Source organism: Pempheris klunzingeri, chromosome 5, assembly GCF_042242105.1.
Source record: "Pempheris klunzingeri isolate RE-2024b chromosome 5, fPemKlu1.hap1, whole genome shotgun sequence".
Lineage (NCBI taxonomy): Eukaryota > Metazoa > Chordata > Actinopteri > Acropomatiformes > Pempheridae > Pempheris > Pempheris klunzingeri.
The window spans coordinates 6,137,214-6,280,701 of record NC_092016.1 but is presented as its reverse complement, the minus strand read 5'-3'; the positions used below and the strand labels follow the sequence as shown (position 1 = coordinate 6,280,701).

The following is a 143,488-nucleotide window of genomic DNA, read 5'->3' as shown; positions in this document are numbered from 1 at the left end:
AGAGAGGTTTATAAAAATGTCAAAGAGGAGGAGACACAGGAGGTGAAGATAACCAACAATGACACAGATGGCAGCAGGTTTCTGACCTTTGAACGCCTCAGAGAACGTTACAGTGAGGATGTGAAACTGTGCAGGAAGGGTGTCATCTCCCCCTGATACTCAACAAAACTGTGAAGGTTTTCAAGAGCGGAGAGCCTGAGAAGAGCTGGAATTTTCAGTCAAAACACTCGTCATCATCGAGTCCTCAAATTACAACTCAAAATGCATTTGAACTGCCATTCAGATCGACACTTGAAAGCTCATATAGACGCCCTCATTTTTCAGTGACAGTACCAGAACAGTTACAAATGACTGTTGAAAAATAATATTTCTGATCTTACAATGCTTTGGTTAAAGTGGCTATAATCAATACAGGGGCTCCCTGTTGGCTCACCGATCATTCAGGCTTAATCCTTAACGCAGCTGCTGGGGTTCGAACCTGACTTGTGGCCCTTTGCTGCTTGTTATCTCCATCTCCTACCTGTGCTTCACTCTTAAACTGTCCTGTCAAATGGACATCATATATTATGATAATGTTTGTAGTTAGACTGATGGTGACATGCACTAGTACTTTGTTTCTGCACTGTCATGATTTAAGGGACTCCTTTTGATACTAAGTCATTGTTTTGGCAAGGTGTGATTTGCATGCTTCATCGATGTGACATTACAGCTGTAATAGATAGTGACAGTGGTAGATGTGACCAGAGAAGAAGTTTGGGGTTCCTGCAGATATCCACAGGCCTCCAGTGAGAAAACTGCTGCGGTGACATTGCTCATGTCGGTCCTCTGACTGGTTAAACCAGCTGACTGACAGCCACTCAGAGTCTTTTCTTCCTGCTGTTATGTATCATTTGTAACTGTCTGTCAACAGCTGATGTATGAATAAAGATTTATTCACTACAGTTGACATTTATAGTGATGATGGTGATTGTGTTTGCAAAATTAATGAGGGAACCATTTAACATAATGCTGCCAAACATGCAGCTCCAATGCCAACAGTTTAATACGGACAGTTTATTTATTAAGTTGGACTCTGCTCTGATTGATGTTTTCATACAGTTGTTTTGAATTACTCTACTCTTTTTTTGACTTTATTTCTGAGCTGATAAATGAGCCAACAGCTCAGATCAAACAGACGAACTATATATACAATAGTTATATAGTATATACTATATAATGTAAGAACTTCTATCATTGATTAAAAGTCATGAAAGATTAAGGGAGCGTGAATCCTTGTCAGCCACCGTAACTTCCTTTCTCTTATGCTAAATGATAAGTATGATCCTCCATTTTTCAAAATTTGGCTTCTCAAACTTCTCACAACACAAAGTGGTATTTGTCTTCTTTCTTCTTCTTTGTCTTCCTACTGGTGCATTCATGCCACACAATTCAAGGTGCCACTTAAATGGGAAAACATGGCAGGCCTTGTTTGTCTCTCCTGGGCATAGACTGTAGAAGGTGACATATGCTGAAATACCTGTATCATTTATAATGACCACCAAGGGGCAACTCTCCTGTTTGCAAAAATTTTATCGAAGTCTAATAGAAAATGACACTGCTTCTCTCTTGATTTATTACTTAAGTAAACACTTTCCTAATGAGTTTATGATCTCTCGCTAGTTTCAAGTCTTCTTCAATACAGCATGATGTTCATTTAGCAAATGTTGGTCCCATTTAGAGTAAAATAGACCATAAAGCAGGGCATGCTTTAGGACAGGACTGCCTTGTGAATAACCAAGGCGGCGGAGAAAAAAACTCATGGGTCACCTCTGGCTCCAAAATCAAGACAGTCGTAAAACTAAGATGGTGATTTTGAAAATACTAAACTTGGAGCTTCAAAACAGCAACCCACCAACCAAGGGGTGATGTCACGGTGGCCATTTCTTATATACAGTCTGTGCTTTTGGGCTACTGCAGGAACATGGCGGCTCAACATGGCAGTGGAAGAGAACTTGCTCCTCCGACGATTCTTCGTTTCAGCTGATTGGTTACTGGTTACTGAAAACATAACTATGAACATTACATTACATTTTTACCAATACATCCCCCTAAATCCTAAACACTGCGCCTTTAGATTAAAGGAAATACCTATTTCACCCACAGACATGAGAGAAAAGTCTGAACCTCAAACTGAAATTTTAATCCTGCAGTGTATCGAAAAACCTAAACATTACCAAGTATGGATACATAACTTTCACCCGACAGTGCAGAATTCGGTTTTCCTTCATTCCATCACATCACCTGTCTGATATCCAACACACACGTGTGTTGATGTGAATCTATGGGAATAGTGTGTGTGTGTGTGTGTGTGTCCGAGGGCTTTGACTGTTTGCAGCTTTGATGATTTTATTTATGACATTTTAAGTCAAGGGGAGAGCATGAAGATTAATAGATCAAAGGTGTGTGTGTCTGTGTGTGTGTGTGTGTGTGCGTGTGCTGCAGTCATTTATAATTTATACTTTGAGAGAGTGTTTCCAGCTCTGAACACACACACACACACACACACACACACACATACACGCACATGCTAACACTTCTCCCTCCAGCTAATTGACCTCAGTGTGGTGAACTCCTCACCGGCTCAATACCTACAACACACCGCTCTTGTTTTTCTTCCAGCAAATCACAGTGTAAACAGACCCGATCCCAGGATGGATGAGCAATACGAGAGTATTTAATTCTAATTTTAATCTCCTGAGAGAGGCTGCAGTGGAAAAAATCTCACTGATCTAAACTGATCTGCAGCCTCATACGTTTTCCTTCCTCTTCGCCCTGTTAATCATAAAGTGAAGAGCGTGAGATGAAGATGATGGCTCACCTCCATCTCACACACAAGTTTTCCGTCTTTCCTACTTCCTCATGTTAGATCAGAGATTTTCAAGTTGCGAGGCGCTCCTCCCCAGGGGGCCACGGGGGAGTTGAAGTGGGGGTGAAGAGGGGGAGATGTGAGACAAAGGTTCTGCATGAGGTCAAAGGGACACGTGTTTGCTGTTCTGAAAACAATAGGAAAAGTTATTGTTGCTCATGAAGACAACTCAAGTACTGTGACCATTTAATTTAACCATTAAATTGCCACACAAAGCTCACTAAGTCAAATCTGAACACAGAAATTTTGCACATATTTTTTCAGGTTCAGTGTAACTTACACTTTCTAGGAATAAAATGATTGTTAATAAATCTGCTTAGAAACTGTAGAAAAAAACACACTTACAACTATACTGCATTAACTCCAGGTCTTGCCTGAGAATCATCATATTTTTAAGTTTTCTTTAGTGTCAAAATAGTGATAGTGTACATCTAAACATGGGTTTGTATCCACAGTGAGCAGATCCGAAAACAGGGAGCCTTCTTATTAAAATATGATCAAATATGCTTAAAATCGGCAAATTAGAAATCTCTTACGTAGGCTTGTTCAACAAGCCCAAACTTCGAGCTGTCTATAAGCCAGCCACGCAGTGCTAAACGTCTTTCCTCTGATCCGACCTGAGGTTTTCATTATCAGGTTTTCATTTGCTTCCTTGAAATAATCGAAGAGTTTGTTTTGGGAAGCTGAGCGCTGCAGCGGCAGGATGACTCTCACACTCACAGTGTTAAAAATTAAACACTTGTAAAAAATTAAAGAGCTAAACTCTGTGTGTGTGTGTGTGTGTGTGTGTGTGTGTGTGTGTGGAGCTCTGCTGATGGCACAGTCTCTGTTACTTCTGCTCTAACTGAACGGGATAATACGCTCAGTTCAAAGCTGCTGTCAGACAACGAATCTTTACCAACATCTGATGGTAAAGCTGAAACTACAATATCAGCAAAGACACCATCTCCTTCACCACAAATGTCTTTAAAGGAATAGTTTGTCATTTTGGGAAATACGTAAAAATTTGCTTTCTTCACAAAAAAATTTAATGAGAAAATTGATACCATTCTCATGTTTATCTCCAGTAAAACTTGCCCAGTATTTCACAACAGCCATGCTAGCAGCTCTGTGAGTCTGTAACGCTCATCCTAAAGAAAACCAAGTTTAAATTTTGAGCAGATGGTAGAGTGGTAGAGGAAAACCCAGAGGATCACCAAAATCAAAGGGAGATATCGGCACCCTGACAATTGTGCCTCTAGCATGGCTAAAAAGAGCTACTCTATGAACACTGTTAACCCAACATGTATTAAAACACCCTCAGATCAAAGCTCAAAGTCAGCATTTTAGTGTAATGTTTGCTGTTTAATTTAAAAATTTGATGTGCTGGAGTACTGAGATAAAAAAAAAATGTTAGATCGCTGTACAAAGACATTCTGACCGCAGTGAATATGTGAAATTTGTACATAAAGGGCTGAAACACACCTGTAAAATTACTTGAACTGTAGTTGTTCTGGTTTTATACAGCTGAAGTAGTGTCTTCAGTTTGCATTTTAATCTCTCCTGACCTGAGTCTTACAACTGCGCTCCAGCTCGGTGTGCGCAGATACTTGTCCTGTAAGTGAGATGCTGAGTGTGTTCAGAGCGGAGTGAGAAGTCATTACTGTGAATAATGACTCGCTGAAGGCGCTCATGGCCTTCGCCTTATTAGAGCGCTCATGATGACACCTCCAGCAGAGAGAACAGAGAGGAGCGGTGGGGTGCAGAGGAAGACCAGGATCCAATTACCACCAGCACTGAAAGCTCTCTGTGGGCGAGCGCAGGCCTTTTCTCCAGGCGGCGGTAGTCGAGGAAGGTTTTTGTCTTCAAGGTCAGGCGGTGGCAAAGAGCTCCGAGATAGTTTTTCAGGTCAGACAGGAAAAAAAAAATCTGTATGTTTCATCTCTGTTGGAGGTCAGAAATGACATCCTGGTACTGGATACATACATGTAATCCTTTTAGAAGTACTCCAGCTGCTGTGACCTTTGACCTTGTGTGTCTGAGATAGACCACAAGACAAGAAGAAGAGAGAGCGAGGCGTCATGCAGAGAGAGCGAGGCGTCATGCCGAGGTTATCTTTGAAAAACCTGACATATTGCACCCCCTTTTGTTAAACTGCCATCAGCCCTCAGTTATAGGTTCAGTGTGGAGAATATAATGTGATCTATCAGCAAAAATGAAATATAACATTTATAACTATGTCTTCAGTCGTGCTTAATCACCTGAAAAGAGTTTTCGTTACCTTTTGACTGACTCCTTTATATGTACATTGGAAGCAGGCTCCCTTTCACAGAATGTTGCGCTGCCATGTTTCTAAGAGCCTTTCATGTTTTTACATCAAAGAAGGAGCTTTAATTTGTTAGCACCTCTCAGAAGACAAAGAAAAAGAAGAGGGATATCATTTGGTGTTGTGTCAAAATGGGGGATAAAACGTATTATTTAACACAAGTGAAAGCAAGGGAGCGAGAATCCTCGTCGGTCACCGGAGCTTATCTGCCCACTTGTAAAAGGAAGGCGAGGGCTTTTCAGTTGCAATCTGCAATCTCACCGCTTGAGGCAAAATCTACACACTGGTCCATTAAAGGCACTTTCATCTTTGAATTACGCACTTCTAAAGTTGCACTAATCAATATAATTTGAAGTCCTGCAGCTCTATGTTGTGGAATATTAGACAAAGTAATGTGAGAAATTTTGAGAAATAATACATATTTATACATATACATGCCCTGCGATTGGCTGGCGACCAGTCCAGTCCTCACCCTGACGGATAAGCGGTATAGAAAATGGATGGATGGATGGATACATATACATATTATGACCACAGTTGGATTGGACAGACTGTGGACAACTGTAATGTATGAACTACACTGCACACTGGAGTGCAAAAACATGCACTGTTCACTGATTAAGCAGAGAATTACACAGAATAAATACCAGAAGGAACCATGTGTTGACCCATTCAGACAATTCAGTGTTATTTGATCACTCCTCACTCCCAGTCAATAACAAAAGCCCCATTGACACTTGTCATTTCAAGTGTCTCGCATCCGAATGAAATCCAGATGAGATCTAAGACGCTTTAAGTTAAACTCAGCCACACACATACGTCTCTGTTGGCTGGATCACAAATCTAATTTCAATCTATCGAGTCCACAAGATGATGATTATGCACATGAAGCTGTTCAGTGACTGTGAAAAGCACCAGAAGAAAATTATCTTCTGCATTCTTCAGCTGTTTATTTGCAACAAAAATGCTACAGGAGCTGAGTGCACTTTGAATTTGATCAAATGAGTAAAAATGGCTCGCTTTTCCTCGTTTCTTTAATGAGAAGAGACAGACGGCTTATTTCAGTCTAATTTTTCTGTAACTTCGGCTGCCGTTATCACAAAGAAAGAGGAGACAGACCAGCCTGCTCACTGACGTAGTTACACTATGGAAGGAGTAAAGATGACTTATGTGTCTGAGATATGGATGCATTTAAGCGTTTACTGCATCTGACTAGAATGTGTCTCAAACTGGATTTTAGTCCATCTTAAATGCTTCTTTGATGCATTTACACCTTATTTGAGATCAGGGATCTGTCTGATCTGCACGAGACACATGAGGCGAAGGAGTGTGATGGGTCACTCATCAGCAGCCTCAATAAAATGTAGCTCTCTGAATACAAATGAACGTATAAAACATTTGAACTTCGTAATCAGCAACAACAGTGAGTTTTTAAATGCAGGCAGGAATTACAACACAGCAAAGGTTTCTCTCAAATCTGGAAGTGCAGTTGGCGTCTGTGTTGTGTGATCCTCATTGTTCCTCTGAGCAGCTGATATAAATCTGATGATTTGCTGTCCTCAGAAAACCAAACACATGTTTTATTCATGACTCCATCAGTTTCTGCCTCTGAAGAAGTCTGTTTCTTCAGCATAGGGACAAAACTCAGCACACAAAAAATCCTGCTCCTTTCAAACAGCCTTTTTATTTGACTCAACTCCCCCATTTTCCCCCATCTGTTGACGGCAATGGTTTTCAGCGTAGCGATTACTGCTGCAAGGAATGTAGGGATGTTAATTATTAACCATGTAACTAGTAACAGTAAGTAATTTTATTCGAATACCATCAGTTAAACAGTTAAAATAAATTCTAACGTTGCATATAGAGTGATAGTATTTAAGTTTACAAACAATATAAAGCAGCAAAAGAACAGATTTAATTAACACATAAGACAGAGGGCACGTTGTGGGATCTCTGCTTCTCTCCACACACAAACACTGAAAATGGACCATTTCCCTGCAGTAGCAGATGGAGCTCGCTCCCTGAGTAGTACACACAGCCCTTCACTGTGGGACTGGTGACTGTTTACTGCAGCGAGAGCGCATCCTCAGCGGTGGCATGGACTCACAGTGGTGACTTGAGGTGAATAGCAGGCTGGAGACCAAAGTAAAAAAAAAAACGGTTGTGCATGCTTGGTATGCCACTAACTGAACGTTTGTACTGTGTTACTTTGAATATTCAGGTGCACAATAACACCAGACCACAGTTAAGAGTCTGTTACCTCCGAAGAATAAAAAACACAGAAGGTAAAACATGTCAGGCTGACTCTGGTATGATGTAAGCAGGTTAACACAGCCTTAACGCATAGTATTGATCATGGGTGTGTTAGATTTACAGCAGTGTGTGCGTGAATGATCAAGCATTGACAATAGCACTGTATTATTTATCATAATCATCATCATCATCATATGATCATTGTCAATAGAACCTAAACAGACTCGTACCGCATACATATACTATTACACAATCTAATGTATATATAGTAATATAGTAACCTGTTACATTACTACTTCTACAACACTTTTGTCTTCTTGTTTCTATATTTCACAGGCACACAGACCACAGGACTGCACAGAAATGTTGGAAGGCTTTTTGGGTGCGTCCATGACAGACCGAGAGAATATACAAATTGTCTGAACCCAGAGCCCCCCCCCCCCGAAATAAGAAAACCCCAATTAACTCCTGGTTATACCTCTAGCTGCTGAGGAGTCTTTGCAGAAACCTTTCAGACACTTACTTAAAATGTGGGAGAGACCATCGGGACACAAGCACTGGGCAGGAAAAGCATGAGGAGGAAGAAGTGGAAGTCCTTCCCAGAATGTCCAGCAGCATTGACTTTGAGGCAGACAAAGAGGACCAGGAAGGGAATCAGAGTGAGGAAAGTGAGAGCGAGGGGCCATTATCAGCCACTACGGCTCAGCCAGCAGCGAGGGCTCATCAACTAGCCTCCAGCAAGAAGGAGGGCGAGAAGTCAGGGTGATCTCCTGGAGTCCTACCTACAGAGGAAGAAGGCCAGAGGGATGGAGAACGAAAGGAGCGCCCAAAGAAAGGTGACGTCTGTCGCCATTTCCTTTGTTGGCACCTCAGTTTAGGCAGTCGCCCCCTGAGTGGTCATGGGTTTGTGTCATGATTAATGAGATCATGTAATGAGGCAAAATTCCCTTCCTTTGTGCCATCAGCCTAATTATCATCCCATGTCAGCTATTCCCAGCAGTTCTCAGCTGTATTTGTTTTTCATGCTATCTAATAAATGACCTTAACTGTGGATCCATTGTGATTGTGTATTATTTTTGGTATTTTACTAGTGTTCAATGGAAAAGTCTGGAACTGTTTTGATCATTTAACTATTAACCCCCACTCAAAATTAGTCAGATCCAGTATAAGATACTTGATAGGGGAAAGTGAGAACAGGTAATTTCAGTAAATTCAAAATGACTTTTAAGGTTGTTGCAATAGTTATTTTAATCAACCATAAACCCCATACAGTATTCAAAAAGTATTCAAAGTAACAAAGCAAAGCAATCAACCAACCAACCAAGTAAAAAAGTAAATATATAAATATCAGACAAAGGCCATGTAATCACACGATGTGCAGCTATGCTGAACATCACTTCGGCTAACTGGTCAGTTCTTTTCATCCACCTTGTGCAGCCACACACCGCAGCGCTCACATGGGTACTGCCAGAGAAAAACTACCCACAGGTGAAGCAAAGCACCGGCAGGCGGCGTCTCAGACGTGCACGGCCTCAGCAGACCCAGAACTCCGTCCTCCTCCTCGTCCACACAGATCTCCACATCTTGCGGGTCCCATCACCAAAATGCTTCGGTGGTTCTGTGGACAGACGGCAGCGTGGACGTGTTTGTCTTCTGGGAGGTGCCTGCCTGGGTATGGCTTGAGGAGGCAGCTTTTGGGGGGGAAATGCTTCGTTTGCTACAGTAGCATGTGGCAACTTGCCTAATTCCGGCACAGATGGAGAACTCGAAGCGATTGTTACAAATTAGTCCCTGGTGCTTAGGAGCCTAGATATAAAGCAGAAAACAATTAATGGGTGTTTATTCTAATTTCCTTCATTCATATTTCAGACAGGCCTATACGCAACAAATGATAAGGAAGGACCAGTATGTATAAGTGTAGATTCAATTCAGCAAGAACGATTATTATGGTATATGCTTTCCTTTCCTCACTTTGCCGTGCATAATAACATCTCAGCATCTGTGTGTGTGTCATTAGCTGTTGTCTTGTAGACTGTCTACTTGCAGACAACTAAGTTCCTTTTATGTTTGTTACTCCCATGTAAGGAAGACATGGGACTGAGGCAGACCGTCTCAGCTCTGTCTCAGACAGTGTACCTCGCCTTTTTCGGCATTCAGCACCACCGCCGACAGACAGCAACGTCACCACAGGAAGCAGACAAGCTACAGGAAGTCCACTGCCCCTCTGAACTCACTGATACTTTGTATCACATAAGCGATAATCTCACATAACCTGCTGCTTCAGGCTTTGGCTGGCGGTACAAATGGCATATCATTTGTTCACGGAAATCTTTATATTGGCTGGATAGCTGGCTAGTTTTGTTAAACATGTACTGACCATGTGGAATTGCCCAACTAATTACCATTTGGTAGAGAAAAAGTGAAGGAAGTTGATGCTCACGGTTGATTGGTTGGCAGTGGTTGTTGTGTTTTCTCTTAATGGTTAAGACAAGCATTCCCAACAGAGCCTCAAACCTTTCCGTGGTCATCCTAAGATACTTACTGAAGCCACTGTGATTCAGGCGCAGCTCCTGCATCAGAACTTTTTTTTAATCAGCCGTCTTAACAAAAGGAGAATATCATCGTTGCTGCTTCTGCTTGACTACATTTTTTTCCTTGATGAAAGTGGAACATGGCAATGCAGATAATTTCAGTCAGTGAAAGTGTGTACTTTCAGATGGCTGTTGTGTTTTGAAAAAAATCCTGATAGTCTTATTCACTTTCTCGCCAAATTGTTCAATATTTTGTAAAGTGCTCTCACACTGGTTGTTAAGGTGGCAGCAGCACGTTCAGTCAGTGATCAGACAGACAGACAGAGACATCAATGGCTGATGGCCATTTTAATATATATTTATCGTATTTATATTCAGCCCTAGCTCCTGTAGTTGAGGTGATTTAGGTTCATTTTTGTATCACAGCTGTTTATTTGACGTCCTCAGTGCATCAGCTGAGTCTGGGTCTGATGTGAATATCTCTCCACCGTCAGTAACTCGTCATTGCTCTCTGTGTTAACTGAAGTCTGCTGAACTTTTCCTCCCCACTCGAATGCAGCTCAGCGTGAATATGAAGTGGAAAAGAGGACTCACAGCGAGCGAGAGGAGATGCTCAGCAGGAGGCAGAGGACTCTCCTGAGACACAAAAATATCTTCACTTCAGAAACAAAGAAAAGAGCTCAACATATTAAACTGGTGTGTTTAACACTGTGACAGAGGCTCTGAGGTCTGATGCAGAGAGGTTTGGAAATGCTTTTGTCCTTTTATCCAATATGACCCTCTGAATTTGAAATCTTTTCTATTTCCAGATGAGTTTGAAAACTGTCTCATTTTGTAGTGTGACCAGAAAATTAATTAACGTGTGAATATTTTGTAGTTGAGCTCATCAAGATTAACGAAGATGAGGGAGTCATCAGGTGCATTAGCGCAATGGTCTGTCTAATGTCCTTAAGTTTTTTGGCCCCAGTTTTGATCGATTATCTATTCTTTTCTTCCCCAACTCACACAGAAACATAAAGTCTCCTTCCTCTGTCCACTGATGGATCAATACCTCTCTCCTCCGTCACGCTCCTCTCTGACCATTTCTCATTTGCAGCACTTGACCCTTGACCTCTGATGGATCCAGACCTCTTCAGTTCATTTTGTCCTCACTTAAAGCCTGTATTTTTCTCTGGCAAGCATCAAAAAGCTCCAATTCAGACACTCAGAGGTCAGAGGTTAATGGGATCAGGAGCTGATCAGTGGTATCAGTTTGTCAGATTAACTGCGGGGACATCGATTACTGCAGATGTGATTGGCTGATGGAGAAAACACAGAAACACAGCTGACTGTTAGTCTGGAGACAAATTAACCTAAAAGTATCAATAAGTGCTCAGTTCGCCCTGGATCATCTCTCACAGTCACTGTGATCACTATCTAAATGTGGTTCTACATCCACCTGTTAACACACATTAATGTAGTGCAAGCGTAGCTTTGTTTGGCTGGACCGTCTGCTGCGATCACACTTGTATATACTATGGAGTTTATTTCCTATCTTTATTCATTCTCTTTCAATTTGAGACGTCACATTCAGATTTTGTACTTGTGATACTTTCCCTCAGAACCCTGCCGCCTGCTTAAACTTAGGTTTGCTCTGCTTCTGTTCAGATTCTACACTTACACTCACATATATTGTTGCTCGCACAGATTTCAGACCTCCAGCCTTTCACCTCACACTCAGGCTGCTTCTGTGGGCACATAAAACCTCTGCTCTTGGATTTCTCTTGTGCTTGCTTTTTTGTGCACTAACCCTGTCAAAACTCACCAGCCAATAGAAAGGCAGCTGTACTTCTGACCGATGAAATTCTCCCTGCATTGATTGACTCCCTGCAGACAAATCTGTGTTTAAGTATGAGCTGTTTGAGTGTGAGGGTGGAGTTTGAGGGAAGCATTACAAAATCTGAACATGAAATCACTCAGCCATCATCTCAAATAGATGTATAGGCTTAATGTGTGTCAAAAGATCCCAGTCTCAATAAGACTACCTGTTTAAATAAACTAATGAATAAAAACCCTCTGGTACCAGCAGACACAGCACAAGCAAACTTGATAAACAGAAGACAATAAGTTAGAACAGAAATAACACCCCCTTGAAAATTCAAAAACTTCAGTCATCCTAACCTGGTTTCATCCATATCCATAAAACTCCACAAAGCTCTCTTCTGATCTTCCATCTGTTATCTCTGGGGTCTGAGAACCTCTACACTGCTCAGTCCTCTCTGTCCTGCTGTTATTAGACACTCAAATGGTCTCTTCAGTTGAGCTATGACATTTTACCTATTAGGATCTCGGACTTTTGGTAAATACTACATGAAAAAATATATTAAAACATGTTTTTTTAATTAGTCATTAGCTAAACATACAAATTGAACTACATGGCACTGTTGAGTAAGGTTATGCTTCATTGTTGGATTTTTTGTCTTTTGTGCCACTGTAATTTTGAGTTACGTTTTCCGACGTCTGGAAGAGACCCAGATGTTCCACTTTCTCCTTAAATTAAATGTCTCCCTGTAATGTTTAATTCAAATGGAGTAAAGGTAGGTCTGGACACGACTTTGCAATTACATTCTCTGTACTTTTCTTATGATAAATTCATCCATGACCAATAAACTGATGAGGTGGAAAACAGATGGAAATCCCATTTAACTCTCCAACCTCTGCAACACCTGTGCTTGGTTTGTGCAGGACGTGCTGCTAGCTGTGTCAAAGCTTCTCATTGTGCGACACCTCGTCGACACACACCGGGCGTGTTTAATCATGCGGCGCTTTCTGCTTCACGTCACATTTCTCCATCGGCGAACAGCACAGAGAAGGTCTGACACCACTGGATCAGCTGAGGACATAATTCACAATATATACAATATATATTTAAAATAATTCATGACCGTCTGTTTAAGAATTCACACCAGCTCACATCTAACAGTTTGTGTGTTGTCACAGGTTTTATTTAGGTGCCAGAGGCCAAATTGAGGTGCTTAGTAGTGGTCAGGCCAAAGATTTCTCCTTCCAAACACGTTTGGAAGGAGAAATGTTTGTTCATCTGTTCGCCACAGTCATGTTGGATCACTTTGGCTCATCTTCCTGTCAGTTTGCTGTCAGTTTGAAGCAGCATCTGGAGGATTTAGAGAGTGTTTTCATACCTGGATATTCTCAGGAAAGACGTTCTGAGCAGTTTGACTCTCTGAGAGATAAAATCTGTTCAGCTGCTGCTCTGATAAAACAGAAGACTACAGCTCATGTTGTCCTCTCTCTGAACAATCTCCACTGGGATGAGAGACTTAGAGGAGAAAACACAGGCAGCACAAGCTAATCAGTCACGGTTCTGTTGGTCCGAAGCCCTGATCTTAGTCCCAGTTTTGAGGAGGGGCATATCAACTTCATTATAGCTGACACCATGATGATCACATCATTCCCTAAAACAGCAGTAACAAAGCTGTTAATGTTCCTGTAAACCTGCCTGTCATCAGCAGTCTATGTATCAAGGACCGTCCACACCAAGAACGATAACTGTGACGATAACTCCAATGATAACAATGAGAGCATCCATGCTGAAGGATGTTCTGTGAACAGTGGCTCTTGCTGCATCCTGCAGCTGTGTCAGCAAATCAGGAAAAATGTATCTTATTGTTCATTAAATTTTGGATGTCTCAGTGATGTTGCTCACCACTGTTTCACTGTTTCACTGCTTGTCGTTAAAGTTGTGGTGTGGACTCCACACATCCACTTGAGTTAGAATGATGTCCAACAATAGTCCAAACATCAAAAGTAAATAGTAAAAATATATTTAAAATATTAAAATAATTAACAGGAAAAACAGCAAGTCCTCACATTTAAGAACTTTGAACAATGACAAAATAGTGGCAAAATAGTTGTTATAAAATGATTTACTTTTAATCAACTAAATTTAGTTGAACTATTTAGTTCTATTCTAGTGGTAATTTAATATATGATAAATAATATTTGATGTTTTTTGTTTTGGTTGTTTTGTGTACACAAATTGTAATTTGTGTCTTATTAATTAGTGAATTCACAAAATGTGTCAATTACATATCATTTTAGAAATGTGGTGGAGAAGAAGTAGAGAGTGGCATAAAATAGAAATACTTGAGTAAAGCACAGGTACCTCTGACTTGTACTTAAGTACAATTTTTAGCAAATGTACTTAGTTTCATTCCCCTGTCTGTCTGTCTGTCTGTCTGTCTGTCTGTCTGTCTGTCTGTCTGTCTGTCTGTCTGTCTCTGTCCACCCCAGAACCCCCAAATTCATCCTCATTAGTGCTTCGCACAGGAGTCCCGTTGGCAAGGTCACCGTTGCCCTGGTAACGCTTCGCTAGCAGGATGATGCTGAGAATAATGATGAGGCCTATCAGAGCAACATCAGCAGCATCAGGAGATAAAAAAAATCCTGTGAGAGGAAAAACAACTTTATCAAGAAGATTTCAGCCTGAAGGAGAGAAGAGCGGAGTGGGGGTTAGTGAGGGGGGGGTCACTGTGTTCAGGTCCAGGTCCTGTTCGGTCACCATCAGCAGTCTGAGTCTGAACTATATGTCACCCTGTGTGTCTGCACACTGAGCTGAACTGCTTTTCTTTGGAAGTAGTGTGACGGCATTTTAGAGCATCAAACCTCTGAGGCTTTTTTTTTTGCCTCTTTTAGTTTTACCTGGTTGGAAAAACAGCTTGTACTTGCAATAAAGTTTATTGAATGAATTAATGATGAAAACTGCTCCAATGTTTTGATGTAGTCCAATAACAGTTACGCTTTGAAGAACTGACAAATGCAGACGTCAAATCATTACCAGTCAAATCAGTCTGACTCAGTGATCCACATGAGAATATTCATGTTCATGTACAATCTATATACACTCTATTTCTTTCTTCTTTGAGGTTCATCTCTGCAGCTCCTCTCTGTCTGCTCTGACTTCTGTCAGGGTGTATCTGATTCATTATTGATCAGTCAGATTCAGGCACGTTAGCTCTCTGTAAAATGCTGCGAAACGTATTCCTTCAGGCTGCACTGAGAATTAGCTTTACAACAAAGAAGCTGAAGTTTGCGCAGCTTTTTACATCTATGCTGTCTGGAGTCGTTTTGTGGTCAGTTCGCATCTCCTTGTAGTTTTGTGTCTCTTTAGTTGTGCCTCTGTGGTTGTTTCGCATCTCTTTGTAATCATTTTGTATCCCATCTTACACAGGCTATCTTCAACCAATCAGATCAATGAGTCTAGTTAAAACTCTTGCTGTGGCCAATCGGGAGAAGAAAGAGGAAATACTCTCCAGCTCAGACAGATCTGACGCTTTAGCAGCATCTAACCTCTTTCGGAGCCGCCTTTGTTGTTTAGAACGAATTGTTGCTTATTGCTGTCATCACACCTAAACCCCACCCGTAACTTATGTTGATTGATCCGAACCACAAGGAAGGTTTTTTTTTTATTTTTGTTGGTCTTATGGTCTTGGTCTTGTTGTCATAGTTTTGCTATGTTTTTTTGTGTTCTGTGTTTTCTTTCTTTCAGTAACAGACCCAGAGGCCTCCTGAGCCCCTGGGCCTGTTACTGATACGCCTGTTTAGTGATCAGTCCATGCCTTTAACTTTAACTAGACGTCATGGCACAAGCCTGTGAATGCTTAAATGTCTTCACAGTGGGCACTATAAACTTGTGGATGTCACTGCATTTGTACATTAAAATTCACTTTTGCAGTGAATATTCTCCTCAAACAGGATCTTCTCTTCACACTGTGAGGTTTAATGTCTGTAATTAACCACGCCGTCATTCATCATTTATCTCACACGATACAGCAGCTCATGTTTGATGCATAAATTCAGACTCGTCCCAGTAATTTGCCAATCTGCCTGAGTCAACACTGCTAACAGCCTGTACAAACTCCAACCAACCTCTGAATTATTGATCTGGACCCAGTGTTTCCTCCCGTCAGCTGTGGTTTCCTCTGGTATCAGATCAATACCTTTCAGACCACACAGTCACCCAGCAGCAGCAAACTCACCTGCTCAAACTCACCTGCTCTGTCTTTCACGTGTGAAGGTTTCAGCTGGTCGTTTTAAGATTTTAACAGTTTATTAAGGGGATGTAGCCTTCTTCTTCTACTAACTATAGCCGCAAAGTTTGAAGAAAGAGAAGAAAAGAGATGCCGTCATCCTGCTTTGATGTAACATGTCTGTTCAAGAGACCAATTTATTTTGTGTATTAAAAAAAACAAGTGAATCGCTGGAAATGACCAAGAAATTATATCTAACTGAAAGTTGGTGTATCGATAAAAATAAAAAGCAACAAAGTGCTGTAATATATACACGTTTTTATACTCTCCATACTATCCAAAAGGTAACAGTGTGAAAATGTGAAAGGTTTTAGTCAGCACGACTTAAAAAGCAGGTAATTCAGGGGATTTGAGAAAAACACAAGACTTCAGCATGACTGCAGGTCTAAACTGCCACAGCAAACCTGAGTATTGCTAAACTGAGCGAGTGAGTAAATTATCCAAACACACTGATTAATCAACACACTCATACATGTTTTTCATGGCTGTAATTTCCTACTTTGTTTCTGACTGATGCAGATTCAAGAAACTGACTTGTGTTCCCCCAACATCAACCGCTATCATCACAATTCATCACTGTGTCTGAGTCAGTATTTCATCTGTCTCCATCTTCAGACAGGAAGTGAAGTCTGTTGTTGGTGGCGGCGGCGTCCGCTCATGTTCGTCTGCTCGTTGGGGAAATGCGGTGCCCTCAGGGGAGATTTGATTTTTGATGTGTAAGGCCGATTTGTCATGTCGGCCTCTGTGTTTACGCCTGTTAATGTCACAACAAACATTGATGAGACACAAAGGATGATGGGAGGGGAAACAGCGGGGAAATGGAGCTCAGAGTGACGCGTGATTGATGGGTGATATTTAAAAACACAACATCTGACACCAACATGGCATCACATCCAATGCCAATGCTGTAAAAAGCATTGCGTCACGGTGGCGTCGTCTCGCCAAAAACAAAACGTCATCAGAAGCTGAGAGTGTCAGACTCAGAGTGTCTCCAGCTGAAAGGTTAACGCCTACACTCCCCACGTCTCAGCCAATCGCAGACATCCTGCTGACAGGTCATCAACTATCAGACAGCAGGAAGCACCACCTTCCACGGCCACAGTGTGAGACACCAGCATGGACGGACAGACATGGACTCGCCGCAGGCAAAGTCATGACCAGAGGACGACAACACCGCGGCGAGGAGGAGAGGACACGGCGATGACATCAGAGCTGAGCAGAGGTGGTAAAACTACACATATTCTTCACTCAAGTAGAGAAACTATTAACCTGACAAAAAGATGGACAACCTGATAACTCCTCCAAAGTGAAGCCAGAACATCTTGAATACGTCCTGCTGGCTGGCTGCAGTAGAGGTCATAAAGTCCACCCCCTCCATGTTAGCAGCAACTAAAAAGTCAACATACGCGTCAAATATAATATTTCCAAAAGATGGTTCTTATCACTGTGGGTAGTTTATTTTCAACAAAAGCTGCTGTGAAAGAAACTGATTGTTCCTTCATCACTGAAAAAGCAAAAAATAGTATTTCAGACGTCTTTAACCAGATCTAAAATGGAAGCAGCTATCAGAGCCCAACTGTGGTGAAAGTTCCCTGGTTGTGTCAGTGCAGCTTTGATAAAACACTGGACTTTAAAAATGGTGACAAATAGAAAGTCATAACTTTCCTTGCATGACCACCATTTTTCCATAACCATAACCGCATGGTTATTATTGTAACCATGACAACGATGCATAACGTTAGCAAAGTAGTAATATGGACTCAAATCACAGTGTTTCCTTAAATCTCACAAGTTGTTTTTGTGCCTGAACCAAACCAAACCTTAATCACAGTGTTGTTGTGACAGAAAATTGTATGTTTTATTTTCTAACAGCGATTTGTAAGACAGTACAGACGAATAATTTCCTGCATCAGATGAGAAAATGCCTCTATGTATCAATACAGAAGGCAGGGACAAAAAATATATTTTGTCGTTTTTGGACTTGTTGCCTTGTAGCTAATAGCTCCAGTCCAAGTCCTTCCCACCTTCTACAATCAAACAAGCACACAGGCGTATATGTCGCACATATGAAATGTGCGTGTGCACAAATTTATGTCAGGCGTTCACAGTAACATTTCTTATAGACAGTCAGATAAACTACAGTAATCCTGATAGAGACGTGAGCGTTTTGGTCTGTTTTAAATATGGTGTTTTTCTGGTGGTGATGTGTGAGTTCAGTCCAGTTCAGTCATTTTATTATCCCAGATGGGAAACTTGCAGCCTGGAGCACAAGACAAAAAGGCAACACAAGAGCAAAAGCAAAAGTACAAAAATGTCTCCTGCACACAAAATTTACAGAACACAATAACACAACAAAACAGTCTCTAAAATGCAAATTACATGAGCAGATGAAGCAAAGTTATTGCACAGGCAACAAAAGAGTTTTTCCTCCTACTGCACTTAAACTAGTACTTTAAATCTTCGGCCTGAGGGAAGAATTTAAAACTTCACAAAAGTGAAAGGGGTGATTTGTGCAGTCTAATATAGACCTGGCCTTGTGGAGACCTGCTGGTCAAATACAGCCGCCATGTGGGACACCTACTACCTTAACAGCCTCCTTCACAATGTGGCTCAGGGGGTTTTGGTAATTGATGTTCAGGTTCCCATACCCAGCAATGACCTATTGACATTATGAACATTGGTTATTAAGGCTAGTTTAGTACTAGAATGAACAGCTTGAACCTGTAACAGACTGGACATACGACTTAACTAAAAACTAAAAACATTCACTTATTTCTGTACATGCTGAAGTACATCTGAACAGAAACGTGATCACTTAGTTTTGAAAAAAAAGCGAATAACCTACACAGTCAGAAACACTGGATTTTTGATCTAAATAAAATCAGAAAAGTGATTTGTCCTCCACTCAGGACTATGCAGCTGCCTCAGACCAGACTGTGATAGGATTTTAACATTGTAAGCCAGTTATTAAGATGTTTTTAATCACGATTCATCTAATTTCTAAGAGTTACAGAAAGGACTGAGGCTGTGGGACAGGAAGCATTAAACAACCTTGAAACTGGAATATTATAGTAATATTATTAGGAGGTTTTCCACATGGCTGGAGGACCAAAATGGTTTAACAGCTCTATAAAAACAGCATATAATTATTTCTCCTCAGCTTTAATACCTGACATCATATTTCACATTAAAATATAAATGCCAGGCAACCACCAAAGACATGATAATGTTGGCACAGCGGCTAATCTGATGTTCAGACTGCGGTTTGTTGTGTATGCAGGCGTTTCCTCCTCGTTCTACATCGACCGCGTCTTGGATAAAGTGATCAGCTTGACAGCTGCTGCTGATATTTATGATCCTCGTCATCCAGTCAGCAGCAGGAAACACATCACTTTTATGGAGGGGGCATTAATACGACTGTTATTCAGGGATTTATGAGTCCATCCTGAAGCAGCCGTTTGTCCCAGCAGGTACTAAAACGCACCACAGTGTAATAACCTGCAGACGATGTTCAACAGCAGACTGTAAAGCCTCACTGTAGCACAGATCAGGGGAGGTTGGATTTAGTGTCTGGAAACATGTTGTGGTCAGTTTGTTTGTTTGTTTGTTGGAAATCCTTTACTTTACTGTATCACCTCTATAAGGGGAAGCACAGGAAAATACTAAATGGACACCTGTCCAACCGTTGTGATGAAAGCATCTCAAGCTGGTCTTTCTGTTCTTTCTGGTCAGTGGCTCTCAAACTGTCGAATGTTTTTAAAGGCTTTTCCCAAAAAAGAAAAAAATCCTCCTGTTTTTATGAGCTTTGCTGTGACTCAGGTAAATACCTGTGTGTTATTCACTGACTGAGACACTTGGATCTGATTGATCGTTGGTGGCCCTCTGAGGATGCTATGCTGAGACTCTCATAAACCTTCCTGAGCTCAGTTATAGTCCGCAGATGTCTGCAGGGTCCGACTGCAGGCTCACTGATGGGTCCCTCTATCGAATCACAGGAGCCACTTTTCTTATCATCATCATCATCATCATCATCATCAGTTCTCTCTGTTTTCACAATTTATAAACCTATGATGCACTAAATGCTAAATGCTACCACCAGCATGCTAACATGCTCACAGTGACAATGCTAATAGGCACTGCATCCAGGCCTGCACTGAGTTTAGACTGGGTTTAGATCAGATAAGACACACTGTGTTAACACCAGATTAGACTAGATTTAGACCAGGTTAGACTGAGTGTAAGCCACATTACACTGGTTTTAGACCGGACTGGACTGTGTTTAGTCCAGATGTGTAGGCCATATTAAACTGGACCAGACAAGACTGGCTTTAGTCCATATCAGACTAGATTAAAAACTGTTAATCCAGAGTCCCTACCTGCTGTTGTTTGTTGGAAAGCAGAATTGAAAATCGCCTCATTAAAAATCTCTACATGTTCTGATCAGTGTTAAAAGGAAATCTGGACAGGAAAAGGAAAAGTTTTAAAATCTACAGTTTGTGCAACTGAGCGTGTTAGTACTTCTGAAAAATTCAACCAAACTTTTGTAGAGTGAAGTTTTCTCAGAGGATGGATCAATATTTATTATACAATCATAGTGAGACTGAGGTGAATCTGTCAACTGGAATGAGCTCATTACTTCAGGAGAGTGAGTCTACTAATCTAATCACCGTCTGTCTGACTGTCCGTGTGTCTGAGGATCACAGCTCTTCTCCTCAACGCTGTGCATTAACTAACCAAATGTTTTCAGCTACCCATCATTCATCAGGTTGGTCCCTCTAATGAACGACAGGTAGGAGACCTGAATATTAATCATCTCAATAGTAACTCATAATATTCAGTGAGTTCACACGCAGACAAAATATTCCTGAATCAGATAGTTTTCTTCACTTTGTCGTCTTGCTGCTGAAGTCTGAGCAGTCAAATCAAATGGTGGTTCTGTGTGGAGGCTCTGTGTGTGTCTGCGATCACACAGGAGCATCATGGGAAATGTCAGCTTGAATAATGAACCCTGACAGATTGCTTGGGGTTCTGGAGGTTTGTGTACAGCCTGTAACAGCAGTGGCACCTCTAAATATTCATTCATCTGTCTGTAGCACGTTATGTTTGTTTACCTATCAGTGCTGCTGTCTGACACAAACCTGCGATCTCCACACAAAGAAAAGCCCATGAAATTCAAATTTAGGCTTTCATGTGTTAAAAATTTTTACTAGAGTCTGACAGCCACATGTGCGTGAATGCAAAGTTATTTAATGCATTTCTATATGTGAAATGCTTTTCCACATTTGTTTTCACATTTAAAATTAGTTGATAAATTCACAGCACTTTTTGTACCTCAAGCCAAGAAAACAAACTTGTTTTGACACCACAGACCAGTTTTCCAAAGGATTATATTTTCTATTTGACTATTATGAGTTGGCATTGACTGTATTTATTTTTCATTTGTTTTTATTATTATTATTTTAGTGATTACAGAGTTATTGAAGAGGAGGAAAAAAGTTCTCAGCTCGTTCGCTGGGTTGCTAATGGGACTAGCATCGACTCCTGTCTAGTCTCTGCCTCTATCTTTTCCACAGAGGAGGTTAAACTGGAGCTAATAGTTATATTTTGATTGAAGCAGGCTTTTACCCACAGTGTCCTACAAAAAGACAGAGCTTAGCTGTCAATTGAGGTAATTGGAGATATTTTCCCTTTAGAACCAAGCAGCTATTAACAGCAGCCGTTATCGGGGAGTTAAGAAACCAAACATTCTTTGTGGGTTTGCTCCTCTCAGCTGTCACACTGAGCCTGAGACAAGACATTTTAAAGTGCAACCAATAAATCTCAGTGTGGACAAACCTGAAGTGTTTCTTGTGACAGAGTTTTCAATAAGCGATGCTGTGCTGCAATCACAGCCGAGGCCTTGAAGAAACGTTTGGAGGACGGAGGTGTTTTATTGCAGGTGGAGGACACGGCATCTCCAGGCAGCATCGTGAACAGACTTCTGATCGAAATGCCAGCGTTCGTCTCCACCGCTCCACCTTCAATCTGTGTCCGGACACCACGCCGCTGTCATCGCCTCGCCTCGGCTGTCAGTCACACCTGACAGGGATATTATGGTTCTGACGCGGGTGGAGCGTGGCTGTTCTGATGACAGATGAGCCGTCCTGCTCAGAGAGGAACACGGGGAAAAAATCCAGCCCTGGAGAAATGAGAGGCTGGAGTGTAGATGTCAGAGATGAACAGCTGTCTGTTGTCAGACAACATGAAACACCATCATCATCAATAACAGAGAAACTTTCTGCCATTAAATCTGATCTTTCTGCAGAGGGTCAGTGTACGTAAACGGCCTTTACCTTCCCATCAAAATAGTCTGACTTCACCCTTACAGGGGTTTCTCTCTGTGGTAGAAAGGAGGTGGGGAGCAGAATAGTCGCTTAAAACATTAGTATGGAAGGAGTAAAGGAGAAAAACTAAAAAACGCAGTATGGAGTGAGTGACAGTGGTTAAAGCTCCCCGTGAAGAAACACAAGTTTCTCACCAGTTGACACACAACCTCATGCAGGAACATTTTCATATTTCTATCCTAAACCTCTCTTGTATTATTTCTGTGAGGTTTGCTTGAACAAATCAGACTGTTTTAAGGGGACAATCGAAAATCGCTCAGACTTTGGAGGACACAACCTTTTATCTTTAATCTTACCTTTAATCTTGTGCCAGACGAGGACGTGTCTTCACTGGAGCCAGATTCTGATGTGTTTTTTTTTTGTATTTTGTAAATGTATTTCTTTTATGTATCACAAGGCTGCTGACTACTGCAACACGCCATTTTTACCACACTGACTGATTTTATCTGCAGTCTATTTTATTTTGATAATTTCATTACCTGCCTACAAGAAGTTTTCTTTTTTTTTTTGCCCATATTGGACAATGACACTGACAAGGTGGATGGGAATGAGGGGTATGAAGGGCAACTAAGATCACCAGATAGAATTGAACCAATGCTGGTTGCAACCATGTGACATGTGCTGTAACTAGCCACCTAGTTATGTGAATGTCAGCAAGACTGAGGAGCCAATTTTGGACTTTAGGAAGAAGCAGGAGAGAAATGATCTCTAATTATTGCTCAAATGTTTGATTGTGTTACTGTTTCATTTATCTGAAATTCACACACAGCACTGAAAATCATTAGTGATCACATTGTTCATTGTTTTACCGTTAATTATTCATCTTATTCTATTCTATATGTTTCTGTTTAATCTTATCCATTCACCACTTTGCTATTTACTCTCTTTGTTATATTCATTTCTGTTTTACTGCCGTATTTGTTAGGCTCATTCTGGAGGTAGGCACCTACTAGAATTTCACTGTATGTTGTATTGTGTTGATTATGTTGAGTACGTGATTTGATTTGAAGTCAGACGTTCTAACAAACAGGTGTCTTAACATGAGTTTCAGATAGTTTTTTAGTTTCAGGGAGCGAGGAGCCAATGAGATAATGAGGGTTGAAGCTCTTTAATAAGAGGCAGATTTCTAATAAATTAGTGCTAATAGCTCACTATTTATATCAGACTAATGTGGCATAATGAGCTACGCCCTCAATTACAGCATGTTTCATTATATAATTGATGTTCATCCCTGTTTCATTTCATTCAGAGACACAGAGAGAGAGAGAGAGAGAGAGGAGAGCTAAGGCTGCGAAATGAAAAATGTTTAAAGTTTAAAGAATCGCCTTAAGAAATCCAAGTTTCACAGAGAGAACTAAACTAAAACACCAACACAAGGAGTCAAGTTTCTCTGTAACATCGTTGACCATCAAACCAAAACCTCTAAACTGTCCCAAACTAACAAGTGAAACCGCAGATTCTCTTCAGGCTGAAACCACGAGTTGATGAATTGATTAGTTGAGAAGCAAAAATTCATCCAGCAATTATTTGGATGGTTATCTAAACAGTTTTGTAAAGCAAACACTGCTGGTTCCATCTTCTGAAATGAGAATTTTTACTGGCTCATTTCACCATTTAATAATATTAATATATCTTATGAATATAATATAAAAGACATTCTCATTTCATTACTGTGTTATCTGTACTATTTTGATCTTCATTTGATGCTACTTCACACTTCTCCTCCACCACATTTTGTAGCCAAAGATTTTACTTTTCACTCCACAACATTTATCTGACTATTTTATATACCAGTTACTTCGCACATTCAAATTTTTGCTAATAAATCATGCTGTATTGTTATAGATAAAAGCCACCCAGCAGTATATAAAAGGAAATTAGCTGCGCCTTTAAGTGATGCTCACACATTAATACTTCCACAGTTGTAATCCAGTGATTTAGTGTGTCTGAAATGAGCTGCATAATGAGTACGTTTAGTACTTTGAGTGTATTTTGATGCTTTTTATGCAGGTATTTTACTTTAACAAGTTATTTCTACACTGTGATATTGCTACTTTTACTTAAGTAAAAGATTTGAGTTCCTTTTCCACCACTAGACACCAATCAGTTCTTCTAATAACCTTAAAATCAGGTAACAACTTCCTGCACATCATCATGCAGTAGAGTGAGTGTTGATAAAGTACCCATGATTCAGCAGCCCAGCAGAGATTTAATGTGACTGAAACATTTCTACGGACAGACTGCAGCTTTGATGTGCACTAAAGCAACAGCAGAAAAACTCAGCTTCCTCTAACAGCCAAAGCAGTCACTCCATCTCCTCTGAACATCTCTTTTTCAATTAAATCAGCAGCTTTCTCACTGATCTGCCCATAAACCTAACCCACAATCCCTCTGCAGCCTCTCCAAACAGGCCAGAATCAGCAGACTCAGATCGGCTCCGTCAGATCGTCTTCCAGCTGAAGACTAAGACGCCAAGAAGATCAGACGGACAGAGACGTTGGTCCGAGTCCAGGTCCTTTGTAAACCTCCAAATCTGGATTCAAACAGTATGAAGGTTCAGACACAAAAATCATCACAGACTGGGACCCTGAAATCCAATGAGATCCCCAGACTGCCTCAGCAGCCCAGGAAAGGAACCAAAACGAGAATGCTTTTTACTAAATAAGATACTTAAAAACAACGGGGGAAAGAGTAGAAAGAGAATAAAAGACCTGCTTACTGCTTCTTCACTCTACTGTAACTAACATAAAAAAAGCCCAGCTGTCTTTCTCCTCAGTGATGTGATCATCTCAGTCATTATCTGCAGTTATCGCTCTGGCAGCTGCAGGTGAACAGAACCACATCACCAACACATACATGAATACAAATGGAGGTTTAAATGCATTAATGCAGGAGGATATTTACATAAGACTGAGGCACCTCATTTAGCAGAGTGTGGGGAGACTGATGAAACCTGGCAGACAACACACGGAGAAGGAAAGAAAAACAAAGAAACTGTCTCTATGGCACTGATTCCAATAATTGTTATTGCATTAAAAGTACCATTAATTTACCCACGAAGCCTCAGCAGATAAACAGTCTGTCAGATGACTGACATCAGCCCCAGTTCTTCACTCAAACCCACTGACAGCATTGAACAGTCCAGTTCTGAGGATTAAATGATTGGAAATGTTCACTCTCCAGAGGAGCTCCGGAATCACAACCTTTCTCTTTATTCTCTCTTCAGATATCCTCAAACATTTTAACAGGAACTCTGCAGTTTAACATTCCCAGAAGGTCTCTGTTGAGGCTCTGCCATGTGAATACTTAACAATTCAGAAAAGATTCCTGTGTGGTTATTTTTAAAAACACACCATTCAATGAAAAAAAAGTGGTGGTATCCACTAATGAAGCACACATGAAACAATAAGAGCATTAAACCTGCAAAAACTGACTGATTCGGAGGAAACAAGTAGTGAAAACAATATTGCAATATCGTGATCTTCTAAGCTAATAAGGTGAACTTGTTAGCAAAGTCTAGTGGATGCAAATAGCCAGATGGCCGGTATTCTGCTATTTACACCCGGTCTGCTGTCAAAATACATTAATTTACTTGTAGAATTAGTTAGTAGTTTAATATTGTCAGTTTTCAGTCACAGCCTACTTGGTAGCAGGGTAAATTATTACACACAAAATATATTCTTTCCAACATTCACCTGGGTGTAAATGGCCACATTGGCTTTTTACGTCCAGGTGCAAATAGCATCTGGCTTAATTCAAATCATTATTCACTCTCTTGTAGGTCTGTTTTTGGTCTCCACCATTTCCTGAGGGAAATGTCTGGATCTTCTGTCATGGTTTTGATATTCAGTCTGTTTATTTGCTCAGTTTGTCGGTGCATATTCTATCTCTGCTGTCATTTCAGACCCAGCCACTCCCACCAGTAGCTCACCTCACCTGCTTTTTTGTATCCTTGAACTTATCTGAGAAAATAATTTTTTGTACGCCTGCCTCTTGAGTCGTGCTTTTGGGTTCTGTTGTCTTTGAACTGCAGCATCTTTAGCTGAATTTATTTTAATGTCTTTTCAAACTGTCCATGAGTGCAAAAATGTTGTAGTTAATCAGTGGAGTATTCCTTTAATCAACTCTTCACACCTTAGAACTTAAATTACTTCATTAAAATTCCTCCCCTGTCCTCTGAACATTGTTGGTTTACCCATTTTCTCTCAGTGTCAGTCCTGTTTGTGGCAGACATGAATAATAAAGTTGAGTTGAAGAAGTTGACTCCTCGGAGGTCCTGAAAAAGTTAGAGCTGATGTTGGAGAGTAAAGAGCAGAGACAGAGGCTAAACATCACGCTCTTCGTCTTCTCTTGCTCCTCCTGGATTTCCTGTCTCCTTCTTTCTGCTCGTCCTCAGCTGCTCTCCAGTTTATCCCCGACATGTCAGACTGTGTGTGTGTGTGTGTGTTCAGCTCCACCCTCTGCAGCGCTGCAGCAGGGAGGATTTAATGTTAGAAAGCTTTCAGACACAGGAACGTCTGTCTGTCAGCAGGACGTTTCTGGCAAAGCAGCTCATGGGGTTTCTAGTTTGATGAGACATCAGGATGATGATGATGATGATGATGATGCAAGTCAAGCAAATGTTCAAGCAAGCATTTCTCCAGGTGAAAAAATTACTGTTTAAATTTTGAAGATGTAGTTGGTCTTATAATATTGTTTTTGAGCTGGTTGAGGCAGGATGGTGGTGTACTAGTTGCTGGCTAAAATGAGGTTTACTGTTTACACCTGGGGCCTTTCTGTGCGCCTCTGTGTACTCCGGCTTCCTGTCACTGTCCAAAGACATGCAGGGTAGGTTAATTGGTGACTCTAAATTGCCCTTGTGAGCGTGAATGGTTGTCTGTCTCTATGTGTTGGCCCTGTGATTGGCTGGCGACCAGTCCAGGGTGTACCCCGCCTCTCGCCCAGTGTCAGCTGGGATTGGCTCCCGTCCCCCCGTGACCCTTAAGGACAAGCACTATAGACGATCGATGAATGTTAGCTCGATGAGAGTGCAGGTCAACGTTCATGGTCATCCAGGGGACACAATGTGGGTCAGTCCAACACTTTATCTACAACAATTGGATGAATTTATATGAATGTTGAGGACTCTTATAAGCTGATTGAGTTCTTATCTGCACAGGTCTACATTTGAGATTACATTTTGTGTACTATAATTATACTGCACATTACACTGGGTTTAACAGGTGTGATGAAGTGTAATCCCGTCTCAGGTGTTTGGACTCTGTGCAGAACATTTTATTTTATCTGCTGCTATTATTGTGGATTAAAGATTCACTTTAGTGTTAGATGGTGAATACGTTCGTAGCTCTATTTTTACATGGTTCATTATTCATTAAACCTGACATGCGGCACCAGTTGGTGTGTTTCTGATTCAGTGAGACTGCAGCAGTCAGACAGCGGAGCAGGATGGAGGAGGAATGTGATTATGAGATGGAGGTTCAAGGTCAGAGGTCAAATAGGATGCGCTCCGCTCAGCAGATTCTTCAGCGGCGCTCACTTCTCCTCTGATGAACTCTGACAGCTATGCCCCTAAAATGTCTGCCATCACACACAGACTGTACACACACACACACAAACACACAATATAAAGTCTAAAAATAAAGAAATGTGTCTGTCTGTCCTCCAGCTCCAGGTGTTCTTGAAGGGAGGTTTTGTTTGTCTGGAAGTCTGAAATTCTAGCTTAGTGTTCGAGTATAGTACGTTTTGAACATAGAAATGTGAGACTTCAGACCTCCAAATTATTAGAAAAGACCATCTTCTCTCTGTTTGTCCTGCTCCATCTTTCAGTAAATGTGTGTGAAAATGCTCCGTTTACATTTGGCTCCCTTCATGAGGAGGAAACTGTTGAAACTGAATCCACCTCGCTGCCCGTTATTCATTTTTCCTCACTAACATTAACTCCCATTAACACAAAGATGTCAAAGGTGAAAGCGAAGCAGCAAACTGTTCTGTTCTTCTTAGAAAAATAGAATATGGGACCTTTAATGTTGTAATAAGTTTTATATACAGAACTCTCCTTATAGTGATTTCACAGTATTTTATACACTTTATACACTTATTTATGTACTCGTACTTTTATACACATACCTATGAGTACATTTGTCATCTATACCTGTATATTTTAAAACTTCTTTTTAACCAAATCTAATGGTTCAGTTTCCCACCTGCACTGCTTCTTTTTGTATGAAATGTGCAATATGGATATAATTTATTATGATTATTATTAGTATTAGTATTTATTATTGTTATATCTTTGTTCCTTTGCTGTGACCAGTCTCATCACAGCTGAGTTTTGTCATCTAAAAACTCTCCACTTCTTCATCAAGGTCGTCCCAAAAACTTGCTGCCATCATCATCATTAACAAACTGCTTCGTTTTCGAGAAACAAAAAGAAAAAAAAAAACAGCCACGTCTGCGTAAAAATAACACGGCATTAAACTTAAACGACTGAACCCTTTACACACACACACACACACACACCTCTTTTCTCTGGCTGTTAGCGGTTAATAAATAAAGGAAATGAGAAGAGAGAGCTCATTAATATCAGTGAAGGTGAGCAGCTAACAGCCCCAGGAGGCCGCTGCAGTTTATACAGGAAATGAATGGAAGGAGGGGACCAGAGCGGCTAATGCTAACACACACACACACACACACACACACACACACACGGTCTGGTTTGCTGGTGGTCAAACTCTCTCCTATAAACAATACTACATATATGAAATCCAAAAATGTTTTTCAGACCTTCATTATCTGCAGCACAACTCATAAATCACTGATAAAAACATACTCACAAACTGGAGACGTCCGAATAATGTCAGAATAAGGACTAAATAAAGAATCCTTTTCACCTTCTTTTCAAGACTTTATAGACAAAGTTATGAGACTAAATGTTTCATCATCTGTACACCAGAACAAACCTTAATCATCGTATTATGTCCATTTTATCATAGATGTTGAGATATATGTGGTACTGTGTACTGTAAGTCACTTGTTATTAGTATCCAAAACTGGGTTTTGTATGTAAGTATGTTTTACTTATTGTTATATTTCTCAACAGAAGCATTAAACTTCTTTAACTAATTAATCAACTTCTATGCCAGATGTTTGTATGGGTTTTCTCTCTCCATCACCAGGAACCTTGTGTGTGTGTGTGTGTGTGTGTGTGTGTCTGTGTGTGTGTGTGTGTGTGTGTCTGTGTCTGTGCGTTAGCATTTGCATTGTTGTTAGCATGAGTGTTAGTGTGACCTTGGCTAGACTATTTATATGGAGGACACAGGGGGAGAGCACGTTTTCCTGCCTCTAATGATTCATAAACAATTTTAACAGGATGAACTCAATCAGGACCTTAATTAGTCTGTGACACACACACACACACACAAACACACACAAACACACAAACACACACACCATATAAATAAATTATAATTCAGTGGAAGCAGAAGAGAGATCAAGTTGGACATTCACCTCTGACCACAGACGATCTTTGACTTATGCAGGTCCGGACTGAGGGCGACACCTGTGGAAACTCTCTGCTGATGAGATGTCGTTTAAAAGTACAGATAAAACTAGTAAGTGTACCTTTAGTCAAGGTTTTTTTGACAAACTAGATGTAAAACCACTGCAAAATCTTTCCTCACTTTCTGTACTCTGTGGGCGTAGACCGATTCACAGCACAAACCAACTTCATTGTCCTCTGTGGTGGAAGTTTGATGGAATAAAACTTTATTGAGACACGGAAACTTAGAGACAAAGGCTGTAAACTGTAAACCTGAGCTGTTCTCCAGTACCGCTGCTAATAAAGCAAAAGCAAAAATGAACACAAAACAAACAAGAAAAAGGGCTGAAAACAGCAGAGTTGGACTTTGTTTCCTGTCTGCTGTGCGGCTCAGCACCAGTCTTAGATGTAACACTTCCTGGTTCTGTGTGTGCTGAGCCGCACTGAGCCGAGCTGATCCAGGATGAGTCTGGATGAGGCATCGGTGCCACAGCTTTGATCTGCCTCCCTTTTGTCTGGAAGAGTGTCATGATGGCTGAGAGGAGCTGATGAGTTAAACATCCCATGAAAAGAAGTTATTGGAAGACATTATGTTATACTGTAAACAAAGTGTACATACAGACACTAACTATGTTTGTTGTTAGTGTTACACAATGTTTCCACTGTGTCTCTCTTCACCTCTGTTAAAACTTGAGATATTACAGACATTAATACTTAAGCATTAATAATTAAAACAGCTCAGGTGAGTCTCAGCAAGTTGGTGCAGGTGAACGAGGTGCAGCTGGAGAACCATCAGGCCAATCAGACGGAGGGCGGAGCCAAACTTCAGCTCTACAAAACCGCCTGCAGCACAGGTGAGTCTGTCAGGAAACACTGAATAAACTCATAAACACAATGCTGGTCAATCAAATGTTTTTCTATCTGTTCTGTGGAGTTTTAGCAGTGGCTCAGGAGTTCAACTGGAATGTTCAGCCTGCAGTCCAGCAACCAGAAGGTATCACAGGAATCACTGCAACACTCACCATTTCGATATGAAAAGTGCTGGATTGTTTTATTAATGTGGTCCATTTAACACTCAACTATGATCAGAAGTGTCTTGATCAGTAATGTTCCTGGTTCAGTGATGCTTTGATGACTGGGTCAGTGTTTCAACCCAGAAAACCTGCAGCACGCTCATTAATACATAGAAGAGTAATTGAGTCGTATATTGAATATTCATTGTGTTTCAGTATTAGATGGAGTGAATGTTTGACTTTGATTTAATTCTGTGATGCACCTAATTTGGTCCTCATCCACTGTGTGGGAGTCCAGAATGTCTTTACTGCCGCAATGGCACAATTAGCTCCAACCGGTTGTATAAACTACAAAATACGATATAGAGATTTGAGATAATTGCAAGGAAAAACGGCAAATCTTCACATTCTGCGAGGCTAGGACTGGGAAATGTTTTTGCATGAAAGAGGTCTTAAATATTTATCAAAAGTTTTTTTTTTTTTTTTTTTTTTTTTTGCCAGTTTTCTGTCACTTGACCTAATTGATTCTATGTCCTGCTGAGAATTTTGCATCGTGAGAAAGCAAATTTAATAAGCGTTTTGTATGTAAAATCTTAATTTGTAACTACTAAAGCTGTGGTTGTAGTGGAGTAAAGCTCCATTTTCAAATTTAGCTTAGTGGGGTAGAAGTAAAAAGTCAAATGAAACGACAGTAAAATGTACCTCAAAATAGTAATTAAGTATTTGAGTAAATTTAGTTGCATCTAAGCACTGCACTTAGTTATCATCACTGAAGTCCCTTATTGCAAAGCTGGTGCTGTTTGAAACAGTTTGTCATCATCTTCATCACATTCTGCTGCACCAAGATGTTAAAATGATGTTTTGGTTTCATAAGAGAAAAGACCTCGGTGATGAGGACTAACTGGTTGTCCTGGTAATGAATAAAGCAGAAAACATTCAAGGTTGAATCAACTTTCAAGTACAACTTTATTAATGGCTACCACACTCAAAAACAGTCAAACTGATGGATAATATCTCTCCTCCCTCCCAGCTGTCCACCAGGAGACGCAGTCTTTCCATAAACCGTTGTCTTGGAAGTTTCCAGAGCCGCCGACTGAAGAGGCGCCTCGGTACCCTCCACACTTTGAGCTGAAGGTTCCAACAGCGGCCGACAGCGTCCACGCCATCTGTGGGGAGAACTCTGTGCGGGTGGAGGCCAAGAAAGACCTGTTGGGGATTGGTAAACCTGTCCTGGCTGCAGATGTCACACTGGGAGGATGTCCTGCCACAGGGGAAGATGCTGAAGCTCAGGTCCTGGTCTTTGAATCGGAGCTGCACGGATGTGGCAGCCAGCTGCTGGTGAGGCTTTGATGTGAAACCTCGGTTTTACAATGACGCATTTAAGTCAAGAAGGCCAGTTTCATTTGAGCATCAGACAAAACATTTGACATCTGCTAATGTTCAGTAAATGTTCAGCTGATTTCAGAATCTGAGTTTTCATCTTTCAGATTTGACTGCTCAATGAGTCCTGTCCCTCCTGGTTACACTCATTGTTTTTCACTTTAAACCAGCACTTAAGCAATTTGTAGTTTGCACAATGACTTTTGAAACAAGGGGCTCATTGTTTTGTATTTGTATACAGTTGTGTATATTTCTTTTAATTGGTTCTTTCTCTATTCTAAATGTAATATTTGCTCTGTGTGTAGCATGAAGGGGCTCCAGCTTTCATTTTGTTGTACAACCATGTGAACCTTCTGCCTCTTTAGCGACTGAATGCACCACTTCGACAGTCTCTGATATTGGGGCCAGTAGTGCGCAGTGGGTTTATCAGAGCTTATGAGACTGGTTTTATTGTATATTATTTGGTTCAAAACTAGGAGCTAAAAAGCTGCAGTAATTAGTGTTAATGTCAGAAGTGGATTTATGGTACTTGTCTCCACGTTTGACATTTAAGGCATCTTGTAAACTGTGTTTCAGATGGCCGAGGACTCGTTCACCTATTCCTTCGAGCTGATCTACGCTCCCAGTCCTCTGGGAGACGCTCAAATTGTCCGAACCAGAGATGTCACAGTCGGCATCCAGTGTCACTATCAGAGGTCCTGAATCAGACTTTTGTCTGTTTTCTAAAAGTAAAAGATGAAATCAAGAAATATCTAAATTGAACAAAGGTTTAGAATATTATTCTTAATGGTTTTTAGGAAGCACGATGTAAGCAGTGGGATCTTTAAGCCGACCTGGACGCCGTTCAGTCTCGCCAAAGCTTCAGAGGAAAGTCTTTACTTCTCCCTGAGGCTCATGACCGGTGGGTGTTTGTTCCAACTTCATTAATGGAGAAAAGACTTTCTTACAGTGTCCTGGCGGCCCACAGCACGTTTCTCAACTCTTGTGATCCTTGTAATGTATTTTTTTTTTTTTTAATCAGCAGTGTTTAGAAGTATTCAAATTTACTGAAGTTAAAGTGGCAATATCACAGTGTAGAAATACCCGATTATGAGTTTAAGTCCTGCACTTATAATTTCACTTAAGTCTCATAATGAAGGATGGCAACTGTCCATGTGGCACTATTGTATAATCGGTTCATAATTATTGTCTTGTATGCAAGTGATGATGTAATTGGTCATCGGATTTTAACAACTTTTACCACAATGTTTTAATCAAAGTTGTTTGAAAAGTCTTGTAGTAAGAACTAGCTCTTGAATACATGCAGTGAAGTGTAAATGGAAATGCTGAGGTGGAGTAAAAGTACAAAATTGTGCAGTCCGTTGGTCTCTTGTTGAAGCCACAGTATTTGGCATCCTGATTCCCTCTAAAATTCAATAAAAAGACTTGTTTTTGTGAGTTTGTTTCCCTGTGACCCCCAGATGACTGGCAGTTCCATCGTCCGTCCACTGAATTCCTGCTGGGAGACATGATGAAGTTTGACGTTTCAGTCAAACAGTTTCATCACGCTCCTCTCAGAGTGTTTGTGGACAGCTGTGTGGCCACTGTGATCCCAAACGTTGACACAGTCCCTCGATACGCCTTCCTGGGAAACAACGGGTCCGTTGGAGCTTTCTTTAGTGACATGTTATGACCTGCAGCTGAACTTTTTGAAATTCTAAATGTTTGTAGATTTTGGAGCTTTTAGGTAGAGAAATGTAATTAAGATTGTTCAAACTTTATGAAGGGAATTATCAAGTGTTTTTGTTCATGTCCTAAAACGTATCTGGATGGGATCATTTATTGTGCTCCTATCTATTCTTTCTTCCCCATTCAGCACCATGAATAAATGTATTCATGCCATAAGCCGTCCTCCCACATCTTTGTAAGGGTCAATAGTTTATCTGGTCTCCTGTGTTGTGTTCAGGTGTCTTGTCTGATGCTTCTATATGTTGCCTTCAGGTGTCTGTTTGACAGTCAGCTGACAGGCTCCAGCTCTCAGTTCCTGCCGCGGTCTCAGGACGACAGACTGCAGTTTCAGGTGGAGGCCTTCAGGTTCCTGCAGGACAACAGTGGCGTGGTGAGACTCCAACACACTGCACATTTCCTGTTAATTTTCCTGCAAAGTTATAGCCGGATTTGTTTGCTCCTGCTCTATATGAAGTGTGTAACGTTTATGAATTGGTGCTACATAAACTGTGCGAATGCACGTCCTCTTGGTGTCTCTTAGATCTACATCACCTGCAGTCTGAGAGCCACGGCAGCTGCTGCAGCTGTGGGTGCCACCAACAAGGCCTGTTCATTCGCCCATGGGTGAGATTTTTGTGTATTTGCTTAGTCAGGTCAAGTTCTGCACATGGAGCAAACTTTCATTACCTTAATGCCAAAAGCATGTGGTATATTACATTTAGATTAGTCAGCAATATCATGAATATTAAGGACTAAGTTCATACTCACACCCTCACTGCATTTTAGTTCATACCAGTGGATGGAGAACCATATCAATCTAAAATCTGTATTTCTGATTTTTTGTTTCCTGTGTCTGTATAAGGAATATTTACATTTGGAGTTAATCTGTAAGAGCTTTTGATTGACAGGTGGAGGGAGGCCAGTGGCAGCCATAACGCCTGTTCCTGCTGTGACACAGCCTGTGGGACAGGAAGCCAGAGACACCTGACTGGAGCAGGTACGTGGATGCTCTCCAAAACCCGACTGGTCTGTGTCATTTTCACTCCATCGGAGTTCAGCAAACAGGCAGCACATGCTGCTTATGCCATCCTGAAGAGACTGCTCTGTAAACACGATGCCACATACACAGGGCATTGAAAATGGAATAAATTTCCATTAATTAACTGAAGATGTCATGCTAAAACCCCTTAGATTGTCCCATAAGGTGCAAATCAATGAGAACCTGAAATCCCTTAAGGTTTTTTTTTTTTTTTCATATTTCTGTGCTGCAGGTACTCAGTGGGAAGAGGACACGGTGGTTGGACCAATCACAGTGAAGGAGAGACCTCTGCAGTGAAAAACACAGAACTTAAAAGAAATGAATGAGATTAAAGCATTTTCCTGATGAAACCTGGTTTGTGTAGTTTATTCTCATTGTATTTTGCTTTCACTCAGTCCTGTTTTTATCCCGTCTCCAACTGATTTAAAATGCTGAGTTTTGACGAGGCTCCCTACACTGGCTGCCTGTAACGCATATAGAACTGATTTTAAAGTCTTCATTGTTGTGTACAAATTAAATGATTTTGCCCCCTCCTACATAACAGAGCTCCTGACCCTCTAACACGCCGTCTGGGGACTGAGGTCATCTGACCAAAGCCACCCATCTGTCTCTGAGATCCTGGACTAAGTGCTGAGCGGACAGGAGCTTCTCTTGTTCTGCCCCAAAATCATGGAATTCCCTTCCTCCCTCTGTCTGCTTTTCCCTCACCCACTTCTACTCTCCAGCATTTAACCATCACTCACCCAGGTCTCAGTCTCTATGCACCGACGGCCTGCTGTCATCCTTCCTCTTGTTTTCCTGCATTTAAAGCACTTTGGATCAAACTGCTTTACAAAGTTGATCTGATTTGTTAAATCACAAGTAAAGAGAGATCCATGTTAGAGAAAATTATTGGTGTTTTATACAGATGATGCTCTCCTCAACTTGCAGCACACAACAGATGGCTCTAATCTGACTGGGTGTGAGCTCAAAGGAAGCCTTGGTTTTTGTTTGTGGTGGGTTTTTTTTGTTTGTTTTCACCATGTTCTGTTTCGTAACCACTTATGAATCAGAATAAATCATGGTTTTTCTAGTCTTCCTGTTATGTGACTGTTTAATGTGCATATAATAAGACTGCTGATCTATGCCAGCCTGTTAACATGCTCTGCTCTGACCTCTAACAGGCTTTTTTTCTGTTCTATCAGCCTATTAGCAGGTTGGTTACTGCCCTGTTGGCCTCCTTGTTTGCTCTGCACCGTCTCTGCTGTAGAGTTCAGGTGCTCCCAGCTTCTCAACTGACTTCACTGCATCTCCAATTATCCAGTTTATAAAAAAGAAATCTGGCCTGAGACGATAATTAGTTTATAGATCCGTGTGTGATCAATAGACAGTCCCACTTTTACACTCATCTGTTTTGATTACACAGACTCCTCTGGATTCAAGTGGACACAAAGTTTTTAACTAGAATTTCCTAACTTCACATCCAGAACTGAGAGCTCCTGAAAGAAAGAGCAGGCAAAGTTGACCCCATTAGAATCGATGACATTTTTATAAATAACTCAAGAAAACTGATTTTCTTTCACTTTGACATCCAAACAGTGGAGAGTTGTGCAAACGGTCTTTGGTGTTACTGGATTGTTTCAATCTGTCCTTCAGCTGATTGGATATTCATGCACTTGCTGCCATTAAAATATATTGCTTTTAAAATTTCATTATTGCTGGGTTTTTTCCCCAAAACACTGGTGTGAACATGCCATGCCTTAGGCTGTTTTGTGAATGCCGCCCCTGTATTCTGACCTCCGGTCTCCTGCACAGCTCCCCTTCATGCTGTGGTGAGCAGAGTTTAGTGGGTCGGTCGCTCGCTGGCGTCTTGGTGCTGTGCTGGGACAGCTGCTCTGCCACTTCGCCCATCGTCCATTTCAGCTGACATCACCTGAGTGGACGCAGCTGGAGGGACAGTTATCATGCATCACAGAGAGGTCGGGGCAAAGGCCTCATCATCTATTTTCTATAAATAGCCCTGACCTACACCCTCCTCTTCCTCGCCATCCAGCCGCCTTGTTCCCTCACCGCGGCCCAAGCGTCAGAGGCAGCAGCATCCATCACGGGCCGGAGAGGGGCTTCCTGTCAGATGCATCCATCTCTGCGCTCCATCTCTCAGGGGAGGGGAGGACCACTGCTGGCTGTGTGACCTGAACCTGAGACGTCACAGGGTCAAAAACCAGACTTCAAAGTAAAAGTCTTTCACACACTTCAGTAAAACTCAGTGATGTGTTTCTGATGATTTTGTCTATTGATTTATTCATTTTCAGTACATTAAGTCTACTAAATTACCTCAAATACAATTCAGAAAATGGAAGTTAGAGGTTGATTCACATCATTTTGTCCACATTTAAAAGCACATCACCTCATCAGCACATGCTATTTTCCCTTGACTATCTATTCCTTGGTTTTCGTGCCTAATGTGGGTACATTACTCTAGCAGCAGGAGGTGCTGATGTCCCATTTTGGGGGAGGAATCTGCTGAAAGTTTGAGGTCTGCACTTAAACCACAGAGTGTAACTGCAGGAGCTGAGAAAAGGGTTTAAATTTAACGGGTTGGGTGCTAAACTACCAGTTGTAATCTCTTAAAGGTCCCCATTAAACATGTTTGAAGGCACACAAAGATACTCCTACACTAGTTTTTCCACAAAAAAGTTAAATTACTGTGTTGCAAAATTCCATCTATTCTATCTCCTTCATTGAAAAATCCCAAATCTATGAATATATGAATATTTTTCATTTCAAAAGTTTAACCTCTGGACACAAAATGTCTCCTGCTTCTCTGAAAAGCCCATTCTCAGTTTTTTGTGCACTGTTTCACATTTCAACATCACATACTGTGGAAGTCGCGTATTGAACCATGATTGGTTTTCTCAAACTAGTTGTAATGTAATTAAATCATCTCATTTGTATATGTTTTAAACTCAGATTTACGGTGAGGACACAGAAAATGTTTTCTCCCTTTGCACATTTGTCATTCTGTACAGTGAAAGTCAAACATTAAAGTTAGGAAACATTAAGCAAAACATATTTTTGAGTGGAACAGGACTTTAATTCTATGCCTCACCTGATAATTTAATTCAATTAATCATTGTCACAGACCTTCCATAACACCTAAGTTCAGATAAGAGTGTTAAAATATCTGTTACTTGATATGATGTACTGTATATAGCGTGTAACAACAAGGGGACAAAGAGAGAGTAAATTATTCCCATTCAGAGAAATCTGACACCAAACTAATCATCAACAATATCCAGCTTCTTTTATCCTGAAACCTGGATTCTAGGGCATCATATGAACCCTCATTCAATGCTTCACCTTCAATAAATCAAAACCTGCACGACCTGCTCTGTAAGCTCACAGGCTGTAAATGCTGCCAGTGGAAGAGCCGATGCTCCCTCTGCAGCAGAACACTGCCCCCCCGTCTAGTCCAGGTCTCCTCACACACACGGTGTGGGTGCCCAGATTAACACAACCATGTGGATCATAACTGGGACTACTTGTTCAAGAGCACCCCACACACACACACACACACACACACACACTTCCCATTCATGCTTGATTCCCATCTAGACGACCAATTTGGAGAAAAACCCCACCAGCAGTCTTTAATAATAACAATAATAACTTTATTTATAAAGCGCCTTTCATAGAATAACTTGAAGTCCAAAGTGCATACAGTAGGAACAAATATAAACAGAGAAACTGATAAATAATTCTGAAAGGTTTATAGCAAAAATTACATGATGGAGAATTAAATTATGGAAAAATTGAATGGAAATCAGTGTATTTTTAATTGGCACGTCTGCAGATGCATGTCGGATATAGATCATTGATGTGATCATTGAAGCTTGTCCTCTCCACAGAGTAAAAGGAGGATGAGTCACCCTCCACTCAGCAGATCAGGGGGCGACTAACTGGCTCAAGGACTTTGCTTTCACTAAATGAATGTTTCACCTGCTCCCTGGACTTGCTAACACACTGTGTTTAAGTCTCAAAAAAAGAAACAGACCTGCCCAGTGGACTGAGTGGACTCTGAAATCCAGCCGGAACAAAGTAAAACATCCACTACAAGGAGGTTTTCGAGTTGTTCAGTTCAGATTCGGCTGAAGGTTAAAACTGTTTGAGCTGAAACAGAACACAGCCTCTCTGAGCAGCTCCTCACACAGGGCGGTGTGTGCAGCAGCAGCTCCCCCTGCTGTCTCTGGAAAACCAGGAATCACCTCTGGAAACGTCCCAGAAAAAGTCAAAGCAAACTGACTTTTAAATCAGCGAGCTGCTTTTGAAATAAAATGTTGCTGTTGTTTTTTTAATAAATATATAGGAAATGTGTTTTAAGTAATCAAGTCAAATGAGGTTCACTTATTTCCCAAGAACCATTAAAGCCAGTAAATGTTAAGCCAGTCTCCACTCAAGGTCCACTTACGCTCTTGCTCTGGAGCTTTCAAACTTTCCATAATTACCAGTGGTGGACGAAGTATTCAGACTCTTTAAAAGTATTAATGTGTGTTGCGTAATGTGTTACGAGTGAAAGTCCTGCACTGAAAATGTTACCCTAGTAAAAGTGTGTATTATAGAAAAATATTATCATCAATATCATAGAAAGATTGGACATTTACATACAATATTTTAGACAGTACTAGCACTCTGCATAGTTAAACTAGTACTAGCATCTTGCCAGTACTGCATATAGCTAACAAGGTCTACACGGAGTGAATTATAGCTCCCTTGTAAAAGTAAGCAGCGATAACCATTGTTTTTTTAACAGTATCAAAGAACTACAGGACGTGATTTTGGTTCCCTGCAGAGGAGCTTTGTTCTTCCCTCAGGCAAGGATCAATCAGAGGACGTGATGACGTAAAGGACAACAGACGCTACTGGTTCCTGATGCTTTCAAGTGCTGTCTAAAACGTTGGAATTATAAGACTCCTTGCTTAAAAACAAACAACCAAATGCAAACAATGGGGAGGATAAATTATCAAATAAAATGAACCTGTTTGTGTGATGTTTAGAAATCATAAATTGTAAATCTCTGCCTGATGCTGACAAGCACCTTGATTTTGACTGCATTGCGCTTTGCTTTATTGGATATTTTTGGATACTTTTGTGTAGTTTGTAGACAGTTATGGGTCCATTATGACACCTAAAATCTGATTTAAATCACCCTTTCAATCCACGGTTTTTATGTCTCTAGAGTTCATTCAGAATTTTAACTTTTCCGGGTAAGAAGATGTAAGATAACTATGAAGACAGAACATCTTAGAAGAGGTTTATTTACAAAAAATGTTTACAAAAAAATTAAACACAAATTATTGAATATGAGCACGTACATCTCTGATCATAAAGTTTTTAATGTCACAGTAATTCAAAAAGTCTTGAAATAACAGTGCAGTCCTAAAATAGTTGAACTTCAGATTGTCAGAGTTTTCTGGCAGCACCTGGACGCACCACCAGGCTCCTCCTACTTCCGGTAAGAAACCGCTATCTGTCAGAAAAAACATCCCGAGCTGAAATCCGTTACACGGACACATCCTCTCCCGACCCGTGGCTGCCTGATAGTCGCCTTTTTTCGGGGTTTGGAGCCCCTCCGGACACACAGAGAGAACATGCCCGGCCAGAGGTAACCGTCCCCGGGGCTGCTGCTTCCTCCTCAGCCGGCTGAAGGACGGAGCAGGTCGGACAGACGCAGATGGAGAGGCCGGGCAGGCTGCTGCTGCTGTCCGAGCTCCGCGTCAGAAACGCCGCGTACGATGTGAGCCTGACCCGGTCCCTGCTCACCTGGAAAAGACGGATCTCCAGCCCGGTGTACCACCCGTTCAGACCCAGTAAGACCCGCATAAAATGTCTGTCTTTGTGTATGTATATATTTAACTGTCTTTGTGTGTCTGTCGGCCTTAAACACACCGCGACATCCCGTGAGATAAACAAAGGACATGAAGGACGGAGGGGGGACATGTTGGACACTCAGACAGTATCTGGACCTGTAAATAATAAACACTTTAATGTACTAAACGGAGTATAATGTAGTCCGGACTACAAGTGATACACGAGATATCCGGTTACATAACACATAACATCCAGCCTGACACACAATATGTGGAGGTCACACTGAGGCTGCAGGCAGGGGAGGGACAGTACAAACCAAACCTCATACAGTTTTTACTGTATTCTACACACAGGAAACACGTAGAAACAGAGGAGATGAAATGTGATAGAAGAACTGAATAACAGTCATTTTGTAGCTCTCACAGCACGGGTGGATTTAGTGATGTGGGGGTCCTCGGCCAGCCTTGTTATGGGGTCTCTGTAATGTTTTAATGTCATTCTTTTTCTAGCTAAAACTTTAATGGGGGTTCTGGTTGTCACTGATTGGCTTTGGTTTGCTATCTGTCTTCTCTTCTCTTTTAATCTGTTTTGGGACAAAAAAGGATGTGAGGGGTTTCTTGTCACTTTCAAAACTTAAGCCTTTCAAAATCAGACCCTGCACCACCTGTTTGATTTTAAAGGCTTTCTAATGATAATGGTTTTATTTTCATGGAACAGCAAAATACATACACCATAAAAAGCAGAAAACAGAAGAATAGCAAAACACAAGCACCCCATTAAAAGACTAAAAAAAAGTAGAGCATTCAAATAAGTCATCCAAAGGTAGAACATGGGTGAAACTATTGAATTAAACTTAAAATTTAAGAATTTGAACATTTTGTGTTATGTAAACAACTAGTTGTTGGATTAAAAGGCAAGTCAGAAACAAGCAAAAACGGTTCAGCAGATCAAAAAATTAACTGGAAGATTGATCCAAAGCCGAGGTGCCAGTATAACAAATGCTCAGTAACTCTTTGACCTCAGTCTGGACTGTGGAACAGTCGGGAGACCTGATCCAGCTGATCTGAGAGGCCTTTTGGGCACTACGGGGTTAACAGCCCACTGATGTGCTCAGCCATGTAAGGCCTGGTCAGGAGTGACAGTAAGAGGTGTGAAACTGGGATGGTTTTAGTCTCGTATGTGAACAATCAACATCCAAGAAGCCTGTTTATTATTATCATTACTATTATTTATTAAAACTGTTAATACTTTTGTTCAGAAATGCTGTATTATATGTAGCTGTTATTGTTAAATATGTTACAGTAAATTGATTAATAAATGCATTGTCCATAAAAGTGTAGATATAAAACCCAGTGTCACTGTGGACTCGTGTGCTTTCATTTTAAATTTAAATTTCTTTATGCGAACAGGGACAATGTACAAAGAGCAATAACCTTATTTAAAATAACGAAAGATGTATTGTACCAGGTTTTTATTAAATTGATATTTTCCACCCATCGTTCCTGGGAAGGTAAGTACAATAATAAAATAGTTAAGAAAACTACATATATTATAAGAGTACAAAATACTATTGCAGTCAATAAAACAAACACTGATTTACTAATGTATGCAAGTTTGCTGTGTGAATAACTAAAGTTTTGTTAGAAAGTTTGAAGGTTTGCTGGCATTAGGGGAGATTGTTTCATTGTTTTATGGCCATAAAAGCAAAAGATGTTTGGCAGAGGGAGGTTTTACTTTATGAGCTGGTCAAGATTTATGTAACATTTTATAAGTCGCGGTATCATGTGATTGGAGAATATTCATTAAATTATCCAATTACTATTATTACTTGGCATCCAGTGGAAATGTCCCCATATTTCTTGTCTATGTCGTCATGTTTTTCTATTATTCTCTTCTCTTCTTATCCAACTAATGTGCCGATCATGTAGTTCAGCTGCAAAACTTTCAAAACTGTCAAGCTGAATGAAACTCTGACCAGCAGCGGCTCACCAATATTAATGAAAACACAATAATAATCCCTATTAATGGAGCAAGATTCAAACCCCCTGGTTACACAGTGGGAGTGGCTCCCACCGATCAGCATCATCTTCATCAGTGCACCGTGCCTCTTCATCTAGGTGTGTCCTCAGGCACACAGGTGAGCTGCGTTCAGGACACTATGAATATTCAAAGCAGCAGAGCAGGAAGGTTTCAGGTCAGACTGCAGCTGCTTCAGAGCTCACTGTGACCTGCTGAATTGATCCTAAACTGATCCAGAATCAGAGAGTTGACACTTCTGAATGTTTCTACAGATTACGCTTTAAAGCTCTAATTATTGGGTGTTTCTCACTGAAATGCACCATGGGAGTTGTTGTTGACTTCTTTCCCTCAGTTTTTATGTCTGCAGTCTTTTGAGTTTGTTTGTTTTTTCTATCACAGAATCAGATGTTTTGTGTCGCAGTTGTTTATCATTAACCAACCAGGAGAGTCTCAAAACCGGCCGACAGCGTTAAACGTCAGCAGGTCGGAGCTCCTTTCTGTGTCCTCGGAGTTTCAGCTGCTCATCGTCCACGAAGCTTCGTGTTTCAGCAGTGTGTGTGTGTGTGTTTGTGTTTCAGGTGTGAATCTTTAATGTTTGACCTGCTTTCTGTCTGCTGCTGCTGCTATTTTCATAACATTCACTTTCGTAAGTTTAAAAGTACAGTGAACATGACTATTGATTTATTCAAATAATAGTGTATTGAAATTTCTGTTCAAATACGTAGTCTATTCTACATACATACATACATAGTATATATTCATAGTATTTTCTTGCCAGACCAATAGTAGATTTTTGAGAAACATTTAATAACATGTCGGCTGAAGCACTACTTCTAAACATATAACATATACAGACAATGTTGATACAGATCCCTTGTAATCAACACACATACTGAGACATTTTACAGTATAAAACTTGTCAGTGCTCTCTGGTGGTGTATCTTTACTGCAAATTCTCGTTAATCATTGTCAGCGATTGAATATGACAAAGTACATTTTGTTTTTACAGATTTAAGGTATTTGTACTTTACAGTCTTTTTTAAAAGTCTTTTCTTTTCACACCACATTCTACTTCTACTCCGCTACATTCAGAGGAAAGTCTTGTACTTTGTCCTGCTCTAAATTTATCTGACAGCTTTAGTTACTTTACAAATTTGAGATTTTTTTGCTCACAAAACACATGAAGAGTTTATAAAATATGAAGGTCAGTCATAACTATCCAACAGTTTCTACGTGCACAGCTAAAAGGATTAGCCGATTATTCAGTTAGTTGATTGACAGAAAATTAATTGGAATGATTTTGATCGTTTCAGTCATTTTTCATGTTTCCAGCTCCGGTGAAACTGAGAGTTGTTCTGCATTGTGTACTTTTAATACATTAAATACATTTCTTTGTATATTCTTACATACTTTTACTTAAGACAATATTTTTACAGTGTGGTATTAGTACTATTACTTAGGTAAAGGATCTGAATACTTCTTTTATCACTGTTTATTGGCCAACATGTGAATATATAACTTCCAATACACTGAATATACTATTAATAAGGTACATTGCTGAAAATAATCAAACCACTGATCTCATAGAAACATTATTTCTTATTGACATGGTTGGTCTCGTATTTTATAATAAGATATTGTTGCATTGTTGCAATGCTGGTTTTTGTTGTGTTTGTTTGTTTTTTTTGGGAGCACACACACCACAGTCTACACACTCCTTCCTCCGGCCGAGTCGGCTGACTTCCTGTTGGCTCCTTGCAAACATGAATAGGAAAGTATAGTTTTTATCCAACAGCTCTTCTAGACTTTCCAAATGTTATTGAAAAGAGCAGATCAACCTCTGATATTACAGATATTTTTCAGGGAGTTTGTGTCACTCTGAAAAATGATTGACCGTTTGACTGCAGCTCCTTTTTTAATGATTGTTAAAGGCCGAAGTCACCTCACAGCCCAGTGCCGTTTGTGGGGGTAAAAATGATACCTACTAAACTTCAGCATATCAATGACGCTCTGTGGAGCCTTTGTAACTGTGTGGTTCTCCTGCAGGGTTTTGTGTTCCTTCGTTCCGTCATCGACCAGACTCAGGTAGGCGTGACTTTGCTCCCACAATGCAGTGGGCCGCCTCCACCTGCCCGACTGCAGGTTTAGTTGATCGTGGTGCTGCTGTTAGAACATGTTTCTGTGGTTGATGGTTGAACTATGAACCGTCTGTTCCCAAGCTGAACCTGCAGTTGCGTTCCAAAATGATGCAAGTTCATTTTTACATGAAATAAATTCGCTTCCTCATTTCATCAGGAATCTTAAAAATTGATCTTTAAAAAGCTTAAAAAGGGAACTGGGCTCACTATCCAAATTCTAGACTGCTGTCAAAGTTCTCTAAGTTTTTTAAGATTCATCAAAGATCACATTTTGGAATAGAACTGTTGTTTTCAGAGAAGTGGTGTCAGTTTTAGTGCCGTTTTCCCTCAACATCAAGTCCAGCAGAAACATGCTGTGCTCCTCACTGCTCCTGGTCAAGTGTTTGTTTGTAGTTTGGCTGAATAGTTTCAGTTACCCTGCTGTAGTTTGTTCAGTTTGTGCTGCTGCTTTCAGAAAAATCCTGTTTAATCAAATGTTCTTTTGTGGAACATTTCAGCATTTTGGGAAATCCCAAATTTTGGGAATTCACTTTCTTTCTAAGAGTGGGCTATAGGGATCGGTGTCATGTCTCTGTGTTAAATACGCAGTTGGACTCAGGACGGAGTTAGCCAAGTTTAGCATTGTGCCAGCAATCCCCCCTGAAAACACGCACTGTGTTTTTGTTCTGTTTTGTTTTGGGTTGGGTTTAGTTTTATTCTGTCATAAAATAGCCTGCAAATAACACACTTTTTTCCACATATTTACCAAGAAAACAAACAAAAGCTTGCAGATTCAATCCAGAGTAAATTGTGGACATGTAGAAACACAAAAGGACCAAAATAAAACAAACTGTAAACGGCAAAGAACAAATATTTTGTTAACATTACTTATGCATGAAATTGTAGTGCAAGACAAAAAATCAGGTTATTTCCATATTGGTCCCGTCAGCACTTTGAGTAAGTAGAGCTCACACAGCAGCAGCAAAAGCCAGGTGGCCAAAATCATCCTGCACCTGTGTGGCCATGTGACCTCTTTCATGTGCCGGTTTCAGGCCTCTGTGAGGTAAAGTGGATTGTTTGTAATGATCACTGAGAGCTGATGAAGCTTCAGCTGCTACACTTTGGTTTACAGTGACGTGACAAATAATGTTGAGTCTGATCTCTCTTTATAACGTCAACGTTTCAGTCTTGGTTTAATTGTTCTTAAAGATTTTATTGTCATATTTATTAATAGTGAGAAAAGTGGTGGTTTCAATAGAAAAAGAAGCATTACAGTAAGCGGAGGTCAGTGATACACACATAGTTTTATGATATCAGGTCAAAGTGGGTCGTCCACCGATCGCATGTTTATTGGTTCAAAAGTAGGCTCCTCCAAGTCAAAGTGTCCTTTTGAACAAGACACTGACGCCACGTTGCTTCTGATAGGTGGGTCAGTGTTATTACAAATGTGTTTTCAGATGAGGTTTCTTTACCTCTGGAGCAGAACCTCTGTGTTCTGGTTACATTCCAGCTTTGTAACACCCAACAAATATGGTTCAGACATTCAAAACCAAAAAGCAACTCTCACTCAGTCAACTGTTCTCATGTGGGTCTAGATCGATGTCTTATTTTTCAGGTATCTGCTGGTTTCCGTTCATTTCTTTCGTATTATTCTTGCTGCATCACAGTGAATCTGTAGTTTTATTTGGGTCATACCTGGAACTGCACTCCAAGAGGTGGCTGCTTTATTGTAAAGCTAACAAACTGTGTGTGTGTGTGTGTGTGTGTGTGTGTGGTCAGGTGTGTGTCGCAGCGTAGCGGTGTCAGAGATCATCTCTGTCAGAGAAGAAGAGGAGGAGAACAGCAACAGAAGAAGAAATGATGGCAGCTGGAAAAAGATTAAAGAGAGAGAAGAAAAGGACTGCAGGCAGGCCTTCACAGGTAAACACACCTGGAAACGCACTAAACACACCTGGAAACACATAAAACACATTTGGAAAGACATTAAACACATCTGAAAGCACAACAAATAAACCTGGAGATGCATTAAACACAGCAGGAACGCACACGGGACATACAGTAAACACCATAGACTGCCTGAAAGAAGTGGACGCAGCTTCTGAGTCTGAAAAGTGAAGCCAAAGCTGAAGTTCCTTAAACCTGCATTGTTTCTCTTCCCTTCATACGTCATTAAATGGTCAATTACAAGCTAATTTGTGTGACTTGTGTCTGTTGTGTTTCAGTGCTGTACGTGGAGAGGTGTCAGCAGCACCGCTGGCGGTGTGCTGAGATCACCTTTACCTGTTCAGAGGAGGCGCTGTGTCAACGCTGGATCAACGGCATTAGAGAGCAGCTTGCCGCCATCAGTACGACTTTACACCAGCAAACACTGACCAACACGCATGTGGTCGTTATCAGAAGCTGTCAGTAACGTTGTTGTTGTTGTTCTCTACAGCCAGCAGACCCAAAAACCTGCTTGTCTACATCAACCCGTACGGCGGGAAGCGACAGGGCAAACGTATCTACGAGCAGAAGGTCGCCCCGCTGTTCGCTCAGGCAGGCGTCTCCACACACGTCATAGGTGTGTCCCGTATCGCTCACTCCCTGTTTTTGTACTTCCTGTGTTTAGGATTATGCATCTAAAGCACATTTTGTCTGTTGTGTTTGTTGTCATAGTGACGGAGTACGCCAATTATGCAAGAGATCACCTGAGGACAGAGGCGGAGCTGAAGAAGTTTGATGGGTGAGCATCCCCCATTATTATGTACTGTAATTACACCACAGAGCAGAAAACACCTGCAAGTCAGCAAACATAGCTGAACCACCAAAATAAAAGCACCACAGTGAATCTCTTTTTACACTTAAAGGGACATTTATCCAATTAATTGGTCCGAGAAGTTATGTTTGTTTTAGTACGTTAAATCATAGATGAATAAACAAGTAAACAAACACTTAGTTTTATTTCACCATCTTATACTCCTACTAACGTTTCACTTTAACCCTGACTCAGGGTGGTGTGTGTCGGCGGGGACGGCATGTTCAGTGAGATCATCCATGGGCTGATCTGGAGGACACAGATTGACAGCAGCGTAGATCCACACTCTCCAGATGAAACTCTGCAGCCCTGCTCGCTTCGCATCGGAATAATTCCTGCAGGTCAGAAACGCTGATTGATACTGATTTTATTGTTTGTTAAGTCAGTTGATTACATTTCGTCTCAATCATTCAGTGTAGTAACAATGTGTGGAGGTTATAGACGTCTTTGAGGGGGATCCAAAGGTCAGTGAGCAGGTTATAGAGGTCTTTGAGGAAGTTAAAGAGGTTCATGAGATGGTTCCTTTGGTCCCCCACGAAGATTCAAGAGGTCTTTAAAGGTCCTTATGGAAGTTCAATGGGTCAATGTGTCCTTGAGGAATTAGTGATAGTGAAGTAGTGATGTGTCCTTGAGATAATGTAGCCTGTAGCATCAGACTCGTTGCGAAAGTTACCAGCTGTTCTGAGGTTTTCTCAGCTTGTCACATGATGTACAAAATACTGATGTGATTTTTACCAATGGCTGACAGCCAATCAGAGAGCAGGATTCTCTGTTACTAGGGTAAAAATGCAGATGCTGACTTTGGCCTTCTCAGTTTGTTCTTTCCTGTTTGTTTGTGTCCTTCTTTGTTTTCTATTGTTCTGCTTAAGTGCTCTATAAATGAAAACACACATTCACACACATGCAGTCATTCTTTCTCTCTGCAGCAGGAAAAGCAGCTCAGCTGGTTAATTCGTGGCTGCTGTGATTGGTGCAGGTGTGTGAGACATTTAGGGATGTGTGTGCATTGTGTTGTGTTAACTCATCTGTTTGTTTGTTTGCTTCAGGGTCAACTGATTGTATCTGCTTCGCCACTGTGGGCACCAACGACCCCGTGACCTCTGCGCTGCACATCATTGTGGGTCAGTCACATGGTCTCACTATGCACCAACTATAACATGAATCATTTCAGCACCAGGTCATTGCAGGTTATTTGACATCTTATACACAGGGCACAGTGATCAGAACTCAAAGGATGATGTTTGTCCAGCTGTCATGAAATACAACAGCTTATTTGTAAAAAGACTCCTAAAGGTCATAAGATGAAGAAGGTCCCCCTCTAGTAAAAATAAAATGTCCAGACTTTTTGGTCAATATCTTGCAAAAGTTGCACATTCAGAAACTATATATCCACAGGTGTCTCATAAAGAACTACATCTACTGGTGGAAGTTCTGCCCATTTCCTATTAAAACTGTTAAAGCAGTGAAGCAAAACCCTAATTTAAAGCTTTTGATTTAAATTTAAAGCAATTTTGATTTGTAACAGTTTGTCCTTTTTCAAGAAAAAATGTCAAACATTTGCTGTTTTCATGTTTTTAAAAGGTGAGAATTTGCTGCTTGTCCTGGTCTTGCTTAAATAGTAAACTAAATATCTTTGGGTTTTTGACCGTTAAGCAGACAAAACGACACATCAAACCTTGGACTCTTTTTAGTATGATTCATAGAATAATTGAGAAAATAATCAGCAGATGAATCGTTGAAATAAGTGAAAGAAAAGGAAACCACTCTGTTTAATATATGTCTTTCAAATATTGATTTATTTTTAACAGATATGTGTGTGTGATGTAGCTGTTTCACATTTATTGAATAATTTCAATTATACAGTGTCCTTTTCTCCACATTTGATAAAACATCTCATCATTTTATCAGTAGATTCTTCAAATTAGACCAGATTTGTTAACACCAGTGATCTACTGGGCTGAATTTGGTTCAGACCCAACTACAGTTTTTTGTTATTCTCTCAGGATTATATTATTCAAATGTCACCAATTTTTTTTTTTTAACCATATCCAGTTTGTCCTCCAACATAGTCTCATCAAACTTAATGACAATTGATTCACATTATTTTGTTTTCCTTGGTCACATGCTGCCATCTGGTGTTCTAGTTTAGCACTTGATGCACTGTAGGAGGCTGTCTGAGCATGGCCAAATATACAAGCTAACCTCCTGTTTGAGCATTATTTAGCAGCACTTTTAGCTTCACTATTACCTCCAGTCTGTCAATTGTGGATATATACCAACAATGGCATTAAATGATTCCAGGTTAGCATGTTGATTGTACGTGTTTTATGTGTGTGTTCAGGTGACTCTCAGTCCATGGATGTGTGCTCTGTTCACCACAACAACACGTTCCTGCGATACTCCGTCTCCCTGCTGGGGTACGGTTTCTACGGCGACGTGCTAACTGACAGTGAGAGGAAGAGATGGATGGGACCAGCCAGATACGACCTCTCAGGTAGGAATATGCCGTGCGTTCAGATGTTTTCAGGAGCTATGATGTTTTTACAATCCTGGGAATTGAACTAAGCTGCTATTGTTTAGTGACCAAAGCTTCCTTTAGGCTAAACGGAGGAAAAAACCTCTCAACAACAACATGTTTCCATCATCAGACAGAAGAAATTGATGAATACGACCACAGCTACTAGCAGAAGCTATGAATAGAAACAAGTCGGAAATATGTCCAGGCTCTCGAGATATGTTTTCATGTTTCGGATTCAGAGTTCTGTATCATAAATTTGATTTCCTCTCTGTAATAATGATAGTTTAACAAAAAATTACATATGATTCATTGATTAATAGATCAAATAATAAATGATATACAGTGTTGTATTTGCATCTGGACACAGAACCGTGTCCTTAACTACCTTATTTGTAATTAATGTTCAATTTTATTGTCTTGCAGAATATTACAATTATAGTAAACATTGTCAAATGAAAATCACAATATATTTCATTTTTTCCATAAATAAAGCAGAGCAGAGTTGTTTTTTCAGTGCTGAGTAGTGTTTTAATGCGAGGGCACATTTTACATTTATTAGTCTTTTCATGATTTCCAAAACGCAGCCATGTTAACCATGTTGATGCTCTGACTCCTGCAGGTCTAAAGATGTTCCTGACTCATCATTACTATGAAGGAACAGTGTCCTACCTGCCAGCCAGAGGCATCATGGGAACACCGCGGGACGCCTCCAAGTGTCGATCTGGGTGAGAGAGATGTTATATAGATGATATAGGTGAAGGTTAGCTAATGATTTGGTCCAAATTCTTTTAACAATGGAGTTTAGTAGATAAAGGGGTTGGGTTCTGGTTATGTGATCTGATTATTGCTGTATGCCTCTTTTTTTAAATAACATTGCTGTTTCTGTAAATTACCAGCTGTGTGGTTTGTCAGCACAATGGGCAGCTACTTTCAGAGAGAGCTGAGAGGTACGAGCTGGACGAAGCATCAGACGGAGGTGAGTCCAACAAATCCTCATTCGAAGCTTCTAAAACTCAATAAGAAAATGACTGAACTGTCTTTCAAGAGGTCCAAAGCTATTTGAGTTACATGTTGTATCTTGTTGTATTTCTGAATATATTTATGCTGTATTTGGAAATAAATGTGTTCCATGAACGGAACCCTGAGGCACGCCACAGGAGAGTCACAACGAGCTAAAATAGCTTGAGCTCATCATAAGAAGACTTACCGTGCAGTTGGCTAAGAAAACACAAAACATTCTTACCTCAATATCCATCCATTTAGTAGCTGTTCTGGAGCTCTCAGTTACATCCAATGATCCTCATCAGCACACTTTAACCACTTGCCGTATAGTGGCAGATGTTCATTTTTTTACTGACAACTTTAAGAACTGTCTTGACCTTCTTTGAAACAGCAATTTGCAGAAGAATCTCACCTAAAGGTCCATATAGTAGCTGTTCAAGAGATTTCTACCACATTTCCATGGTCAAGAATAAACTTTGAACCTCAATGTTTTAAAGTTACTCAGTATGTCGGGCGATTGTAACATCTTACTCACTTAATTTTAGGTGCTACTGAATGTATTCATTGTTTTATTGAATTTATATGGTTCCAGAGAGTGGCAGTGGGTGGAGGACAATCCGAGGGAAGTTCCTGGCCATAAATGCTGCCAGCATGAGCTGTGCTTGTCCTCGCAGTCCCAAAGGCCTTTCACCTGCTGCTCACCTGGCCGACGGCACCACCGACCTCATCCTGGTCCGAAAATGTTCCCGCTTTGACTTTCTCAGACACCTCCTCAGACACACCAGCAAAGATGACCAGGTAATAAATCACTAGTCTGGTTTATGGTCTCTCTACATAATCTTGATAAAAAGACTGAAACCTCCAACCCTCCTTACTCTCTACTTCTTCTTTCCTTGACCAGTTTGACCTGACTTTTGTTGAGGTTCACCGGGTGCAGCGTTTTCGCTTCACACCGCGTCACTGCCAGAGTGACTCGGACCTGGAGCTGGATCTGCACGAGAACGGCAAACGCCAGATCTTCAGCCAGATCTGCCGAGACCACCCGGCTTGCGGTTGTGCCCCCGCCTACAGCAGCTGGAACTGCGATGGCGAGATCCTGACCCACACAGCCATTGATGTCAGGTACCATGACCCCTAGAGGTTCTCACTTTACTATCATAACATTTTTTTTAACCTAGGTTAGATCAATGAACACTCCTTTGTTTTTTCCCAGAGTGCACTGCCAGTTGATCAAACTGTTTGCACGAGGGATCGAAGAACCAACAGTGTTCGAAGATCTCACCAACCCCTGTGCAATATAGACCCAGGTCCCCATTATTCCCTGTCAGACACTGGAGTCTTCACCCTGTTTCCAGCCTCTGCCAATGACACTGCTGCCGCCGCCATCATGCAACACTCATCACATCCTTCACCAGGACACCCGACAGGATTTACTGACTCGGCAATGAGTTGTGCCATTATTCCACAAGAATCAGCAGTACGGAGAGAAACAGGTTTTACTTTCTGGGTCTGAAAGTCCAGTATGTTTTCCTCACACACAGGAACATATGTACACTTCTCACTCAATTTTTATTTTAACCTCAGTTAACAGTTTCTTAGTGAGTTTATGGTCTCACTCACTAGTTTAATTTCTCCTTTAATACAGCATGAAGTTAATTTAGTAAATGATGGTCCCATTTAGAGAAAAATAGATGATAAAGCACTCTATGCTTTAGGACGGGACTATCTTGTGACTTGCGATTTTGAAAATGCTCAACTCAAGGTTTCAAAACAGCAGTCACAAACAACAACAAACCAATGGGTGATGTCACAGTGGCTACATCAACTTCTTATATTCAGCTTTAAATCTATTCCCAGGAAACTAGCTGCTGTGTTTAGGTGGCGCTGTTGGTGATTTGCTCTGAACAGCTGAATGGTTGTCAGGTGTCTGGCACCTGATTTATTTTTAAATATAACTCCAGAACAACAGCAGCTGCTGTAGTTGGAAATCATCAAAGCAACATGGACTCTTGTCAGAAATGAGACTCTGACTTCTGTCTGTCATGTGGGTGTTTTCACTCGGACTTGTCATGCTGTTTTCGGTGTTTTCACTCAGATTAGTGTCTGTGTCAGCCTCCAGTTACAGACTTGTCTCGTTCACGGTACATGTTTTCTTAACGGACTGGAGAGGCTGTGTTCAGTCTGCTGTAATGGTTCTTAACTCATAACATTTTTTTCTGTTACATCAGATTTGTCACCGTCTTTGTTATTATTTCATTTCAGTCTTTCTGTTGTGAACCTTGTAGAAGTCAAATCTGGTCTTGAGTCTGGACTGAAGGTTTTTTTTTTCTCTTATCTCATTCTCTGTCTTGTGGCATGTGTTGTCTCAGACTTATCTCGACTGCAGCCCTGCTGCTGATAAGAGCACACTGAGAGTCTTTGTATTTATTCAGCTTGTAAGTAGATTAGATGCTGTTACATAAATGTTAGTTATTTGCACTTTTTAAATAGTTTTAATTATTATAAAAACTATCTATCTTGGATTTGAAATGATCTGTTACATATTATAAGGATGCCAGACACCTGCCAGTCACTCCTATGGTCATGTGATCATTAGGGGTGGGGTTGATTCACATGCATAGAAAGTAAATCCCCTGCACATGGTCGGTACTTGCAGGGGAAAGTAATACTGAGGAGATTTATTTTGCAGTGTTGAACTTTTCTTTCACAGTCACCATCTCTGTTCTCACACAGGTCCATTAGAGTTATCTCAGCAATACCTGAGATCAGTCTTGACTATGAAAATGTATTTTTACATATTTGAATTCCCTGCAACTAAGAAAAGAAATATAAAAAATCTCAAATGTTAATTTTAAGAAAGTTTCGTGTCAGTCAAGCTGGTCGTGGCTGAGTTAAGCTGAGCAGCGCACGCGTGAATGTTTTTAATCTTCCATTTCCGCTCGATATGCAAAAGAAAAGGAGCAAACACAGCACAAAGTAAACCATCTGAAGAAGTGCTTCTTTAACACCAATGTTTCACACAAACTGCAGATTTTCTGCCACTTCTGTAGCTTCAGTTTACTCTCAGTGTGACGTGTTGTCTTTAGCTCGTCTGTCGGGTTACTTTTGTTTTGTAAAACCTCAAGATAATCATCTGAAGCTTCCACAAATCATATAAGACTCACATACAATAAAAGACACTAAAGAACACTAAAGCAGTGGCTCCAACCTACTGGCCCAGAATATTTGTGCAAATGAACCAATTCCGCAGTGAAAAAGGCAAATAATTTGTCTACTTTGATACAAAAGCTGGTTAGGAATTTTATCGTGTTGGTTGAAGGTTCATATTATTGACCTGAAGTCAATTCTGGTTTTATTGGAGGAAGCTGGACTTTAGAGTCCAGCGTTGATATTCAACTATCTGCTCACAAAAAGTGTTCACAGTCGAGTCCTTTTCAGTTTTGAATCAATCATTTTACACTTTCAAAGTGGACAGCTCTGAGCATGTCGTAGCCAGATGTGAACTTTCTCTGTAGCCGCTGCTCGCTGTGTCCACAGGGTTCGTTTTTTTAGAAAATACAATCTACATGTAGCATTATCTGTATTGTCATCTGTAATTTTCTGTAGAGCCTTGTCAGTGTTTTGGAGAATAATTTAAACTTTGACCGTGTGATGAACCAGACAGGAAGACGAGTATCAGCACTGAACTGTCAGATGCTGAAGATGCTGTTTGTTTGTTTTTTGTTTGTTTGTAAGCTGACCAGCAGTTCTGTTTCCTCTCTGCTGACGTCGAGCAGGACTCAATCTGACAGTCGAGGGAAGCAGTAGCAGCTCACGGTGCTCCAAAACACCAACCAGTCAGCTTTCAGCTTTGTCCTGATCCTAATCTATCCAAATACCAGCCGGGGTTTAATGATGTAGCTGCCTGTCTGTCTGTCTGTCTGTCTGTCTGTCTGTGTGTGACAGCTGTGGCTCAGCCCAGAGCTCTTCATTGGTCCAAAATCTGGGACCCAATCAAAAAAACATTTGAATTGTTAAGGAAAAACAGACGTGATCCAAAAGGGACCTGAGGATAATCAGAAGTGGTCCAAGCCAGAGGATAATCAGACCTGAATGCAGTGGAGCTGCAAGCAGAGAGAGAACACAGACACTGGCAGCAGCACGATGCTCCACTAAAAGAGTAAAAAGTACAACAGGACCGTTGGAGACCTGATTGGACCGACAGTAACTTGGTCTTGGCCCGACTTGGGCCTCAGATCAAACCTCAGTTAGTAGGAACTGAGTGGACCGGTGAAGAACCTTTTGGCTCTGCTCTCTTGTTGTTTCGATGTACAATCACAGTCTGAATGTTTGCTGTAAAACCCCCAAACAACCACAAACCAAATGTGCGCAGAGGTCGACTGATGGCTAAAGTGGATTTTTAATGAGGGATTAGATAAAGGCATTTATTTACATTTAGCGGTCTGTAATGATTAATTAAAAGTATGCTAGTGTTTAGAACTACATATTTAGGACCCGGTCAATCAGAATTTGGCAAATTCATGTTTTGGTGAAACGGTCGGTGCTGGAGGCTTCATGTCACCCACCGATTGCAGAGATGAAATTTAAAAGTACTGATTTTGCTGACTGGGACCTTAAAGAAGCACAGAGATAAATCTGTAAAAACCAACATTATAACCGAAAAAGTAGAACTGCAAATATAATCTTGAGAAAACTTCTAGTGTCGTGTAAAGTATTCTACTAACATGTAAACTGAAGGATTAGCAAATAACAATCCTTTTTCCTATTGATTAGTCTTAGTCATCTATCTGAATAGTTATAAAGTCAAAAGAAATCAGCTTTAGTTTCAGAGTCCTAAGCTATAGTTTCTTCCAAATTAATATATTTTTATTTTCAACACTGTAGTTTAATCTGACGCTGAAAACTAGTTTGATCTGGTGAATCAGTCGACCTCCAGCTGTAATCTGAGCTGTAACTGATCTTTACCTTCTGCTGTAGCTGTTTCATTATCAGGAATTAAAAACATATTCAACTCTTCCCTGTACACAGTCGTGATTTTATTCTGTGATTCTATGGTTGTTTTGTACAAAATGTGTTGTCGTGGAGGAAAGCCTTCGTCGCTGCTAAGCTAACAGTGCTAGCCGCATCGCTGCTTGTGAAGCTCACTCGCAAACTGTTAACTCAGTGGGAGGGAAATGGACAGTCAATTTCAAAGCAAACTTTTTAATATTTGTTGTGTTAAAGTGTCCAGTCAAGTTCATAGCTAAAGGTTTGAAGGTTGAAAAGGTTTATCATCCTCAATCCTCAATTAATGTTTAACATATAGCCTCAAAGGGTAAAAACTGAAGTGACTGAGATGGGCACACGTTTCCACACAAACACGCCAAACACTTCTCTTCCTCTTTTTGCACCGTTTTCACCTCGTTTTGATTTTTCTTTATCTACATCCCCTTGTTCAAACTCTTTTACAGCTTCCTCTTTTCCATTTTCCTCTTTTTTGATGTCCTCTTTCTCAACATTTCTCGTGGCCTGTGTACCGTCCCGTTTTTCTGGGATATGGTGCCAGGTAGAATGAGGACAGGACCACAACAGTAGAGGGGAGAGAGGGAGGATAATTTGATTTGATTTTAATGGAATTTTTAAAATCTGTATTTAGCAATTGATGCATATTGGCAAAGACTAATTATTAAAAATGTTGAAGTGAAACAACATGAAAATCATCAAAGACATGGGATCACGTTGTACAAGAATATTGTTGGGTTTGCTGATGACAGTCAGGTATTTCCAATATTCCCAACATAGATCTGTAAAATCTATGTAAATGAATTTGGATGCTGTTGGGATTTTAGCATCTAATTATTAAAAATGTAGTGAAAGAACAAGAAAGTAAGGACTGAGAAGAGAACAAGAAAAAAATAGAAACTCCTGTTTTAAACAAACTTAGTGGCAATTGGAGAATAGATTTGAATTTACGAGATGCTCTTGAATGCATTCGCCTGTAGTGGGGATAGTCGGACCACTCCTCTCTGAGTGACTCCTGGAGTGGGATTTGTGGAGAGGGAGGTCAGGATGGGTGTGGATCAACCTTTACAGAGGGACAGAATGACTTTCATTTAATCATTATTTCAAAGCTTCTGGGGTCTCAACAACTTTTATTTTTAACTTTTATCTTTAACAGGACCTGCATGAAGCACCTCAGTCTGGACTCCTCATCTGTCTTCACACCAGGTGACTGTCAGCCACGTGAGGACCACCGTCCACTGCTCAGGTGTAACATTTCCCTCACTACCACCATGAAATATCAAAGGCTTCATGACAAAATCTCTGCCTGCAGCTTTTTACTTCTCTGTCTCTGGTCTTTTGTGAAGCACCCCATTTTGAGATTAAACAGCAAACTATAGATTTTTTTTTAAAACCTTAATAATTATACGTTCCTGCCTGACATTATGTAAATATTAATATATATTGACATAATATGATAATATATTTATATAATAACAAATTTCCAATGTTAATTTGGGGTCATTGCTTCAAATTACACGGAAGCTGCTTAAAAATATCATTAATTTTCTACAAAAATATTGATGTCAAATACAAAAAGCACTATAATCCAATATCAAGAGGTGTGGCCTGTGTGGTAATAATATGCGGTAATAATATTCATTTAATATTCACTATTGAAGAAAAATCCCAATATGTTCACCAAAAATATTTTGTAACATTAAGAAATTACACACAATCATAATAAATGTGTTATATGAAATCATTTTATTGTAAGTTTTTAAATAACTTTCACTAATATTGTCAAGTCACCATGACAGTATTGAAATAATTGTTTTCTTGACGAGGTGTAACAGGGCTGGAAATTAAGACCAACTTTTGCAAACATTGTTATCGAAGTAATGTTGTATATGGAACAAAAATTTTAGAGGGCAGCATGAGTTTAGTCATCAGATGAGTCCTACAAAGAAGTAAAAACCCTCAAATAATGCTGTGAGGTCGAACAGAACAGTTGTGACGGAGCAAACAGAGGCACAAATCACAGTAATAAAGAGATGTAAATGTTTGTGCGTGGATCAATACTCTGTGTGGATGTGAGGATGATTTCATGTGAACAAACAGCAGGCAGCTCTCACAGGTGATTAGAGCTCATTCAGGAAGTCAGATCCAGTAATTTCATTAAGATGTCAGGGAGCGAACAAACCTGGACAATCTGATTCCTGACTCAGTATGTTGACACGGTAAATATCAGACCAAAAATCAGACCAATAACGTCTGTCAGGGGGATCGATGGCTAATGGGGTACAAAAGGAGGCAGCCCGGACCCTAACAGCCAGTCTGCAGGTCCGATCCGGTCTGGTCTCTGTTCAGGTGAGTCTCTTCATACATCAACTGGAGACAGTGTTGGATATGATATATGATATATGGATATGATGAGATAATGTCGTATATATAATGTGTAATATGTTCATATTATTAGTATCTCTTGTGTTTTCTGTGAACTTTCAGGTTGATTATCACACTCAGAATTGTTAACATATTAGCATCTCATTATGTTGATGAGGTTTTAAAATGATGTGGCTGACTTTAATAACCAATGGTAAAATGTATCGGTTAAAACAGTGTAATGGAAAATACAGTTCTGTGGCAGTAATTTTAGTTTTAGAATCTTGTACATGAGCATTGTCTCTGTAACCTCGTGCAGGTCACATTTTGAGACAAGTTTGAGCATTCAGTCTTTACAAGCGCTAAATCTCCATGCTGGTGTTTATCACGACTGACTGAATAATGTAGCTTATGTTGCTTTCTTGTCATATGAGAAGTATGGAAGGGATGGCAAAGATTTCTGTGTTACCGGTTTGCGAGACAGTTTTATGATTCCAGACTTGTCATGTGTCATGTTACGGTTAAAACACATCTATTAAATTTGGGTTTACATACAATGAAATATGGCTGATGTGAGGCATCTATACCTGTTTGGATTTGTAGTTCTCTTGACTGGGATATTGCCCTGAAAGGCGGAAGACTTACAACTTAATTACAACAAGTACACCTGCAAGCACACACCTGAACACACAAGCTTTCAGACGAGACTTCACGGGGCCACATTTTAATGTAAAAATGTACAAAACTTTCTTTTCAAAACTTCATATTCCAAAGCTGCAGGGATTTGCACCCATTCAGCCACGAGAGCATTACCCAGGTATAACACTGCTGTTTGGTGATGAGTTCTGGCTCCAAGTTAGCGTTTCAGTTCATCCTAAAGGTGTTGGATTGAGTTGAGGTCAGAGGTTTGTGCAGGCCAGTCAGGTGCCTCCGCACAAAACTCCACACATTTCTTTGTGGAGCTGGCTTTGTGCACAGGGGCCACTGTCGTGTTGAAACTGGAGAGGGACAAACACAAACTACTGCTACAAAGTTAGATACTATTGTTGAGAATATAATTTCATGCTGAAGCATTACGATTTTGGTTTAACAGCCAAGAACAAATGAGGAAAAACAGATCCAGACCAATACGACATGTACTTGTCTCCTGTCTCCACAGGAAATCATCATCCTCGTCTTCATCATCCTCACGATGCCATCAATCAGTGTGACCCAGGTGTTCCTGCTCTTTGCCCTCCTCCACCTCACCACATCACTCCCTGTCAGGTAATTATCAACAGACAATGCTGAAAAGTCCAAAATCTCATTCGCCCCTGAAAAAGAATGAATTAGTCAAACCTCTGCCAAAGAAAACCCTCTCTGATTCTTCTAAATACAATAACGCACTCCACACTCCACACTGAACACTGAACACTGAACACTGAACACTGAACAGCTGGTTTAAAAAAAAAAATAGGAACGATTTCTTCCTTTAGTTCAGACTCATACGTTCTCTGTACAATTTTGTATCCTGGAGGAAGAAGAGACTGATGTATTTCTGATATTGTTCTTTGTATTTGTTGAAAAGTTGTGCATCTCCATGTCATGTGACCACAGGGATGAAGATGAAGTGGAGAGTTACCTGACTCAGGTCAGACTCCTGAATGCACCGTGGTCTCTGTCGGGGATTAACTCTGAAGACGCTCTGCTCGAGGCCAGACTCAGGTGACTTAACACTAAAAACAAGGAAAAACAAATAAAACGTTTAGACTTTTTGGTTGAGAATATTAATATCAATATTAAGAATATTAATCTGCCCGGTGGAGTTTGTAGCTCTTGTAGATACAAATGCTACATTGTGAAGGTTTAAATTATCCCTAAAAGTGGTTATAATAAATGTTCTTATAATAATGTATCAAATGACAATATGAAAACAGTGAGTGAATCTGCTGCTCCCTTTGGCTTTATGGGGCTTTATAGTGAGTTCCTGCTCATTGTTTAGCTGTCCAGCCCACAAATCTATTGTTTTGGTTCACTTTCACCAGAAAAAGACCTAAAAACCCACTATACACCTGTTCAGCACCAAACAGCAGACAGACACAGTTAAGAGACTAGCTGGTGAACACACTGGAGCATTTCGCAGATTAAGAGTATTTCCCTCAGGAGTTGGTAGAGACCAAAAACAGAGCTAAAAGAGTGAAAATATTGGTCTGACATTCATCACATGGACAGAATGACACGACTCCAGATAAAAGACAATGCTGCTCTGCAACTGATGGATGTGTAGGTATGCAAATGTTTGCACCGTACCAAGTCGATATGTCAAATGTTCTTTTCATAACTTCTTTCCGTTGCCTCCATGTGGCCAAAAAATCTGTAATTGCAGGTTTACCTTCATATGAATTGAGAAAAGAAAAGATACTTCTCCACTCTGTCTTACATATATTCTGAATCATGTTGTTGCAGCTCTACATTAAAGCTTTATGATGTTTCTACAGTGTGAAATATTCGCGGCCGCGTTCCATCTATAAATATACGTCTAGTGTGCATGATGATGACAATGATGATGATTTCACACACATCTCTCTAAAATTCAGCCTGACAAGTTTAACATCTTTAGAAACATTGGGATCTCCACCAGAGTTTAAAGCACTTTGATAGATAAATCAAAGTGCATCAATAACCTGATGTATGTGTATGCTGATCCGTATTGGTACCATTTTTGATGTGATTGTGTTTCAGGCAGCTGCTGTCCGCGGGTCTGGACCGCAGGAGGCAGCTGGGAGACATCGAGTTCTCCAACAGATACGCAGAATTCCTGCGATCCAAAGCCAAACACAGCTCCATCTGCGCCTTCCTGCGGCGCATGCAGAGCGTCAAGCAGAGGTGTGAGACTTCAGGCACATTATAACAACAGCGATACACATTATAACACCAGTGATACACATTACATCAACCGTATATATATATTTCCACAGTACAGCTTTTTAATTCATTCAGAAGAACAATAGTCCACCAATCACCCATCTGCTTTCTTTTTTTGTTTTACTGTATCATTGTTTTCTTATTCTGGTAACTGATCTTGTTATTCACAATAAAAACCTTCCAGTTGGTTAATCCTTTTTCTTGCCATGCATGTAAGTTGGTAATGTTGTAGTAATGAGAAAAACATGTTATAACTGAGAAAATATGCCGTCATGATGTGAGTTACAATGACAGAATCACTTTCCTCTTCAGCATTGTTTAATCGTCACTGTGTTTTTATCCACAGTGGGGTGGGAGGAGACCTGGAGAGGGTGAACCTGCTGCTGAAACAGTACATGTGTCCGTCTGTCCACAACAACTGGCCAACCGACCTGTAGAAGACACTTGGCTGAGACAGAAAGAGAAAGAGAGAAACAAGTTTGACGTTGGAAGGACGAACATGTTACTGATGTTCTAAGTGAAGCGCTTTATATGCAGTTGTTGTCATATTTAATCTGGAAACCGATATCTTTCTTATTAAAATAAGTTTTATGAAGTACCTTGGGGATGTTGTGTTTTCTATATGTGTATGGAGCATTTCACATTTGCCCACACCATTTCAGTACATTCAGTTTAATGGGTGGATATTAAAAGAGTTATTGAAGACAGTAAAAGCTTACCATTCAGATGCATTGATATTTTAAATGATGCTTGAAATCTAAGACCAATTTTTGTCCAGAGGGTGGCACTAGAGAAAAAGTCATGGATCCATCCATCCATCCATCAATCATCTATACCACTTATCCATCAGGGTCGCGGGGGAGCTGGAGCCAATCCCGTGACAAAAATCCCTTTCAGAAATTCAGGAACTAAACCTGTGTTCAACCAGAGGAACCAGGGAATAAATGTAGTACCAATGTGTCCATTTAATGTATCTAGATATAGACGCAGGTAGGTAGGCTTGAATGTTTGCATCTTTGCTGTTTAGTATCATGGGATTTGAGGATAAATCTATTAACATTTTACCATACCAACAATTATGTTTTGTTATCAGAAATACGCTCTACCTCTTCCTCTACATCCTGAGGTGAACAACAGGGCTTCCCGGTCTCACCTTTAACTTGTACTCTCCTTTAAACCATTAGCCGAAAGAAAGAAAAGAAAGTTGTGTCGCAGCATATTATAGTTAAAGCTTAAGATAATTAGTACTGTTTAGTTATAGTTAGAGTAATAGTTATTCATGACATGCACACAAGTGTGTCCACGACACAAGAAATACTGCTGAATTAGTGAAACAACACTTTGTACAAGATTTCTTACAATAATATTCAAATAACGTTCTTTTTATAATCATACAACCAGATAAAGTCAGCAGAGATCAAGACATGTTACTAAAAACAAGAACCCTTAGTATGCATGGGTGTTTCATAGGCCAGTGCAACTCTTTGCTGGATGACTATGTATCAGCACTGACAACAGAGTAGTGCACTTCTATGAATAAGGGGGGCTACACTGTGATGGATGCCAGTCTGGACGTTGGCATGAATAATTGTTAATAACCAACAAAACTCGTCACTTTAAATGTCAAAGACACATCAACATTTCTTTATATGCAGATGATGATTTCTTTTTTTCCCAAAAATCTTACAACACCCACAACACTTCTGTAAATGTTGAAAACTGTATATACTGACATATTATTTTCAACAGCTCTGCAGCAGAATCCCTCCCTTTCTGGGTATGCTTTTCATGTCAAACATTTGCAGGAAGTACTGAGTTTCATTGAGTAGCTTAACAGCAGAGCAATGATGCAATTTTCACTGGTGTCCACGGGTAGGGTTGACTTTTTGCTAACCCTAACCCTTATAACAGAAGAGCTACAAGGCCAAAATGCATCCCTGACCCAGCAGAGGTTTATATGCAGTTACAAAAATAACTGCAGCATAACTTGACTGTTAGCTGTCAACACGATGAACGATAAAGATAGAGGCTAAAGTGTAAGGTGACAAATCAGTGTAAAAGTGACCGACCACATCACCTGGCCATCGAGACAGAGGAAATTAGAGAGACGCAATACTACCCACATTGTATGATTTTGTCAGCCATAAATGGAGAACAGGACACGTGAATTATTCAGTCAGCAACATGCTAATATGAAGACATTAGATGATTTATAAGAAAATGTTGATCAGTTCTTTCCACGTCTGTAAACGTGTAAACCTACAACCATGACATGACTCAGGTCAAACTAATCAAGTAAAAGACAGCTAGTCACAAAAAGAAACCTATATGACTTCCCAGCAAACAGACGTTTAATGACAGGGAAAAGTCCACTGTAGCCATAAAACCAAAGCAGATAAGCAGAGAACAGAGACAGACAAGCATCAGTTCAGACAGGACAGGCATAGACATGGCCGGGATTCAACCACACTTCACTGTGAGGACGTACTTCAGCTTGTTATTTCTGATTCTGCTTCAAACGTCCACTGATGCCCAGCGCTGTGAGTACTGAAATCTGCTAGTTCACCTGAGGCTCGTTTGTGTTGTCTGACTGATGGTGCTTATAGAAAATAATAGGCTGGGTAACAGTCTGCTACCTGCTGCATGTGGTACAGACAAACCCAGGTCTAACTGTTTTTACAGTGTGTACACTTTCGATGAATAATGTACAAGTGGAATGAAACCCGAGGGAGCGGTCAGGTGACTGAAACAAGAAGCAGTCTGGCATTGAAAGAGCGCAGTGGAAAGTGTGTGGAAACTGTGTATGTGGAAGCCAGAGAGAAGAGGGGTGGAGATATTTACAATAAGCGCTCAATTTAGGATTTCAAACTATGATTATTTATATTATCAATTGATCTATAATTTTGTTTATTAACAAGCAGTCTGTTGCAGCAGCTAAACCTGCTAAAATTGTGATCATTTGTTGTTAAGTGTAAGTCAACACTAGCTGCTATGTTGTAAGAAGTTAGTTTCACACTATAACTCACTGCTTTGTTCAGTTGCTCTGTCCTTACTGAAACTAAAATGAATTGAATAAGTCAAAATCAAGCTGTTGCAGAAAGGGAGCATCTATCAAATATTATTGGAACTCCACTGACTAGTGAAGGAAAGTAGGAGACGCAGTCGTGCAAAATATAAGAAATTTGGAGGCCACAGTACTTTCAAAACTAATCTTATATGCAGTGAAATAAAGAAAAACATTTAAGACTAAAGTATAGTGTAACTCCCCCACTCCTGTCAGATTGACATTATATTTGAACTTACACACACTTTTGTTTCTATTTTTCCTCTGTTTCATTTCATGCATTTGATTGTATAATAGTTATATTTAGTTTATTTGTTTATATTAGTTATATTTTAGTTATAGTTTATTTTCAGTGTACTGAATTTGCCTCAGTACATACTGGGTGTGCACCTGTTTGTATGTATGTAAATAAGTTGTAAAGTTTTCCATGTTTTTGAGCTAAGACTTTGATATCTGTACTGGACACATGCCTCTATAATTGTGACAGCTGCCTTCCTCTTCTCCCCCAACAGTCTGTACTGCGCCTCAAAGTGTGGACTTTGCAGAAAACAACTTGGTGGATGCAGTCGTTGTAACGATCAATGTCCAACCAGGCATAGTCCTTGATTTCAAACCTCCCCCTGACAACCCAGACAACCCATTCAGGCTTATGGGACACCAACTGATAGCTGCAAGGGTGTTGGACTATGAGGTACTGTAAGTCTTGTCTACTGGCACCAACCAGATCCACACCCACGTCTCAGTTAGGACACTAGTCTGTGAGAAAATACCTGACTGCTGAACATGAAGTGTGTTGTGTTTCCAGAATAAACCAAATCACGTGGCCAAGATCATCTGCACTGAGACAGCGACAAACCGCACGGTAAAACTGTCTTCTTTCACTAAACATGTTAAACTGAGACAGGTGAAATCTGCATTGTGCTAATTTTAACTTTTAATTCTTTACTCTTTGTTGAAGTCAACCTACTACAAGAACAGTGATTTTTTTTGTCTTAAGACAGCACAGTGCTTGTTTGACTGGATGAATGAGTGTGATGATATCCCACAGTGAAGCACTCAATCTAAATGTCAGACAGAAATGAATGATTGTGCAGGTTCTTGAGGAGGTTCAACAGATGCTTGAGAGGCCTGTGCTGGTTTCTACAAATGCTTCAAGGGTGGTCTTGATGAGATTCTCTGTTTAAAGAGGTTGTAAAAAGTGCTAAAGCGGATTCTCCAGGCGCTCGACAAGGACGTGCAGCTTCTTGAGAAGGTTGGATAGGTGCTCAAAGACGTTTTGCACATTCTTGAGTGTGCTGTGCAGCCTCTTTTTGAGGTTCTCCAAATGCCTCAGGAGGATCTACGGATGCTTTGGAAGCTTATATGGGTGCTTGAAGGGGTTCTCCAGGTGTTTGAGAAAGTTGTTAAGTCTGTTTGAAGAGGTTATACTTGCTCTTGAAGAGGTTGTACGGGTTATATTTTTAATCAATCTGTAGATTAAAAAAAATCTCTGCATCATAACTTTTCAGAGTCAGGTTCTACAGTTCAAGGATGGCAGATGGATGTCAGAGATGTGTGTCTTTGGTTTCATATTCTTAATGTTTCCGTCATATGTTAATCAGAAGTTGTAGTAGAAATGTAATAATAGTTGAAAAAACACATAATCTAAAATCAATAGCAAAATCGTTTGAGAAAGGATTGTGCCTCTTTGTTTCCAGGAGGGCCTCAACATTATTGTATTGGTGACCAATGTGAACGATAACGCTCCCTTCTTTAATCAGGACATCTACTATACCAGTGTCGATGAGGTAAGAGTCTGATACCTTTTAATAAATCAGGAATTATTGTTCATCATTGCAACCTATTTTTTGTGTATTTCTTTGTGTGTATGTTTGTTTCTCTGAAATAATGTATTTGCAGTATTATCTCCTGTTTTAATACAGATACTCTAAATGTTGCTTTGGAGCTTAAGTGCACTATATGACCAAAAGTCTGTAGACACCATGCCCATGTACCTTATGCCTGCAGCCTATTTTGATTTGTTTCAAGTGAAAAAAGATATGAGCATACAATCATATTTTAGACTGTAGAGTGCTTCCATCTTTGTGTTAACAGTTTGTGTTTGGCCTTTTCCTGTTTCAACATTAAAATGCCAGGTCGATAAAGAAGTGGTTTTCCTAGTTTGGTGTGGAGGAATTTGACTGGCCTGAACAGAGTACAGTGGCCCCAAGGACTCAGCGCTCTGCAATTTAAGAAAACATGCGTAAAAAGGCAAATTAAAAAGACATCTTCATCAACATGACAATACATGTGCAGCATTTCAAAAACGTCATGCACATACAAACAATACATCACATTAGCCACAACACACTTTTAAGCGTCCATGTGACGTACTTTAGTCACATGTAATTGCAGCATGTGTCTGTAATGTGTAATGTGTAAATGCAGTGCATGTGTTGTAAAAGTGATGAAGATGTTTTCTTAATTTGGCTACAGTGTTTTATCTAACTGTGTCTGTTTTCTTAAGTTGTTGCACGTTGAGCTCTCAGTTCCACCGTAACAGAGCCCTGATCTCAGCCCCATCCACACAACTTTGGGAGTCAGACCTCATCACCCAGTGTCACCTCATTTATACTCTTGTGGCTGCATGGAGGCAAATACCTGCAGCCACCTTCTAAAATCTGGAGCAAGGCTTGAACCAGAAGAGTGGAGGCTGTTTTAGCTGCAGATTAATGCCCACGGTTTTGGAGTCTCATGTTCAGATAACACATACTGTATGGCTGCAATATTCCGATGTCCACATACTTTTGGTCATGTAGAGTCTGAATAGGAACCTTGTAGTATAGGGTCAGCTAGGTCTGTGAAGGTTGCTTCAGTTAACAATACATTGCACTGTAGAAAACTGTTTCATGTTAATATTTCAAACCACTGGCTGTTTGTACCATTTGTCCCAGATGTCTCCTGTAGGCACAAGTGTGGGCCGCTTCACCGCCACAGACTTAGACATGGATCAGATCTACTACACACTGACGACACCTGAATCTGTAAGCCCTCGTGTTTATTTTGCTCCCAACATGTAGATAAATCCTCTAGTTATTTGTCTTCTGGAGCATCAGTGTCAGATTAATTTACAATTTAATTTAATTTAAGACTGGAAGCAGTAGGAAACTATTAGCTCAATTGTCCTCTTTGATTTCTACAGGACAGCTTTAAACTGCTGACGCCTACCAACCCGGAAATCCTTGTCAATGCACATCTCGAATATGATAAAGTCCAAACTGTCCAACTGATATTGACAGCTCAGGTGAGTGCTGCTCACTGCTGGTTCTGAACACTCATTTCTTTCTTCCAACTCAATGGCATGCTCAGTGAATTCACCTCCTTCTGTCTGCATGTCAAAGTGTTCTTGACCGTTTCAGTTTCACAGACCTCTGCTGACTGATATACTTGATCTATGTTTTACTGACTCAGATCCTGATGGTGTTTTTTTGTGTTTTTAAGAACACGCCATTGGTATCGGCGGATAGCAAGGATTTGGTCACTGCCACCACCACCATCATGGTCAACATACTTGACGTGGACAATAGACCACCGTGGTTCCAGCCCTGCACCGAGTACGTGGTGGGGATGACTGTGGTCTGCCAGAGCACAGGCTACACCGGCAGGGTTGTCTTAAATGAACAAGAGGTAGGATGTCCCCATTGTGGTAGCACTTTATCCAGAAAGTCCAGCAAACTGTAGCCAAACAGCGACCTCCTGAACTGAATGCAAATCCAAACTAGTTGGATTGTCATGTTGTAAGAATCCTCATTTGAAGGTGGACTGAAAAGCTTCCTCCTGGCTGCATACCACTGCTTCCCTGATCTCTCTCTAACACCTTGTGTATTTATGCGTATATATACACAAACTTGGCACCGTGAATCGAATAAATGGGGATAACAACACACACTTTCACACTGTCTCTCCTCAAAGTGTGATGAATGAAAAAAGAGAGCAGTTTAACACATCTGCAGAAAGTATGCCTGATTGTTGCGTTGTCGGTTTCCGAAAGTTACATAAACTGTCAGATGTTCAGACACTGTTAGTCTGAGGCTGAGGCCTTAACAGAGCCTCCACAGTCTGATTTCCATTGTGCTTATACTAAAGGATGACTTTCACCACTGTGCCAGACACATGATGACGATGATATTGGTGTTTTCTCCTCTGCAGACCGGAGTGTTACCACTGAAACCAGGACCGCTTTATGCCATCGACGGAGATTCAGGGATAAATGAGGAGATAGAGTACTCGTTCTTGAGAGGTAAGCAGCTGGGATTATGATAGCAGTGGGTTTTTTTTCAGTCTGAAATAAGTTGTTGATACTGGCAGGCAGAAACAGCTCAGTCTGGCTGGGTTTTAGGAGATGCTGGTGGTCTGTTTGCGATCAGCCCGAGCACGGGGAACATCACCATGCTGAAGCCGGCCGACGTGGTGGAAACGATCAGTCTGACAGTGCTGGTAAAGACAAAAACCTTCACAGCACACATGGTGTCTTTGTGTTTGAGTTACCTCCTGATCTGTGTTGTTGCCTAATTCTGCATTAAGATGGTCTTTTGGGTTTCTAGTAACTTGATTTAAAGAAACACAGCATTGTAAAAACCTAAAAACGTGTTTCACTTATGTTACATGTTGAGACCTTCTTTAAGTCTGACTTCTGATATTTTCTCAAACACACTTTTCTTCTCCTTTCGATAATAAAACAGTACTGTACAGACTGGGAGTGTGAACACAAACACAGAGAGTCCAGAAATTTGGAGCAAAGAAGAATTGATAAAGAAACTGAGGTTTAAAGAAAAGACAGAGAGTGTGTGTGACATAAAGCAGCAACTTACAATTACTGATTAATCTGTCAGTTGTTTTTTTCAGCTTAGCCATGAATAAAATCATCATTCATAAAATCTCCTAAAATTGTATGAAATGCCTTCACAAAGCTGCAGTCACATCTTCAGATCGCTTTGTATCAAAGCAACTGTCAGTTTAATATCATAGAAGAAATGAGCAAATATTCATTATTTACTAGTGAAAAGGTTTTAAATTAACAGAAAATTTGGTTGTTTGCTCTTCCAAGGGAATTTGGGAATTTACAGTTCTGCATTTCACCTGCAAATCACCAAACCTGAAAAAAAAAAAAACATGTTTTTTCCTCCCAGGCTGCTCAGAAGAGGAGCAGTTATCAGTTTGCCACCACCACCGTCACAATCAGTGTTCAAATGAAGAGTCTCCACCCTCCGCAGTTTCAGAGGCCTCAGTACGAAGCCGTCGTCACTGGAGTGGGCACCATGGCGATGGACCCAAAGAACAAGGACAAGCCGCTGCAGATCATCGCCACAGATGATGACTATATGGCCACTGGGGTAAAACAGTGATTCCACCTTCCTCAGATTAGTACATGACAGAAACAGAGGTTTTTTGCTTGTTTGAGGTTTGACTCTTTGAAAAACGCCCCTCACTGTGTCACCAACACGAAACATCCCGACTTGGATGGAGACTTTACAGCAGATATCTGTTTTTATTAGATAAGAGAAATTGTAGTGTTTCACAATTTAGTTTTTAGTTTAGTTTTTGTAGCTTTGTCCGTTATTTCTATCAATGGATAGAGATCTGGGAACACAGTGACATGTCAAGAAACACGAACAGTCAATCCGACAGTTTGTGGATAAAACATTTTACCATTCAACTTTGTCAACTCTCTCTAGTGGACATCAGGTGTTGTGGTTTAAAAATGCATTATAAAAAATGTCTTGTATAATGGCAGCAAAGTTGAGACGCGGACAGTGATTCAACACAACACAACGTTTTTGGTAAACCCTCCTAACTAGCACTTCAAGGCTAAGGCAACTTCATGGTGAACTGATGGTGGGCTATTTTTTAACTTAATAATCATCAGTTTTGTGTGTTTGACTGAGGAAGCCTTTTGTTAGTTTTCTATCTACTTCATGCTGAGCACTAACCTTTTGATTTCTTTTCAAACAGGGCTTAAATCCCCACATCACTTACTACGTTAACGGGAGCAGCGATTTCACAATCGTTGACAGCTACTTATTCATGGTTGAAGACCTGCCAACATCCATATTATCTCTGCAAGTGAGTGTACAATTGTAATAAAACGTATGATGAGTGACTGAGGGGTAATTTCTCATTAAATGCTCGATTTCATGGCTCCCAGGTGGTGGCAGTGGACTCATCTAATGACGAATCAACCACAGCCGAGCTCTCAGTGGAGGTGTCATCAGGTAGGAAGAAAACCTTCACAGAGGCCTCTGCTAAAGACTGAACGGTCCCCGCGGGTCTGCTCCACCTGTGGCTCCAGTGTGCTCCAGTGTGCTCCAGTGTGCTCCATGACCAACAAACACATGCAAACACGAGAGCCAGACTGAGCTACAGAGCTTGATCCTCTTCTTTGAGTTTTTAACTGTCCCATTTCCACAAGAGAACTTTTTCAGGAACCTTTTTATGAATTCAGGAAATGAAACTGCATTTCACCAAGAGAAACCAGGGGGTGAATATAGTGCCAGTGTAGCTTCGCTGGGACTGTTTCATCAACTGTTCCCTGTCAGCTGTGTCACATTTTCAGTCGTGTGGTTGGTTGCTCTGACGTCACAGAAAAAACCTTGACAGATTTCACTTGGATGTGGACAAACGTCTTTTCATGCAGTCTTGGTGATGGGCAGCACTGAACCAGGCAAAACGGGCCAACACACCCGGCTTAGTTTAAACCACGCCGGTTCGGCTGTGAAAGCTCTTTTTAGGTTGTGTTCAGACTGAAGTAGCAAACACAGTGTGACCCAAAGCTACTTTGCTCTGGTGATGTGAGTTGAATATCTGTTAACTTCAAGATCCTGATGTGTTTTGAGATCAGTCCATGAGCCAGTTTGCAAAGTATGAGTGCTGATGGTTCCACACAGAGGATGTCATCCATCAGCTTCTTCTTTTGTGCATTACTGACCAGGCATATGCAGAAACCCTGGTGGTAAGAAAGGAGCTACAACCAAGCACACAAGACGTTCTCTAGACTTCATTATAAGATTGAAAATTAGAACTTTTGACAGGCATCCAAAGGGAAGGTATCCAACACGTATAGTTGATTTGATTTCTGTTCCTTTATGTAATTGTGCACAGCTGTACAACATCTGTGGGATTCATTGGAAGCATGTAGCTGTGTGCGCTTAGATTTGATGAGTCCCCTCTGAATGATGTGGAACTCTTTCTGCATATAGTGAGGCCTGAATCTTAGCCACAGCATGTTGGTACCATGGGGTCCACTGGCTGATAGTGGCTAGTTTCCAAAAACCCTCCTGGAGGCAGGTTTCAGCAACTACAGTCGTATGAAAAAGTTTAGGCACCCCTCTGAGGCTGCATAATAATTTACTCTGTCTGCACAGAAAACGATCACAGTGGCATGCCATTCATTTTCTAATAAAAGCTAAGTAATGGGGTATTTTCCAGACAAAGATTTTTAGTGTAGCAATATTAAGTTGTATGAAATTGTATCAGATGTGAAAAATAGGCTGTGCAAAAATTTGGGCACCCTTGTCATTTTGCTGATTTGAATACCTGTAACTACTTAGCACTGATAAATTGGAACATAAAATTCGTTTGGTGAGCTCATTAAGCCTTGAACTTCATGGACAGGTGCATCCAATCATGAGAAAAAGGTATTTAAGGTGGCCAATTGCAAGATGTTCTTCTCTTTGAATCTCCTCTGAAGAGTGGCAACATGGGGGCCTCAAAACAACTCTCAAATGACCTGAAAACAAAGATTGTTCAATGTTAAGGTTTAGGGGAAGGCTACAAAAAGCTATCTCAGCGATTTCAGCTGTCAGTTTCCACTGTGAGGAACATAGTGAGGAAATGGAAGACCACAGGCACAGTTGTTGTTAAGGCCAGAAGTGGCAGGCCAAGAAAAATATCAGAGAGGCAAAGGCGAAGGATGGTGAGAATGGTCAAAGACAACCCACAGACCACCTCCAAAGACCTACAACATCATCTTGCTGCAGATGGTGTCACTATGCATCGTTCAACAATTCAACGCACTTTGCACAAGGAGAAGCTGTATGGGAGAGTGATGCGGAAGAAGCCTTTTCTGCACACACGCCACAAACAGAGTCGCTTGAGGTATGCAAAAGCACATTTGAACAAGCCAGCTTCATTTTGGAATAAGGTGCTGTGGACTGATGAAACAAAGATTGAGTTATTTGGTCATAACAAGGGGCGTTATGCATGGTGGCAAAAGAAGACAGCATTCCAAGAAAAACACTTGCTACCCACAGTAAAATTTGGTGGAGGTTCCATCATGCTGTGGGGTTGTGTGGCCAGTGCTGGTACTGGGAATCTTGTTAAAGTTGAGGATCGCATGAATTCCACTCAATATCAGCAGATTCTTGAGAATAATGTTCAAGAATCAGTCACAAAGTTGAAGTTACACCGGGGCTGGATATTTCAACAAGACAACGACCCAAAACACTGCTCAAAATCTACTCAGGAATTCATGCAGAGGAACAAGTACAATGCTCTGGAATGGCCATCCCAGTCCCCAGACCTGAATATTATTGAAAATCTGTGGGATGATTTGAAGCGGGCTGTCCATGCTCGGCAACCATCAAACCGAACTGAACTGGAGATGTTTTGTAAGGAGGAATGGTCGAAAATACCTTCATCCAGAATCCAGACACTGATTAGGGGCTATAGGAACCGTCTAGAGGCTGTTATTTTGGCAAAAGGAGGCTCTATCAAATATTGATGTGATTTTTCTGTTGGGGTGCCCAAATTTATGCACCTGTCTAATTTTGTTTTGATGCATATTGCACATTTTCTGTTAATCCAATAAAACTCATTTCACTACTGAAATATTACTGTGTCCATCAGTTATTTGATAAATCAAAATGAAATTGCTGATCCAAACACCTCATGATTTAGAAATGAAAATAATGGAAATTGTCAGGGGTGCCCAAACTTTTTCATACGACTGTAAATCAAGGTGAAAGTTTTGTAGAAAGCAGGGACATAAAAGTGTGCTCTCCTCCCAGGTCTCACCACCACCACTTTGCCTCTGAGCACTACAGACAGTGTGGCTACAACGTCCACAGGGGTGTCCACCACCAACAGCGAGACCACTGAAGCGATCGTATCCACCACCAAACCCAGTGTGTCCACTCACAGCAGCGTCTCAACCTCCATCCCCAGTACAACCAGTGAGAGCATCGTCTCCACCACTCACTCCAGTTTGACCACTGAAGCCAGTGTTTCAACCACTCACACCAGTTTAACCAGTTACGGAAGCGTCTCCACTGCCAGCACAGCTCAACCAGGTGGTCACAGTTCTCTCTCAGTAGCTTCAGTCATGTGAAATGAGGGAAATTAAGCTAAGACAAGAGTTATCATCAAAACAAGTGAAGCAGAGGTCATCTGGAAGGCACTTTATTTGTCCTATAGGCAGCGGCAACCAAGCCAAACCTTCTGGGAAAGGTAGAGTTCACACTGTGTTCAAAGGCTGCCTCCTTTGACTAGTAAAGGCGTCTTGTTGTTGACATTCAAAGCAACCAACCACAGACTACTGCTTTGGCGTGAACACTACATCAAAAAACAAAGGCCCTCGACGTGTTTGGAGACTTTGTAGTGAGTCTATTCTGGCACCGACTCTGGCACTATGTCGAAGAAACTCTAGCCTTATAAAAACAGCCTACATTTCTTAGGTTTAGAGTTTTTCTGTAGGTTGCTTGTCTTTGTCGAGTATAAAATCTAAACTTCATAATTAGGGTAGGCTTTACGTAGCAGCTGAACTGTTGGCTTTGCTCTTTGTTAGTTTGACTGTATCTTTAATTTAAGTTTTCTGCTAGATTTTCTTTGACTTCATGAAACCTATGAGGAGCATTCTGCTGGTTAAAAATCTAAATCAATTTAAAAGAGACATTTTGAGTAAACCATGCTATTTTGTATAGTCCCAAACCCTAATTTGCTTCTCTTAAGATTCACCACCAGGTAAGTGTCAAAGTTGAATGTTTTTTTGGTGACACCTGTATTTAATGGCCTTTGTTCCTGCAGTGACCAAAGCGCTTGGTGGTTACGGGCTGACAGAGATGGCAGTGCTCGGTGGAACGCTGGGTGCACTGCTGCTCATCTCTCTGGTGGTCATCGGCGTGCTCATCTGTCGCATTCAGAGGGGCAAAGCAGATTGGAGGAAGATCTACGAAACCAGCATGTTCAGAAACTCTGTAAGTTCAAAGTTCAAAAGTGTCCAAAGGTAGGGCCAGTACGGGGAGTAGCGGTGGTTTACTGGCCATCTGCTACGGTGGGAGAAGTCCTAGTGGGGCTGCCTGTCTGTGTAACAGCCCACTCTCTGTGGAAAAAAAGTTAAAATACTTTTAGAAAAAAGCTGTGACTATGCTGCTTAGGAAAGCAGCTTTTTTAATTGGAGCTGGACAGTGAGCCACTAAGAGGCTTGTAACCTCCTGTAGCATTAGGCTACTCTGACAATATGTTTACAACTTATAATTACATGTAAAAGGGAAAAAACATTATTTTTATTCATATTTTGTAATTATAGACATTTTGTAAGAGTAACATATAATCTAGATTATAAATTACATCATTGTAAATCATAGTTTTAACAGGAGGCACTACGATATCCCATCCAAACCATATGTTGGTCCACTTTTGTGTTGTCAATAAGCCCAGTCAGCTTTAACAACAACATTTTCTTCGTACAAGATAATATATTGTAAATGGTTTACAGGTGGAAAATACCTGTACCCTGTGATGATAAAGCATAGTCCAGATAGGTGGATAATTAGAATAGCAGGCAGCATTTTAGGCTATTTATGACCCTATAAGCCATTAATTATATTATATTATATTAATTTCACTGCATAAATATACATTATACCAAGTATGAGCTGGATTTGTTTAGTCTTGTTTTCAATAAAAGCATATTTTTTAGAGAAAAAATAGAAATGTTGGTACTTTCCATGATTGTTTATTGTTACCGTATGGCAACAATTTACCAACTCTCAACCCAGAAAGCAACTTTCATAGGACTGAATGGGGAGCCAAAGTTTAAATACTGTATTCTCCTGAATACATCCACGAGTGTCTTCATGGAAGCATCTTCACTATGTGCTACATTGTGGGATATAATGAACACTGCAGCCTCTAGTGGTCACCAACAGGGCTTTAAACTGTCGATCTGGTTTTCGATGTCTTCTCTCCCTGACTGTGATGTCCCTCCACAGCTGGGTCAAGGTTTGGACGGTCAGAAGGAGGCTATCCAGTACATTAATGACGCCTTCCAGAATGATGAAGATGAAGGCAGCGTCGGCTTTGGCGGTCCAGAGGGGGGAAGCGTGATGGCAGCTGGTGATCCATGGAGAGAAGCGAGGGAATTCCCGCTCAAAGAGCCCATCGTGACCTCTTCGGTGGCACTGCATGGCCTCCTGCGTGACGACAACAGCCAGGCAGGCTCAGACAAGGTGGACAGTGACAAGGAGGTGAAACCCATCCTGACCAAGGAGAGACGCGTGGACGAGGGATACAAGTCAGTCTGGTTTAAGGAGGACATCGATCCCAACGCCAAGGAGGAGGTGCTCATCATCCCAGACAGCAGAGATGATGACAGCGAAGAGGAAGACGAGGAGCAGTCAATCAGCACCAGAGAGGAGAATGATGACAACAACCCGCAGGAAAAAAAGCAAAGAGTCGCCTTTAATGAGGCAGATTTGGACAGTGGACTCGAGCTGAAGATTGAGGATCCAGCAGAAGACTCAGACAGTGATGAAGCATTGACCGTTGATCTGTGACAGGCATCAAAAGGAAAAACGAAGACATGGCCACCCATAATAAAATCTAATAAAGATTTATCAGTCGTCAGTTCTGCAACACTCGACCTTATCAGTCCAATATAGAGAACCATTGGCATAAAACCAGGACTCTTCATTGAAAGGTGAAAACAAGTAATTATAAACTTCAATTCATTTAATTTATTAGCCTCAGCCTGAATGTGAGGGTTCAGATTTTATGTGAATTTAACCATTTGCAGCTTTTATTCTTTATGGTCTTCATGTAAATACTGTGTCATAGTTAATGTAGTGTAACATGATTAAAGGTTTGTGTGTAAAAGGAGTTTGAGGCTGCTGAGACCAGTGCAGAGGAGCTGCAGCGTTTCTGTGGACCGCCAGAGATTCTTGCTTGTATCATAGGGAATCAGAGAAAGATTTTTTAAATAAATATGTGCATTTACTGATTCGTGCTCACTGAAATCAATTAATTTCAAGTATGTTTATTATATTATAGCTTATATTATAGCTATGTTATAGCCTCCCGTATGCAGGTGTATAGGCATACATGCGTTTGATGTTTTTAAACATAAGAGGAAGCAGCTGTCACTGTACCTTAACTCTAGAAACTTCTCTTTTTTGGAAGAATTAAAGTTCCCTATTTTGTTAACATCTCTGTTACACAGTAACATGGTTCGAAATAGTGAGAGGAATGAAAACCTAGTTTCCCCGTGTTAATGATATTTTGGGATGATTATTTACTGGTTGTGCTGGTTGCTCAGTGCTGATAAATGAACACTAGAAACATCTGCCAGTAATAAAAAACCCTCCCTGCTGATACGGAGGACTGTAAAATGTTATGACTGAAACATTAAAGGAGGTGTTCATCCGCAGAATAACTAAGAATTAACCCGCATGCTGAACCTAGTTGGTTTTGAACTGATTGAACTGACAAACGTCTGACATTTGAGATTTTAATAAGAGATTCATTTACTGCTTATGTGGACTGTGGTTCACACAGTCTCGCTATTTAATCATCAGAAAATGTTGGAGTAAAGTAGGAAATGCACAGAAACAACAACCAGAGATTGTTTGTGTTGGATTTGATTTTACTTAAATAAAAAAATTTACATCACATTTTAACAACAGAATCATTTCCTTTAAAAAAATTACACCTGTTTGTACAGTGACGCAATTTTACAAAACCTTTAAATGCAGATAGCAGAACAGGTCGACAGAGAAACGTTCACAGTGCACTGACTTAAACGAGACTTTAACGAAACCTGAGAAACCACAAACACACCAGAGGAAGACTGACTTTGCTTTAGCAATTAAGACTTAAAGCAAAGACAGTCAGGAAAAGTGAAAAACAAAAAGTCTGAATGAGGCAACGTGGCGTTACAACTAGCATTAATATTGCAAAAACATTTTTTTTAATAAGAAACCAAATGAAAAACTACAAGACAGTTTGGCAAAGAAAGGGCTTCGAGAGGCCTGATCACACCAGTAAAAGATTTATCAAAACTGTATTCGAACTTGAGGAAGCAAACTGCTTTCCTTCATGTTCTTTGTTTCATGTGTAGGTTAGAAAAATTTTATTTCTTTTTACATTTATTTTACCTTTACTCACTAAAAAGGATAGATATCAAATTTGTTTGTGGTTGAATGTGACAGGAAATAAAAGTGATAAATCTGGTGCGTCAGCCGTCAGACTGACAACAACAAAAACCCGACAGTGCTGATCGGCAGAAACAGAGAAACCATTTTAAAACTTTAGCTAGCTGCAAAAAAGTTGCTTCTCAATTCACGTCAAACTGGCATGTGTTATGGAGGGAAAAAAGCAGACATGTTCGTAGATGTTGGGATGGCAAAAGAAAATGTAAAGTGCATCAACGCATCACGTTTCAAGACTAAAATTTTCTAAAATTAAAAGATTTCAGATATTTTTCAGAGCACTAATTATACAATGAGAGCAACTATTGATAATTTGTGGGAACAAATTAGTTGCTTTTATTCTGAGACCTGCTGACTGCACGAAGTTGGAAAGAGAAGCTAAAAAAAACAAATTAATTAGACTAAGAAAACATGTTAAACAGAATCTAAACAGACAAAACATAAATATTTCAGCTTTTTAGGTTATTGGCTATCAAAGAAACCTAAAAATGATTTCAGGTCATTGTGTTGTGTTCAATTGTTTAGTTTTAGCCAGCTAGCTTCAATCCAGCTCTAGCTTAAGAAAAAGAAAAGAGGAACGTGGTTTCTGGTTTTTGTAGTTTTAGTTTCTTAACGTGTTGATTGTGAAAGAAAAGTAAGGCCAAAGCATAAGCTGAGTTAACTCTGATTAGATGAAACTTCAGTACTGTATCTGTGTGGTTAGCTTTAGCAATGACCAAGAAAGCTAAATGCTGAAGTTAATTTAATTATAATTTATAATAATTAATTTAATTTACATTAAATGTTGCAGATAAACTAGCTTTAAAACATTCACATAGAATAGAAACAGTCTCTCACCACCACATAAAAAACCAACATACTGTAACATCAAGGAGCCGTAAAGCTCCAAAGTACAGAGTCAAATAACGTTTTTAATTCCCTGAAGACACTACTGTGAATTAATGACGTTTATCTGCTAATAACACTGTAAAAACAGCCGATTTCAATAAAAGTCCAGAGTTCCTTCTCTGCAGATGTAGGTGGAATATACTCATTTCAGCACTGACACACTGTGTAGTAAATTTTGCTGTATATATATATATATATATTTAACAGCGTAACGACAGGAAGCTGCCGTCAAAACAGTCATCGCCAAGATCTCAGTTATTTAGTTTTACCAAACAGAAACAGAATTGCTCTCCAGCTCCAGCTTCTCCAAAATGGAGATCTGCTGCTGCTGAATGAAATATTTGGGGGTTTGAACTGTCTGTCGGACAAAACATACACAGAATATTTGATGGCATCATTTTGTGACGGATATTTTTTTTTACTGTTTTCTGACTTTTATTCTTTTTGGACCAAATGATTAAATAAAGAAAAAGCAACAGATCAGCAATACTAAATTAACAATGAAAGAAGACGTTAATAAAAGCTGCTTAAGTTGTCCCACTTTAAAGTTCAGTTTTGGTTTGATTGTTGACTCAAGGAGGGTCAAAATGTTGCTTTAATAATTTCTGATACTACCACTAGCAGGTGGTAGTATCAGAAATTATAATTCAGTCATATAAAGTCTTTGTATTTACCAAGGAAGACGTCCGGTTACTGTCTGATAAGAGTCTCCTGTGTTCTTTCATCTGTTTTTAATAGCCTCTTTTGTAAGTTATTAATTAACGAACATCCATCACGGTCAAATGTCAAGAAAACCGTGAAAATGCCAGTTTTCCAAATGTCCAAAATGACGTCTTTACACATCTAATTTTGTCCAACCAACAGTCCCAAAACCCCAAAATATTCAGTTTACAATGATGTACAAATCCTCATCCTGGAGAAGCTGCAAGCACAGTTTTTGGTTGATAAGTGACTTAAATGATTATTAGATCATCAAAATGGTTGTTGATTCATTTTCTGCTGACTGAGTAACCGTTTCAGCACTATGACACTGTCTGAAACCATCTGTTGTATATACCAGAGTAACACACCCCTATGGAGGTTAGGTAACAGTGTTTGTTCAGCTGACAGGCCAGAACAAACTGCAATCATCCAATTCAAACGTCAAACTTCTTTTAGGTTGTAAAACTGCGGATTTTTCTCTGATAGCAAAACAACTGTGGTTTGAAGAAGAGGAAGAAGTTCATGGAGGTTTAACATTAAAAGCCTTCCAAGTAAGGAAATGCTTGTGCTCTTGGAAGACTTTAAATGTGAAGCATCAGTGCAGCGCGTGAGTTGACTGTATCTTAAGAGAAATGAGAGCAGTCAGTGTTTTCAGCAGAGTGGAGAGTCTGCCATGAGTGTTGTACTGACGGAAAAAAAAATGCTGTGGAACCGTACAAAATACTGAATTTATCGAGTAAGACATTAAAAGGTTCACGCACCCTCCTCAATATTTTGACTTCTTATTTGTTCCTGCAGCCAATAATTAGAAACAGTGCCATTATCTAAATACCAGCCATTAACTTGAGAGTTTACAGTAAACGGATTCAGGAGTAATAAAAAGTTAATGGTTTGTCGTAATAATCAGTGATGCAACGTCACTGAATCAGAGTCACCCTAACCGTATGAAAGCAGCTAAAACTGAAGTCAGCAGCGGTTTTGAGTGTCACTGCTAAACACAGTGACAAACAGTGAAGATGCCACGGACACTACTGTTTTCGTTCCATTGTGGAATTTTTTGACGGCACTATATAGTGGACACATTTACACATTCAGAATCAAGACACCCAAGTAAAAACATGGACAGTAAATATATAGTGCACTATATAGTCGACAGGAAGTGACGGGCCTATGTCTCTGGGTTGGTGGCTGTAGCCATGGCAACGACCTTCGTGTACTGGGTGTTGATGGCGTCGAAGGCCTCGTCTCTGTGGATCATCGCGCCGAACACCATCGGCTGCAACAGAACAGAAATCAGCTGAAAAATAGTCCCTGACAAATGCACTCTTAACTTTCTGTTTGAGAACCGTTTGCTTAAAACTACAGTGACCAGCTGTTTTAGGAAATAAATGAGACCTTTCTTTTCAAATTAAACTATATATTTGTGGACAGTTTTAGAAGATTGTTTCAGTGGAAACCAACTGTCATGGTTTTACTAGTATTTCACAATAAGAGCCTACTGTTAAATAAGATAACTTCATAACAAATCATCGAATGTTATCGGGTTTAAATTATTCTGCTGATTTCATCCAGATATTCCTGAAGACACTATGGATTAGTTAAATCACACTTATGTTCACATCAGAGGGCAACAAAACTGAAAGGCAACATTAAGTTTGGTCATTTCCTTGTAGTGGAGCTTATTTTACAGTCTGTGAATCTGTGAATTAACAAGCAAACCTGCAGGGTTGATGATGAGCTTCTCCATAACACAACACTGTATGCTGCCACTGTTATTTCACCCACAACGTGCTTAAAGTTTTTGGGCGTTTCTTCTTAATTTCAACTTTTGCACTCTCGTTCACTCAGTTTCAGGGGCAGCGAGTTAATCAGTCCAACACTGTCTGCTGTCACTGTTACTAAACCAGTAAATGTCTAGTTTTACCTTTAAGCATCAAAGCCTCCTCCCTGCGGAGATCAACAATACTACTGCTGAGACCCTTTAGGACTTTCTCTCCACACCATGACAACAGACAACCTATGGAAGTTAGAATGAGGACTTTCTTTCCTCTAATCTGATTTAATTTGGTTAATATTAAATGGATTTGTTTGAGTGTTTTAATGGATTGTTTTGTATTATGTTAGATGCTATGTTTAGTAAAGCCTGAAGAAGATTATGAATGCATTAAAGGGATAGTTTGGATTATTTGAAGTGGGTTAAATGAGGCATTTGTCCATAGTCAGTGTATTACCTACAGTAGTTTGCAGTCAGCACGAACCCAGGAGTCCTAACACAGACACTAGGCAATGTACTGCTGTGGCCGGGGTCAGCAGTAAAACATATTTAGGCCATTTGAAAAACCAAATAAAAGATTAGATCAGTTTAAGTGTCGACTATGTTTAGAATATTTTCACCATTTTACACTGTCGTCAAACAGCTCTTCTGATGGGGAACTGAAGCTGCTCTCTTCTTATTTTCTCTTACTTCAAAGCCACAGCACTCCTTTCTCAAAATGTAGTGATTTTTACTTTGCAGACCACAGGAGTCGCTGCCTCTGTCGGTTAGTTTGCTTGTGCTACTGTGTAACTTTGGTGCTTTGGATAGTTAGTTAGTATGCTAGTATGGATCCATACTAACATGTTAGTTCACTGATGGAGGCAGTGGTAGAACAGCAAACGCTCATGTTCTGCTAAGTAAAATGACTGCTTTTGTCAAAGGAGTCTGGCGGCTTTGAAGCGAGCAAAGAGAGAAAGAATGGCTGCAGTTTGTGGGAGAGGACGGTCAGACGGACATGTAAATCAATCAAAATATTCTAAATATAGTGTACATTTAAATTCAAATAATGTGATCTGTCCGTTTAAATGATAAAAGTGAGAAAGAAGACCTGATTTACTTCGCTAAATTACTTTAATGCTACTAATCTGATTCTCATTAAACTCTGTGTCGTGACAGACTTGTTGGGTCTCATGTTAACTGTGCACCCAGATGATCTGTGAGCCAACAGCACCATCACTGTAGTTCATTTAAATGAATTCATCGATTTGACTTTGTGTTCATGCCAGCTGAAGTCTGACCCACCATCAACCCTGTCAGACAGACAATGCACACGCACGAACACACGTCAGATCAGGTCAGAGTGCCCGCCTCCTGACCCCTTACCTTTTGGGTGGATGGCGTCGCTATGGAGATACCCATCCCAGATCCAGGCAGCACAGACAAAACTTTGTACTGAGAGGGACAGAGAGGATCATTCAAATACACTCAGTTACTGTTGCAAAAGGTTTATGACGTATACCAGACATAAACCAAACACTAATTAACCTATTGATGACTGAATAACGCAGGATGACTAGCAAGCCTTTATACATTCTACTTGTTATTGATTATTCAGAGTGATGTAACAAGAGCAGCTGATTAAAATCTGTGAGGGGTCAGTGCTCAGGGTCTAGGGAAGACATTTGAACTGGACCCGACACTCTGCGTACCTTTTGGATGTCAGTGATGTCTATCAGTTTGATGACTTTGTTCCTCTTGGAGGATCCAGACCTGGAACTGGAGCTCTCAAAGCACAGATGACTGAGGAGACAGAGGAGGTTCAGTTAACCCAGACAGAGTCAAAGACTGGAACAGAGGCAGGATCCCATGAGTGAACAAATCAACTAATTGCTGTGTTAGTGAAGTCGAACAGCCTGCATGCATAATCACACATTTCATGTTTCCTGTCCAATGAGCACAAAAACAGAAGAAGTTCATCTAGTTTGACTTTGTCACCAGTATAATGTGAGCTGTATTACCATCAAACAGATTTATGGACTAAGTTCATCTTGAATTATTATTAAACACTAGAGGTCGACCAATTGTGAATTTTTAAAGGCCGATATAATACTGATGGTTTGGAGGAGGAAAAAGATAATAACCGATTAATCAGCCAATATCACTCTGCCCCCACCCTGAGAAAAAAAACATTTGACTGTTGGAAATGAAAGATCTTGAACTGAACATCTCAGTCAGAGTAATAACTGCCTAAATAGATAAATATATTTTTCAAGAAATGAACAAGTTGGAGTTTGAGGTTTCCTGGTTTCAAACTGTACATCTAGTTGATTATTAATTTACTGACTTCATAAAATCTGCTAGAATTTAAAGCCTGAAATGCCGATCAACGCATTGTGGGGAAGTTGGGTGTATATTGGACGTATAGCTGAAAAACAGCATATGTGAGGAGGTCAATGCAGCGACAGCTTAATGTGTTCATGTCGGGCCATTTACCCTAAACACAAAGTACATGATCAATTAAAACAACAGGCTGTTTGTTTTGGAACAGTTTTCTCTGTTCCTGCGACTGACAGGAAGTGAAGGACTTACTTCTCAGTCACGTAGAGGACTCCGTGGCGGATGTAGTCTGTCGGCGTCTTCCTGTCTCTGTTGATGAGGCAGCAGCGCCAGCCGTTCTCACACACTGAAACAACACCACAAAGAATATTTTTAGAAACTGGTCAGACAACAGCTAACTTGTTCTCCTGCTGCAGGTCACCGTCAGGAGTTTTCGCTGCAGCCAAGACCGCAGCTACAAGTAAAGTCATGTCCTTTTCTGGACCTTATAGCAGCCTGGGGGCAGTTTACACTACAGATGGTGGTACTTGACTGATTCCTATGTTTTTAGACTCAGTATATTTTATGTTGACTTTTCAAAAGGGCCATAAATGAATAAAGAATTAAATGTTTGTCATTAGTGGTGAATTCCTGACCTTCAACATTTGACCAAAAAATACTGTGTTGGGGGACTTAAATTGACTTAGTAGATCCTAGTATTCCTTAATTTTAATGACTGAAACCTGCAGGATCAGTTTAAAAGGAGGATCAGTGAGAACCTGCTCAGACACAATGGGTTCAGTCTGCTGTGGCTTAAACAAACAGAAAACCCACCCTGACGCATTAAGGGTAATAAATAAAACTGTACAAAATCTAATCTGCTCTTCCAGTTTGAAGGGTGAGTATGAAGCCAAAATAACCTGTGATGATGGATTTTGCCTGTTAAAACAAACAGAACTCCCCTCCTGCAGTTCCTCCCTCACCTGTCAGAGGGCGCTCACTCTCCGGCAGGTTGAAGACTTCGTGAAAAGCTCCTCTCTTGGTGCTGTAGTATCGCCCTCCGTCCTCGTCCCGGCTGACGCCCAGAGGAGCTGCAGCGCCAACGCTGCCTCGACCCCCCGCAGTGACCTGAGCAGGTGGACAGAAGCAGGTCCTGGATTAGCAAATCAGCAGTGGACGAGGTACCGCGGTGGCATCCTGAACACTACAGTCACAGAGTGAAGCTGCAGGCAGGCAGAACAACTCACCTGTCCAGGTGTGTTCACAGCTGTTGGACAGAATGGGTCAGACCTCTAATTATCACCATCATTTGCTCTTTTTGTGTGGTTAAAATGTGCCTTAATTCTCACGGCAGTGTTTATAACAGCTACAATATGACCAAACAACATCCTGATGATTTAGCAGCTCTCAGCCTTACCAGCAGTGGAACTAAAAATGTATATTTTGTCCAGAGGGTGGCGCTAGAGGAAAGAACAGATGTAAATATTCATGCAAACAAATAAATAAATGAATAATAATAATAATTTGGGCAAAATCTGACCCACAAACTCACACAAAAACATAAAATACAGACAAAAATAATAAGTCCGACAAAAGCAAAATGTTTTTTTTTTTAGAAACTAATACAATTTTCTGTTTAACTTCTTCATGTTGAGGGCAGCAAATCTACAGCATCTTCAGACAAGCAGCGATTTGCTCCTGAGCTACTATACCTGCACTTTTTTTGTTTGTGTGTTGCGTTTGATGTCTGCCAGACGTGACAACTACATGATGCAAGCGTGAGTTTAAAAATTAATTTTAAAAATCCCATCCCAACCCAAAAAGCAAAAAATCTGGATACAAACCTGAAATTTCAGATACAAGCTCCAAATTTGGGTACAACTGTTAAAATTCAAGTAAGATCTGACTGAAGCTTGATGGAAGCACTAGAGGAAGAGGATGGGCTCATTACAGTCTAAAGGGTTCATCCTCTGGAGAGCAGGAATGAGCCACTGACTGACCAGTAGGTGTTGGGATATGTACTCTATCACTATCATTAATGACAGTCAGGAGAATAACAGCAGCTTATTGGCTACATTCAGTGATGCCAGGTCTACATCTCTACCTACACTACACACTACCGACCTCTACACTGCGAATACACACAACACACACACACACATCAGGATCCTACCTGTTCACACTCAGACAGCTGAGAGAGAGAAATAACAACAGAGAACTGAAACCAGACAGACCAGCGACCACCTGTTTGCGCTGATGCTGGCTTTGGTAGCTTCTCTTCAGACGACAGTAATGATCCACTTTGTGATCCTTAAACCAGGAAGCATCTGAGCCGATGTTTCCTCTGCAGGTCTAAAATGTTTCTATTCAAATTTACATGATTAGATTAATTGAGGAGATTATCGTGAACGACACTATTGGAAATCTTGACCTCTTGGTTTACATCAGTGGACTGAACATCAGTGGGTTCACTGGATCTCATGTTGATATCAAACTTTTTTACTTGAAAGTATAATATCAGAAGTTGAATTTCTTTCTGAAGCTTGGAGTTTGTATGTAAACTGGTCACATTGTGTAAAACACATGAAATCTACACATTTACTACATGTTCTGTCCACTTAGAGCAGGACAGAACATTTTAAGTCTTTTCTGGGCAATTTTTGCCTCAGTTAGACCTCCGACAGTGTGACAAAAACAAGGGGAGTGACAGATGGGAAATGATATGAAACAAAGGTCCCCAATTAACTACAAGGTACCTGAACCGGGGACCTAATGCCCATCACACAATCACATTAGCGGAGTTTGAGGACCTGTACATTAAACGTTTTAGTTCCACCAAAATTTGAACTGGAATTTTAGCGAATCTGATTTTTAAAGACCACTTTGATCAAATCAAACTCAATAAGCTGTCAAATACTTGCAATGTTGGCAATGACACGATTTTAGTTTGGGGGGAAAACTGATTAAAGCTTTTGGCTGCATCAGAGGGATCTGCATGAAGTCTGATACAGCATTGATTGGATCTGAAGACTAGAAGTTTGTATGTTAGCCTCTAATATCATAACACATCCATTTTCCTGTCATGTGATTCAGTGAGTCAGTGAGCGGCACAGTGACAGCGGTCAGCTGTACGTCTGGATGGAGAGTTTAGACTGACCCGTCTGCTCAGCATGGTGCTGCTGCGCTCCTTCAGCTGCAGGTCGGTGGGTAAATTGGTCCAGATGATGTAGGGAGTGTCGTAGCGCTGCCTCAGCTTGGGACAACTCTTAAAGATGAAGTCGATGATGAAGAACTTTACACCTGCGTACACAGCTGAGGAAGAGGAGGACAGTAATTAGAGAAGCTCAGCAGCTCTGAATATCAGTCCTACACTGAAATGAAACTCTTCAGGGTGTCTAACACATGAATATTACAGTTAAAACCTAAACCTACAGACAAAACTGGGTGTGAAAAAACACTTGGGTTGAAACAGGAAAAAAGATCAAGAATCAAATGGCATTGTGTAACTAAAATAAAATATAAATACACATGAAATGTCTTTAGTTTTAGTCTTTTTCAATTCGGTCAAATTCATCAACACAGCAAACATGAGGAGGAGAATAAATTCAACTAAAACTAAACATTTTTAAACAATAAAAACTAACCTGAAACGAGCAAACCCAATTTGATACAAAAATGCAAAAAGGAAATAAAAATAAAAACTAAAGAAAAATACAAAACTATAATAACTCTGGTCCCAGTCTGAGTGACTATTGGACAACGAATATTGGAGCAACACAAATACAACTAATATAAATCCACTCAGTACACTACAGACTACACTGGGAATCCAAACATAAACAACAGACGAGGTGATTTAAAAAATGTGTAATTATGATTTGTGTACATATATATATATTGTACCTATGATGAATCCAAGCAGGTTGTACGGCAGCAGGCAGGAGGAGATGAAGGCCACCCACAGACCAACGTACAGCTTCTGAGTCAACTCTGGCTGAACCCACATGAACAGACTACACACACACACACACACACACACACATTAAAGATCTGTGCATGGATGCTGGGTCCATCTGACCTCAAATTAAATGCGTGCGGACAAACTCACTTCTTTATTTTCTCCAGGATGTTGGCCATCTTCCCAAACAGATTCTGTGGGAGCAAAACAAAAAACAAAAATAGTTGTTGTGAAATCTCTGTCGGCAGAGATGTTGAGCGTCTGACTCTCCGTCAAGTCTCACCTGAGCTTTCTGAGCGACGTCCAGGACCAGCTGGAACTTCTCAGACACCGTCAGGTCTTCCTTAGGAGGCTCCTGTACAACAGAGGAGACAGAGCTGTAATGTCACCTGTTCACCTGTCCAGGTAGGACGTCAGGCCAGTTTCACATGGAAATCTTTTTACATGACACACTGGATACAGTCAAGTGCTGCAGGTGGACAGAGAGACGTCTCACCACAGGCTCTGAGACTTCGGGTACGATGCTCCACTGGATCCTCCAGCCTCTGAGAGTAGTGCATCATGGGAACATACAGGTACATATGAGATCATTTCACACTCACTGAATTTAAATCTTTGACACACAGACACAGACACACAAACTCAACTGAGCATCATGAATGAAATTTGTTTCACCTTAGCTTTTCCTGCTATGAAAAGTCAAAATGTCTGCCATGAAAAAGGTCTAGTATCAGGGCTGTCAGTGGAAATAGGCGTGGGCGATATATCAATGTGAGGAATGCATGGACTTTGTGTTACGCACTGTAAGCACAGAGAGCGGGTGGGGCTTGCACTGACCTGGCAATGAGGCAATTCAAAGAGAGACGGAGGATGGCGAGGAACAGGAACATGGGGATTGCCCAGCCGTGCCACGCTGCATACATGTAGACCTGAGGAGAAAGTGAATTTTTGAGGCAGTGTGTTTTTATATAGATAATAAAAAATGTAAATGGCCACAAAAAGATGTGAATTCAGTTAAAAGGATGGTTTGTATTATTTGAAATGGGGTTAAATGAGGTACTTGTCTATACAACTCATTTACAAAAAGGCCCAACTAAGAAAAAAATAAAATAAATAAATAAAAATCAACATTAGTTTCAGTGTACACTATATTTAAAATATTTTCATTGCTTTCAGACAGCCTTGTCTGATGGGTGAGTGAAGCCAGTCTCTCCTTCTCTTTGCTTAAGTCAAAGTCACCAGACAAAAACAGTCATTTGTACATGCATATGTATGTGGACTCACAATGAAGGCGATGGCCGACGTGTAGATGGAGTACCAGCTGGATAAGGCAGAAAGGTTCCTCTTGAAGTTGGTCACAGGTTTGAATCCTCGTTCTGGAAACACAACAATGTCATGATACAGAAGCCTCAACTTTATGTCTTCTGTATGTTTTTGTCAAAAAAAAAAAAGGGTCAAATAAAGAATCTCCTTTTCATAAGTATAACATGTGGCCAAAAGTATGTGGACATACGTGGACTTTTGGTCTGGGTCTGTTTTTCCTGGTTTGGTATTACGGCTGCAACTAACGATTATTTTAAGTGTTAAGTGATCGATTAATCTATTAGTTGTTTGGTCTAGAAAATGCCAGAAAATAGTGAAAAATGTTGATCAGTGTTTCCCAAACCCAAGAAGACGTCCTCAATTTAGTTTATGGTTGTAAAGGAGTAAAGAAACCAGAAAATATTTATATTTAAGAAGCTGAAGAATCAGAAAAGTGTGACTTTTTTTTCTTAAAAAAAATTACTCAAACCGATTAATTTATCATCAAAATTATTGGCAATTAATTTCATCCAGCTAATCGATTAATCGTTGCAGATCTATTTGGTGCATTAGAGCTTTGAATGTGATGTGTTCAAGGTCAGTCAGAAAGAAAGTACTCACTGAGCCGTCTCATGTTTTCAGTCAGCCTGTGGATGACAAACCAGATATTTATGTAGATTTAAGACAAATGCAGAAAGTACAGCACAGAAAGTTTCTGGATTTCCCTGCTCACCTCTTGGCACTCAGCGGCTCCTCCGTCTCCACCGTCTGCTCCTCCGGTTGGAAGCGGAAGTCCTCGATGTAAACGCCAAAACGATCATAAAGCCATTTCAGGAAACTGTTGGACAGAGTGTCCTTCTGTTTTTCTGAGGACGGGAAAAGAAAAGTCTGATGAACATGTTTATTAACATTTTACCACATTTACTCAAGATTTTATTCTAAGGTTTGTACCAGATTTGTCCTCTGTGAGCACTGGAGACAGATATCTGAAAACCTGGACTAGTAAAACCAAAACTGAATAGAGAGACACCAGAAGGGACAAGAGAGGACCAACATCACAAAATTCTGAAACAGAAATATTTACTGTTGTAGGAACACCCCAAAATATTCATAAATTAAATTCTGGATGTCTGTTACTTATTAAATCAGAAAATTATCTTGAAATGTTGAACACGCATCAGAGACCTGCTGACACATGAGGCAGGTGCTCTGTCAAAATAAAAGGTGCAGCCTAATTTTTTTGGATCTATCATACATAACAGAAAATAAATAAAACGCAGGACTGTTTAAGGAGGTGTGAACCCCTGATAATGATGATGATGATGAACTGGAATGCATTATATTGAGGGGTGTTTGTAATGTTTTGGTCACCCCGTTGACATACATGAGCGATTAAAATATTAGAGACATATAATTTCAATATAACACAGGCCAGTTAAATGCCACCACTACGTTGTACCTCAGTGATAAACATATAGTTGAATTAACTCCTCTCTGAAGGTTTTAGTAAAGACGGTATATCTGAAGCGTCATAAAGGAAAAAAATATGTGGCAGAGCTGTTGCACATTATTATTATTTAGATTACATTGTATAGGTGTAATTAATAAATTGAGAGTAAAGTGTATGTTAACATCAAAGTATGGTAAATAATATTGAGGATATTCAAAAAGGAGTTCAGGGAAAATCGTTTCTGGACCAGCAACTCTTTTGGTTTCTATTTTTCCCCCCTGGAAACAAATCCTCCACAATTGAGCTCAAAGGCAGCTCACCTGTACTGCTGACTGCAGATGGAGGAGGGGACGGGGCTTTAGGTGTCTGAGAAGGCGAATCTTCAAGTCTGTGAGGCACACAGAAATAAGTAGTCAGTGTAGGCATAAAACCACATTAAATAGTTGCTTTGTCCGAATGCTCAAAGTATTTTTTTATTTTTGTTAAGAACCACCTGGGCCTGAGGACGTCGTTGATCTTCTGCTCCAGCTCGACGCATCTGCAGCGCTCCCTCTCCAGCTCCTGTCTGAGTGAATCCACGTTGGACTCCTCTTTGAGTTTCCTCAGCTCCTCCTCTGAAACAGATGGATGGTCACATGATCAGAGTCTCTGAAAGGAGACAAACTGAGTTCTCCTCCTCTGACGCTCCTCCTGAGATTTCTTTGGGGGGGTGGGTTCAATACAACTCATGGGTCTAAGAATTGGGTGTCATATTCTATTGAAGCCCCTCAAGGCAAATTTGTGATATTGAGCTACATAAATAAAAGTAACTTGACCTGTCTTCGGCCAAATAAAGTCTGTATCTTCCATTCTTTTGAGTATGAAATTTAAAGTTTCCCCATGACAGTGTTTCCTTGCTGAGGAAGGGAAAGTAACAGTAAGATTATTTTTGTTCTAAAAACATGGCTTTTGAAGATACTGCTCAAGTCTCATATTAGCTTCAGATGGCCTCTTGGTCATAGTTATCATGCTCATGTTACTGGGATGTAAGTTCCCTGAACTATACACGTCTTTACCAGCAGTGAACAAACAGACAAATGAAGACTAAACAGTACGAGAGCGACAAGAGATTTGAGGCTTGATTTTAAAGATCTGTGCCAATCAACAACATTTGTGATATCAGTTGGCAGAACTTGCGATATTAATTGTGTCATACTGATTCCCATTTGCTCTATTTAAAGCTGCAACCTGCTCATTTTAGCCTTGTGATGAGATTACAGTAGGTGCACAGCGGCAGCCTGTGCCGTATTATACAGGTTATCAGAGGTAGCCACAGGCGGGGAACTCGCACCCTGTAACTGTCCACTCAAAATACCAAAGATTTGTTCCTCATAACTTCATAACTTACACTGGAATCACATCGTTAAAGGATCTCTTTAAGGCCAGTACTAGCAGAAGGGGCAAATCTGTTTCAGTATACACATGGACACGTGAGTATTGTTTTAAGATGGACTTGAAAAAATGTTGACCTGTCCTTTAAAGGATGCAGAGCTCAAGATTTTAAAATGCAGCCTTTATCATTGAATTTAAAAATGTATTTTGAGTCCAAGTCTTAATTAATGACCTCTGTGTGTGTTTGTGTGCGTGCATGTATGTGTGTCAGATGAGGTCAGCTGGGTTATTAATAGCTGTGTGTGTTACATAACGCAGATGGGCAGATATTGACGGATTACCCAGCATTCAGTTGTGCTGCAGGACGTTTGACTTCAAACTGATGTGAGAAGCCACAATGACCCAACAGCCAATCAACAGCTGCTCTTCCTGCACAGATTAAAAGGGGGCACTTTACTTTAATTCCCCAATTATTTTTATATTTTACCGTAAAAGCCAAAGATGGTAGTCTGACAAAATAATCTTAAAGTAATTACAAGGAATTTTAATTTTGTGTTGATTATGGTGACCCCTGTGGACAAAAGCCTTAATAAAGTGTCTAAAGATCTTGATCTGGCTCGCTTAGCGCGACAAATCCAGCTTATGTTAGCTACATAGCTACAACGCCTAACACCAAGTGAGTGTTAACTATAGCATCACATCAGACGCTCTGTGTCGACACTGGATCTACTATATGCATCTAAGTACTTCTGTTACGCCATGTAATGAACTATGAAATGTTTTCCATTAAAAATTACTTAATCGATGATCAAAACATTTCCCAAATTATTTTCTGTGAATCAACTAATTGTTTGATCTTTTCAGCCGTACTTGCACATTTTAATTAGCAAAGTTAGTAGAGTAGAGAGTATGATATCTCTTGTTTTATTCATTACATTCCACCATGAAAGGACATAGAAACACATGAAATGTCTTGAAACCAAAGAAATCCCACACAGAGTGCAGTTCAGGTCAGAATACTCACGTAAGAAGTGTTTCTCTAACAAGGCGATTTCTAGGTGACCTTTGACCTCGTTGAGATCTGTTCTCGAGTCATCTTGGAGAGAAGCAGAAAATGATCCTGGACCAGCCTGAGAGACAAACACACGGACAGAAATCTGAAATAACCAGACAACACTGAAAATGTGACACAACAACAGTGAAATAAAATCAAGTGCAAGAAACAAAACTGAATCAATATATTATATATGGTAATTTTTGATAAATAGTTCACAAACGTGTTCTAGGTCATAGTTTTTCTTCAATGTGGGGTGCCACAGGGTTCAATCATGGGTCCTTCTCAATTCACACTCCACATTACCATTAACCTTTAGTAAACCAGATAAGAACCAGTTAATATTATAAATTTGGGGAACATTCAGTCTTTATCCAAAGAGATGAGATCAACAAGAAAGAGACTGAATTAACGGCAACACTGGAGCTCAGGAAGGAGGAAACATCTCAGCCAGATGGTCTCTCAGGGACCTACAGGTCTCAATCGGACATTACTTTAATGGCTTGGTCCATCATCCCATTAGTTTTGCTAACATTTCACTCAAAAGCTTCCTCACACAGTCACAGAGACCGTTCACAACAGAGTCCTGCAGCAAGACGAGTCATGTGTTGAGCAATTAGTGTTCAGGCTCAGTATTTAAAACAGATCACGAGCAGAAAAACATGTTTCTTTTAAAGTCCTGGTAAATTTCTCAGGTTGTCTCTGTCACAGACCAGACAGGTGTGTTTCTGTACCTCACTCTGCTGCTCTCCTTCCACCTCCCTCAGCTCCTCCGACTCCACTCGACTGACGGAGATGCGAGGTTTAATCACAAGGTCCTCAGTGGATTCTGTGTCTGACGTGTTGGGCGACTCCGCCAGATCCAGGAACTCATCCCGTCTCTGGCCCCGGAACCGGATCCTGTCCAGATGCTTCCGCATGGTGGGCACCGTAGAGCTCTTCTCTATCTGAACATGCCTAATGACCGCGCTGCAGAGACTGGAGGAGAAGAGGAACAACAGGAAATGAAAAAATTAGAGCTTTCAATTAGAAAACAGTGCATTGCATAAAATTGTGTGGATGAAACACTAGATTATGTGTGAGAATCAAGCATTTTATATTTCAAGGGGTATTTTGAATTCATTTGAATTCAAGCATATTTCTAATCTTTATATTTCAGAGTTGTTAAAGATTAAACAAGCACGATATGTTGTTTTAATTAGTAAGTTTTGTAGGTTTTGGTGGGTGGGTTTTGTTACCTTTACACAGACCCAGCCTAGCTGTTTTTCCAGCCTTCATGTCTTCATAACTGTCGCCTCATATTTACCGCACATGCATGAGTTTTATCGAACTCCTCATCTACCTCTCCACCAGAGAGCAAATGAGTGTACTTTCCAAAACACTGAACTATTCCATTAAGCCGTAATATCTGCTTATTTGAACATTTATTCTGAAATTCTGTGACATGAGGATAAAACCGTGTTGACTTTGTGCTTGTACAGAGATCTGAGGATCAGTGAGCTGTCTGACTGGTCTGACTGCCTCTAATGATTTCAGTCTCACTCTGTATCTGCACCGATTCCATCAGTCTGAGCATGTGGGAGTGACTGTCTACTCGCTGATTGATCACACACTGTCCACAAAGGGACTGACAGGTCTAACTGCTTGTGTCAGTCTTTACCTTCACCCTATGCAGCACCGTCCGCACAGGTGAGACTGACTGTTAACGTCACTGACACAAGGCCATCGGACTATTGAACACTTAAATCGGCCATAGTGACACAAACAATCCCCGTGCAATAACCCTGTTACACACTACCGACTTATTCTAAAGTATATTCTAGAAGAGCTTTTGTTTTACATACCATTACTGTCAAATACAAATGTAAACATGCTATACATATACTGTATACATCCATATCATATACATCTACCTCATGTATATAATGGACCCTGTTCATAGTCATCCCATGTTTATTCCAGCACCTTTACACTCTGCATCATTGCACTTCTGTCTTCTTCACATCTTGTAATAATCTTTACATATATTTTACATATTTCCATTGTAGATGAAGCTTAACTGTGTACGCTGTCTGTTTATGTCTGCGTGCATGAGAGCAGAGGAAAAACCGAAGTTTGATTCTGAATCTGATGGACAATTTACTGACTGAACAGTTAATTGACACAATCAGACAGAAAACCTGACTGATCTGAGTCTGCTTGGCTTTCTGATAGCAGAGAATAGTCTCCCTCTGCTTCTGTTCACCACCTGAACCGATAACAGCCAATCAGCGGCTGTTTACCTGCGGACCCTCCAGAGAGATCTAAAAGAACCAGATTTGACACACCTGTAGACCTCAGAAAGCCGGGATTAGGAGGATAGGAAGTGAGGGGGGAAGGAAAGAGGATAAGGAGAAGGAGTTTCTCACCGTGAACCGACGCTGAAGCAAACTTTCCCTCCGTCCCTCTCTCTCCCAGCGGTCCAAACCCGTGACAAAGTCCGCTCCAAACCGGACCGGGCTCCTCTCACACCTGCTCCAGACCTCCCTCCCTCCAATGTCCCGACAGTTAGTCCAAAAATCGTGGTTTAAGGAGGTAAAACCGCTCCGTGCTTCTGCACCTGACGCTGTAATCACTGTTGAGGGCGGGGTGGGCAGCGGCAAGACAAACACGGAAGTGACGCCATCACGCTGCGCTCTTAAAGCGAACGTCAGGAAGGCGGAACCCAGGATGGACGGGTCTGTGTTTCTGCAGGAAGTTTAAAGTAAGTTAGTTTGACAGCGCGGTCAGTGGTAGTTAATGTGTTGTGACGGAGAGCAGGTCGGTAGACTCACCTGTTGAGACTGTTTGTAACCTGCAGAGTTTCAGCTGAGAGGCGGACATGGTCTCCACGGTGCAAAACACCGACGTCAAACAGGTAAGACTCACCTGGGGCGGGTAGAGTAAGACTCTCTCATCCCGAAAGACGGACGGACAGGTGAGATCGCATACCTGCAGAAACGCTGCCACTGGGCACTGACAAACATTAGAAATACCTCAGTTAAACATGTGCACTTTCTCAGAGCTTTCCACCAGATTGCATTTAAATAATGAGGTATTTTTATGTCGCCTCCTCATTTCCAATTAAAACATCGCACAAATCTTAATGTCTGAGTCTTGTGGCAAATTCAGCTCATTATTAATTCCCCATGAATCTCGCTATTGCAATAAATCCAAACTCAGCTTATAAACGTCCCATCAGAGTGGGAGGTAATGAAGTGACAAACGTATGTACATGAAAACATAAACTACACATGACTGTGTAGTTTATGTTATGTATGCCGAATTGACACGCGTCACCTGATTGAAGTATATTGTAGGTATTTATTTAACTGTGACCAGCCTTCACCAGTTAGCGACCTAATAATAAAATTGCATATTTTGTAATAGGGGTTTGGAAATTAGAATATAGGGCTCAAATTTGTAAAACAATGTCTGCAGGCTCAAGAGAACCTGGTTGCACAGAACAAACAAAACTGTTCTGTATGATGGTGAGAAAATGTACAATAGCGTAATGCTTTTAACATACAAAAATCTGTGTGATTGTACATCAGTTAAAATGTCTGTATAAGGTCAAAGGTCAGGTTTCACTTCAACTTCTGTTGTTTTAATCATTTTGCAGGAGGTGTTCTGTGTTGGTTCTGTGTTGGTCTTCTGATGATTTCATACAGGTTCCATATTGGTTCGGTTTTGACTCTGTGTCCTGTCTGATTTAAATGTCAGACGAAAAGTGCAGATGAAGATTGAGGTTCTGTGTCTCCTCTGCAGAAAGATGCTGATCGTGCAGTGGTTGTCGCGGTATCTTCTGGTGCAGTGTTTGGATCTGGAGCTGACGATGATGATGAAGATGTGTACGGAGAGGGCGTGGCTTTCCCACTGCTGCAGGTCAGAAATAAAAACTAAATAACAGACATTCATTCAAAACTTTAAACAACTCTGCGTTTGGATGTGTAGATACTATTATTATAGATATTCATTCATGCCAAAAGGTTTCTGTGGTTTCAGAAGTTTTTAAGAAGTGTGTATTTTAAAAAAAGTATTTCAAATGTAAAAGTTTTCTTCTTGTCAGCAAATCCAACGTGCAAACCTGATCCATCCTACTGTGTTTCCAAAGCCTGATCTATCTTATTCATCTGTGACAACTGAGCTCAAAAACTATTAAAACTCATCAATTAGTGTATTAATCAGCTGCTGAAAATAGTATTTACTATTTACCATTTACCATATTCTATTTCCTTCTGTTAAATACTACAGTGTCCAGCTGGAAATAACTAATGTATAATAACACACACACATACACACAGCCATTTTTAAATATTTAAATCTTCAAGGTTTGGAGCTCAAAGCTACCGATGGGGTATCAAATTTAGAAAATGCTGAGGTACAGACTTTTTTGACAATAAAAAAAAAACGTAGAAGAACACCAGACCGAAGCTTTGAAGTAAAATTTCAGATAAACTTGATCCATGTGTGTCCATGTTTTACTCTTCAGGCTCTGCAGAGAGTGAATGGGCGCCTGCTGGAGGAAAATCCTGCTGAGTTGCTGCTGTTTGATGTCGTCCTGATCACCACAGACAGCAGGCAACAGCAGCAGAGCTCCCGCATCATGAGCCGCACCAGACATTATGGTAATTCAACTTTAGCCCTCAGCAGACAGATTACACTCAGCAGCTGATCAGCGTCGGCCTTTGTAGCCTTCCTGAACACAGCGCTGACTTCCTGTCACCCTGGCTCCGTTGCAGGTCTTGAAGTGAGCAGGTTCTGTTTTTCCAGCGAGGAGGATTTCGTCGAGAGTTTACTGAAACTTAACGTGCAGCTCTTCCTGTCGACGGACGGAAACGAGGCGCTGCAGGCATCGCAGAAAGGTGCGGAAGTTTCTTCTTCCTCTGGCGTTTATTACAGCTGATGTGTGATAGATAGAGCCTCCAGAGGTTTTGGGGTTCTGAGGAGATTTTAGTTCAGAGTTCAAAGTTAGTAAGACACATGATCTGTGAGCGTGTTTATTTCATGGCAATCCATCAATTACTTTTTGAAATATTTCGGTTTGAACCAAAGAAAAAGTACGACTTTTTTTTTTCTCATAAATTTTTAACTTTATGCTCAAAACCTCTGATTTGTTTCACTGTACTGTGGTCATGATGTTGAATTATTGATACTTGTTTCTTTTAATTTGTGTAGTTTCCTCCTAAAAAGGTCACAGTACAGGAGCTAAGGCTTGAGTCCGGCCCGGGCCCTCTGCTGCATGTCATCCCCTCTCTCTCCCCACCTTTTAATGTCTGTCTCTACTGTCACTGTCACTTAAAGCAGACAAAAATGCTGCTGCTGAAAAGATTCTACTTAAAAAAATCTGACCGATTAACCTCAATTCAACAAGTTTTGAAATGATAATTGATAATGTGTTGATCGATGTCCAGGTGAGCGCGTTAGAAGGTGAGTCACCCTCCTTTTCATTGGTCCAGGTGTTCTCTCAGCACTGCTGGACCAGCAGATAGCTTCCTGTCCATCAGAGCAGCTCAGAGTAATGTTCTGTGGTGATGCCATCATCCGGCCCGACACTGGCTCAACGCCGGCGAGCCGACAGGCCGCTCAGGTACTTGCCCCTGACATGTCATCTTCATGCAGAAGTTTTTTCCAAACCTGATTTTTTTATTATTATCATTTTCTATGAATAATTCCCATTTTTCTTCTGCAGACTTTCTCGGCTCAGCTAGGCAAGATGCGGCAGAGTTTCGGCATGTGCGACAGCCCCCTCAGCATCGTCCTGGTAACGTCGCATGGTGGGAGGGAAAGCTGCAGCGCCGCCCTGCTGACGCTGCGTTCTCGTGGACTGAGCGTGGACGAGGCGTACTGCCTGGCCGGGGCCCCGCGGGGGCCAATCCTGTCCCTGCTTCGACCTCATTTCCTGCTCAGCGACGGCTTCAGTAGCCTGGAGGAGTGATGACATCGTACATCGTCACATGACCTCTCAAAAAACTTCAGTGTGTCTTCGAGACAAGCTGCCAAATCCTCGGACTCACAGTTAAACAGCTGCTTGAACAGACAGATGAACTGAATTCAGTTCAGTTCAATTCCAATTAAATTTGATTCAATTCAATTGTTTTATTGTCGTATGTACAGAAAAAAGTTTCACCGCACAATGACATTCTTGCTTTGCCCTCTTACCTTCAATGCCGCTCCAGGATTAAAAAATAGCTAGATGAATAGACAAAGAAAAGAGTCAAAACAGTAGCTATACACTATAGATGGATGGATGTGTGAGCAAGAGGGTTGTACTTTGTAAGGGCAGCTGCAGTACACACTACAAGTAAAAAGAAAAGCCTTAAAGAGCCAGTCAGTGATCTAAAGCAGTTTTTTAAAGACAGGATTAGCCCTTTTATTCGGTGATGTAAATCAGTCTGAATGAATCAGCGTGTGTGTAACTACTGCAGTCCAGTACGAGACAGCCTCACTGTGATACTACACCGAAATGTGATCTGGTTGATGAGAAGACAGTTAGTAAATTCTTCACTTGTGTTTGACCCTTGACCCTTAACACTGGGACCGCTGAGCAGAGGCTGTTCATCCTCTTTAGTTTTGTTAGTTTAGTTTCTGTGTGCCGACTTGCATCTTTATGTTTGTTTATTGTCTGTACTTAGTTTTAGACCGCCTCGGCTGTGGCTCAGACCAGAATTAGTTAAACTATCTCTGTCAGGCTTTCAACCTTGTGTTCCAGTCTCTTTTACATTGTGGTTCAAATACAAACTTCGGGTGTTTCAGTTTCATTTGTTGTGTACTGGAGAGTGTGCACCTCAATATTGAATAAATGTAGCTTTCCTTCTCCAGCTTCACAGACTTCAGATAAGCGACTGAAAAAACAAGACGATTTAAAGACGAAGACAGACACAAATGAAAGGCATCACTAAATTAATTTAATCAACTGTCAGTGATTACATTTAGGCTACTACATTTACATTTCTGTTTATTCAAAATAGATCTGATGCATAAAGGGGAAATGCAGCCATCATATGTGTGGTATGTTTCTATTGCTGTGATCTTTAAATATGGTCAGCAGGTGGCAGCAGATAACTTCAGTCAGTAAAAGGGCACAAACACTCAGAAAAGGTCGTTAATATTAAAGAACAGAGCGCTAATTTAATCATCCGTCTACGGTGGTTGTATTTAAAAATGTTCCAGGGGTCCTTGAGCTTTCCCTTGATCCTCTCTGATGTTCAAGGAGCCCTTGAGGAGGCTCCAGGTGACCTTGAAGAGACTCCAGCTGTTTTCCCCTGTAATCCTCCCTGCTGCAGAGGTCCTTGAGGTAGTTCTTGGGGTCCTTGAAGTGACTAATGATTCTTTGGGAGGTTATAGAGGTCCTTGAGAAGTCTCCAGGTGTCAATGACAGGGCTGCAGGTTTCCTTGAGATCTCCTTGAGCTCCCACCGTCCTCCCAATAGGTTACAGGAGTAGTTCAGGAGGTTGTACGGTGTCTAGAATCCCACAATGCAACTCTCAGCAGAAAAATCTTGACCAACAAAAAAAAAGCACGTTATTTACTTCCTGTGTTGTATGAACGTTGTTTCCTTTCACTGAAGTCTGAAAAGTCTTACTGATATTCTCATTATTGTGTTTTAATTATTTGTTTTAATGAGGGTCGGAGTGTACTTGAGGTTTCTCAAGAGGGTCCTTGAGGAGCTCATAGGGACTCCTTCTTTTTGCAGATTTATTACACCTCCAAGTGTGCTTGAGAACATTTTATAGATAATAAGTACAATCAGAGCAACAGCCTGAGACAGAGTGTATCCAGAGAATCCAGCAGGTTCATGTGATCAGTTTTAGTCATCAGAGGATGTAAAACAGATGGATGCTGAGCTGATGTCGTCAGGAGCCACCGTCTCATCTCTGCTGCCACAAATTAAAACATGTTCAGTGAAATGTAACAGCCCCTTTGTGGTCGTCTGTTTCTGACATATCTCATATCCTGTAAATGATCCACAGCAGAAAACACTTTGTTTTCATTAACCTGCGTGAGGTTCCTGATGAACGCCTCCATCGTCGGCTCCTGTTCAGCTCCGCCTCCTGAACACAAACACATCTTTAATTTCAATAAAAATGAACCTCCTGGAAAAAAATGAACCTCATTTCTGCTGCCTGCAGGAAGTTTCTGTTTGCAGCTTCATGAACTAATTCAGGTGGTTAATGAACACTTCAGTGTGCCACTTCAGGATGAGGACGTTTTCATCGCTGGTTTTTCCCCCTTACCTGTCCTCGTACTGTAAGTGGTTCCCTGAGGACGTCCTAGTTATCCTTGAGGAGGTCACGCTGGTCCTGGAAGAGATCCCAGTGGTCCTTGTAGAGGTTCTTTGTGTCCTTGAGGATGTTGTCTGTGATATTAGTAATATTAACATAGTCAAAAAAACTGAATGAACAAAGCACCAGCAGTAAAACACAAAAGACAATAAGAATGTAATGTAATGACTTGAAGACGTACTTTATGTATAAAGTAAGAAGCATTTGATGCAACTGGAGTGAGTAGTCTAGTTTAAAAAGATGGGTTTTAAGAGCAGTTTTAAATTCTGTGATGTGAGGGGGAAGGCAGATCCATCGTTTGGGTGCAGCATGTGAGGAGGCCCTGGGCCCCGTTGTGCTGAGGTTAACGGCTGGTCGTGACGGGAGACCTTCTGATGAAGACCGCAGGGAGCGAGAGGGAGTGTGGGTCTGACGGAGGTCTGTGAGATAAGGGGATTCCACTTATCCTTGAGGTGATCCCCGTGGTCCCTCAGGTGGTCCAGGGCTCCCTGAGTAGGTCTTCGGGGACCTTCAGGAGGTTTCAGTGGTCCTAGAGGGGGAACCAGGGAGTCCAATAGCATTAAAGGAAAATTACCCTTTATTTCAACGTGGCGTATTTTGCATAAATGTGGCTATTGTAGCTGTAAATGGGTTGTGCTAACTTTACACTCACTCAGTAAACGCAGAAAGTCTCACTTTTTAAATTGCTATGTTATCTCACTGCATAGGGATCTATATCCCTACATCCAGCTCAACTTACAACGAAAGTGGCAACAACACTGTAATACAAAATTATAAATGCAGTTGTGTTGTATTTCTGAGGTGTCTCCATAGGCAGACAGGAGGTGGGTCCATCGCTGCTCTGCCATCCCTGGAGGTTTGGCCGACTCCACCAATCAGCTGATCACTGCAGACTACATGACCTCAAAACCCCAAACTCAAATTAAAGATCAAGACATTTAACACATAGCCAAACAGAGCAAGAAAAACTAAAGACATCAAAACAAGTTGTGAAAATATAAAGGAGCACAATGATAATTCAACTACCGCCCAGCTAGTGGCGGTCTCAGCAGGGAACTGGACTCAGAGTAAACCTGATAGAAAATCCATTGTCTGTCTACAACCACTGATTTCACTCTCCAAACAAACAGGACATAAAAATAAAGAGGGGCATCCCTGCTGTCGCCTTATATATCTGAAACGTCCCAATATGTAAAATAAAGTGGAGACACAAGAGGAGCCTTCTGCAAAAGGTTCCTTAAAGTTCAGGTTCAAGAGCTAAAAGTGACCAGTTACAGTCGGTGCAGCTGCTTACGTGTAGATGATGGGAAAAAAAAGGAATTATATCATGAGACCAACAGCAGCTTTTCTTTGCTCCCTCTGCTCCCAGCCACAGGCAGGAAGGTCAGGATGGAGGGATGCTATGGAGGGGAGGAGGAGGAGGAGGAGGAGGAAGTGGAAGAGAAAGAGGAGGAGGATGTTGAAGCATCTGTTGGATCCTGAAGCAAACTGGAGGTCAGCGGCAGCAGTAGGAAAACGATGGCGATGAAACACGTGAAAGCAGTCAACACTGTGAAGGAACCATATTTTTTCTTTTTTTTTACTGACAATAATCGTGGTGGAAAAAAATGTGGCTCAGTGATCCAGTTTTAACACAGAATTGTGGTGGAAAATCTGCCATTTGTGACTATTTTATCAAATTTTTATTCATTAAAAAAACAATGAAATCACATTGAAGTTAGAGCTCACTCACACTAACAACACTCAGAGGAAGAACTTTTATTTGGTCCCTGAAAAATAATTTCCACAGAGGCAGAAAATCAATACAGAGAGCAAATGACAGAAGATTGGCTGAGGGAAGCTACTTCACTAAGCTTCAGGTATCAAAAAACAGCTGCTCTTTGGATCCAAGGACATTTTGGAAGATGACAAAACTGGGACGTGAGACTTACTTTGCTGTGCGATCAATAATTCAAATCCAAAAAATGTCAATTTGGTCTTATGAAGCAGAAACTCAGCTCCACTGATTTAATGAATTAAAGTATTTTCCTTCAACAACTGAACTGAATTCATCAGATATTACTCCAGTTCTAGTGTGTAAAAATATGGAGTTCAACCAGTTAAAGAAGACGTCTGCACCAAGACAGTGATGGAAAAAAACCCACTACACTGCATGTGACGGCATCATGTCATTTGATCGCATGTTTCCTGAGAGGCAGACTGATGTTCAGATGCTCAGTCTGACCGGCGGCGGTGATTTCTGACCGACTGAGTGAAAACAGCAGCTGAGCTCTGACGTCCTGACAAACACTCTGGATCTGAATCATACAAACTTGTTCATAACCCGTTCATACATCTTATCAAGATTAAGCACAGAGCGGAGGAGACCGGCAGTCTGTCTGCCTGATCAGTACAGTTTCCCTCAGGGACTTAATGTGACCTCCCTCACTCTGAGCACTATTTTTAGCATCCTGTTAGCAACTAGAAGAGACTCTAAAGGAACTCCAAAATTACAATTAAAACCTTGATTATTTTTCTCTGCAGTGAACCAACTCCATCTGTTTCTGGAGCATCCCCATTTTTATATTCTTTGATGCTAAAACAAGAAAGACCACAAAGAGACCACATGGTAGCACCTAAGCAACAACAGCCACCTCACAACACCATCACAACCACCTGATAACAATGAGAAAACAATCCCAAAATCTCCACTGAGCTACCACCTCCTCGCCAGTAATCAGCATCTTAGCAACCACTCGGCAAACACCCCAGTTGAGTATCAACACCATGACAACCGCTCAGCTACCACCCAAACCATGTATCAATACCAAAGCAACCAGTCAATGACCACCCCAGCCATATACTGACACCATAGAGACCACTTACCAACCACCTCAAAGCTCAGGGAACTACACAGCTACTACACCTGTCATTAATCAACACCTTGGCAACCACCAAAGCCATATATCAACACCTTAGAAAACACTTAGCAACCAACCTAGTTTTATATATATATATATATATATATATATATATATATATATAGCAATAGCACAGCAACCATTCTGCTACCACCTCAATCATGTACAAACACTCATGCAACCAGTCGGCAACCACCATAGCAACCAGTCTGCATCCACACAAGCCATATATAAACCTCATAGCAACCATTTGACAACCACCCAAGCCATCTATCAACAACCAAGAAAACACCTAGCAACCACCCCATTCGTATTTCAACACTATAACAGCCGCCTGATAACAATGAAGCAACCACCCCAAAATGTCCACCGAGCTACTAACCCCTAACCAGCAATCAACAACATAGCAAACTCTCTGCAACCAACGCAACCATGTCTCAACACCATAGCAACCACTTAGCAACCACCCCAGTCATAGATCAACATTAAATGGCAACCACTCAGCAACTACCAAAGCTATGTGCCAAACACTACAGTATAACAACACCAGTCATATCAGCACCATAGCAACCATTCTACAACCACCCCAACAGTGTATAAACACCATAGCAACCATTCTACAACCACCCTAGCCATACTTTAACACCATAGCAACAACTCGGCAACCACCCTAGCCACGTGTCACCGCCACGGCAACCAACCCGTTCACACTGTGAAGTTCACTTAAAACACCCTTGTAACTAGTAATACCTTAGCAACCATGTAGCAGCTCCTTGGCAACCCCACAGCAGCACCTGGTAACCCTAAACTTCCCAGCAGCTACTTATAAGTCACTTTTAAACACCAGCAACCACATAGCAACACTTTGGTGGTCATTTACTCCACACTTTATAAACGTAAACAACCACTTTCTCAATTAGATATTTGGTATTGACAAAAAGCTCATGACTTGTGTTAGTTGTTCATATTGTGTGTGTGTGTGTTGTGGCTGTAATGAAGACTGCAGCCTCTAGGGGACGCTAGCATCACTTAAAACTGGTAAGCCTCCTCTGACTGACCTGTTGTGTATTTTTAAGACTTTCTTTGATATGTTTGCAGTGTTCTTATAAAGTATGTGCAGTGATTGAGTTTGATATTATAATTACAACAGAGGAAAATGGTTTATAATTTCACTCAGGCTCTAATCTGCCTTCACCAAAGTGAGTCTGTCCTCCTGATTTAGATAAATACAGATGTTGGGACTAAACAGCAGCAGAGGATCCCTGCAGTTTGCTGTCTGAGGGGGGATTCCTCCTCTCTGCCTTCTGCCCCTTCAGATCTTAGCTCAGTTTAACCCACAGTCCTTCACTCTACACTGCAAAAAATGGCCCACCAACATGTTTTAGCCTCCAAACCTCCCCAAGACTTTTACCCTGAAACTGACCTCTTTAAACCCCACAGACAAAAATGGATCTTGTCAGGCTGAATTCTGGGTAAATGTGACTAAAATGTCTGAAACTATGCAACAACAATACATCAAAATACCATGACTGATATTTATCCAATACCAATTAATGATATTGATCACTGAAAACACACCAAACCTATTAGCCCTTAATTTGTTATTCATTAATTCAACCAGCTCAGTTCATTAGTTGAATGGGAGTTTTGATGCATTTGCACAGTTTAAGGGCTTTTGAATGGGTAAAAATGAACTAAATAGCACAAGCATACTTGAAGTTTTACCTGAATTACATAACGCATACTTTTACTTTTGGTACTTTAGGTATATTATGAGGACTTTTACTTAATTTGAGTATTTTCTACTTCAGTTAAAGATCTGTACTTCCTCCACTACTACTCCTTAAACTGCATAGATAATCCCTTTTTAAGTATCCTAATAAATTAATTCATTACTTTTTTAACCAATTAAAATATTATAATTAATGTGAAATAAAGGGATTTGAAGGGAACAAATTTAGGGGGTTTTGGTTCATAGTATTTGCACATACAGTTCTTACATTATGCTATAAATGGGCCTATTATATATATATACTGTTTATTTCACTGCTTCTCTCTGACAACATTTACTGTCCTCTTTAATTTCCATTAACTGGCAAATAAAGTTGTAGACATTTTTTGCAGCGGCCGCTTCTCTCCTCTCTCTCTCTCTCTCTCTCTCTCCTCTCTCTCTCTCTCTCACACACACACACACACACACACACACACGGGCAGATGAACACACAGACAGACAGATGGACAAACTGTGTCTCCTGCAGGAGCTCAAGTACTGAAGGACACCGTAAAGCGCAGCTGATAAGCGGCTTTAATCGGCTAATTTGGCCCCGGTGGCCTTTAGCAGGCTGCAGGTAAACACTCTCAGTCTGACAGCAGACACGCTCCCGCTGGTCCTCACTGCACAGCCTGAGCTTTTAACTGGAGAAACATGGATTTCCTCTTCAACTTTCTTCTAATCTGAGGATTTTAATGCGCTTTTGATCAACTCCAGCGCCTGTTTTCCGTGAGTTTTTTTTTTTTTTTTTTCACCTTGAGGACACAAAATGTTCTCTCTCAAGAGGACAAACGGAACTTTATCAGCACCCGTTTAACAATTATGAGTTAACAGAGTAAATGCGTGTTTTACTTTGCAAATAAGACCAAACTCCACCTGTTTCCATCTAGTTTGCGCGTAGTGCTTTGCGTCAAGTGCGCACTGGAGCGCTCTGGAGCTCCAAGGTAGAGTCTGAGCCTCCGTGACACCATGATGAAACCACAGTCTGTGGACCAGAATCCGGCCCGGCCTTCATGAGAGCCCGCTGGCCGCGCTGCTGCGGCTCGGACCGGGACGGAGCGGAGGAGCCGCGGCGGTGATGGCGGCCAACCTGAGCGCGGCCGCGGCGGTGGAGGCGGCGGTGCCCCCGGACGCGGCCGCGCAGAGACACAACCTGCCGGCCCTGGTGTTCGGGGTGCTGCTGATCGTGGTGATCATCTGCGGGAACCTGCTGGTGTGTCTGAGCGTGTTCACGGAGAAGGCGCTGAAGACCACCACCAACTACTTCATCGTCAGCCTGGCGGTGGCGGATCTGATGCTCGCGGTGCTCGTGCTGCCGCTCTTCGTCTACTCCGAGGTGAGGACCTCCGAAACACTTAGTTTGAGTGCAGGGGGGAGACTTTTGGCTTTAAGTGTTTACCTCATAGCTGCAGCCAGAGCTTCAGGGGCCCCCCTGACTGTTTCAGGGGCCCCACAGAGCTCCAGATATCTGTGGGGTCTCTGCATGGAGCCCAACATCTTGGGCTGTTTTAGAGAGCTCATCTGTTTAACATTTAACTAAAGAGCCTTAAAATACCCAAATAAACCCATGAACACACACCAAACACCATCATCTAAATTAAGGTGGTAACCACACATCCCTTAATTTGCCCATTCATTTGGGAAAGCAAAGAATGAGCCCCCTAAAAGGTTAATTTGAAAAATCCTTAAAGTTTTCCCTTAATTTACTCATGAATCTGAAATTACATTACTTCTTTCATCTTCATTAAGGAGTTATTGAAGTATATAACAGATTGTCAAGAGGCAGACCTCCTGCAAAATACCTTAATTTCCAAAGCAGATTCTCACAAGACTTTCCCTTTACTTTACATGTTAACTAGCTGCTGTTAGACTGATGTTATCTCTGGTGTCTGTCTGTCTTCTTCACACCAAATCTGTAGCAACACCAGCACCAATCCATTAATTAACCAATCAATTAGTGGATTATAATATATTAAGGGCGCTTTAATAGATTGGTTTTAAGTGTTATGAGCCTCTTCATGTGGACCAAGAAGCATGAAAGTCATCACACAATAGGCACATTAGTTAGAAATGTATAAACTGAGGGATGGCTGTCGTGTCATTTGTCCAGGAGGTGGTGAGGGGGCTTTACACCCTAAAAAGCCTTCAAACCATGCAGATAACCCATTAAAACCTCTGGTATATCATAAATCATTTAATCATCCATTAACTGTCCCCTTGAAATCCCACTAGAAACACTTCAATTACATCATTATTGTGTTGTGGGTACAATAATGGTATTTTAAAGGATTAATATTAAGGGATTATGTATAAGGGAAGTGCATTTTCACGCTGGATATTTGTAGCTCAAACCTTTTGTCCTCACAGCTCATTTCAGATCTTTATTGTCCCACAAGGGGAAGTTCTTTTTGTAGAGACACGAAAAACATAAACACAATAAGACGATCAATAAGAACAGGGACGAGCAGAGGTGCTTGAGCTGAGTAGAAACCCTGATTAGAACAGTTCTTATTCCACAGGGGATCAATAAAAACCTGAACCTGATGCACCTGAAACCTGTAGCCCTCAAGCTCCTCAAAGAGAGGATAGTCTGCATTTACTGTGATGGATTTGTGTTAATAAAAGTGTGACTAAACATTAAGAAACAAGTAAACACAACTATACGCAGCATATTAAACACATAGATACACTAAATAACACACATAGTTATAAGTAGTGATACCATAGTGTGGTCCTGCATTCAACATTTTATTTTTAATATAAATATAAAAATGTACTTAAAGTACCAAAAAGCCCATTTCAGAAAAATGTACATTACATAACTGGATTTTGATTATTGATGCATGAATGTGTAAAAATCCCTTTAACGTTGCAGCTGGTAAAGGCGGAGTTAACTTTTAATACTTTAACATAATGCTGGGTAGCTTGTGAATTTGCTAATATGTCAATAAAGTTTTATCTCTTCTTATAATAATACATCATACTATATTTACTGAGTAAATCTAAAGAAATTAAACTGAAGTCAGCCAATAAATTAAGTGGAGTAAAAAACTATTTGTTTATGTGTTTATTGATTTATTTAGTCTGAATTACAGCGGAGCAGATAATGGCAATACTCGAGTTAAGTACAAGTACCTCAAAGTTGTACTTACATGCAGTACTTGAGTGAATGTAGTGAGTTACTTTCCACCACTGTTCAGTTGGGATGTTTGTGGGTTTCTCTGCTCCTCATCTTCACACTGTAGGTATAAGCAGATAGAAGGACATGTTTTAAATTAATGCTTGTCAACACAGATCCCGACAGAAAGCCGCCCACCTCTGAGCCTGGTTCTGTACCAGGTCTCTTCCCGTTAAAGGGGAGTTTTTCCTGCCACCTAATATAATATCTGATGCTCGCCCATGTGGGGACTCTTGAATCCTTCATTTTGAATTATTGAATTGCTGAGAGTTTGGTCCAGACCTGCTCTTTATGGAAAGCATCTTGAGATAACACTGTTATGAATGAATCCACAGTATTTTTAACATTTATATTATGTAATTCATATATTTTAATGTAATTACAACTATGTTTTCATTCAGCACTTGTTGGTAGTCCAGTAACCTCTTCACAGGAAGATGTCAAATACATCTACAAACACTCAACATATATTTTGGTTCCTGGTTGTATAAAAACCTGCTGCAGGTTAAACTTATTCAGCTGTAACAGAAAACACTAACATTTACTTTTTACACCAAAAACTGCATTTTTGTACTTCTTCCATTTATCAGCCTCTCAAAGTCTCTCAAACGCTTCAAATATGGATGTATGGCACATTTTCCTTTTCAGCATAAACAGGACTGTTTGAAAATGAGGATTTATATGAAGTGACTAGATGCTTTTAAGATTTATAAAGATATATAAAATTATATATACGTGTAGAATCAGACACAACCAAACTTTGACGCTCAGATGTTGCTTAGATGGCTGTAACAACACACACAGAGAAGCTACAGCCCAGCGTGACCCAGTCAGAGACACCTTTTATCGTCTCTGACCAGGTCTGTTGATTTGCTGATTGACAGTAAGATAGATCAGCTGGTTCATGTGACGCAGCAGTTTGAATCAGTTCTCCACCTTTTTAGCTGGTGACCCCTTAAGAATATCTTATCATACGTTGCACGTCTTTGTGTTGTTTATCAAGGAAGAACTAAATGTTATTATTACCAGAACACTCCTCTGTATATATATATATATATATGTGTGTGTGTGTGTGTGTGTGTGTGTGTGTGTGTGTGTGTGTGTGTATAAAAAATATGTAAAAACAAAATTAAGATATATGAAGATCTATAAATAAATAAGAATAAAAAAAGAATATTAGGCAATAAGGTATGACAGCAATCAACATGCAACAAAGATATATGTGTGTATATATCCTATGAATATAAAACAGCCGACCATCAGATATAAAACAGAAAGAAGGCAGTAAAAGGTACATTTACAGTCAGTGATCAGACTTTTAACAATTCTAAATATTGAAACATTGACAGTACGGATCTTGATGTATTGGAGCCTCCTGTCATGTTTTCCGGCTCTATTAGAGAAAAAGTTGGAAGAAATAAACTTCCTTTCATGTGTCATGAGAAGTAATTATGTTTTTCAAGTACAAAGTTTCATTTGCAGATTCAGATTATTAACACAGACAACAAATCAACAAATAAACTGTGATGTGCTTGTGTGGGTTAAACTACCTGGCAGTAAAGTAGTTTTAATTACCAGCTGCAACATTACTGATGCTCCCATATTAATATATCACTAGATATATTGATATGGGAATAATAATAATAATCCAATAATATAGTATTTATATTTTTCTGATGTGCTATTTTGCATAATTAGGAAACTGATGGTTTGAGGTCAGACATAACTTGCATCCTGAAAAAGGCATATTTCAGCCTGAAAGAGAGTATTCTTGTGTTTAATATCTCTGTCTGGACGGCTGACATTAGGATTGTCAAACAGCAGGAAAGATAGTCGCCCGCCGACAAAAGGCAGTGGATGACCTTTACAGTACTGCCGAACATACGAAGGCTTTGTCCACCGCTGGTGATGGTGAACAGCCGCCCCTCACTGAGTCTGAGTTTGTCCCCTCAGGGCGACACCACAGAGCAGACACGGCAAACAAACACGTCTACAAGGGATCTTTTGTTCCTGGTGTGATAATACCGTGAACACGCTGCACTCCTCTACGCTGATGTTTGCTGTGTACGGTGGATTAACTGTTGTGCTGCTTAACTGACCTGGTGTGATGAAATGTTTTTATTGTCTGATTTTCTATTCTATTCTATTCTATTCTATTCTATGAGTGCTTTTACTTTTAGTATTGTCATATTTTGATGCTAGTACCTCTAATAAAAAATAAAATAAATAAATAAATGCAGGGCTTTTACTTTAGTTTATTAAATATAGGCCAATAACAACAATACAGAACAATTAAATTAGAAATAATTTACAAACAGTACATCACATATAATAACTTTTTATTACTCAGTATTGGTTTTTGTTACCTCTTGTCTTTTATTATTATTATTATTATTGCTTTTATTCTTTTATTTGTCCCTTATCTCTTCCACTGTCTCTCTCTTTCCTCCTGATCTGTCTCTGTTGTTTTTGTTATTCTTATTTTACTATTTTGTTTTTCTTGTTTCAACTTTATCTTAATCCTCACTTGTGCTTTGTCTATCAAAGCACTTTGTAAATTCCGTTTTTAATGTTGCAATACAAAAAAGTTTTATGATTATCATTATTATTATTATTATAAAACGACGTCAAACAAATACATACTACATAGTCTCTGTGGTGTAAAACAGTTATTTCTCTACAAAGGTTCAGATCAGTGTTCACATGACTGGTTTGCCTTGAGCCATGTTGTGTTTTAGAAACACTGCAGCGCTGTAATACGGGTGGAGACTGAGCTCCATTTACCTGCTGCTCTGACTGAAACTGCTGACCTGGTCTCCTGGGCTTCGTCCCTGCAGGGCGACACACATTGTTAAAGTGGTGGTGCCGCAGCATTACGGATAAGGCACAACAAAGGGGCGAGACAAAGAAAGCTGTCAAGGGTCAATAAATGGTGCTTTTGAATGATGGTCGCTGCCTGTTTTTTATGAAGAATCTTCACAGATAGAGTGAGTTTGTGTAGAGTGTGTAATGGTTTTTGCATAATCAGACTTGCCTGTGACGAGCACATAGCACAGTAAGATAACCTCACCGACACCTCTGTGGACCCTTTTTTTATATGCGTCTCTTAAATTTAGAGTTAGAATCAACATTTTTTTTCCAGATACAGGAAGTCCTCAACAACATTTATTACTTTACCTCTAACAAGGACGTTGGGCTGATGTGCATTAGTTATATGGCCACCGACCAATCAGGTACTTTACTGATAATGTGGTGAGTTTTAAGCAGCTTGTTGCTACTTTTACTTTTCTACTTTGAGGAAAATATGTGAGTGTTTCCTGCAGGTTGGTTTAAAGGCTCAGTTCAATGTTTGTCAGACCTCATTAAAGACTGCGTCACTTAACTCAACCTCAGCCTCAGTTTGTAGAAACATCAGAGGAAACAAGATCTTGTTCTGGAGCTTTCAACTGTATGACATGGCTAATCCACCACAATCAAGGTCCGCTTACTCGCTTTCTCTGGAGCTTTTGGCTCCATCACACAGTCTTCATCAAGAGTCGTTTTCAGTGTCTATATGATAATTGATAAAACTACATACTGCTGATGATCAGATCATGTTTTACACTCAAAAGCTCCAGAAGAAGCAAACAAGTGGCCATTGAGTGGAATGAACTGTGAGACTCTACCTCACTTTCTCAAGCCATTAAACAGCCGATGATTGTTGGGTTTCATGCTATTTTGTAACATTTTAAGGGTATTTTTACCCGTTAAAACCCCTTTAACCACGCAGATAACCCATTAAGAGCACCTTAATATCATGTAATTCATTAATTGATCCATTAATCAGTGGATTGAGCTGTTGTTGCTGCATTTGGTGGGTCTAATATAAGGGAGGAAGTCATGTTGACCTGTTGTGTTCTTAATTTCATAATTAAGAGTTTCTTAAATTAACGTGTTTGGGTTTTGACTTTTCAAATGAATGAACATATTAGAGGGTTTGTGGGTTGATTTAGATGATGAAGATGTTTGATGTGTGGTTCCAGGGGTGAATTGTGGGATTTTTAAATCAACAGTTGAAGTAAAATCAAATCTGGAATTAAACATTGATAGTATTTTATATTTGTGTTTATTTAACTTATAATTTTTACATTTCTCATAATCTTAATTACCTTGTATTGTATTACATTTTTATGTATTTGTTACGGTCTTAATGTGTTTATATTTCATGGGTTTATTCTAACTATTTGTAGCCTACTTTTATAGTTTTTTTTATCATGTATTCATCTTTTTTTATGCTATGTATAGATTATTTAAATTTGTATTCATTGTTATATTGTAGTTGTTGTAGTTTGTATTTGTTCAATCAGTCAGTCATTCACTGTTTTATTGGACCTCAGTGTTTAAACTCCTGTATGTCAGTGAAACCAGAAAACAACATGTCAGTGAGAGCTGGGTGTAAAAAAAATCAGTGAACTGTCCCTTTAACCATCAGCTGTGAACTCCAGATGACCCTCTGATTAAACCCCGCCCCCAGATGCAGTGAGCCCCGCCCCTCCAATGACATCACTGCAGACTTGAGTCTCAAAACTCTGATGTAAAAATCATCTAGTGGATATAAAACTTTTCCTCTCAGCGATCTCGGCGGACAGACGGAGGCAGGAAATCCTCCTTTCAGCCATGAAGTCTCATTTAGAGGAACCTGAACGCCTCACGTCCTGCTGACAGTCACTCTTTGTCTTTTAGAGCTCAGAGAGAACAAACAGCCAAACACTGTCTGTACTGTGCATTCCTCCTGCGGTTGTTCTGCTCCGGGGGTCAGAGGTCAACCGAGGGGCCCCACAACAACAATGGATCTGCGGAAAACAATGAAAATTAGTCCATGTTTGTCAGTTAGAGCTCGTTCTTTTGTCCACTCCGTCTCACCTTCTTTGTCCGTTTAGTTAAATATTTATCACATTTTTCACGTCGTTTCCTCCTCACAGTTTATCTGTGATTGCTCTGTGATCCGAACTGTTTTGTTCTTATCGTCTTGGCAAACGGAAATTAAAAGCAAATTAAAACTAAACGACTTAAGCAGGTTCATGTTTCAGCCTCATCAGATCTCTGCTCACAGGTGGAAGAAGCTTTATTAAGGCCGCTTACTTAAGTAAGAGTAATAAATACTACAACGTCAAAATACTCCACTACAAGTCAACTAATGGACTAAGTAAAGGATTGCAAGGTGTAGAGAGCTTATTTAATATCTTTATTGATTTATTATTATTATTTGCTTATGTGCACATTTATATAGCCTATTTATTCAAATGTTTTTCATTTGCACTTATGCATTTATGCATCCATGCTCCTTATTGTTGTCTGTATTCATTATTTTATGTGTCGACATTCATTACAATGGGTTTTCACTGACCTGCGAAGTTGAATTTACACATTGTTGACAATAAGGATTCTTCTTCTTCTTGATTCTTTTATATTTTTCAGGTTTTTAGTGTATTTATGTTTGACTTGGTTCATTTATTATATTCATTTATTTATTTTTGGTCATTGTTTTGTACATTTATGACATTTTTATGAATGCATTTAGACATCTATTTTCATATATTTGCATGAATCTAGATAATGTGTTCATATTTTTATTTAGTTGTATCTAATTAATTAACTCATTCATTCATTTAATGTATGTTGTGCATTTTGATGTATTTCATGTTTTTTGCTGTATATTGTGTCTTATTCGTTACATGACATTGATTTGGGGGGGTGGGATGTATATATTTTTATTTATCTTTATAATATGTGCAGCATTTATGTTTTTATTCACAGTTTAACATTTGGTATATGTGCGTGCACTGTGTCCAGTGTAGTCTGTAATCTGTTGTGTGTCCCTGTACAGGTGACTGACCCATCAGTGCTGATGATTTAAATAGTTTGTTTATATAAAGTATTATTAAATGTATGTAAGTATCAAAGGTAAAATCACTCATGCAAAAACATGTCCCCTGTCATGTCATGTCATGTATTATTATATAGTGTATCATTAATGGTGCATTAGTGTTCAAGCAGCATTTCAGGGCAGCAGCAGGATCGACTATGAGCTTAATTTAATCACTTTATACTGTAAGGTACTTTATTCTGTGACAGTGAGTCATATTTCATAAGGAGATCACATGTTCAGGACATAAAATCTGAAGGAACTAAAGCCGTCAGACAGATGTAGTGTAAAAAGTACAATATTTCCCTCTGAAAAGAAGTGGAGGAGAAGCATTAAATAGTCAAATGTACTCAAGTGAAGTAAAAGTACCTAGAAATTGTAAGTATGCTTGAACGTACTGAGTGTGTTTTGGTGTGTTTCAGTTCCAGGACGGCGTGTGGACCCTCAGCACCACCATCTGTGACGGTCTGATGACCATGGACGTGATGCTGTGCACCGCCTCCATCTTCAACCTCTGCGCCATCAGCATCGACAGGTCAGTGCTCACCTGTACAGGTACACACAACAGATGCACTGCAAGGGAGCTACAAGTAAACAGCTGGTCAGTCTGAGTGAATTTAAATGTGCATATCAGAGGTTCTCAGTTTGACCTTTAATCTGTGTTTTTGAAATAGTCGGTGCAGAAGTTAAAGGACAGCTCCAGTATATTTAACCCTGGTCCTTATTTTTACTTACTTTAGGCTCTAAATGACTCATAGGTACAAAAACATTTGAAATTAGTCCAGCTGATTGTTTCGACAGGCAGCCAAGGGCAGGGGGTGAACAGGCTGTAAAGTAATCCTGTCGCGCAATTGCAATAAGTAAGATCCTTTTCATTTAAACAGAAATACCACTGTTATATCGCTGTTAAAAGCCACCAGACTCCATTTACAAAAATAGTAATTTTACACAGTAGTCACTGGTCTACTGCTGTCTCAATCAGTTAGTTTGTTTGTGTTATTGTGTGTTTTAAAGGGTTAGTTCAGATCTAACAAAATATTTGTGTAATACACAATAAGACAAACAATCTAACCAATCAGGCAACAGTTGACCAGCCACTCCCATTTTCTACCAGGTAAAATTACTGTTTTTGTCAATGGAGTCTGGTGGGTTTTAATAAAACGATCATCGGCTGTTTCTGGTTTAACAAAAAGGATCTTACTGGTCTATCTCTGCAGGAATCTTTTCCTTAATGCTGTCGAACACTTCGAATAACAATAAAATCAACTCTTGAACCATGAGGTCCGACGTGAGCTGTGACATGTGAAAACTGCATCTGGGCGGTTTTGATGGTTTAAGCCATTCTTAAAGGTGAACTCCACCACTTCTACACATCAAAGTCAGATTACAGGTGTTAGGGAGTGCTATTGCATATGTGAAAAAAGTGGTGTTGCCTGATTGGTTGGTTGGTGTTGAGGAGTTTAAAAGTGAAAAGAAAATCTGAGAGGTGTGGAGTTCAAAAGAAGTGATTTAACCAGACCTCTTCATCTCTGCTTGGAGCTAGCAGCATCGAGGCTACACTAGCTGCTACTAGCATAACCATACAATCAAGTGAAATGAGTAAAGTTGCATTGTGGGTAACAAGAAAGTCGAGGTCTCGGATTCTGCTGCTTCGATTTGGATCCTTTTTTTTTTTTTTTTAAAACTGTCCATCATGAGTCAGACAATATTATTGGAGCGCAATCCTACATCAGTGGAGAGCTCTTTTAAACCGCCTTCACACATATACTTTGTGATGAAAAGATTACTCAGTAATAATAATATATTAATATCTATGTTTCTTTGTGTACAAGCAGAACTTTTGTCCTGATGGTGGCACCTGATGGGGGGGCATGATTAGAAATTGAATTCAAATTACAATCTGATGGAGGCGCTACAGGAAAAGTCAGGAGATGACCGAAGTCACTAGAATTCATTGTCAGGGGACTGTTTTTGAATGTCTGCATAAAATTTCAGTGGTAGAATAACCCCAACCCTGGAGACATCCCGATGGCTGGAAGAGGTCAAAGTTGAGCTGTAACTCACAGACTCTGTGTCATACACAGAGGTTTAATCTGCCTTAGGTCAGGGTCATCCAGGAACAAGCAGCTGATTAATCAAACCAGAGCCCTCAGGGCTCCTCACTGACAGTTTCAGCTCTTGATCTGAAGGTCATCAGGGTCAGACAGTCATGCCAGAGTTCGCTCTCATATGGAAATATGGCGACCTTTTGTCTGTTTCCCGTAAAAGCTCCAAAAGAAGAAAAATTGGAGCAGACAGAACAATTTCAAGCCTAAATGACGGATGCGTCTGTGGTGATGAACTGCCAGTTTCACTCCGCGGTCGTTAGTTTGACTAAATAACATTATCTGAACTCCCGGCTGATGTTGAGGGATGAAAATCTGAGCTTAAAACCTGGTCTGCTCCTCAAATCTGATGTCCCAACTCCAGAAAATATGATTACATCAGAGACTGATGGAGGCAGTGAAGCTAATGTGGACTGATGGTGATGATCTGAAGCTTTTTGAAGCAGCTGGCAGTAGTTGGAGGTTTAACTGGCTGACAGAGTCTGAATAATTCAACAGAATGGGCAGGAAACAGATCCTGAAGGTCTGCAGAGAGTCCACCTGCTGCTGCTGTCCACAGGCTGAAGGGGGAAATCTCCTCGCCTCTCTGCAGGTTTGATGTTTTTAATAGCAAACTGACTGATGAGCTGCTGTCATTCATGGATGGATCAGTGAACAGGACCGAGGGTCCGAGGGGCTGAAGGCGGCCCCTGAGCCAGAGCCCTTGAATAAATAAATATTTTCTTGTTCTTCAAAGTCAAAGAGGTCAGTCAGAAGATCTGTCTTTTAGCCTCTTCAAGTTTTCGCACCCGAACATCATCTATGTCCTTTGAAGGAACATTTAGGGAAATATGATTATTCACTTTCTTGCCGGGAGTCATCGTGTCTTTCCAATGAATATGAAGCTACAGCGGCATGTTAGCTTAGCTTAGCATAAAGGCTGGAAGGTCAAGGAGAAACAGCTAGTCTGGCTCTGCCCGACTGCCTTGAAAGCTGCCTACCAGCATGTTGTCTCCTGTTTGTCGAATTCTGACAAAAACAAAAGTGTAAAAAAATTTGCTCGCTTGGGAGCAGGAACTTCCTGGAGTTTAGGTCAGCTGACTGGCAACTGCTCAGAGCCAGGAAATAGCCAGAGCCACAAGCAGGTAAGACCCAGGCTAGCTGTGCCCCCCTTTCCAGTTTTAATGCTAAGCTAAGCTAACTGACGGCTGGCTGTAGTTTCATATATAATGGACAAACTTGACAGTGGTATCAATCCTCTTATCGAACTCCAGAAAGTGAGGTGCAGTTTTCAACAAATGGCAGAAGTGAACAATGATTTTGGATGGTTTAACCTGCAAAATGGCACTGAAATCGACACAAAACAACTACAAACGACTGTGAGGCAGGAGAGAGCGAGACCAAATGGGGAAAAGTGGACCCCAGAGGCATGAATCAAACAAAGGATCACACTCTGCACTAGCAGCTCGAAGCAGTGTCGATCCAGCTTCAGCAACATTTCGATCTCACTGAGATCTTCATCAGGCGAGGAACCCCCTCACTGGATGTCAGCTGGTTTTGATCATTCATTTAACAGCCTGTGTTGAAAGAAGAACTCAGATCTTAAAAAAACTGCAGTACATAAAATACTGATACAAGTAAATGTCCTGCATTTGAAATCCTAATTGAGTAAAAGCGCACAGTGGCCTTCAAGGTCCTGAAACATGATGGATCATTTTTAATCTTATGCACACAAGAAAATAATTTGTACCCACCCTATCTTGTGCTGCAGGATAAAACACAATATTTGTTTTCAGGACCTCAGTGGCTTTCCAGTCTGGTTTGTTCCCAGCCTAACTCCATCCTGAGCAGGTCTAATCACCAGCAACACTGAAAAATGCCTGTGAGGGTCTGTGGGGGCTTTAATATTTAATATTTCACCCTGTTATATAAGCTGATCATATACTTTGTATTTACAATAAAAGTAACTACATTTAAGCAGTTAAATATACGTAGTGAAGTAAAAAGTACAAGATTTGAGTAAAAAAGTAGTTGAGTAAATGTACTTAGTTACTTTCTTTCACTGTTAACAGTGTTTGTTTGTTTGGAAATTTGCTCTATTAAAGCACAACATCAATTTGTTCTTTAATAAATTTCAGATTTCTCTCATTAACCACGAGCTTGTTTTAAATGTTGATAAATTAAATGCTTGCTGTGTTTTTTCTACCATGTGGCTGCTAGTTAGTGCATGTAAAGTGAGTGTTTTTGTCCTTGCTCACAGTGTGTACATTTATCTTGTGCACAGGTCTCCTCAAAGTCATTTTGAGCTCAGTGAGGCCACCTCTTCAAATAAAGGATTCATTAACTAACTAAAGAGGGACCTTTTTCACAGCTGCCATTCTGACCTGTCAATCACACGTGTAACTAATAACATCATTAATGGCTGCATTGCAGTAACAGCTAGAAGGAAGCATCATTAATGTTATTAGTTCCACCTGTTATTTCCCCAGTTGTTAAAAAAAGGTCTGCGAATCGGATTCATTTGGGAACAGTTAAGAAGTAAGAGTGCTCTGATTCAGCCACAGGCTGTCAAGATTCGGGTTAGAAAGATTTATTTAGAGGGGAAAAACAACAATATCGGAGCTTGGGGTTCAGCTTTGTTGTACAAAGACTGTCAAGACTGACAGGATCTGATGTGAATATTTATGGTCTTCAGATGATGAACTCCACTCTAATCCTATTTTTGCCTCACTTTTATAGTTTCAGGTTGATCGTTGTGCTAAAGTCTCTCTAAACTTCTCTCACTGTCCAGATGAGAGAAGATCAGAGCTGATAAAAATGTTGATACACTTCAGTTATTACTACGCCTTAGCAATGAGTTTAATGAGCAGCGGTTAGGCTTCTCATACAGGCTGCTCTCCCTTATTGACAAGGTTGCTGCAGGCTCCTCAGGGCTGAATGAAAAGGCACCACAGCTTCATGGCTGAGCTGTTGTTGCTCAAATGTGCTCACACTCACTTACAGTTGACCAGGGCAGATCAAGGAGAGCAGAAAATTCACAAACTGACTCGTGGCAAAGGCGTTTTTTTTGATAGTACCATGTTTAACACCACTGAGCTCTTTACGACCATCCTAAATTCTCAATGTTTGTCTATTTAGATTTCATGACTATGTGCTGGGTTTTGTGCTCCTCTTAGCAAAAGGTTTGTCGGAAAAACGCTTGAACTCAATAATTACCAATTGTCCACTGATTACAGAGTGTTATCAGAAGATTTTGGACACTTAAACAACATATTTATCATCTACGTCAATTGTCAGCAGGAGGAGAATCTGTAAAAACTCCCTACTGTCATCTTTATAGAAATCAAGAAAGTCTGCCATCGATAGCACCTGATGATCAAATAATAATGTAAACAAGCTGCCAGTATATGTCCACTGTATAAAAGCTACCCAGTATCAGTGTTTCAGCCATGTCCTCATCATAATCATGCTGCCCAGAGGATGAACCATTTAGATCTTAATTACCTTTCTTCTGGCATCACCTTTAGGACAAACTTTCCATGTTTAGCTCCAATACTGGAGGAACAGCTAAACGATCAGGATGTGAGAGACACTGGCATGACAAACAGCATAAGTGAATATCATGAATAAAACCTCTCCATGAATAATGGTGTGGCAGCTTTCCCTTATACTTCAGGCTGTCATTGATCTAGCTTCAGGTGCAGCACACTGTAAAATTTCTCTCATTGCAGGTTCATCGCCGTGTTGATCCCTCTCAACTACAACAGGAAGCACGTGGACCTGCGGCAGACGGTGCTGCTGTCGGCCACCTGGGTCGTGGCCCTGGCCGTGGCCTCGCCCATCATGTTCGGCATCAACAACGTGCCGGGCCGCGAACCCAGTGAGTGTAAACTGGAGAACGATGACTATGTCCTGTACTCGTCCGTGTGCTCCTTCTTCATCCCCTGTCCTATCATGCTGCTGCTGTACTGCGGCATGTTCCGTGGCCTGCGGCGCTGGGAGGAGGCGCGTAAAGCCAAGCTGAAGAACAGCATCCAGGCCTGCCGCAAACTGCAGGAGGCCGCCGCCTCGCTGCCACCACTGGCCTCACTGCCACCGCCTCTGCCGCCCATCATAGAGAGGGAGCCGACTGATACTCCGGATGAGCTGTCCACCGTACCGTCCCCCCCCCAGCCCCTCCAGACGTCAAAGTACAAAGATGGCCCTGTGCCAACGGTCAGCTTCGCAGAGATCAAGTTTAACCCGGACCCTCGCAGGAGGAAGAGGGCCAAGATCAACAGCCGAGAGAGGAAGGCCATGAAGGTGCTTCCTGTCGTTGTGGGTGAGTTCACTTCCGGTTACAGTTAAATTACATCACCACCGCCAGCCACCTGAGTAACTAACCAGAAGATTAAAGGACCCAAAAGTAAGCCACACTTCTGGTACTGAGCACAAATTTATTGTGAGCGTGATGAATGCCACAAGTTGAATTCCTGAACTCATCTGTCCTTCAGTTAACTGGGCTGATGTTAAGTTTGTTGTTTCTTGCACAACTTCACCTGCTTCCAAGGTGCACGGAGAAAAGTCTTAAAGGGTCAAAACTCCGGCCACACTTGATATTAAAAGTTTACTTCTGAGATCAATGTGCCCTGGGAGCCCAGATCTCAAGGTGCCCCCCAAAAGCTTTAGGTTTACTGTGTCAACTGGTTCATTCTTATTTTAAATAGTTTATTTTCAATAAATCGTAGCAGTCAGCAGTGTCAAAAGTTAGAACTTCAGCATCACAAAATGTAATAAACCAACAACCCATATCATCTGGCTGACACTGACTGACACTTTACGATGCCTTCAAGGCCAAAACATAAGACTGCTATGCTCCCACTGGACAGATCAATCAACTGGTCACAACATGGAGATCATGTAAACACTGCACCCCTGATCGTTTTTTTCCATTGACAGATTATTCAAACAAGACGACCGTATCTTCACTTGGTAAATATTCTTCTTTCAACAGAAAGCAAGAAGGAATAAAGAACATGAAGCTGCAGATGGCTGAAAGATACAGAAAATATGGTCTGTCTGTTGATATTGATATTTAACAAGCTCCTTTGCGGTTTGTAACAGATTTAATGACAGCAGCCATGTTGGAAAATCTGACTGTGGAACCAAACTTTATGACCTGCCAGAAATTCATCCAATAGTCCAACAGCCAGATCGATCATTGATCAGGCAACTGACCCCCTCATGCTGAACATCAAACAATGGCCGATGTGGTGGAAACTTTGCCGGATTCTAAAATTAGTTGGGGGCAACCAGTTTAGGTTTAAAGTCAGGCTTAATCCGTGCATTGTCTGCCCGGCTTAACACCTGCTGGACAAGTTTGTCTTCTGAACTCACAGATACGAAACTGATATCAACCCTCTTTCCAGGAAAACTGCGAACAAGACAACCCTCCAAAATGTCAAGTTATCCAAGAGTTTCTGGGATAAGAAACTGTCTTCTAATTACTGAATTTCACATTTTAATCCCTTAACCCTAGAACACTAATGTCAGGTGATATTCACCCACGTGATTGTGGCTCCCAGCTCCATTATTTTTTATCATTCTCACAGTTGTCAGAAGTGTTGTTCTTCGGGCCACCCGTTCCTGGGACATGTGAGCCTTGTCTGGTGAAGGCACAGACTCCCTGCGTCACTGACAACTGTGTGAATGATAACAAATAATGGAGCTGGGAGCCACAATCGCGTGGGTGAAAATCACCCGACGTTAATGTTCTAGGGTTAGAAAAGTGATCACATTAGTGTGACGGCCCAACAATGGATGTAAGAGCAAAACGTTTCAGCTTGTGTCCTTCATTAGAAGGATCCTCGATGAAGACCAAAAGCCAAAATGTGTCTCTCTCACAGTAAAATGGTTCTTTATAATACAAGTGCTGCTGAAGTCGAAATTACTTTAGAGTTATGAAAGATTTAGTAAAAAGCAATCCATGCACCCGCCCATACACTTGCTGGAATAGTGATATAATTGGCACTGTGGGTACCTGAACGCCTCACTGCCACCTCTGATGTCTGTCTAGAGGCTGCAGGTGCATGAACGCCTCACCTCCACTTCTGATGTCTGTTCAGAGGCACTAACACATCAGTTAGAAAAGGTCGGCCTATTAATAGCAGCCAGTGTTGGACCTAATGCGTAGAAGTGCTTCCCTTTAGCACACAGCAGCTAATCCTGCAGCTCCTTAATCTGAAATCCAATTATGACGTAAAGCTTGTCAGACACATTTTTTATTGTGCAGGTAGTTCTCATGAATCTCTGCTTCATAAAGCCCATCTGACAATAGAAAGAAAATAACTAATTGCAAGTTGTCTGACCTGTAAAAACTTTGTATAAAATCCACTCCAGGTCTGTATTGGTGGTCTACACAGTACTAAACTCATGCACCTTCTGCATGAATACTTAGATACAATACTGCGTTCCCTTTGTGTTCACCCCCTCTCAGAAAAGTGAACGTGTCTTGTTTTCTGTAGTTTTTGTTAAAAATGTAACTGGAAGATTCTGACAGCTCTATTCTGTCCGCCTGCCCTCAGTCATTTACACTGAACTACCACTAAGCTACCTGCTGCTACCTGCGTGGGGCAATCACCATTATTAGGAGGTCTTCCACTGTAGGTAGGTAGGTTTGTAAGAGCGTTGGTGGGGGGTAGAGAAACAGGAAGCTAGGTAGGTTTGCAGATATGCGGGTAAATTGGTGTGTGGACATAAAGTTGGTAGCTAATTTAGGGTGGTAGGTTGGTAGGTAGATCGGCAAGTCTGGTAAATAAGTACGTTAGTAGGAAGCTGAACGTCTGCTTCAGCAGCTCATCTTACTATTAAGGTGGTAACCTGCTTGGCAGTTTGGTAGGTAGGTGTTTAGTCTGTGGGTACGTTGGTGGACTGGTGGGTAGTTTGACAGTAAGCTGGTTGGTAGGTAGATAGGTAGGTTAGTTGGTAGTTGGGTAGATAAGTAAGTTAGCAGTTTGATAAGTAAGAAATATGGTAAAGTTTAAAGTTTTGAAACTTATGGTTCATCATACGATTTAAGACAACTGGAGAGTAGTGCTGAACAGTCAGTTGGTAAACTGGTAAAGGTTTGTAAGTTGGTAGGTAAGTTACATTTGGTAGACAGGTCAGTATAAAAATATTAAAGTGTTCAGCTCAACCTGAGAGCAACATTTTGGAATTTTGTTCTCATCCAAAAACAGATTATCTCAATATTTAATTTAAATATCTTTAAATATTTCAACATAAATTTGGGTAATTTTCCCTTATTGATGGAGCTAGGTTAGCAGTCTCCCCCTGCTTCTTATCTTTGTGCTAAGCTTTGCTAAGCACATCCTGGATCTGTCTCTGTGCCGGACACGAGGACACGAGGAAGGTGTAGCTGCTGCTGGTAAAAATCAAAGTGACGTTCTCTGTGTTTCTGTCTGACAGTAGATGAACTCTTCTGATTATTCTTCTGCAGGTGCCTTCCTGTTCTGCTGGACTCCCTTCTTTGTCCTCCACACGTTGCGAGCTCGCTGTCAGGACTGCCATATCCCACCAGCCCTGATGAGCGTGGTGACGTGGCTCGGCTACGTCAACAGCGCTCTCAACCCCGTCATCTACACTGTCTTCAACACTGAGTTCAGGAAATTCTTCAAAAAGTTTCTGCATCGCTGCTGCTTCAAGAACGCCCAATGAGGACGCCGCTGCCACCGCCGCTAAAATTTAAATGCACAACAGCTGAAAGAGACGCTACTGACTGTCGATTTAGTGTCTGTAGTCTGTGTATGTTGCTATCGTTTCCTTCCTCTGTGAGGTTTTTATTTTTTTACACGTGATGACAGCAAAGTTTGTTTGAGCTTCATGTTTTCTGCGAAGGGGCTTCAAGTCTGAGGAACAAACTGTTCAGAGGATCAGCAACACATCTACATCGCACAACCGACAAGAACTGATTTTATATGTTGAAATTCATCTTTTCAGAATAAAAGTTTTCAATAAAAAAGCTCAAGTGCTTGTGTTTGTGGAGCGGTGCAAAAAAAAAAAAACAACTGTGATCTGAGGCGGATTGTCAATCCTGCAGCCAATCATGTCACCATTTTTCATGAAATCTGCAGAGTTTACCAAACAGCAATGTAAAGTTTGTTCCCTGAATTCAGTCTTTCAGGCAGTGCCTCCTCTATGGCCAAATGTGCACCGCCCTAACAAAGCACCAAACCTGAACTAATGGTCTGTAACAGGCTAACTGTGGGGAGGGAGGGGGGGATTAATAAGTAGCTCACTAACTTCCCACACACACACAAGTACAAGTATGAAACTAACACACCAAAGCTCATTATTAAACTACGTCAGAGCTACTCAGCAGTGTTTGGGGTCCCTGCAGGATCTGGACCTCCACAAAGTCATCTGAAGGTCATTAAAGTTTGATGATGTAAAGTCTGAGATAACAAACAGACGTGAAGCTTTAAAAGCTTCTCAGCAGATTTCATCAGAGTCAAAAGGGCTGAAATCTCTGAGGGCAGACTGACAGAAACAACGCACACAGACACACAAGTTTGCAGAGCTATCTGTAGTAGGACGTTAAATTGACTTCCATTCATTGTGGACAGCCAAACCCAAACCCAAACCCAAACCCTTACCTTTACTTGAACCTCAATTCACACCTTACCACTAACCTTAATCGGGACCTCAGAAATGATGTTTTGCCTCCTTAGGACATCGTTTTTGACTGGTCCGAATAACAATGGTGATTAAACCAAAAGTCTTGGTCTCACCCCCTGCAGAGTTGAATGTTGTCTGTAAAATGTTAAAGGATAGTTCCACATTTTTCTTATCCATTTTAAACATTCCTAACCTCATATGTGCATCGAAATAGTTTTCTTTTTTTTATCCCTGGTGTGGAAATTCACTTGTTAAGATGTTAAAGTGAACAAACAATGTAAAAAGCAGGCTAACATAAAAGTAAAAGAGTAAAATAGGTGATGAGTTACACATTTGGTATGATCTCCTGTGCCGCTTGGTGGAACACCTTGGGGGTATAATTATTTGGCTGAAGACATTCCTCTTCTCATAAAGCATGTCACGGAGGGGGTGCGAGACGTTCGCAATGCTAACCAACTTGGACAGCATCCTCTTCTCCGGCACCACCTCCAAGGAGGTTAGTTCAACTCCTCCTCCATTCACTGCACTGCATTTCTGACTAGTTTGCTGACCTTGTTAGTGTCTCTCGCCCTCACAGCCGCACCACTCGGCAGCAGAAAAGATTGGCCACCACAGACTGGTAGAGCATCTGGAGCATCTTGTTACAGGTGTTCCAACCTCTGAGCCTCAGCAGGAAGGAAGTAGAGCCGGCTTTGGCCCTTCTGGTAGAGGGTCTCTGTGTTGTCAGCCGACGCTTGCCTGTCGTCCAGGTGCTCTCCAAAGTATTTACAGGTGTGAACCGCCTCCACCAGCACCGCCATCCTGCCCCTGGGTGGATACAGGGGTCAGAGGAGGCAGAGTCCACAATTAGCTCCTTTGCCTTGCTAATGTTTGTTCAATCTGCAGCTGAAAGAGACCATTACCAAACTTGCTTTGGGTTGGAGAGATGGGGGACAAAATCGACAGTCCTCGCTCTGCACAGTAATGTATTCCAAAGTTTAACTAGTTAATGAGACGTCTGAAAGGCCTCCTGTGTAGACAAGCCATGACTCAGACTTCTGAAGACTTGTATTTAAGGTTCAGTGGGTAACTTTTATAAAAGTAGCTTTTTGTCACATTTGCTGAAACTGTGGCTCCTCCTGGTGCTGATGTTAGCCAAGTAAACACGTCAATACGGAGCAGGCCATGATGTGCTGGAACAATACGCTCTCACGTGCAACGACAAGCACACAGAGACGGCCGGGAAAGGGACACAGAGACCTAGCAAAGACTTACTGGATATTTTCACAGCCCACAGGACAGGGTGGCCAGTACACCACTGGTATGAAGCTAAAGATAAGATACTGTTCAAAAACACTGCAATGTTACTGTTAATACAAAGTTAGACTGTTTATTTCTAAAAACACAGGTAATGACAGGACCAGGTAAGTAGCTTAACTGTAGCCAGACAGCAGTCATTGTAAAACATTTTATATCCAGCAATCTGAAGTATAGTTTGTGTTTTGTTCGTATGTTGCATGAGCGTGCGTGCCAGCTTCCTCTGGGGGCTTGGAGACAGAACTGAAGCAGAGCGGAGAGGCAGTGGGAGGGACCTGGAAGTTGTACTCGTAGCAAAGTCAACCTTAAACGTGCAGCTTTCATTTGAGGTAAACTATTGAATGCATTTTCTCATGTATTCTGTCCCCAATGACTTACACTGAAATGGCTTTAGGAAGGGATCTCCTCAGGGCCAGTACGAACAGGAGGACTGCAGCTGCCTTTGTTAAAGTTTCCTACATTTGCAGTTCAGGTGACCTGACTGTTAATGTAGGAAATGTCTGGTCCTGCGAGGGTCCCCTTCACTGTCAGCCAGCAGCAGCAGATGCCTGAGCGCCGCTGGGACAGACGCTGCAGAATTAAACGTCACCGTGTCCGAGATGATTCGTCAGGGAGTCGCTCTGACAGACCACCTGACTGCTGACTGTCAGAAATATTAAAAACTAAACACAGAAAACTGAACACAAAAGCTAAATGTAAGACAGGACACACACATCTGTCTGCTGGAGTCCTGCAGGAGGAATGACGCCGAGTTTTACCTCCGAGACTCTAGTTGGTTAAAAATAAACCTGAAATCTGTACTTCATTAATAAATTAACAGCATTAACTTGCTGATGGAGGAAAAAACCTGAGCACAGAGTCAGAAGAAAATAAAGTCCGACAGAAAACAGAGTTGATTTAATATCCAGTTTGTAATGATTATAGCACTATAGACTGTATGTATGTATTTATCTTATTTACAGTCTGTGCTGTAGATCAGAGAGGGAGCTTATTAAAAAATGTGTTGATACCTCATGTTTCATTATTTGTCATCTATTAGTGATTATTTATTTATTCTTCAGGTTCACTGCAGGGAAAACGTGTCAGAATTAAAGTTTAAATTAGATTTGACTAACCTGAGATACACCACAGGACCAAAAGTATCTGCCAAACTTTACAGCCGTATTTGTCCTTCAGAGGACATTGATATATGGGTTCCCTCAGCAAAGTGAGTTTAAATGTGAACATCAAAATTAAAATAGAACATGTAACATGAAAACTCTTTTGGCAAATCATTTCCAGTGTGAACTGAAAACTGGACTTTAAATGCGAATTCTGTCTTGATTCATTAATTCATTTTAATGAGCCAAAGTAAATCTAATTAGAATTAAATTAAAATGTCCTGTTTCCTGATTACAGGGCCCCGACCAAAGACTGTCAGGCAGACCTGGAAGATGCTTTTTGTTCAACCAGAAGCAGCAGTTCTATCACTGACAAAAACTTGTCATTTTTACAAGGTCTCCTGCTGTCCCGATTGGTTCGTTTCTTGGTGTTATTGTGCAATGTTGGTGTTTTAAAGAGTTAAAACACAACACAACATTAGTGTAACACAAACAAAATATGGGATGGAGGCAGCAGCAGTCTGGTGTGTTTGGAGAATGCTGCACAAAGGATGTTTCTAGCTCAACAAAAAGAATCTTATATGTCTACCTCTGTAGGGATCCTTTCTGTAATGTTGTCAGGGACAATGATTAACAATCTAAGCCTGTACCTTCAATTCTGGATGTGCTTTGATCGGACACAGTTGCCCTGAAGCCTGTTTGCAGCTCGTTCTCGGCTGCTGGCTGAGGCGATCTACTGCTCCGGTTCCAAAAGAACCCAAAATGTGTGAAAATGGGGCCCAGGTTTAAAATACCAAAGTTATTCTTTAATGATTAAATACTGACGACTGCTGCAAGTTTTTAGTTTCCGTCTTTCTGAGCTTCTCAATTCAGAAAACTAGAGAGCTTCAAGATGATCATTTTTTAATCTTCTTCATGAGATAACACCCTGTACTAAGTTCAGTCATTCAGGACTCAGGAAAAAAGTACAAAATAAAAACTGATGCTTTAACTGGAAGACAACCTTTAAAATCTGAGAGTTTCTTGATTCAGACAACAAGATCGTGACAATTAATCATGAGATAAAGATAAAGATAAAAAAAGGAAAATGTCACAGTACCATTTACAACAGACAGATAATTCATCTTTATGTATTGGGCAGGGTGGGGTGGGGTTAATTTAATATTTTTTATTTTATTGATGTGTTTAACCTTTATTTAACCTGGAAGGTCTCTGGGGATTTAAATGTGTTTTCTCCAGAGTAAGAACGGGAGTAGGATAATGTTTCATAAAACAAATGAGAGGGAACAGTCAGTGAGGGGATATGAGAAATAAAAATCACTATAATGATAATGGATAAAATACTTGACAAAACTGAGTAGATAATCCATAAAGAAAATAATAGCTTACTTTATGAAACATCATACTGGTGGTAAAGTCACGTTTTGATAATTATTGAAGTATTCGTTTAGTTGAGTGTGTTGAGCTGCAGTTTCTCTAATGCCCACTAGATGCTGCTGTGCTCAAACTGCATTGAAGTGAATGGGAAAAACATCCAATTTCTCTCTACAAATATAAAGTTACAGCAGTTTTTATACACAGTTTTAAACACTTTTGGCTCTCGGGAGATCGGAGACCTTTTTCGTGTTCACCTGAGGGGAAGCTTTCACAATGAAAGCTCCAGTGAGGAGATAAGTTCTACGAGCGTATTTGTTTTCATTCACATTGTGGTCGGGACCTGTTGCACCTTCATTTCACTTTGTCCATGTCGATGGCTGTGATTGGCTCCTCCTCCTGAACGACCACGCCCCCTGCCGACTGACAACAGGTGTGCTGATGATCCTTCCAGTCCTGCCGTGACAAAACAAACCGATCTGTGGTGCTGTTCAAAGATCTTTGTTCACAGATTGTTTATATCATACATTTCTTTTTACTCATAACTGAGGTCCAGATTTATCAAGCACCTATGACGACAAAATCAGTCCAAACTGGCCAAAAACTCTGAGAGGGATGCGGTTTTTGTTCCTGTTCCTACCTCGGCTGATATTTAGGAGAGCTCCAAAGGTATCCTGACCTGTTAGGAGTCACCAGGAGATTCAAGACTTATATACAAGTTATTGTTGTGACTGTGATGTGATCACAACCTTATGCTTTTTGAAAAAAAAAAAAAAAGCTTTGGAACAGAAGATTCTGTCAGTGCCAAAAATATCAGCAGTCTTGAATCATATTTAAATTTTTCTTACACGCCTAATATGCACAACAAGGTTGTGAATGTGTATTACTGCACAGCATGTATAAATGCATTGACAAAAGGCAAGATAACAAGATAACAGGCTACTATGTCCATTTCTATTCAATACATTTTTACAACAATGTTTACTTTATTTTCTTTAATGTTTACTAATTTGACAATTGTTTAGGATTGTTTTAGCAGTGATGGGGCAGACTGCAACCAGCTGAATACTCCTTGCCTCACACCTCCCTTCGGAGAAGCTACGGTGGCCGATGAGGATTCTTGCTCCCATACTTTTTCTTGTGCTAAATAATAAGTATGATTCCCCCCACTAGTTACAGCACAAAATGGTATTTCTCCTCCAGGTGAATTCACACCACCGAATTCAAACTGCTGCTTCAACACAAACATGCTTAAGGCCCTTGTTTGTCCATTCTGGGCTACTGTAGAAACACTGAGGCTCAACATGGTGGACTCATGGAAGAGGACTCACTCCATATGTAGATATAAAGGGCTCATTCTTAGCGAATGTAAACACAACGATTCTTTCAGGTGATTATATACATCTGAAAACATAGTTATGAACCTTTAAAGTTGATTATGTAAATGATGTATTGGTGAATATTGAGATTTAAGCTATTCAATAATTTTGGCATCATATTTTTGCACATATATTTTGGTAACTACTTCCCTGTCTGTTGTTTGCCTATTCACATAAAAGCTGATGGTATTTTGTGAATTCCCATTCTTGCCCTCATCTTATTCTCTTAAGTGTCAGGAACACACTCTACACACACATTACAAACCACAGCACAGACTGTGCACAGACCTGGTTCCAAACCACTAACCGCTGTAAATATACTGAAAAATAACTGGCGCAGCTCATGCCATGTGTTTCTAACTCCATTTTTTGGATGTGGATTTTCTATGAATAAGAGATTAATTCATTCTTGAGGCTTTCGTAGTGAACAAAACAAAAACAACAACAACAAAAAATTGTTGCATTAACAGAAAAAACATAATTCAGAGGATGGTTCAGGTGGGTCTTACCTTTCTCTGACAGAAAGTGGAGCAGTAGTTGACTTTGTGACAGCCTGTGCACTCACTCATCGCCACCCGGCCACAGTTCACACACATCTGCTGCAGAGCCCGAACAGGAGAACACGTATGAACACAGAAGAACAGAACACGCAACAGGAAATACTATTAAATATGTCAGAGTATTGTTGTAGTTTCTTCAGGTTGCCATTGACTGCAACTTTACATCCTATTTTCGCCTCAATATGCCCTCTCTAAATTTTCTCTGAATTAACTCAAACACAGTATCCCTGTCCTACTGTACCTGTGGAGTTTAAAAGACATGGTTGTTTACCAACTGGCACTATCCAGTTGTGTCCAGTGGGAAATGTAGGATACAATGATTTTGCAGTTTGGCACATACATACTAGGGGCCAAAGGTCATGGTTTGCTAAACATGGTTTTGACCTTTTAAAGACTTGTTAGTGTGTGTGTGTGTGTGTGTGTGTGTGTGTGTGCGCGCGCGCCATACATTGATGATAATTTCTGTGATTTCAGGGTTCCTCTTGGTCTCCGAGTCTTCCGGCTGCTGAAACGAGATCTGGTTCTGAAACGTCTGACTGAGACTACACTGAAAAAACACACACACACACACACACACACACACACACACACACACACACACACACACACACACACACACACACACACACACACACACACACACACACACACACACACACACACACACACAGAGTAATACGGTCATTGCTTGTTGTCATTTGTATTTATCATAATAATAATAATAATTAAAAAACTTAATTTTATTTCTGCTTAATGCTGATAATACTGATCTGTACGTCAGTGTGTGTGTGTGTGTGTGTGTGTGTGTGTGTGTGTGTTTTCTCACCTCCTTCCTGCCTGCTTGACCTTTGACCCCTGTAGTTTCTCCTGAGTTCTTGGCCTGCTCGATCAGAGCCTTCAGCTGCTGGACGTTGCTCAGCAGCGTGTTGGCGACCTCCTCCAGGTACAACCAGGTGTTCTTTTGCCCCTCACTCACCACCGGCCCCACCCCCCCCACAGGCCCCACCTCCAGCCCGCTCATCAGCCCCGCCGACGGAGATGCCGCAGCCACCGTCATCTTGGCCTGAACCGGCTGAGGAGCCACGGCCAGCGCCGGCAAAGCGGTCAGCACTGAGGACGAAAACAGAAGCAGAGGGTTCATTCTGTTCTTTTCATGACAGCTGCTGCGACTGGACACCTGCTGTGACAGTTTCTGAGGTTTACATCAGTCCTCCAGATATCTAACGTAGAAGTGAAATATGTAGAAACAAACACAGTGGGTGGTCTGAGCAGATCCAGGTCACTGTGCCTGTGCGTCCTCCATACATTCACTCCTGACCTACATACGTGATATAATGTCTGTTTTTATTCCTGTGGCGGTGGAGACGCCGACAGCTCGGAGCTCCACTGAGACCAGACGGGTCCAAAAATAACCGCACATCCATCTCAGCGTCTGATTTAACCTGGGGAAACAGCACGTCCTCACAGGTAAATGGAGGTACGTTACTCTCATCACCATTCACAGAATATTTACTTTGACTCTGACCTACTAATCTGCTGGAAAAAATTCCCAGCAAATTTCTAGACATAAGCCGCTGCGTGTCTGTTAAGTCTTAGAAAGTATTACGTTATCTGGTAGGTTTATTATCAAAAGAGAACGTTTTCAGTTGGTTGGTTTGTTTCTGGCAGATTTTCGCACTAAAATCTCTCTGAACATTGAACATCTTTCTGTTCTGCCACTATAATGTAGATGAGGTAAGAGAGGATAAAAATGTCGATGTGCTCATCTGAGCAGCTTTCAGTTATCACTGTGCACTTAACAAGCAGCAGCGAGTGCTTTACAGACTTTGACTCAGATTTTATGTACCGTAAATATCAACCTACATGTTACGAACACAAAACAAAGCAGCAGCACAATTTTGAAAACCAAGATCGGGTCTTTAACAGTGTTACTCAAAAACAACTCTTGTTTACAGATCGTCTTTGGTTTATCTGTCTGCCGTTATAAAAAACCCATATTTACCTCTTTCTATTCTCGACAATGCTTGTGTCTTTACATTCAAGTAGAACATATTTATCGCCAAGAAGGAGTTGTCATTACATATTATTATTATTATTATTATTATTATTCCTTTCCAGACATTTGTATCCTCCTGTTACTTTAGGAATTCTGCTGCTGCTGAGAAACTGGGAAATTACAGCCTGGTCGCACCTCTTATTGCCACAAAGTGGATACTTTTCAAACTTAAAGCCCTCTTTAAATTCACGACGCAATATCACATGATGACATACTCTGGAGCTCATGACGCCACTTCTGCACACACTGATCTTCTAACCTCTGCTTAACTGCTGGCTGTCACTGGGGACAGACTGCCTCTCAGGATACATCCAGACTAGAAACCTCACTGGTGGAGTTTGTGCGACTTTTCCGCCCTGTATTTTTCAGCCAGGGCTGAAAAAGAGTACTTAAAAAGAGTAGGTAACCTTGTTTTTCTACATTTCCTGGTAAAAATCATCTAAAAATAATTCAAAAAATGATATTATCAGGTCTCTATCGGGGAAACTAAATTGATTTGAGTAGAATTAGCGCATTAATGAAAGAGATATTACTTATTTATACATTTATTCATTCATACCACCCTTAATATGTTTTGAAATCAAACAGCTATGGTTGGTGGAGTGTTGTTAAGAAAGATCCTGAAAGTATAAGAAAGTGTCTACTGTGGTTGTGAAGTGCAGGTAATCTGATAATAACTAAGTCTTACTTGGTGAATTTGTCAGTTTCTCTTTATATCAAATTGTATGAATTTAAGAGACTCTTACTGTCCTGTGTTACTGCTGCTTATTTGTTTGTTCGTCTGTCCGATCATTCTAACCAGGAGATATTATCTCTTTATATTATGGTCACTTAACAGCAGCAAAGACTTTACTGCCACCTAATGTCCCCCTGCTGAAAATGTAAAGAAAATGAGGTCCAACAGCTTCATCGTTTATTTCAATTGCGGTTTCTTCTCTTCATCCAAGCTCCACTTTTACACCTCACCTCAAACCTGTTCTGTTTCATCGCTCACACACACACACACACACACACACACGCACGCACGCACGCACGCACGCACACACGCACACACACACACACACACACGGTGTTTCATTAACCTCAGGGTGAAGGACAGAGACAGTGCTGACAGCTGGAGTGGATCACTGCTGTGTGTGTGTGTGTGTGTGTGTGTGTGTGTGTGTGTGTGTGTGTGTGTGTGTGTGTGTGTGTGTGTGTGTGTGTGTTGCCCAGGAGTCAGATAAAAAACATCAGCAGCCATCCAACCAATCAGAGCAGCCCCAGCGAGGGTTTAAGGTCCAATCAGTAGCTGTTTCTAACATTTAAATTATAGATATTTTGTCTATTTTCAGTTCTGGATGAAATATCAACAGATTGTGTGTGTTGTCAGCTGATCAGAACAGAAACTATCAGCCTCAGAAAACATTAATAACAATGAACACTGATAATAATATGGTTCGGTGTTGTCCCAGCATTAACAGGACTGTCAGTCACAGCAGGAGTGAGGAGGTGTGGGAGGTCTCTGATTGGTCCTTTAAAGAGGACGTTAGGACAGTGCTCACACACACAGAGCTGGCCTCTCCTGAGAGCTCATTACAGCAGCACAACAGCCAATCACAAAGCAGCTGTGGAGCTTCCCTGGTGGTGATAGGATGATGGATAGGCTGCAGGTCAGTGGCGATGCAGGGGATTGTGTGAAAACCCCTCTACAGATCATTAAGGCGAAGGACACATTGACAATGGACAGGAGGACTGATTACAGTGACCAACAACCACTTCAGTGTACATGTGGGTATGTCACTATTGTTTTAAGATAGACATGAATCAAGTTAAGGCTGAATGTAAACCTATCCTTTAAGATGCATTTACCATCCAATCCCAGCGCTCCGATTTGAGTCTGACCAGGATCTTTGTAGCATCTTTTTCCTCTCTGTCTCTGCCATCACCCTCCAAATAAATAAATAAAAAATAAACAATAATAATAATAATAATAATAATAATAAAAAGAATATTAGCTGCTGTATCAATACCTGATTTTTAAACTCTCAAACATCAATATTCGTACTGCCCTCAAAGATCCGGTATCAGGCTCTACCTCACACAGGTGAACCTGACCTGGCAGTTCAGTGTTAAACTGCATGCGTGCATAGCTACAGTGAGTTCAGCCGATCAGCATACTTAGGGACAGATAAAGATGACTCATAACTTTCATACTGATCAGTTTAGATCACTGGGTTGCTGCTGCGTCACCACGTCTCAGCAAAGGAAGCTGCTGATTCAAGTGTCGAGGAGCTCCAACATCAGAGAAAGGAGGTTCACAATTCACGAAAAATTACTTATCTCGCAGTTATGACTTACCATCTCACAATGATGAGATTAGATCTTGTAATTTCCAGATCAGGATCTCAGAATTTGAAGAAAACTACCATGTACTTGAGAGAAAGTATATGTGAGAGCTGGACCTCCTTATTTTAAGTCATAGTGATGAGACTGTGATTTTTTTCACCAAATTCAGATTTTTCAGGCTCATTTTGGTTGCTGTAATAATAATTTTGGCCACAAGAGAGCGTCTTGCACTCTTGACATATTGGAAGAGGCTGAGCATTAAACCAGCAACCCTGTGACGATTAGCCAACAGCTCTACCTACAGCACTAAACACCATTTATCGAGCACTGCCTGTCCTAATTACAACTGTGTGTCACAACAATAAACACAAAGGGATGAAAGCTTTTTTCTTTTCTTTCTGAAAATTAATGTTTTTTTTCTACAGATGCAAACAAAAAAAAATCATTGAACTTAGAGAGATTAGTGTGGCAAAATGGTTTTAGGAGAGAAAACTATTTAGATCAGAGTTATGTCAGTGCATAACGACGTAACGAAGAAAAAAAACCTGATCTGCTTCACATTCACTCCTGGAAACAACTTCAGTCTGCGCCACAGATGACGGACAGTATGAATGACAACAGTGATGTACGGTACCTGCTGTGCTGGCGAACACCTCGCTCTGCGCTGAGCCTTCTGAGATGATGGCGGCAGTGGCGGCGGCGGTGGCGTCGCCTGTTGGAGCGCGGTCAAAGGTCAACGTGCCAGAGGTGGTGAACTGTCCTGAGGGCGACACCGTGACTGTTGATGGAGGACAGACGTGTCAGCCATGTTAGACTCCAGGCCTTTCAATAACTTTCAGTGACTCAGTGTCTCATTCAGAGGACCACCAACTACTGGTCAGGCAATATGGTCATCAGCATGTCTTTGATTTTAAGAAATCAATACTGAATTTAATTCAGAGTTGCTTTACAAGTTGATTTGACTGGAAATCTAGCGTCCTTTTCAAGGGGTCAAAGGTCAAGAATGAAAACTAATCTGATAAATGGAGGATATTTTTCCTCTGTAACTCTTAAATGTTTTAAAACAAGTTGTTGTGATATGAATCTATTAATTAAGCTGATTTTAAGGATAACTCTGGTTATTTCAAACCTGGGCCCTATTTTTTTTTTTTACACATTTTTTTACACATTTTGGGTTCGAAAGGTAGATTTTTAAGTTTTGGAACTGGTCCAGTATATTGCCTCTGTCTGCAGCTACAAACTTGCTGTGAACAAGCAGCAACAACTGCGCCAGTGAAAGTAGGTCCACTAAAAGTGCTTGTTTTTGCCTGGTTTTCATTCTAAACATTAAGGAAAGGATCCCTACAGAGACAGACCTGTAAGATCCTTCTTTTATTTGACCAAAAACAGCCGTGATATCGCTCTCTTCAAAGCCACCAGACTCTGTTGACAAAAACAGTAATTTTACTGCACAGAACACAGGCGTTGATGGTTTGTCCATGTTATTGTGTGACTTGTGCATTTTAAAAGGTTATTTCTGATCCAACACAATATTTGTGTAACAAATAAACTGACTAATTGAGGCAGCAGCTCCTGTGTTCTGCGATGCAAAATTACCGTCTCATTTACTTCGACTGGCGTGGTTGCCATAGAGGATTACATTACAGTGATTGTAGCCGGCTGAGGTGAACTTCTGGACCAATTCCTAAACTTCTTGTACCTACCAGTAACGGCAAATCTTGTTAAAATAGGGCCCATGTTTAAAAAATACCAGTTATCCTGTAAAGCATAAACCTGCTGAGCCACAAACTAGCTTTTCCTTCTTCTGCTGTGTGACACGGAGGACCTGCCACTCCTCCGGCCACACAGCAGAAGAACAGATAGATAGATAGATAGATAGATAGATAGATAGATAGATAGATAGATAGATAGATAGATAGATAGATAGATAGATAGATAGATAGATGGGACTGACGTACATGTGGTGCCCGGGGTCAGTGTGATGTTTTTGGTGACAGGAAGTTCCTTTTTGGGGGGGGTGACTGGAGGCTCGGTGTCCTTCTTCCGTCTCTTGTACGGGACGAAGAGGCGGACCGGACCCGTCTGAACCGAGCAGAGAGGAGACGCAGAGAGAAACTAAACAAAAACATTTCAAATCTGAGACAATGACATTTTTTCACATTTAACAAAAGAAGCCAACATTGTCAAATGTTAAATGTTGTCTAAACACAAGCAGCCACACAAGAACTCCGACTAAAACTAGTGAAATTACCATTTGATTCAAGAACTATCTGATTAGAGCTGCATCCATAGCAGCTGCCTACTATACAGAAATAACAGACTGTAGAATGGCGCAATTGACCGGTCTAGTACTACTAAGTCTTTTGAGAGGTTATTATTGGCGTTGATGTAAAGGAAAGATAATGTATCCAAAGACAGACAACAGGTTAAAACCAGGTGGAGATAACGAGGTCAGAATTACATTAAAAAAACTAGATTATATTTACCATACTGATGTTTTCTGATACCACAGATTCTGGATCCTTTGGGCACTGAAGAGAGAAAAAGCGAGAACTAAAACAGAGACAAACACAACCTGAACTGATCAGATCAAGTCAACACAAACTGCCCGAGTTCATAAAGACAATCCAAACAGACCCAGGAACCAGATCATCTTAATGATCTACTGGATCACCAGATGCACCTCTAGTCTTTAGGTGAATTCAGAAACCCCAGTTACAAGAAAGAAAAACACCCACTGGGGTTAAAGCACGAAAGGATTTGTGAGCCTGAAGTGCTGCCCAGGAGGGGCATTATTGTTATTATTGTATTGAATTAAGTAACATATGAATGTAAAACTGCTCTATGCCTGAAATCAGACACGGTCCCATAGAACTTTAATCTGGAATCCCAATCTGGAAACAGTGAGCAGATAATGTTTGGATCTTTTCCTGGAAAATCCTTCAGATATGATCAACACTTTCACTGATAACTAGCTAATTTAACTGACTGATAACTTCCTGAAGCTTCCTGATCTACGCTGTTCCCTGGTTACACAAGTTCTCAGGAGGAGGACACGTCCTGCTGACTCACCCCTGACAGGTCATCACAGCAGGCTGCACAGGTGCAAGAGGCAGCATGGGGGTTCAGGATGCGCTCCTACAAACACACACACACACACAAATTGGAAACTCAGAAGCTCAGAATCAGCTGACCTGCATGCATAGTAGTACTGCAGTAGTTCAGTGTAGTAATACAGAAGTATTAGCATAGGAGCACCTGTATGAGGCAGAGCAGAGGCCTGCCAGCGTATCGGATACTCCTCTTCCAGTCTTTGCTGCTCGCTCTTCCTGCCAGCCCTTCAAACTCGGTGGGAGTGAACCACTGCTGGTTGTGTCTGACGCAGCGACCTTTGCCCCCTGAACACAACACACGACAACAGTCAGCGTGGGAAATAACAGGATAAATAACAGCGCTCTGCTGCTGGTGTGATTTTACACTCAGAGAACACGTATTATCAGGGTATTTGGACGTATTGAATTGCTTTTAAGAGCTTTCTAAAACCGCCAAATGGAAAAAAAATACCATTACTCTGAAAAAAAGAGTATATATTGTTATTGAGTTTTATTACATTTAGGGAACTGAAATATTCAGTGCACATTAGCCAACATAACTGCCTTCTCATTAACGAAAATCAAACTGTATGGAGGTAGACCCAGTCAGGAGTACAGTGTAGAGACAACCTGACAACACAGTCACTACAACTGTTTGAACCATGATCACAAAAGTGTGTACAATATGACAATCTCAGGTGCAAAGAACAATTAAAGTCTGCCTGAGTAATAACTGGTGAGGAAATTATCCTAAATTATTAGTGCAGGGCGGTATGACCACAAAAAGTAGCTTCAAGCGTTTTAACAATGTATATGTTTTTTTTGCATGACTGTGCATTAATTAGGTTTATAGTATCTTATTTTACTGTCAGGATTACATAGAACATTAACATATCTTAATAACATAAACCGTCCACACCAACAGCAGGGACACCTCTTATCTTATCTTACTAATTAATTACATTGCCTGAGTACTTTTACTTTTGATGCTATAAAAAGTACATATTACTGATAAAACCTCTGTACTTTTGCTTCAGTAGCATTTTGAATTACTTGTAATTAATGATTTCTTAACTGAGCTTTTCTACTTAAGTAAAAGGATCTGACAACATCTTTAAGTACTGTATTTGTTTTCTTCTCTTACAGTTTATGTTTAAGAAGTTTTGGGGAAATGCCTGATCTACTGATGATCTCATGTCGATCACCTGATCCCAGACGGTTTTTGTAGAGGACTCCGCTGGTGTTCCTGCAGCGGACAGGCAGCTCATTGTTGTAGACTGAGGGATCCCAGTTGTACTTGGAGCAGGAGTCTTTGTCCTGGGGTGGGGTCAGCGGGGTGGGTGGAGTCTGAGGGCCTGAGGGACGCACAGAAGGATGAAACAAAGACAGTGTGAGACAGTGATGGACCCTACCGTCCTTCATGTTCAGGTTTTTATATTTGCTTTGATCAAAATGGACACCTCAGAAACAGCAGGACCTTCTCAGTACCATCACACACATACACACACACACACACGTACCTGATGTGATGGTGGCAGCAGACTTGAGGCCAGTAGCCTCCACAATGCTGCCGTCAGTGTGAACCACAATCAAAGTGGCCTTCTGGGCACTGAGACCTTCACCCAGCTGGAGGGTCGTCCTCCCACTCTGTGAAACACACACACAGGCGTGTTTCCATCACTTCAGAAGATGTTACATTGACTTACATCCATTTCCTGGAGACTTACCCTAACCCTGATCATTAACTGCCCAAGCTTAACCCTTACCTTACCTAACTTTATACATAAATATAAAATATTCAGATGAAGTTCATTTAACCAGCAGGTGGCAGTGTGCACTATTCCAATTACAGCTTCAAACAAAGAATCCATTATCAGCAGTGTTGGGAGCGCTTATTGATTCAGAAAGCCTCATTTCACCACTATTTCTGACTGAACTACACAACTTAGTACAGGAGGATGTTGGTCTTCCTCGCTATTTGACATTAAGAATAACTATACCATTAGTTGTAATAAGACAGACCCACACAACAGGAATGATGCCACCTGCTATGATGTTTTGTTTGGGATTTCAACTAATCAGTTCATTTGATAAGCACTCTTGAAGCATCATGTAAGTTCTCGGATATCTTGACATCTGTATGTTGTTGGTGCTTGCATCACTTATGTGGAGGTGTGGTGGTTATTTTTCAGCTGGACAGAAATCTAGCAGACTGGTAAGTACTGGTCCTGCTCAGGTTCTGTTTCCTCTCACTCACAGTTTCTCACTCTAATGGCGTCTTTAAAAAACATCTGCTTCTAGAAAACAGAAGCTCAGTTTCAGTTTTTACTGACGCTAATTTGTACTTGTTCACTTTCCAGGCTCAAAGTGTAACCAAGAGATGAGAAACATAACAACAAATAGTTAAGCTGCACTTTGACCCAATTATTGATCTTTGAAGTTGATTTGGCTGGACAGCACAGACTGTATATATACAGAGCAACACTGGGCATGTGCAGTTGCGTGAACATCAGCGTGTGTTGATCTACCAGCATGTGTTCAGGCAGACTTCCTGACGTGGCAACCGTCGTGGTAAAAACGTTGTCCTCTGCAGCTTGAACGTCTGCCACCGTCACAGCCGTCACCTCTGATCAACAACAAGAGATTCAAATAGACTGTTATCATATACATCTCTGGATCCACTCGTATATATGAGGATAAAATCACAATATCACAGCCAAACTGAAGTGATTTGATGAAAGCATGTAAGGCTGCACGGTGTTTTCTATTAACCACATATGCCATAATGTGTTTAAGAAAGGAAAATCACTAGTTCAACTTTTCAGCTGCTGTCCCTGACAGTAAACACAACACAGTAATACAATGCACGCCTCTCATTTTCAGCTGTATTCTCAATATTTCATTATCTCTGCAGGAGTGGGAGAACTCCAATACAAAATTTAACGTTATTTATTTTGTTTTCAAATAAATGAATGATAACCTTACACCATTACTATTAAAATAAACTAGTATCTAATAAAATATTATATTCCATAGATGTCTGGCAACCACTCATTCAGCCTGTCCACTGGTGCCACAGCCAGGCCAGTTTAGGAAGCCCTGACACACAATTCACCCTCACCAAACATCATTCAATATCTTACATTTTAATCCTGAAGAACGGGGGAAATGCATAACCATCACCTTTTACTTAATCAACGAGTCAGCACTTTTCTAGTACTCGCTCTTCAGTTCGGCATATTTGATTTAAGTAAAATATAGACATCACACGCGGCTAATATTATCCAGTCCATTTTAACACTGTTGTGAACTGAGGGCTAACATTAACGTTAGCAGGGTAATCCAACTCTTAAAGTTAGGATTTTATTGATGCTCAGTGAGGTTCGTCATTGCCGAATTTGGAGGCACCTGCTAATTTAGTTAACTAAAAACGTGAGCTATGATGCATATCAGCCATATGCTATCCAAGGGCTAAAGATCTTTAAATTAAACAATAACTGGACGGAGTTTGGCAACGTACGTCCTGTTGCTGTGAACTAAAAATCCACCAAGTCTAACGTCATGATGGTTTATGGTAGTGCAATTTCATGTACGAATCGTTTCTGATTCAGTTTAACCACAAAGAAGTAGAGAAAGTGCATCTCCAGGCATGTGTGCTCTCCCCGTAGAGACACGGAGTAAAGCTAACGAACATTTTCATCACATTTCGTGTTTTAGCGCCACCCCGCTCAGTAGCGGCCCTCAGCTAGCTTAAGCCCGCCTTGCCTGCGAATGCCGCCTCGGCCTCGTCTGGGTTCGGCAGGGATTCGGCTCCCATGTCGATATTGCCCGGTTCGGCCATTACGGCCATCGTGGTGACTTCGGCCTCCGACTCGGTATCCGAGCCGTTCACCGGCGGTATGCTGATGGGCGGTTCATCCAGCCCGAGCGCCTTCGTGGCCGAGTCCGCCTCGTCCATTCTTCCGCCGAACGACAAGAGCCGAGTGTCACCGAGCAACCGCGGGGCAGAGCGGGATCCGAGCACTGCCGAGCCCGGTCCGAACCGGAGAGAAACGGAACCAGCTGGCGATTGTCGGTAAAACAGACAATAATTTTTGTGAAATTAACGGAAACGTGGAGGAAGTCAGGAGGGCAAATCCGGAGAGAGGTCGGCTGCTCGGCTGTTTTGTTTCTCACGAAGTCTCAAGAAAGAGATGCACCGGAGACTACCGGAAGAACACGAGTTTAGCCGAAGGGAAACAGCAGCCACACACACACACACACACACACACACACACACACACACACACACACACACACACAGATGACTGACAAAAACAAGAATAAGAATATCTACATGTACAGACAGTTTATTACATATAGAATTTAACATCAACTAACCCATATTTCCATTCTTTAAATTCATTTTCTGTTCAGTATCAATTATATGTTTAATTTGAATACACATATTCTGCACAGGTTTAGACTTTTTGATTCATTTA

At 40.8% G+C, this 143,488-nt stretch overlaps 7 protein-coding genes across 9 annotated transcripts; 5 read left to right on the top strand and 2 right to left on the bottom strand.

Moving 5' to 3' along the window:
• Positions 1-21,951: 21,951 nt before the first annotated feature.
• On the top strand, positions 21,952-35,455 carry LOC139201188 (zona pellucida sperm-binding protein 3-like). The gene is made up of 12 exons (XM_070830451.1): positions 21,952-22,147; positions 24,861-24,959; positions 30,738-30,854; positions 30,941-30,994; positions 32,044-32,351; positions 32,970-33,088; positions 33,191-33,294; positions 33,854-34,031; positions 34,374-34,491; positions 34,642-34,724; positions 35,009-35,097; positions 35,372-35,455. Exons 1-12 carry the CDS (start codon positions 21,952-21,954, stop codon positions 35,434-35,436), a joined length of 1,530 nt encoding a protein of 509 aa, XP_070686552.1. The 3' UTR covers positions 35,437-35,455.
• Positions 35,456-40,697: 5,242 nt separating this feature from the next.
• LOC139201574 (ceramide kinase-like) lies at positions 40,698-53,286 on the top strand. The gene is made up of 13 exons (XM_070830935.1): positions 40,698-40,985; positions 46,902-47,042; positions 47,345-47,467; positions 47,557-47,682; positions 47,778-47,844; positions 48,112-48,257; positions 48,963-49,037; positions 50,258-50,410; positions 51,054-51,159; positions 51,331-51,410; positions 52,029-52,234; positions 52,338-52,558; positions 52,650-53,286. The coding sequence occupies exons 1-13, from the start codon at positions 40,850-40,852 to the stop codon at positions 52,735-52,737; spliced, it is 1,668 nt and encodes a 555-aa protein (XP_070687036.1). The 5' UTR covers positions 40,698-40,849; the 3' UTR covers positions 52,738-53,286.
• A 10,868-nt stretch (positions 53,287-64,154) lies between these two features.
• Positions 64,155-76,647, top strand: cdhr5b (cadherin-related family member 5b). The gene is made up of 15 exons (XM_070830450.1): positions 64,155-64,245; positions 65,282-65,460; positions 65,575-65,631; positions 66,467-66,556; positions 67,703-67,792; positions 67,951-68,052; positions 68,250-68,435; positions 68,958-69,048; positions 69,151-69,245; positions 69,938-70,141; positions 70,761-70,871; positions 70,954-71,020; positions 73,814-74,095; positions 74,829-74,998; positions 76,016-76,647. Exons 1-15 carry the CDS (start codon positions 64,155-64,157, stop codon positions 76,577-76,579), a joined length of 2,379 nt encoding a protein of 792 aa, XP_070686551.1. The 3' UTR covers positions 76,580-76,647.
• Positions 76,648-80,557: 3,910 nt separating this feature from the next.
• LOC139201416 (GRAM domain-containing protein 4-like) lies at positions 80,558-95,582 on the bottom strand. The gene is made up of 19 exons (XM_070830723.1): positions 95,435-95,582; positions 93,761-94,004; positions 92,997-93,102; positions 91,095-91,215; positions 90,922-90,989; positions 89,885-90,017; positions 89,773-89,798; positions 89,134-89,225; positions 88,687-88,778; positions 88,346-88,394; positions 88,133-88,204; positions 88,000-88,043; positions 87,795-87,904; positions 87,049-87,203; positions 84,875-85,019; positions 84,165-84,258; positions 83,285-83,375; positions 82,959-83,027; positions 80,558-81,095 (listed from the first exon to the last, which is right to left on the bottom strand). The coding sequence occupies exons 2-19, from the start codon at positions 93,944-93,946 to the stop codon at positions 80,988-80,990; spliced, it is 1,761 nt and encodes a 586-aa protein (XP_070686824.1). The 5' UTR covers positions 93,947-94,004; positions 95,435-95,582; the 3' UTR covers positions 80,558-80,987.
• Positions 95,583-95,721: 139 nt separating this feature from the next.
• Positions 95,722-99,138, top strand: LOC139201799 (cytosolic 5'-nucleotidase 1B). Its single transcript, XM_070831223.1, has 7 exons — positions 95,722-95,769; positions 95,866-95,922; positions 96,813-96,929; positions 97,537-97,672; positions 97,787-97,909; positions 98,504-98,634; positions 98,737-99,138. The coding sequence occupies exons 2-7, from the start codon at positions 95,887-95,889 to the stop codon at positions 98,980-98,982; spliced, it is 789 nt and encodes a 262-aa protein (XP_070687324.1). The 5' UTR covers positions 95,722-95,769; positions 95,866-95,886; the 3' UTR covers positions 98,983-99,138.
• A 7,940-nt stretch (positions 99,139-107,078) lies between these two features.
• On the top strand, positions 107,079-124,862 carry drd4a (dopamine receptor D4a). The gene is made up of 4 exons (XM_070831069.1): positions 107,079-107,336; positions 115,506-115,618; positions 120,899-121,488; positions 124,645-124,862. Exons 1-4 carry the CDS (start codon positions 107,079-107,081, stop codon positions 124,860-124,862), a joined length of 1,179 nt encoding a protein of 392 aa, XP_070687170.1.
• Positions 124,863-128,946: 4,084 nt separating this feature from the next.
• On the bottom strand, positions 128,947-143,037 carry deaf1 (DEAF1 transcription factor). 3 transcript variants are annotated; one of them, XM_070830717.1, is made up of 13 exons: positions 142,773-143,037; positions 141,536-141,633; positions 140,528-140,654; positions 140,213-140,362; positions 139,174-139,313; positions 138,988-139,053; positions 138,402-138,446; positions 137,874-138,030; positions 136,550-136,693; positions 132,358-132,641; positions 131,980-132,078; positions 131,481-131,570; positions 128,947-130,048 (listed from the first exon to the last, which is right to left on the bottom strand). In XM_070830717.1, exons 1-13 carry the CDS (start codon positions 142,963-142,965, stop codon positions 129,947-129,949), a joined length of 1,695 nt encoding a protein of 564 aa, XP_070686818.1. In that variant the 5' UTR covers positions 142,966-143,037; the 3' UTR covers positions 128,947-129,946. The 3 variants fall into 3 exon arrangements, 2 of the variants coding, with proteins under 2 accessions (XP_070686818.1, XP_070686819.1); XM_070830718.1 differs by having other exon boundaries at positions 137,874-137,997; XR_011584311.1 differs by having other exon boundaries at positions 130,028-130,048; positions 131,980-132,073.
• Positions 143,038-143,488: the final 451 nt, after the last annotated feature.

What these genes read in the sequence shown, in the direction of transcription:
- LOC139201188 (XM_070830451.1), top strand. Translation starts at nt 21,952, where the DNA reads ATGCTGTGCTGCAATCACAGCCGAGGCCTTGAAGAAACGTTTGGAGGA. An exon ending in AAGATCAGACGGACAGAGAC is followed by an intron (nt 24,960 to 30,737) that starts GTTGGTCCGAGT and finishes TAATTAAAACAG; the next exon opens with CTCAGGTGAGTCTCAGCAAG. An exon ending in TGCAGTCCAGCAACCAGAAG is followed by an intron (nt 30,995 to 32,043) that starts GTATCACAGGAA and finishes CCTCCCTCCCAG; the next exon opens with CTGTCCACCAGGAGACGCAG.
- cdhr5b (XM_070830450.1), top strand. Translation starts at nt 64,155, where the DNA reads ATGGCCGGGATTCAACCACACTTCACTGTGAGGACGTACTTCAGCTTG. An exon ending in CAAGGGTGTTGGACTATGAG is followed by an intron (nt 65,461 to 65,574) that starts GTACTGTAAGTC and finishes TTGTGTTTCCAG; the next exon opens with AATAAACCAAATCACGTGGC. An exon ending in AACTGATATTGACAGCTCAG is followed by an intron (nt 68,053 to 68,249) that starts GTGAGTGCTGCT and finishes TGTGTTTTTAAG; the next exon opens with AACACGCCATTGGTATCGGC.
- deaf1 (XM_070830717.1), bottom strand. Translation starts at nt 142,965, where the DNA reads ATGGACGAGGCGGACTCGGCCACGAAGGCGCTCGGGCTGGATGAACCG. An exon ending in GCTGTGATGACCTGTCAGGG is followed by an intron (nt 138,447 to 138,987) that starts GTGAGTCAGCAG and finishes TTCTCTCTTCAG; the next exon opens with TGCCCAAAGGATCCAGAATC. An exon ending in GTCAAGCAGGCAGGAAGGAG is followed by an intron (nt 132,079 to 132,357) that starts GTGAGAAAACAC and finishes GTGTTTTTTCAG; the next exon opens with TGTAGTCTCAGTCAGACGTT.
- LOC139201574 (XM_070830935.1), top strand. Translation starts at nt 40,850, where the DNA reads ATGGAGAGGCCGGGCAGGCTGCTGCTGCTGTCCGAGCTCCGCGTCAGA. An exon ending in CGTCTCCACACACGTCATAG is followed by an intron (nt 47,683 to 47,777) that starts GTGTGTCCCGTA and finishes TTGTTGTCATAG; the next exon opens with TGACGGAGTACGCCAATTAT. An exon ending in GGACGAAGCATCAGACGGAG is followed by an intron (nt 51,411 to 52,028) that starts GTGAGTCCAACA and finishes ATATGGTTCCAG; the next exon opens with AGAGTGGCAGTGGGTGGAGG.
- LOC139201416 (XM_070830723.1), bottom strand. Translation starts at nt 93,946, where the DNA reads ATGCGGAAGCATCTGGACAGGATCCGGTTCCGGGGCCAGAGACGGGAT. An exon ending in AAGGAGAGCAGCAGAGTGAG is followed by an intron (nt 93,103 to 93,760) that starts GTACAGAAACAC and finishes TTTGTCTCTCAG; the next exon opens with GCTGGTCCAGGATCATTTTC. An exon ending in ACATCACTGACATCCAAAAG is followed by an intron (nt 83,028 to 83,284) that starts GTACGCAGAGTG and finishes TGTCCCTCTCAG; the next exon opens with TACAAAGTTTTGTCTGTGCT.
- drd4a (XM_070831069.1), top strand. Translation starts at nt 107,079, where the DNA reads ATGGCGGCCAACCTGAGCGCGGCCGCGGCGGTGGAGGCGGCGGTGCCC. An exon ending in TGCGCCATCAGCATCGACAG is followed by an intron (nt 115,619 to 120,898) that starts GTCAGTGCTCAC and finishes CTCTCATTGCAG; the next exon opens with GTTCATCGCCGTGTTGATCC. An exon ending in GGTGCTTCCTGTCGTTGTGG is followed by an intron (nt 121,489 to 124,644) that starts GTGAGTTCACTT and finishes ATTCTTCTGCAG; the next exon opens with GTGCCTTCCTGTTCTGCTGG.
- LOC139201799 (XM_070831223.1), top strand. Translation starts at nt 95,887, where the DNA reads ATGGTCTCCACGGTGCAAAACACCGACGTCAAACAG. An exon ending in TGGCTTTCCCACTGCTGCAG is followed by an intron (nt 96,930 to 97,536) that starts GTCAGAAATAAA and finishes TTTACTCTTCAG; the next exon opens with GCTCTGCAGAGAGTGAATGG. An exon ending in GCTGCAGGCATCGCAGAAAG is followed by an intron (nt 97,910 to 98,503) that starts GTGCGGAAGTTT and finishes TCATTGGTCCAG; the next exon opens with GTGTTCTCTCAGCACTGCTG.